Here is a 144179-nt window from a genome sequence, read left to right on the forward strand (position 1 = left end):
AGAAAATTAAACTTTATTTTTGCTAGTCTCCATGGAACTGAGATAAAGAGCATTAATTATAATTATTTCAAAATTAGTAAATCTCAAACAGATAGGGAACAGAAAATTACTTAGAAGCAACACGAAGACAGTGTCCATTTACCAAATATTGTAATTTAGATTAAATATCTACAATCTTCACATAACTCTATGATGAAAACTTAAAGAACTAATCAGTCATTGCTAGGTCTGCTGGATAAATGAAGGGTCAGAATCACATACATGTTTAGCTGTGAAGTTTAGAGGGGAAATAGAGTGGCCTAATGCCTCAGCTTTGAGGATGCTACCTTTCCTCTTCGACTTAAATTACAAATTTTTTATGCATGATTTTAAAACATATAGAAACTGTTAAACATTTTAAAAGTAAAACATGTGGTATGGTTGAAACCTTAGGGAAGGTCCAGAAATCTTAGCATAACAACATACTTACCCGAATAATATGTGTTTTATTTTTATGGTTGTTAGATTTTTTTTTTGAGTAATACTTAGTGGGGGAGCAAGTACTGCTTGGAGTGAATTCTGCCTTCATTGTGTATGTAGGGACCACAAAACACACCCGTGGCAGTAAAAATTCAGCACCTTACAAGGGCCCTATCCAGAGAATATGGTTTCTGCAGGAATGCCTAAGAGTTAATACCTGGGTGAAAGATCTACCTATTTCAAGATCTACTTAGGAAGCAGTTCTTTTCTTTTTAGCTGACATCTATAATCTATTATTTTAGGTAGATCTCTATAATCACAGAGATTTACCAATTATGTTTGTCTCCCCATATCTACAGGGCCTTGCTCAGTCACTTCAAGGGCTTTTGAGAATTCTCTTCACAAACAGAAGGGAAATTTTCATGGGAATTAAATGGCATTAGGAAAAGTAGAGCAAAGCAGAGATGGTTCTGGAATAGCTTTCATATGTTACTTTACAGTGCGTTATACACGCAGACGTAACTGGTGGCCCTTCCCTCATGCAATTCAACTGGGTGAATACAATTGTCTTAGATGATTCAGCAATGCACGAAAGTCATCTTGGCCCTGACTCTGCATATGCAATCTGAACTCAATTTTTAAGAAACCACAGATTTTTCCTTCAGGGAAGGGACTGTTTGTGGCTAGGTGGTTTATTTTGTAGAAAATTATGCTCAAGCAGAACATTTTCCCAGGCTGAACGTGAAAATGATGACACTGTCCCTGATTGTAGTCTAAATGTTTCAAAAGCATATTACAAATATGAGACTGATCTTTTTTACAGTCAAAGAACTTACCTAGCAATATGTACAATTGGCTGCTCACCAATTGGCGTTGTTTGATTTATGAATTAGTAGATTGTACATCTTTCAAAATTCTTTTTCTTTTATAGGGAAAAGTAATCTCCCTTACCTTTGCCAGTTGTAAATTGGCTTCCCTAACAGATCTCACCCTACCCCCCATTGCCCTGTTTTTGACACTGGAGATGAACCTTGAAAATAGCTTTCCTTTGAGAAATGGTCAATTGTGAAGTGTGGTGGACAAGTCGCTCTAGAGGTCAATCTAGGGAGAAGAGGTTTTCTCCCTGTGTATTTTTTTCTGCTTGCTGCTGCCCTGCACCTCATCTTGGACTATAGGACAGAGGAACCCAATCAGGAGTTGACAAGATTTCCAAAGGGCAGCATTGCTGACATTTTAGAAACCATCTTCCCAATACTTCATCCCCTTAGCCATCTTGCCAGAGAATTAACAAGGTAGCATTTCCTCTTAACAGTTCCCAAACACCATAGAGAGCAGCCTCCTAACAATTTCTCCTGGGAATAAAGTTCTCCCCATCCAATAGACAATGGTGCCAAGAAGCAATGGCTGTGGTCCTCTGACAGCAGAAAGAAGTTAGAGATTATTTAATCCTTGGTTCGTCTGCCTTAGGCCTGGAGATAATGACTATTCACTACATCCATGATTCATAATCATTTAGAACATTTCCCTCCATTGATGGGTAATGTGTAAGAGGCTATACTTAACAGTGTATACTTAACTTTCTCTTTTAAATTATGTTAATAGTCCCTTTCTATTGATTTGTTCTGAAATAAGACATGCTTTCAGACCACTATAAATCTAGCAAGTACAATCTTTTCATTTGAAAGATTACTTATAAACTTCAGTAATGATGAAAATGTAAGACATTCCTTTCAAAACTTGTGGTCCCTTCTCATGGAAGTGGAGATTAAAGTTGTGGTAAGCAGGCTGGGGAAAATTGGGAGGAAGGAGGGGTAGACAAAGATTGACCAATGGGCATCAGTTTAGAGTCGCAGAGGCACAGGAAGTACCAGTGATGATGCACACAGCTGCACTGAGCAGTGAACGCCAGAAAACTGGACAGAGAAAAAGGAAGGTTTCTTCTTCTTCTTCTTCTTCTTCTTCTTCTTCTTCTTCTTCTTCTTCTTCTTCTTCTTCTTCTTCTTCTTCTTCTTCTTCTTCTTCTTCTTCTTCTTCTTCTTCAACTATTTTGATTTTTTCCTTGTTATTTACTCTTCTCTCACATATTACATCATGACTGTAGTTTTCCCTCCCTGAATTTCTCCCCCCACCTCTCCTTTACTCTGGATTTAACCGCTCCTCCCCTTCCCTTGGGAAACAGCAGACCTTCAAGTAACATCAACCAAATCCAGCATAGGACCAGGTACATATTTTTACATCAAGGCTGGATAAAGCAACCCAGCATGAAAAAAACAAAAGGACAAAAACACAAGCAAAAAGAGTCAGAGACAGCACTGTTCTCACTTTTAGGAGTCCAACAAGAACATTGAGCTATACAACCACATTGTATATGCAGAGGATCTAGGTCAGATACCTATAGGTTCCTTAATTTCTGTGAGTCTCTGAGTCCTGATTTATTCTTGTGGTGTCTTTCATCCCTCTGGCTACTCCAATCATTCCTCCCCATCTTCCACAAAGAGTTCCTACCATAGAGATTTGAGATAATGCACATTTATGCTGATTTAAAAGTCCAAACATATGATGAATACATGTGTCATAGTATTATATGTAATGAAATATGTGTATATGTAAATATATATAACACATTTGTTTAAAACATAGTATCTGATAAAAACAAACTTAAAAAATATTGTACCACAACTTTTAAGCAGACGTTAATTTAAATATCTGCTTACATAATAATGCAAATGTGCCAAACTAATAAATTTGACTAATTTGACTCATTTTGAAAGCAATTTTGCTTACTGAAAAATTGCTGAAATGCCCACACAGACATAAGATTATTAAAAATGCTGAGTTAAATGACATCAACTTATTCAGTTTGGAAATTAGACGCAGAGATTGCACATGCCATCTGCTTTTCTGCCACTGGTTCACATCCCTAACCTGTCTAATAACTTTGTATCCTTAAGATGTCAGCTTCTCTACATTAGCGTGTGTATTTCAAACCACCTTTGAAGTTACTAAAGTGGGAAGTTGCTCCCTATCACTTCAACTACAGAGGTCTATAGGATCCTGGTTATATTTAAAGCTGCAAAGGACCACACTCACATATTTAATATTAACTCTTTCATACAGTCTTTATACAAATATATTATACCCTTTCTCTTGTCTGGCACGGAATTCATCCAAATTTTCAGAGCGTACCTTCACAACTTTTGAGATTTATGCTTTCTTACTTGCAACAACAGATATACAGTGTGTGTAACCTAGGCACAAATGAAAATGTATGCAGGTTTTAGGGAGGTGGCAGGAGACATGGAAAGCTAGGCTTAAGAGAGCTCCAAGAATATCTTCACAGTAGATCCAGGAAGCAGGATCTTTAACATATTTTTAAGACATAGCTAAAAGTTCACCCAACATAAAAAACCTTTCCAAGCCTTTCCAATACATACACCACTTGCATCAACCTATCATTCTATACTTACCAAGAAGTGTCTAGGTAGACAATAGAATACATATAGATAGTACATTTTTGGGTATGTGTGTTAAAAGGTAAATGCACAACCTTCACAAAGACTAATAAGACAAATTTTTGAGTAATAGCACTCATGGAAGACTACTATTCACACTGTCCTGTATGTCTTGGTTAGGGTTGTGTTCCTGCACAAAACATCATGATCAAGAAGCAACTTGTGGAAGAAAGGGCTTATTCAGCTTACACTGCCACATTGCTGTCCAAAGGAAGTCAGGACAGGAACTCACACAGGGCAGGAACTTAAAGGCAGGAACAAATATAGAGACCATGGGGGGGGGGGTGATGCTTCCTGGCTTGCTTCCCCTGGCTTGTTCAGCTTGCTTTCTTACAGAACTGAGGACTACCAGCTCAGGGATGACACCACCCACAATGGGCCCTCCCACCCTTTATCATTAATTGAAAAAAATTGATCTCGTGGGGACATTTCCTCAAGGGAAGCTCCTCTCTCTGTGAAAACTCCAGCTTGTGTCAAGTTGAAACACAAAACCAGTCGTACACAATCATACCAAAACTATCAGGCATAGCGATGTGCCACCTTCTACTAAAATGCACCCCATTACCATCCTAGGAAGAAAGGAGGTCCTGTGCTATCTAGTCTTATCCTTTAACCACTTAAAACACTCAAAAAACTGTTCAAATTATTTTGATAACTCACTGTCTGAGTCATTGTTTTCTGAGGGTTTGAATAAAAATAATCACAATTTTGGTGGCTTCAAACAATTTTTTTTTTTTAAATTTCATAGTCAATACCTCTATTTCCATCAATTGAGGTACATCAGAATGAGTCTTCATGATCAGTTGGATGTAGTGCAGTTAATCAACAAGCCATGAACAATGGGTTTTAACTTTGAGGTATAATAAATAGAGTAACAATAGACATGCTAACAAGCACAGAGAAAGTCCAGTATCTCCGCACAACACAAAACACTACCAACCACTAGTGAATGCTAAGAGCAAGAGAAATAGCCCAGGGAAGAACACACCAATTGTTTACCAAATACCAAATGGAGAATACTAGGAACATACATAATGTAACATTACACAGACTGAGGTGTTTGTGTTTATGTATTTAGGAACACATGTGTGTGTATGTATGTAATAACAACTAATGAGAGCATCCCCTTTCTGGATCTGGATTCCTGACTGCTCACAAGCACTAAATTACCTAACAACAGCTCTCCCAATGCAGCTACTTTCTGCCTGTAGTATAATGCAATAAATGATTAAATTGTATAACATCTATTCAACATTTACTGTACACTTTTACTGAGTAGAAAACAAACCTATTGCTGGCCACAAAACTACATTAATGAACTGATCTTTTGAAAGGCTAGATAATACAGTCCTGTAGAGGCTAAAACACTGAAATGTCTTGTGGAGTACTTGGAGCCATCCTTGGACAGAACTTTTGAGGACAGCTATGTGAGCAGTGGATTGCTAAATGTAATCAAATGGCCTCTGCAATATTAGGTTCTGAGTTTTGCATCTATGCTCAGCTGAAATAGACAATAGAATAGCTTCATGGTCAATCCTTGGTAGTGAAGACAAGGCTTGGCACTGCTGTTTTGTTTGCAGGATAGGCACAGTGTCTTCTTAACTATAACTAGTAGACATGGTTACAAAAACATTATTTTTCTGTTAATGCTTTTGATCATCTTGTTCTATTAACAAAACAAGTCATTTTTTTCTTTTTTAAGAATCTGTCTTTTTGTTGATGTTGTTTTATTTTATATTATTTTTATACCCAAGATTTTATTTCCCTCATGGTCCTGTAGGTTTATGTTAGGAAACATATGATTGGACACTAGAGAGCTTGGTGGAGAAAGGTCTACAAAAAACAGAAGAGGAGACAGGAGGCAAAGATTGACAGAGGGAGAAGATGGAAGCAGACATGCATGTTTCTCTTGGCACATCTTTAGCTTGATGAAGTAGTAATGATCATTTCTAAGGGTTTCTATTGTCTAATCTTTCGCATAAAGACAGGAAGTTTATATCTTTGTCCAATGGTTGTAAGCTTATTGTGTAGAGGGTTTGTGGATTGAGAATTTAACATATAAACCTGTTTGATAAGTTAATTGATGTGGAGTCATGTTTATACTGGGTGGTAGAGGAAAGTGAGTGAAAATAACAGACCTGGGCAGTCATATTCACTGGGGTCAGAAGCAGCAGGGCTGGTGGAGCAGACTGTGCCTGAGTTCTTAGTGGTGGCTTGGAGCACCAAGTTAGAAATTCCTGAATTCCAGTCTCTTGAGAGCTATGTGCATCTTCATTGACTGAACCCTGACCCAAATATCCTCTGCTGTATATGTGTTGGGGGCCTCATATCAGCTGGTGTATGCAGCCTAGTTGGTATTCCAGTGTCTGGAAGATCTTAGAGTTCCAGGTTGATTGAGACTGCTGGTCCTCTTACAGGGTTGCCCTCTTCCTCAGCTTCATCCAGCTTTTGTCTAATTCAACCACAGGGGTCAGCAGCTTCTGTTCATTGGTTGAACGCAAATATCTGCAGCTGACTCTTTCAGCTTTTTGTTATAACTCTTGAGAATAAAGGAACAAAATACACACACACACACACACACACACACACACAGAGAGAGAGAGAGAGAGAGAGAGAGAGAGAGAGAGAGAGAGAGAATATACATATATTTTATAACTTTCATAAAAATGTAAATTAAATAAATATACATGAAATTAAAATGTTTGTGGGTTTCAGAACATAAAACAAAAACTCCTTCTGAGAATAAAAGCATACACATTTGAGCAAGATAGGAATTCTCTCTTCCAATTTTATTTTACTATTTAAGTTCTCAAATGCAGTATTATATCACCACCTACTGGGAATTAAGGAAAAAAGCAGCTCAGCTATCTAAACAAAACAATCCTCTTCCTCAAACTAGAAGCACTCTAACAGTTATTATAAAGAATTTAAGGAGTTGACCAACATACATGAAGATGATGATCGAAGATGGCAAATACCAACCCCTCACATTTCTTGCTGCCCCTCCCTGCTTTATTTGGTTTGTTCTTCTGTTGTTTTATGGAGAGAAGACAGTGTTTTAATCCTCCTTTTAGCACTGTTTATTAGAACACGGTCAGGTTTTTCCTCTGACATTGAGAACAGTTTGTTTTATCCCCAGTACAATGGTGGGTTGACCCTGTTCTAACATATTCTCTAGTGTGTGAGGCATCTTGCCTTTTTGCCACGTGCTCAGCAATCCTTCAGTGACTAACTCACCCCTGAACTGCTGACCACACTGCTTCATGCCTCCTGCATCCCCATCTAGGTAACAGCACCTCTCACCTCAGTGTTCTCCTCAAGGGTGACGTTTCCTATACTTGAAAAACAAAAACAAACACAGAAACGTGTCCCTTAAAGTAAAACATCACATTTTACCGACTTCATTGGACACTCTGTACTTTGTGAGTTTCCTTCCAACACGGGCTGATACCTATTTGTGTGTGTGTGTGTGTGTGTGTGTGTGTGTGTGTGTGTGTGTGTGTTAAAATAACCATCTGTTCCATTCCTTTTCTAGCCATAAAATGCTCCCGTCCTTGTTCTCTTTAAAATCCATTGCCTTCCCAGTCCCTTTAATTCACATTTCATGAATGTATGTATACACATAATATATATTCCTAAATATAACTTTCTTAGTCTGTATGTTACTTTTGTATGTTTTCAAGGCTTATAATTTGGTATTGGATAACCATTTTGTATGCTGTTTTCTAGGGAAGATTGTTCCACACACCCTGAGCATTTCTTGTTCACCTGTATTTATTTTTCTTTTTTTTTAATTGAATGACTTTATTTTAAAAAACAAAGATAGAGGACCAGCAGTGAGCCAGTGGTGAGCCTGTGTGCGGTCTCCTGTTCCCCCTCCTAACCCCAGCTTGCTCCAGGGAACCAATAACCCTGCATCAGGTTATTCCCAGCCAGATAACAAGGAGTGAGGAACTGCACTCAGACCACCTGCCACCAGGAACATCAGTGAGCCAGCGGGGAACCAGCAGTGATTCAGGGACACAGGACTGGAACAGCAGTGAACCAGCACTTAATGGGGTTGTTTGATTCTCTGCTGTCTAACTTCTTGAGTTCTTTGTATACCTTGGATATTAGACCTCTATCAGATGTGGGGTTAGTAAAGATCTTTTCCCAATCTGTTGGCTGCCATTTTGTTTTCTTGACAGTGTCCTTAGCCTTACAGAAACTTTGCAGTCTCATTAAGTCTCATTTGGAAATATTTGACCTTAGAGCTTGAGCCATTGGTGTTTTGTTCAGGAAATTTTCTCCTGTGCCTATGTGTTCTAAGGTTTTCCCTACTTTCTCATCTAATAGTTTCAGTGTATCTGGTTTAATGTGGAGATCTTTGATCCACTTACACATAAGCTTTGTACAAGGAGATAAGAAAGGGTCTATTTTCATTCTTTTGCATGCTGAGTGCCAGTTGGAACAACACCGTTTGTTGAATAGGTTGTTCTTTTTTCATTGAATGTTTACAGCTCCTTTGTCAAAAATCAGGTGACCATACATGTGAGGGCTCATTTCTGGATCTTGTATGCTATCCCATTGATTCACTTGCCTATCTATGTACCAGGACCATGTAGTTTTTAGCACAATTGCCTTGTAATATAGCTTGAGGTCAGGGATGGTGATTCCCGCAGATGTTTTCTTGTTGTTGAGGAAGGATTTCGCTATTCTCGATCTTTTGTTATTCCAGATAAAATTGCACATTATTCTTTCCAACTCAATAAAGATTTGGGTTGGATTTTGATGGGGATTACATTGATTCTGCTTTTGGTAAAATGTCCATTTTTACAATGTTGATCCTTCGAATTCATGAGCATGGGAGATCTTTCCATTTTCTGAGATCCTCCTCAATTTCCTTCTTCAGAGATTTGAAGTTCTTGTCATACAGGTCCTTCACTTGCTTAGTTAGAGTCACAAAAAGTTATTTCATATTGTTGGTGACTATTGAGAATGGTACCTTTTCCCTAATTTCTTTCTCCTCATGTTTGTTTTTTGGGTAAAGGAAGGCTACTGATTTATTTGAGTTAATTTTATATCCAGCTACTTTGCGGAAGTTGTTTATCAGATGTGGAAGTTCTCTGGTGGAAATTTTGGGTTCACTTACATACACTATCATGTCATCTGCAAACAGTGATGTTTTTACTTCTTTCTTTCCAATTTTTATCCCTTTGATTTCCTTTTGCTGTCTAATTGCTTAGCCCAGGACTTATAGTACTATGTTGAATAGGTAGGGGGAGAGTGGGTAGCCTTGTCTAGTCCCTGATTTTACTGGGGTGGCATCAAGTTTCTCACAGTTAAGTTTGGTGTTAGCTATTGATTTGCTGTATTTTGCTTTTATTATGTTTAGGTATGGGCCTTGCATTCCTGTTCTTTCCAAGACTTTTAACATGAAGGATGTTGAATTTTGTCAAATGCTTTCTCAGCATCTAGTGAGATGATCATGTGGTTTTTTTTTTTGAGTTTGTTTATATGGTGGATTATTTTGATAGAGTTCCATATGTTAAACCATCCCTGCATCCCAGGGATGAAGCCTATTTGATCATGGTGAATGATCGTTTTGATGTGTTCTTGAATTTGGTTTGCAGGGATTTTTTTTGAGTATTTTTGCATCAAAGTTCATAAGTGAGATTGGTCTGAAATTCTCTTTCCTTTTAGGGTCTTTTTGTGGTTTAGGAAGAAGGGTTATTGTGGCCTCAAAAAATGAGCTAGATAGTGTTACATCTGACTCTATTTTGTGGAATAGTTTAGAGAGTATTGGTATTAGGTCATCAATAAATGTCTGATAGAATTCTGAACTGAGCCCATCTAGATCTGACCGTTTCTTTTCTTTGGTTGGGAGGCTTTTGATGAATGTTCTATTTCTTTGGTTGTTATGAGATTATTTAGATTGTTTACCTGGTCATGGTTTATCTTTTGTATCTGGTATCTGTCTAGGAATTCATTCATTTCCTCCAGATTTGCCAGCACTGTTGAGTATGGACTTTTGTAGTAGGATCAGATGATTTCTTGAATTTCCTCAGTTTCAGTTGTTATGTCTCCACTTTCCTTTCTGATTTTGTTAATTTGGATACTCTCTCTTTGCCCTCTGTTTATTCTGGCTAAGGGTTTATCAATCTTGTTAATTTTCATAAAGAACCATCTCTTGGTTTTGTGGATTCTTTGAATGGTTCTTTTTGTTTCTATTTGGTCTACTTCTGCTCTGAGTTTGATTATTTCTTGCTGTCTACTCGTCTTGGGTGTATCTGCTTCCTTTTATTTTAGAGATTTCAAATGTGTTGTCAAGTTTCTAGTGTATGCTTTCTCCAATTTTCTTTTGGAAACACTCAGAGCTATGAGTTTTTCTCTCAGTACTGCTTTTATTGCATCCCATAAGTTTGTGTATGTTGTGCATTCATTTTCATTAAATTCTAGAAAATCCTTCATTTCTTTCTTTATTTCTTCTTTGACCATGCTATCGATTAATAGAACATTGTTTAGTTTCCATGTGTATATGGGCTTTTTGTTGTCTTTGTCATTATTAAAGACCAGCCTTAGACGGTTGTTTGATTGGATGCATGGGAGTATTTCAATCTTCTTATATCTATTGAGGCTTGTTTGTGACCGATTATGTGGTCAATTTTTGACAATGTGCCATGAGGTGCTGAGAAGAAGATGCATTCTTTTGTTTTAGGGTGAAATGTTATGTAGATGTCTATTAATTCCAATTGGTCCATAACCTCTGCTAGTTTCAATGTGTCCTTGTTCAGTTTCTGTTTTTATGATCTGTCCATTGATGACAGTGGAGTGTTGAGGTCTCCCCACTATTATTGTGTGGGGTGCAATGTATTTTTTGAGCTTTAGTAGGGTTTCTTTTATGAATATCAGTGCTTTTGTATTTGGAGCATATATGTTAAGGATTGAGAGTTCCTCCTGACAAATTGTTCCTGTAATGAATAAAACGTGTCCTTCCTTATCTTTTTTTGATAACTTTTGGTTGGAAATCTTCTTTATTTGATATTAGAATGGCCACTCCAGCTTGCTTCTTGGGGCCATTTGCTTGGAAGTTTTTTCCTAACCTTTTACTCTGAGAAGTGTCTAATCGGTCTGTCTTTGTCTCTAAGATGAGTTTTCTGTATGCAGCAAAATGCTGTATTCTTTTTATGTATCCAGTCTGATAGCCTATGTTTTTTTATTGAGGAATTAAGTCCATTTATGCTAACAGATAATGATGAATATTGTTTGCTGTTTCCTGCTATTTTTGCTTTTGGAGGTAGAATTGTGCCTGTGTGTCTTTCTTCTTTTGGTTTTCTTTCTTAGGTATTTTCTAGTTTTTACTAAGATATAGTTTCCCTCCCTGTATTGGGTTTTCCATCTTTAATTGGTTGTAGTGCTGTATTTGTGATCAGATGTATGTAAATTTAGTTTTGTCCTGGAATATCTTAGTCTTTTCATCTATGGTGATTGAGCGTTTTGCTGGGCATAGCTGCTTGGGCTGACACTTGTGTTCTCTTAGGGTCTGCATGGTGTCTGTCCAGGATCTTCTAGCTTTCATAGTCTCTGTTGAGAAGTCGGGTGTGATTCTGATTGGTCTGCCTGTATATGTTACATGACCTTTTTCCTTTACTAATTTTAGTATTCTTTCTTTACTTTGGGCACTTAGTATTGTGATTATTATATATTGGGAGGAATTTCTTTTCTTGTCCACTCTATTTGGAGTTCTGTAGGCTTCTTTTATGCTCATGTTTTAAGGGTAGGGAAGTTGGCTTCTACAATTTTGTTGAAGATATTTACTGTACCTCTTAGTTGATATTCTTTGTGCTCTTCTTTTCCTATTATCCTTAGATTTGGTCTTCTCATTGTGTCCTGGATCTTCTGGAAACTTTGGTTTAGGAGCTTTTTGGCCTTTGCATCTCCAATGACTGCTTTGTCTATATTTTCCATGTTGTCTTCAGCCCCTGAGATTCGCTTTTCCATCTCTTGTAGTCTGTTGGAAATACTTGTATCCGTAACTCTTGATTTAATTTTTAGGTTTCCTACCTCCAGAGTTGTCTCTTTTAGTGTTTTCCTTATTGTTTCCATTTGCATTTTAAATTCCTTCTTCAATTCCTTCATCTCTTTGGTTCTGTTTTCCTCTAATTCTTTGATTTCTTTGAGTGTTTTTCTTGTTTCCTCTTGAAAAGCTTCTGATTCTTTTTGCTTTTTCTCCTGTTCTTGTTTAAGGATCTCTATCATGGTCTTGAGGTATGATTTTAGGTCTGAGTCTTCTTTTTCTGGAGTGTTTGGCATTCCGCTGTTTGCTGTGATGGGAGAGCTGGGTTCTGGTGTTGCCAGGTTGTCTGGGTTTCCATTGGGTAAGTTATTTTGCTTTCCTCTTGCCTTCTTGTTTTCTGTGATTATACATGGTCTTGTTGTCAGTGATTGGTTCCCATCTTTCATCTCTCCCATGTACCTTGTCTGTATCTCTGGATCTCTGCTCTTCCAGGTTGCAGATGGCCTCTGCGTTTGGTCCACATGCATGGGCCCTCTGGGTACAAACTGAGTTCCTAAGGCACAATTCCTGCTCCCCTGAACCAATCTGGAGGGCACACTTTCTGTGCACTCGACTTAGGTCTCTCTGGGCCCTGGCTACTCGCAGTGCTGTCTCACCAGGCCTATGTCCCTGGATCGCTGCTGTTCCCAGTGGCTTCACCTGTAGTTTTTTGGAGGACATCTTAATGTCCTCCAAACACAGATCTCCCTCCACTCCTCTGAATCATCATATTAAGTTCCAACAAATATGCTTAGTGCATGACACAGATAAGGCTTATTTTCTCCCCAGACTGGTTATGCCCATTGAAAGCATGTGAACCAAACTTTTAAAATAAAATCACCTACTAGAATCAGTCCCAAAGGATTCTCCATATCCCTTTCAAATCACACGTCACCCTTAAACGGAACCGTTTCCTGAAATAGCTGGTCATCTTTATCTGCCTTTTATTTTCAATTTAGTTTAACCCTCTGTGAGTGCCTTCTTGTAATTTGGCTTTAACATGGGTTTTGGAACACTTGAGAAATGAAACTGTACTGGGTAAAAAATTGTCTGGCTTTGTTCATTCATGATTTATTTCCATTGATATAAATGGATTCAGTTTGCGTGCTTTTAGTTCTGTGTAGTAATCTACCACATGCATATGGCACAATTGGTCAGTTTACTGCTGACAGATGTAGATTGTGTCCAGATTTCTAAGACTTTTTTTTACCTATAAACTGAGACATGTGTGTGTCTCAGATATATTGAATACATTGATTATAGAAGAATATATAGGAACTGCTTCATGATATACTATCAATGGTGGCAGAACCTTCTATTGAATAGAGATTTCAAGGAGTTAATCACTGGGCACGTAGGCTGGACTTCTAGGTTTGGAGAGGGGATGAGGGGAAGCAGGAGAAAAGATAGGTCTTTTGGATGGGAGAGATGATGGGGGATAAAATGTAGGTAGCAGAAGCCCCCTTTTCAGGCTGGGGATCCTCTGGAATCCACTCTTGGAGGATAGCTTACAAATTAGGATGCAAGTTGTTGCAGCCAGTGACTGTTCTACCTGTTGATTCTAAACCAAGCTTGTGGGGTGTTTTCCTTCCCACTCAACTGGGATCCACAAAGAAAGGTCCAGCAGCAAAGGGTGAGTTTGCAAGATGTGCACCCCAACTAGTCATGGGAATTTGGAAGCATGGGGCTGGCATGGCAGTGACCCTCAAGAGAATCACAAGATGGGTAGTCACTGCATGGGGTTTATCATGTTAGTTGCAAGGCCTCTGGGGCCAGAATGTAGCTGGTGTTGGCATGGGATTTTTATTTATTCTTTTCTGCTACAATCAACTTTATATATATATATATATATATATATATATATATATATATATATATATATATATATATATATATCAAAATGGTTGCACTGATTTAGACATTCACGTATATTAGGTGATCTCTCCCAGCTATGTCCTTCCCCAGCATCCGACAGGGACAAACTGATGTCAGTCCTACTGTGTTTGTAGTTTCTCCCTTGGTTTAACTGAATTCTCCTGATTGCTAATGAAGTTTTCTGTCTTCCTAGGATTATCATTGGTTGGGTATTTCTGTTTTGGTGAAACGATGCCCCCCCATGTGTGTGTGTGTGTGTGTGTGTGTGTGTGTGTGTGTGGTATGTTGTGTGTACTTTTAAAACTTATCAGATATTTTTATAAATTTTAACGTATTTCAAACCACATATGCATTTCTCTCCTTTGCAGTTTATTTCCTTTGGTACTTCTTCATCTTCTGTGTCTTTCAATGACACCCTAGTTGCTTTCAGTTTGGCACCATACCCTTGAATTTTGTAGCTTATGAGAAAGCATTCTCAGTTTTCTGAGTGCTGTGCTTCTATAATCAGTTTATGGACTAAGTCACAACCTGAGAGGATCTCAGGAAGCATAGCATAATGATCTTCCTAGCTCTACCTTTCGTATTTTTGTTAACTGGACACAGTCCTCCAGTATCTTGCAGATATCTTCATTAGGTACATACTTTTTAAAGTTCCTAATCTGTAGGGGGCCTTTTGTGGCTGTTCTGCAGAGCTGTGGATTGAGTTCATTGCTTTGTTCCCAGAAGCATACATTTCTTCTGAGTCACAACCCCTGTTCAGCAGTTAACACTGCATGGTGTCCTTGGAGAAGCCACACATTTGCCTCACAACTGCCTGCAACTTCAGCTTCAGGGGAATCTGACACCCTCTTCTGGAATATGTATGTACATGCACACATACACAAGTCAAAAACAGCATCTTTTAAAAATCCCTTTCCGGATCAATTTTGTGTATGGAGAAATTCATTATCTAAAAGATTTCTATGATTTAGCCATTATGGAACAGATTTCTAAGAAGTGTTTCTGTCACAAATATAAATGCAGAACAGGATGTAAATGCACAGACAACTTTCCTCATAGACACAGTGGATGGTTCCAAGTTGCAATACTTAAGAGCAGAGAGGAACAGGATATAAGAAGCTGCCAGAAACAGGCTCAGAGCAGGTGTGAGAGGATAGATTATTTCTGCTAACATAAATGCTGATGTGTTTTAAATTAATATAATCATTTCTTTATTTAATTAATTTAAGATAATGAAACAAGAGTAAACATTCTATGTTTATTTTTAAGATGATGAATATCAGCAAAACTAAAGGTTGTAACTTTTGAGTATAAAAAATGTGAGGTAGATACTTATCTATGTCAGACTCTTAGAAATTTACAGTTAAGTATCTTTCCCTTCCTTTTCTCTCTCTCCCTCTCTCCCCTCCCTCCTCTTCCCTCCCTCCCTCCTGTTCTCCATTCTTCTATGGAAAAGCCACACAAGCATCACAGCACATATGAAGAGGTGTGCTTACAGGATGGTGGAAGCCCTTGAGAACTCTGCCATGAATCACAAGACACAAACACAAACAAAGGGAGTCTTTGGCTAGAATCTGGCAGTAGAGAAGCACCCAACTTTTCTGTCTGTCTCAGGTACTGGTGTCATACACTATGACTTCCGGCACAGGGCTGGTGCAACATCTATTTGAAGAAAGATTAAATCATGTTAGTGTTCTTTGCTACCTAAAAAGTATCCTAAAAAATGGCAATGGAGGGAGAGTGTGTTAAGTCTAAACTATTAGACATGAAAATGTGTAATCACAATAATTTAATTCAATGTTAAAACATTCGACAATAGTAATCAATTAGCAATGATAGCTATTCCGGTGAGAAGACGCATGTTGCTGCTGTGTTTATAAATATCAAATGCAAAATTTACTTTAGAAATTATACTATGAAATTTAACATAGGTGGAAGTGCTTAAGGCATTTAATTGCCAAATGCATTAAAGGGAGACACAAAATGAAATTATAAAATATCAGCAGTACTTTTATAGTTCTGTCCAGGCAAAATTCTTGAGATTATTTCAAAGGAAGGAAATATAAAAGCGATGAACAAATTTTATTACATAGAAGTGAAAGCAGATATAAAAGGAGAATAAAAAAGCTTACAGTGACTGTTGTAAAGACTACTTGCAAAGAATTAGTGATCCCTAAACTGCACTTCTGCAAATAAACATGAGCAACTGAAGGAAAACAGCCATCAGTGAGGTACCAACATATTCAAATTCTGCCACTAGACATTAAAACTTTTGTGCATTATTGTAAAATATTAAATACCAATAGAATTGTGTGTTAAGTTCTGAAAGAAGCAGTCCCCATGATGTTGTGCCTAACAGGGTAAAATGGGGCAGAAACACTGGTATAGACTATATGTTGTGATCTGGATACAAGTCACACATTCAGAAACAAACAAGGCAAATGCACCAAAAGCAGACACACATCGCAACCTACATCACATGTCTGTAATATATGTGGCACCATATTGTGCATACCAGATACAGAACAGCAGTAATAAACACACACACACACACACACACACACACACATATATATATCCTTGGAAATATATATGTATCTATTATGCAATTTTCATGGTATTATGCTGGAGTAAATAAACAGTTTGGGAATTGATAGAGACACATTCTTAGATAGAGCTTAGTTCTTTTGAGCACTAACCTTCCAGTAACTAGTCCTTCATGTGTTCGATATTGCTATCATTTCAATAAAAATCAAACAAAGCAGATTTGTGCTTTAGACTGTTGTTTGTTTTGTTTGTTTTTAAAATTCTGCTCAGGCTGCTAAACACATCCAGATTACAGCTGACTCAAAGCTCCAGGCAAACCGACAATAACAAATGTAAATATCATTTCCTGTATAAAGCAACCTCCCTGAGTTTGAGGCTGCAGAGCAACCTTAACTGATGAAAAGTGAAAGCCAAAAATAAAATGTGGTTAAATCTCCCTTGGGTTGATCTTAAGGACACAGTCACTCATCTTTGTTGTCCAAGGCATAAATCATTCTGAGCACAAAGCAGTTCTCATGCTAAAGTCTCAGAAACACAACCAGCCTAACACAGCATCTGGCTCCATGTCTGTGTCTGGCTCCACCAGCCAGTCTGTTCTTGCCCATCTATTTTCTTTTCTTTCTTTCATTGATAGTTTACTTATTAACCTCTACTCTGATTTCTGCTCCATTCTGACTCTGGCAAGGAACTGCAGACATCAGCAATCTTAAGTGTTCAGCATGTTGGCTGTGTATGTGTATGTGTATGTGTGTGAGTGTGTCTGGACATTCCTGAGTATGCATATAATGTTCCACTGTGGATCCAAACAAAAGCTATATACATACAAATGGAATAGAACACACACACACACAGAGAGAGAGTGAGAGAGAGAGAGAACCACATAGAATTATACAGAAAAGGGTATCAACCACAAGTTCACTTTTTAAAAGTTTTGTCTTTACAATTAGTTGTAGTAGTCATTCCATTTGTTTACATCTCAAATAATATCCCACTTCCTGGTTACTCCTCCACAAACCCCCATCACATATCTTCCCTCTCCTCCCTTCCCTTTGCCTCTATGTGGGTTCTTCCCCCACCCTTTCCAGCTGCCCTGCTCCAGCATCCCCTTACTCTAGGGCATCAACCCTCCACATGACCAAGGGCCTCCCCTCCAACTGATGGCAGACAAAGCCATCCTCTGCTACATGTGTCTGGAGCCATGGGTCCCTCCCTGTACACTCCTTAGTTGGTGGTCTAGTCCCTGGGAGCACCCGGTGGTTCGGGAGACTAACTGGCTTTTGGAAGGTATGAGGAGGAATGTGTAAACTAGTTGGCTAGTGCAATTTGTAAAACAAATGGCCCCCTCCCTCAGCAATGCTCAAAAAGCCACCACTTGTTTCAGTTGATATTATCCAGACATGGAAACATATACCATCTGGTGGTGGATTAGGGAATTGGGAAGAGACGTAAAAAAGATGACACAAATATCCTTATTGAAAGTGAATCAAAGGTATAATTGAAACAAATCTAAGAAAATACACTTGTGCCCCTCAACAGCCCTGTTTCCATTCATTTAACAAAAGTGTCTCTGAAAAACACTGAACGGAGTCAGACTGGCTATTTCTGAATTAGGTTGCTACAGTGGTTCCTAAAATATAATGAAAGTGGCAAGAAAATAAAACTGGCTAAAGGGAAATGCTTACACTTTATCTCTTCATCAAGCAAAGAAGAGAACCAGCTACTTCATACTATCTGGACCCAAATGTGGCCTCCATACAAAAGCTCCAGCCTTCCGTGAGTATGTGTTCAGAAATGAAGTCTTGATGGAGCTGAATGAAGTGTTGTGAGGTCATGAAGACTGGTTCAAGACACAGGAAGAATATACTCCATAATGTAGGGAAACCTGAGGTCTGTGTGTGCAAAGAAAAGGCCATGCTGGGGCATTGGTACAGAGGGGACACTATCCGAGTTCTTAATCTTGACTGTGTAGCTTCTAGGCCTATGAGAGTAAACAGGTTTGCAGTGCTTTGTTTGATGGCCCCAGAAAGCCTGTGTGTGTGTGTGTGTGTGTGTGTGTGTGTGTGTGTGTGTGTATGCACTGGAGAAAGATCATGGCCAAAAAAAGAACATTTAATTTACCTAACAATAAAAAGAAATATGAAAAATAAAATACAAGAATAATGATTTACCCTAAAGTATTTGTTTTTTTAAAATACTGGGGATAAGTGTCAAACCTAGAGGCAAATCAACAAATTTGAATAAAAAAGCAAAGATGCTGAGCTCCTGGAGAATCAAATATAGAGAAAATCCATGTTATTTTCAGTAATATCTAAAAAGAAACAATAAAAACATATCATTCTTTGAAACTACTAGTGAAGAGAGAAAGACATCAATAAAGAATCAGAAGAGAGTGAAATCAACAGAATATTAAGACACACAAAATGCTAAGAGTTTTACAACATCAGGTGGCTCACCAACTTCAGCACATAAAAAACCTCTAACACAGCACTGGATGGTTTTGAATCATAGTTAAGAGATAGGGCTCAACAATTTTCAGTCCTAACTTGATACCATACAGGCTCAACAGTGCTTTGAACCAACCTCTTGAGAACTACCATTCTTAAATACACCATCATCTAACTTGGAATTTAAAGACTGAGATACTGTCAAAATATCTTAGACTCATTCATGATTTCTGGTCCCTTTAAGTCATGCATGTTTAAACCTTAGGCACTTTCTTAACTGGTTTCTATACTGAGTGTTTCAAAATCTAAGACAGAAGTAGCAATACTTACAGTAGCTAAAATGATAATGTTTGAATTGACCCTGTGTTTGAATGTTGATCCTCTCATAGACAATGGTTTTATGAGGCTCCAGCTCTTAAATCACAAGCTACAAGTTATATTTAAAACTCAACAAATAAAGAAATTTCAAAGACCTAAAAACTTCAAGAACAGAGTAAATGGCCCCAAGAAAACATGTAGAATGTCCAGGTGAGGGTGAAGTTCATTTATGTAACTAAGTTATTTCAGATTCAATCCTATAAATGAATAAGATCTTATATAAGATGGCATTTCATTGTTATTTAGTGCAAGCACGTCTCTGTGTGTTCACAGCACAACCTGTGCGAGTCTGTTCTCCAGCCCCCCGTGGGTCCCCTTACTGAACTCAAACTGCCAGGCTTGGTGACAAATTCCTTTCCCCAGTGAGCAGTCACACAGGCTCATGTGCTAGTTTCTTATGAACTGAATATACGACTACTCACCTTAGACACAATAACCCTGTAATTCACAGCATGTGCCTCTCTTTTGTGACCTGGCAGGCACTGCACCCGTTTAAAGCAGTGCCCCTTTGAGAGAAGACCAGAACGCGTGATGACCAGCAGAGGTTGTCATCAACAGTGTGAAGTGTCTAGACTTTTAAAAGGACAAGGACTCTAAACCCAAGCACACTTTGATGCGCACAATACGCACCACCTCGTTTTACACAGGTCGTGTCCCAGTGACTCCTCCTGGCTGCCTCACCACACAAGATTCCCTGTGTAAAATTATCTCAGAAGTGACTGTGTGAGTTGCCTCTAGTGCAGTGGTCATCAACCTGAACCCCCTGGAGTCATAATCAGATATCCTTCCTACCAGGTGTCATAATTCACAGCAGCAGCAGAGTCTAGCTAGGAAGCGGCAACAAAAGGAATGTATGGCGGAGGGTCACCGCCACGTGAAAAACCGTGTTAAAGGGTCCTAGGCTTCCCTGGTTGTGCTGCTGGATCTTTGGTGGCAGGCACTTGTAGAGTGTGTGATTGGCGACGCTATAACACACAATAGACACGCAGCATAATGATATAGTTTACTATGCTAACAAAGTATCAGTTATAAAGAATTTTTATAAATTCAAAAATAGATTGCTGGTAACATGATTACCTTTAAAGCATTAATCTAGATTTCCATTCACAACATCACTTCATTGATCTAAGAACAGTAGTAGCTCCATCCATAAAATAGTCTACGTCTTTTATCTTTTTTGAAAAAAGAAAAAAAGGAGGCAAATAAAAAATTAAGATTCTTAGAATTCCTAGTTGAACTATCAATTTCAATTCACAGCATTAATCAGTAGAGGACATTTCTCAATTAAAGTATTATATAATTTACAAAAATAGAATAATTATATAATGAAAAACATTGCCCTCCATTATGAAGAATACATGTATGTGCATGTATGTGTGTATAGGTGCACATTTTTTTTTCTTTTTAAATTTCTCAATAGCCCTTATTCAAGTACTTTTTCAGGTTTCTCTTGAAATAATCACCTTGTATTATTTATACATACATAAAAGAACAAACGTTTAATCTAAGTAAAGGTTAAAAGTTTCAGTGCAGCTTGACTTAAAAACCCAGTCACTCACTTCAGTGAAATCTGACTGGACAGAACATGTTTAGGTCCCAAGGACTCAGTTCATATAGACACAGTCGAAGTGCTAAGTACTTAGTACATTTCCAATATGGTTCCATTACACTAACACAAAAGGGTTATTCTTTATGCGTCGCCCAATGTCAACCCCATGACTAACCTCATTTATATAACTGAAATACACACCATTATACAATATACCTGCTTACAATCACATAGGTAGCCATAAATAAAACTTTATTCTTTGATTTCATTTACAAGCTACCAAATATTATGTATCATACACAGTGCTGAACACTTAATGGCTTAGTCTTGGAAGTTCCAGACTAAATGGAAAGCTGTTTGTAAAGAAATCTGAGAGGCAACACTGCAAATAGAAGGCAGCAAAAGCATAGTTTTGCCACAAGAAATAAATTCATTTGTAACTATACATCGGTTTCGGATAAAACAATGTGAGTGCCATGCGATTCTCAGGTTTATTGTTTGTAGTCTTGGCTAAGGTCGGCATAATCGTTTTGTCTTTTGCAGTTATTAAAATAAAAAGTTAAAAACTCTAGCAGCAGCAAGCAACCCCCCTGGCAGGAAGCTGGGGTGAGAACAGAGTTTCTATGGTGACCATGGGAAGTCCGGGCAGTTTATCTTCCATCAGCAGGAGTGCGACTGAGAGACAACATGATCCGGGCGAACCGCTCACAGAGTTCATGCGCAGAATAGGGCGGTAACTTTGGTGGCTCGTGGAAACCTTTGATCTCTGTAGAACAATCAAGCAGTTTTGGCAGAAAATCCGTCAGCTTTTCCTGGAGGTTTGCTGCGAATACAAAAAGATTTATCTAAACACAAAGAGAAGTGAAAGGAACCTCTCTTGTAGGCGCCTTCCAGGAGAGGGTTCACTTAAAGACACATGACATCACTTCCGTTTCGGGGATCAGAGTTTTGCTTTTGTTGTTTGATTTTTAAGGTACATGGCAACAGAAATGTGCACATCTTAGTTTGTGAAGAGGGAAGTGGCTAGAGTGAGAAGGGGAAAGCCACCAGATTAGCAAACGAGGCCAAAGATGACAAAGAGCCTCTGCTGCTGCTGGGCCATCCCAGGTCCTAAGAGCACTGCCCAGACTTACATTCCATTTCTTGCCCCAGGTATGAACACCACCGGTTCCTCATATCCTCCACAGCAAGGATATCTTTCTCCTCCATCTCATCCACCAGCAACAAGGGCAGGAAAGGAACGATAAAGTCATTCATAATAATTAAGCCATTGCTCACTTCTCGGTCTTCTCCAGACTCGAAGAGCTCTGCCGCTTGCTCGTTTAATTTCTTAATGGAACGAGAATAAAGGACACGGTTCGCTTTTACTTACAGCTAAGGAAGGAGGACCTGAACACGGCAATACCGAAGACAGCAATGGACAATATGTTCAAACAGTATCAGAATATAATGCCACCAATACATACCCCAAACACACACCGCGCTCAGAAAAAAAAAAAAAAAAAATTACGTAGATAACAAAAACGATAGACAAGATGAAATCATTATCTTTCAATTGTTTCATTGAAACCCGAAAAGATAATAATAATTCACACTAAAATTGGCATAAGCTGAGTAGTTCAAATTTCTGAGATCATATTTCATCAAAAGGTCCATTAAAATTACTTTCTTACATTTAATGTCCATTATAAAACTAGAGAGGTTTTTCTCATCTTTCTTACACAGGAAAAACAATTATTATTTAGTGGTTTACATTACAGATGAAAGTAATGCTGGTGGGAAATATTGAGTTCTACGTCAATATTTTAGGGGAATTTGTAATTTTATATGGGAGAGCAAGCTGATTTAGTGTATACATTAATTAAACTCTACATATGTAAAGTTAGATAATGTAGAGGAAAATGTTTTCAGAGTACCTTTAAAAGTCTGCAATAATAATAATATTAATAATAATATTTTAGAGAGACTAAAATATCTGAAGAACTATCAATGTCCCACTGAAAATTAAAGGTAATGTGTTCAAGGACATTTTGAAAGCTAAGTCTAGCATGATTTACTACTATCAGGAAACTAACTGATCTAATCTCCCTTTATAGCAAGAAAGGAGCAATATAATGATAAAATCTGGAAATACAAGCAAAGCATTATTTTTTTCATTAAAAACACTTTATGTGGAAATTATTATGGCTTTTATTCAACAGTGTTTAGAATTACCTATGTGAAAACCTGTAAAATGTATCAAACACAGGAAAAATCCAAACACATGCAATTTATGCTCACCAGTAAGCACTCTCTCCTGTAATGTGATATCAGCTCCCCATCGTGCCCTCTGTAAGGACCCTTGGACAGGAGCTCTTTGTTATTCTGATAAGCACAGATAAGGAACAGCAAGGAGTCTATATAACTTAAAACAAACACAGAGCATTAGTATTTTGTTCTTATAAAGTAATCTACAACTGTTCTTATAAAGTAATCTACAACTTCTGTAGCAGTAAGTTCGGTGCACCCAACAAACAAACACACCATTTTTAACAAGAGTGAAAGCTGGAGGTAGGAGAGTAAACAAAAGAACTACAGAATACGGGAGAACGGGCCTCAGCTGCAGTAGTCAATAGTTCTGTTGTCTTTTATACAGGGGCTTGATGTTTTCTACTTAGGACCAAAATTTAAGTGTGATGTGAGGCCAACAGTCAATGTTTTTAACAAAATATTTTCCTATGACAAACAATTTTGTTAACTTTGCACTTACACTTATCACTTGACCCATGCAATGACTATGTAAGGCACTCTTTGTATGTAGAGAAAATATTTTAGCCACTGAGAAAACATAAGCAAAAAATGCCCAAAGGAGATGATAGGTGAAAAGTGGAAAATGTCTTTCCAATTTGGAAACTTACTGGAACAAATTAAGAAATGTTAAACTGGGAAACTAGGGAGGGAGAGAGAGGGTAGGACAGAGGAGCTGGTATGGGGAGGGATAAGTAACACTAAAGACCCTTTAGAAAAGATAGAGGCATATTACACAAGCTTAATACATACCTGCAGGCATGTATACATATATAGTTTCACACACACACACACACACACACACCTTAACACAGTGACACTGTAACAGGTCAGCAATGCCTCTACTAGACACCCGAGGAGAGTATCTAAGAAGCCGAGTGCCTTGACTGAAGTTTTCACAGACCCCCAAAGATTATGTATAGGCTGCCCTGCCTGTAGTCACACAGCTGACTTGATTGATGGCAGCTTCCTACTGCTGAAAACAGCACAATGACAATGACTAACCTGGCAAGACAGGCTACCAACATGACAAAGGCAAAAACATTATGGGAGTGATGCCCACTCTCTGACGGGATTTGCGTTCCCTGAAACAGGATGCAACTCCTCACAGCATCATTAGTAGGCAAGGAAATGTCAGCTAGGTAGGGTGTAGGCCCTTAGCAAGATCTCTACTATGTAGAATGTGCACTGATCAGAAGTGGATCAAAGTACACTAAGAAACTGAGCCTACAATTATAGAAACTGAAATTGTCATTCAAGGTTAGTAGTACCTTGGATAGTTGGACAGCTACATCCTAGAAGTGCCCACTTGTTATTAAAAACATGCCAGTGCCTTAGTGGGAGCTTCCTACAGTTTATTAACACAGACAAAGAAATAGGTCAGTAGTTATTTTGCTTGGCTTCAGTAAGACACTGGATTGAAAGTAGAGCAGTCTCTTAAAGAAAATCACTAGGTTAAATATTTTGATACTAAGTTAGAAATTAAATAATACATGGAGAAATGAATATAAACTAGCAAATAACAGAAATGAAAAGCATGTGAAATGTTTTCATAATAAGAGTTAAAATATTGATTTCTTTATTTTATCATTTTAGACATCTATTTGTGTTATATAAAATAGGGTATGGATCTGGGCGGGGTTGGAGAATGGGGAGAACATGGGGGAGTGGAACTGATAATTGTACTATATTAAAAATCAATTTTCAATTACAAATAAAATAGTAAAAATAACATTTTATAGTTAAATATATTGAAATTTTCAAATTATTTTCAATTTTTAAAAGGTATATGTCATTTACAAGTTTTTAAAGAAAAACTTATTTTCTTATAGGTATACAATGGGATTTTACCTTATGGTTGTGCACACTAGGCAAAGAACACTATCACTGAATATCTTTCTATCACAGGTGCCCTTTTATGGTACCTGGGGATTCGAACAAGAATAGCTGTGGATTCGAGTCAAACTTAGATGAGGAACGCAGATAACACCTGATGTCCAGGGACATTTTAGGGAACGTAACTAGTAATCTAGGCTGAGCCCTTCCCTTGTTGGGCTGGAAAAGGCATAGCCAAACTCATGGTCACAATAGACAAAGATTAAACTCAGCCCTGGTCAATCCAGTGGGCAAGAGAAAAACGGAAAGAGAAACAAATCAACAAAAGAGTAGACATGGATGTTTGTGGAAGCCTGGTGGGAGGAGTTGGAGAGGGTAGAGAGGGAGGTGAGAGAAGGTGGGCCGTCAGTACGATGAGAAACTGTTACAGCACAAACTCTAAATAAAAAAGGAAACTAAGAAAAGCAAAGACGCAAATACCAACTGTTTGGATTTAGAGTAAAAACGAAATATGTTTTATAGTGAGGGCATTTAACATTGTGTTAAATTACAATATTCTATAATTTCAAATTGTTTTGAGCTAACCTGTCATTAAAATGTAATTTACATATTGCATCAGATGTCAACTACTGAATAGAAATAATAAAAGAACAAACTTTTCCATATTTGTGCCCTTTCTTACCTTTCTCTCTGAAAGTTTTCTAGTCCAATTATTAGATACATAGTTGTTTCTCTGAATTTCTTATAATCTGCATGCCATTCCTGTATACAAAACAGTAGATATGAAAACAGTAAGTGGTAAAAATATAAAACAATGCATTCTTCTAATAGATATGCAAACTAGGAGAATGATTTTAAAATTAAAATCACTTAGGTAGCAGTCTGCATTTCACTGTAGTGATAAAAATAATAACAACAACAACCACAATAATAATAATAATAATAATAATAATAATAATAATAATAATAATGTTTATCAGGTATTTAGTCATGGATAGGAAATTAAACAATGCTCCCAATGAAGGTTAAGAATATGACATATAACATAATAAAATGGCAGGATGACCAAATGGTTATTTTTCCTTCTCATAAAACATCCTTCAGTATAAAATTTACTAATATTAGAATTGTACAAACAGCAATATTCTATTGATACAGTCCTGTCCAGAGCTTGAAATTATTGCTTGATATGGAATTTTAAGAAAATGAAAAATGTCATAGTTCAGATATTTATTATTATTATATGGAGGAATTTTAAATGTGTTGCAGAATACTCTTGAAATAGGGTGGGAAGTAAGCCCCCTCGCTCCACAAACAACAGGAAGCAGGGATACTCAGGGCAAAGGGATAACAGTGACAACAAAGCCCCCTATTTTATAAAGAATTTTTCGTCCTGTCTGCAGATACAAACTCTGACACTGTTGCTGTTGCCAAGAGGCACTTGCTGAACGTGGTGTGGCTTCTCCTTGGGAGGTTCGGCCAGCAACTGACCAATGCAGATGTGGGTGCTTGGAGCCAACCATCAGACTGAGATCTGGGACCCTGGTAGGGGAGCTGGAGGAAGGACTGGGGGAGATGAGGGGATTGAAACCCCATAGCAAGAACAATAATTGCTGTCCAGATCACCCAGTGCTCCCAGAGACTAGACCTGTAACCAGTGAGTGTGCAGGGAAGGATCTATGGCTCCAGATGCATATGTGGCAGAGGATGGCCTTGTCTGACATCAATGGGAGCCGAGGCCCTTGGTCATGTGGGGGTTGAAAGCATCAGCATAGGGAGATGCTAGAGCAGTGTGGGGGTAGGTGCAGGTGGGTGGGTGGGGGCACCCTCATAGAGGCAAAGGGGAGTGAGGAGAGGAGGGTTGTAGGATGGGGGTGCTTGTATAGGGAAAACCAGGAAGTAGAATATCATTTAAGGTATAAATAAATGGAATGATTAATAGAAGAAGAGGAGAAGGAAGAGGAGGCGGAGGAAAAAATCCTCTTGCAAATAAAAACACCATACACCCAAAATAAGATAAAATAATAATAAAAATTAGTTCAAAAATAAAAAATTCCATATAGAATTTCTCTAAAGAAAGTTCCACCAAAAGTTGTTCTGGCTCCGTTCTGATGAGCAAATGAAGAGGAGAAGAATGTTATACACACAATTAGGATTATTTCAAGCCATAATTTTGATACTCTTACTTCATTTTTACAAAAAGGTAAAATTCTACAAGATCATGTTACCTATTCAGGAATTGCCTTAGAAACTCTAAGCAGCAAAATTAAAAGTTTGTAAATAAGACAAAAGATTAAGAAAAGACATAAAGAAGTAAGTTTTTCAAACTTAATTTGAAAACATAAATACTACACTCTCAATTTGGCCCGTTAACATGTATACTTAAATCAATGTTAATACAGGATTTTGTACATACACAGGGACAAGTCTCATGAGCCATGATACGAGTGTACACATGCATATTCATAGACAGCACTGTCTGAGGATTGTAATTTCAGATGGCAGACGACGGCTAAAATGACTGTCTAGCACCTCTAACATGTAGGATGGAGCAACGGGAAAGCAGAAAACAGCAAACAGTCAGCGCAGATAGAATGGCAGTTAAGCTCGCAGGTCTGTTCTGCTGTCCGAGAGCTGTGAACTCCTCTGACACCTTCAGCCAGTTCACCCCCTTCCCTGGGCCTCCGGTGCTCATTTACAGACGAGTAATAATAAAACACATAACAAGGAGAGAGCATACACCAGCACATCTAGCTGTTTATAAACATTTTTTTTACAATATGTGTGTGTGTGTGTGTGTGTGTGTGTGTGTTAGCTGTGGATAAGAGAGAGATGCTGCCCATAGTAACTGTGTGGAGGTAAGAGGACCATTCTGCGCCATTGTTCTATGGAATTGGAGACTAATATCAGAATTAAATCAGTCAAGACACCTGCCGTGCTTAGAAGAAGGCTCAGTAGACTCTTCATAAATCTTAGCAATTTCAACATTAATGCAATAAATTGCACTTAGTAAGTTAGAGAAACTATCTAGAGAAGTAATTGAAAACTAGTTTATGAAATATAAGAGCACTTATAAACATAAAACCAAAGGTTTTCTTTAAAACATTTTAGTCATTTAAAACAGTTAATTCTATTCTCCTTTATGACATGTGGAAAATGTCAACTAGAGACATGAATTTCACCAAAAGCACACTACCTCATATTCCTCCAAGTTCACTTCTTCAGGTTTGATCATTTCCAGTTTGGCTTGGGCAACTTTCATTATGTTGTGACACCTTTAAATATAAAAAAGTCATCTCTAAATCAAAAACAAATTCCAGAGAAACCGTAAAAGCATGTTGCAAAAGCTAAATTGCTAAACACACAAAAACACAGAATCTCCACAGTTGCTCCTGAGATGGAGCAATAGTTTGATGGTCTGATCAGAGTAAACCTGCAGATCTCAAACGTGCCCAGAATGGTCCTCTGACCTGAACACATAACATGGAAGGCAAGTATCACCCCTTTCACCACCCCAAAAACACACACAAATGACTTCACACTATACCATGGCAAGCATGTCTTACTCATAACCCCTAACAACATACACAAACTTGAATAAAATTTTTTAAAGAATTAAAAAAAAAAGAGCTGAGTACAGTGGTACACAGATTTAATTCCAGCACTCCGAAATCAGATGTAAGATTCTCTGTGAATTTACAGTCAGCCAGGTCTATACAGTGAGTTCCAAAAGTCAATCAAGGTTGGTGTCTCAGAAAAAAGAAAAAAGTAACATTTAGCAACTTAAACCTTTATACCTAGGATCTTTTAAAAAAGAAATTCAGACTAACAGAAAGAAATTAACATTAGAAGTTTTATAGCACATATTGCAAAAAAAATAGTTGCAGGTGAAAAAAATTAACTCTTTTATGTCATCCTTCATATCAAAGAATTATCAATGCATATTTTCTGTTTACATGGCTAGACTTTCTTCATGGCTTGTCACAGCAAGGCAAGCTCACTTTCCAGATTTTTGGGGCTGCTGGCGATATATGGGAAATGCTTTATATAAAAATTCTTTTATATAAAGTTTATATAAAAATTCTTTGTAATCCAAGGACTGACTTCTCACAGTACTGGTTAGAGATGCTGCTACAACTGACAAATCACAGGGAAGTCTGACAATAAAGTTACAGCCTAAAACCCCCTCAGTATAGATGTTTCAAGACCACCTTTCCTTCACCAGAAGAGTGATTTCTTTATTCATAGTTTAAAATACCAAAATTAATTTTAGGTAAAACATTAAAATGGCATATCTAGAAATTTTAGAGAAATGGAAAAGCAAATACCAAATTAATGGGAGATAGGGTTGTACTTTATTTCTTATAGCTTTTTTTACATACAAAAGACTTGTGATTAGCAAAACCGGACCAAGTCAGAACAATAAGAAAAGTATGAACACATGAAGTAGATGCTTTGTGTTTTTACATTACCTTTCATCAAAACTCAAATTTCTATCTCCGAATTGTTCGAGTAACGTTTTCTCAATGATTTTCTTTGGCGCCTGATTCTGGATAAAGTAGATCAGGACATGATGTAAGCGATAATCTGTTTCTGGTGGGGTATCTTCTTGGGCCAACTTAACCAGCCTTGAGTACTCTAATTTAATTGCCTAGAAAACAAAATAAGGCATGGTTTTAATTAATTTTGACTTAAAGTTCTTCACTGTTTTAATGGTAATTATTTAAATGTTCATTTTTTAACCTTTTAATGTGTAAGTTGGTTCTTTTAAGTGTCTCCTCATTTCATACTTTAAAAGAATTCTCTAAATGATCAACTACATAAGACTTTCCTTATCTCATCATCTTATAAATGTCCTTATGTTTCTACACACAGAAGTGGTGACATAGTTTGTCTGCAGATGGTGTGGATCACTTTGTGAAATGAAAAAGCTTTTTGTGGCAGAGCTTCATCCTAGTCAGTCTTGGGACATCACTAGAGGTGTTGTGCATTTGCAGCTCTAGATTACATACCAGAATCCCAGAGGAGTTGGACTGTCCTAGAACACCCAGGCCTGTACAGGAATGTGAGGCTCTTGCGGGCAGTTACACTACTACTATAGCTATTTCAGCGGCAGCCACAGTGCAGTAGCAGTCACCTCAAGTGACTATGACTGCTACCACAGTACTTGGATTTTATGACTATAGTAGCAGTGATGATACATGCTATAGTCTCACTTATTTCTTTAGCCATAAAATGCTTCCAAATTGAGAACTAGTAATGCAAAAATATTACTATATCTTTCAATATATGAGCACAATCTGGATGATATATAGCTATGAATATGTGTAGACTTACATATCAAATTCTGCTGAATTAATCACATGAAGCCCACATGGTTAAAAATAAGACCTTCAAAATTAGTTTTGCATCTAAATTCTAGCTCTGCTAATCATAAGATACTTTAGGTTGCATGCAACACAGTTACAAACATTTCATTCAGTTGAAAAGGTTTATCAGTTTCTTCCCTTCACATACCTATTGTTGTTGTTGTTTTAGCAATGGGTTTGTGTCAGATTATTTCAGTGAATTTACAATCTACAAAACGTCCAGACAACAAACTCAGAACCAATTAATATGATATAGTTCACCTAGAAAAGACAAACTGTCCTAATAATAACTTATCCCTTATAAGATATTCCTATCTACCCGTGGATACTCAGAGCCACGCAGCTATGGTTTATCTTCATCCTCCAACTTGCCTCTCTGCTCTGTCTTCTCTCCCCCTTTCTAAAACTCTGTTCCTGCCTACCCTTTTTCTCCTCTAATGACAGGAATGTTTTATCTTGTGCCTGCCTGCGTTCACCTGCATAAAGACAACAATCTACACCCTACCTTCTCTGTGTTCCCACTGACCCTAAATCTCCCTACAAATTATATTGAGGCAAGTTCACCTACAGATATTTCAAAGTGCTCTGGTTTTATCACAGTAGCTTGGTTATTGTTTAACACAGGGTTATGTTATATAGCTCAAGGTGTCTTGAGTTCATAATCCTCTTGCCTCAACTTTAAGAACCTAGTATTATAAGTATGTGCATCTAAGCTTCAAGTAATCCTACAATCTATGTTGCTATATTTTAGAAGAAAATTAACTGAAAACATGTACTGAAATATTTATGGAATACTTAAGGGTTGACAGTCCCTTCTTCACAACAAAGCATTACAAAGAGAAGATGATGTTCATTTTTTAAAGTGATACAAATTTTTCCCCCTCCAGATATACTGTCAAGCACATAGAAACTTTTCACTATGATTTCTTTTAAAAATTTTATTTTTCAATTTTTGGTGAGGAGAGCCACATGTACTTTTAAAATACAATGTGTCCTAAACATTAGAATAAAACATACCCTTGTATTTTCATGTGCTAATCTCCTAGATTTTCTCAAAGAGTCTCCTAATTTTCCAAAATTAATGTAGTCACAACACTTTCGATTTATACTTTCTCAACTAGGGACAGAAAGGGACAGATGTCCTGTGCTGTCCCTTCTGGCAGTGTTGTATACAGCTGACACTGGATTAGCACTAACAGAACAAACTGCCTTAAATGAGTCTCCATCATGTCTCTAATGATATTATTCGTATTTTGACTATCTATACTAAGAAATATTTTAAGATAATTATTGTAAATAGTACAAGAATATAACATACGTATAATAAGAAATATTATAATAGTCAATAAATTTCATTGACTCTAAAAGGCCCAGTGTCTACATTCCAGTACTAATCTTAATAAAATAATGCCTCTGACTGTGAACTTGATAAGATGTTACTCAACAACTGAATTTCTCCTCATTACTCTAACATTCAGAATATGTCCTAAACAGTATAGTAAATATGATAAAACCAGATTTTTCTTCATATAAACAGCTATTATGGAAGTGATGAGATATTTTTGGGAGAACAGTTTAATGACATAATCAAGAGACTACACTAAAAATTATCTTAAAGCACAGAATTTAAAAAGATAAATATTTAAAAATATTTAAAAATATATTATCTTTGTTCATCCTAAATTTCAAGTACCATTTTGTAATAAAATATCTATTCATCTAAGAACAGTTTAAAATATAAGCTAATTATCTAGCAAATGATGACACCATATAAAAAGATAGCAAGAGATGTAAACTGAAAAGCCATATTTGGTGCCTTTTTAAAAATAACGTAAATATCAAAACATAATTCCCAACTTCATCTTAAATTAATACATGAACTCAAATTCTCTAAGGGCTCAGAGAAAAAGTAACAATTCTAAATAATCATAAAAACTGAAAAGTTTCATGACGTATTTCATTTATAAAATAAACATTTTTTTATAAAATGTCAAATATACTAATGACACACGAGGCAATATGTTCATTGCCTAAAAAAATATACCAGTAGAATACAGAGACAAAAACATACCAGTAGAATACAGAGACAAAAACATACCAGTAGAATATAATACAGAGACAAAAACAGTGACAGTTGGCAAAGGAAAACTATTATATGATAAAGGGATCATTTTAAATCAGTATAAAAGATGGAATAGAGAAAATTCTTTGGAAATCTTAGATATTATTCTATTTGAAAAAATTAAATCCTATAATCTAAGTCAAGCATGAAATTATAGTAATAAATGATTTCAGTAGTTTTAGAAGCAGTCATGAACCTTTTTATATTTATTTCAAAGGTATTTACTAAAATTCATACCATATAGACGTATAAACTACACATTATAAGCCATAAAATGCAACTGGAAAATTACTGCTGAATAACATATCTTATTTAACATAGATAAATAAAAATGTCCACAATATAAAATGAACATAGTTATATTAAATGCCAGCAGGCAAAATATTTCCACAAAGATACTGATGCTTAACACAAATCAATACAACTGTCAGTATGTTAACAACTAGTTAGGTAAAAGACTGTGACAGTCACTTAGCAGCACTTAGAATGTGCAAGCAATTTTTCCTTACAATCCTAGTACCTATATTTGTGCCAAGTATTCAGGGATGGAATAATGTTATTAACTGGAAGTGACTCAAACATCCAGCAACAAAACTGTCAACCACATATCACAACCAACAATTTCAATTGAATTGTTTGTGACAGATACTATCTAATGAGTTCCTAAATAGATTATGAATTGAGTTTCATGATGTCTCAATGAAAGCACTGTATCTGATAATGCCCAGCTTACAGAATTAAGTGAGAAAACTTAGATTTAAACCTACACACATCATTACAGAGACATGACACCCACTTCTTAATCTAGAGCAGTTACGAATTGTAGGAGTGCTGAGATCCTGGTCCCATGGGCTCCTCAGTGTGCCACAGATGAACACATCATTTCCAGATGTGGTATGCTCTCAGAGAATGTTTACATTTGTTTTTTAAGCCCATTGGAAACAAGGGGAAATAATGTGGTTGATGTATGAGCTGTGGCTTAGATAACTGCTCATACATCATTAAGGGAAAATAACTACAGGAAAAATAAGGAGGACACTGAAAGATAACCCTACTTTAAGTTTTGAATATAGTGACTAGGTTTAAATTTTTTAAAAATTATACATGAATTGGTAAGTTTAAATAACTATATGTATCCCCAGAAGGAGACAGAGGAAAGAGCTGTCAGGGAAAACTATTCATATCTTCACTTTCATGCATGTATTGGTTGTTTAAATATCACTTTCTCTAAGGAGACTTCTAGATACTAGCTCTGTTTTTTACTTTATGTAATCCCTTCTTAGTTCCCTTTTTCTTCATCATACTGACTGCCATTTAATAAACGTGCACTTCCCCACTAGATATGAAGATTTGTTCAGGAAGAAATCCAATCCAAAACTACACTAAAGGTATCCAGTGGGTTTAGGGCCATGCCTTATGAACCTTTATATCAATCAATCACCTTACAATGGGATGCCATTGTGTCCTCAAGGTATACAAACTCATCCAGTGATACCGAATTCTAAACATGTTACTAAGACAGACACATTGAAAAGAATGAAGAACACAGGGTTCCAAGTATATAAGATATAGCATCACACCAACTGGAACACTATAACAGAAGGCCATGGCTGCAATCGGTGGAGGGGATTACAGGGAGGAGTCAGGTGAGTGAAGCAGGAGCTCCACCCCAGTTCCACTTCCTGGCCTGATCGGGAGTGCCGTGGGCAGCCATACCTTCTGTGATACTCTATTGGGTTATAACTAAAATCCTTTATAACTGTCCTTCGATTTTTATCTCTCTTTGATTTTAATTTTCTCATTGGAGAAATTTTAATTTGCTGGTTTTGGGGAATCTTTTCTGTAAACCATTGCACTTAAAGATTTTTATACTTGAAATGGAAACTAATCTTATCAAAAGAAGACAATCTGAGAAGGGAGCTGGTAGGTTACCTTAGCCCCCTCTGCTTTCCTATTAAGTCTCTCAGACTGGACACATACAGTAGACTCTTTTGTGGGAAGCCTCCTTGTGACTCTAAGTCAAGGTTAAACCATACCAGTTCACCCACTCAAGCCTAACCTGCATTCTTTACTTCTATTTCTTGTAAGATGACATTCCCACAGGATAGTTTCCTATGGTACTTCATAAGTTAATGACGGCCAATAAATATATCATTTGAAAAGAAATGTGTGTGGTGAGATGTCTCACCAGATAAAGGCACATATGTTGCAAGGTTGGCATCCTGAATCCCATCCACAGAGCCCACACAAAAGCAGAAAGAGAAAACAGACTTCACAAAGTTGACTTCTGACCTCTACATGTTAGTCACGGTGTATGCGCTGCCCCCCCCCACATTCTAACAGTAAATAACATAAGAATCAGTCTGATCATAACCTGTTAATAAGTATAGTTGAAAGTACTTAGTCAGGCTCAGAGTTAAATTTTTTTTCTCACAATTGAAAAGTTCTGTAAAGTCAAGTTAAGGTCTTCCTGATAATATTAAGACACAGAGAAAACCACCTTTTCCATCAAGTTATTATAAGCTCAGCCCTGAGAAGAACATGCAATGCATATTCCTCAAGGAATACATGTAGGGAGGAGACGCCATCACGTGCCAATGCTAAGTTTTCACAGTGGTAAGCACTAGCTCATCCTTACGAGTGACATGTGCACACAGAGCTGCTGAAGAGTTCCTTCAAAGGCAGATCAATTCGTTCTTTAACCATACTGACAGGCGTTTGCAACTTAACACTTCAAGTTGGATATTCAAAAAGGCCAGGGAATATCAGTAAAATGGATGAATTCCAACAAATCCAAAAGGACTTATTGAGAAGGCAAATTAGTGCACTGCTTCTGACCTGTACACTGCTCAGAGGGTCTGGATGCTGAGGAGGAGGACGTGAAGACAGTGTGTAGGAAATGAAGGGAAAGTTTTAGTGGTGAGGCGCGTGTGCCCGTGCGCGCGCGCGCGCGCACACACACACACACACACACACACACATACACACGCACCCATGCACTCACTCACGCACCCAAGCACCCACGCACGCACGCACACACAATGTCTTTTGGTAAGTCTCAAAGGCAATGCCTCACTCATGTGCTTTCAAGTAAAAAGGCACACAATAAAGCTCTGAACAGCACACACTGAACAGTGGATGTGTGAGGCAGTCAAAGTAATCAACAGGGTGGTCTCCTGTTCCTTGAGTTGAGAGGAATATTTAAAATTCAGAAGAGATAAAAAACAAGGAAGAAGAAGCAAAACATAAGGACTGAACAATTTTCCAAAACAGAACTGGTTTGGTGTGAGCAGAAAAACAAAAAGGACCACACTGTAATACAGACTCACAGTTTGCCCTCTACATAAGAAATAAACTGTGACCAGGCGCAGCTACAGAGGCCCAGTTACTGACCTCCAGTTTCCCTAATCTCTTGATTACGTTACTGGTAATGCATGAGAAACACACTACTGCAGTAACTCAGGTTAAATGTTCGCATTTTCTTGAATTACATTGATTAAAACAGAAAACGAATTCTGGATTCTTACACACAAGCAGCTCTCAGAACAGCAGATTGTCATATTTCAAACAGGAAAACAGAAATTTATTTAGGATATGTAGTGCTGTGAGACATTACACTTTGTAAAATGAAAATGTTAATAGTACCTTGAAGAACCCTGCTTCAGGGCCGCACCTGTCATACACACTCCTGGATTTACCTATGGCCATGATGACGCCTTGCATACTGGGGGTCATCATGATCTGCCACAGAGATTGAAAGTAAGCGGTTCTGAATGGTTAACAGGAAAATGCAGAAACAAAAGCAAAAAACCTTTAACAAACTGTTTACATGCAACTTGAAGGCCCTTCTCTTCAAATGTGTGTTTATAAAGGAGCAAATGTTTCCTGGGGTATGAGCAAAAGCACCGCTCAGTCACTGTGCAGTGGCCCAGCTGGCTGCAGGACACCCTGTCTGCAGAATACAGTGAGCATCCGTTAACGTGCAGAACAGAAGGCACCCCCTTCTGGACAAAGCCATCCTCCATTTCAAAGAGGAAACCAACACCTAGTAAATAAATGATTAGCTCGTACAATTAGCTCAAGGACTGCTGAGCCTCCAAAAACTCCAGTTGGATCACACTGCTCCCAGGATAGGGACCTTCATACAACCGTGCACCCAGCATATCTGTGAGCAAACCAAGAGTGTCAAGGCACATGCACTGTTGAGCAGGGATGCCAGTGGGGCGCATCAAAGCACACAGGCCTAAGGAACAGCTTTCCCACCAAAGGTAGTAAGTGTTGATGAGTAACCACAGGTCTTCCACAAATGCCAAAAACAGCTCACACTGAAAACAAGCACTCTGGCGCTTCGTAATCCATGAGTGCTTTCATTAAACCAGATTAGTTTGTATGAGAGCAAACTTGGGACAATGTAACACAGTACTACACACACTATATACAGTACTTAAGCCCTCTTTTCAAAATGCTTCATTCTTGGCTGTTTGCCTTTCAAATGTCTTTGAAATAAGTCCCACAAGGCTGTCTTACTGCGGTTGGGAGTCTGCAGTGACTCCCGAGTAGTCCCTGAAATGATTCCTCCTACTTTCTTTTCGTCTGGATCATCCATGGAGGGTTGCATGTGTCCACCTTCCATTGCCTGCTTGTGCAAGTCCTCCAATACATCCCTCTCTCCAATCTAGTCTCTCAGTAGACATGCTTTCTCTTGTTGGCACAGTGACACTATTGTCTTTATAAGAGTTGTAAATTTGATGATTCATGTTTATATGTTCATAATTAAAACTCAGGAATAAATATTGCAGGAATAAAATATATTCAACACCATTCAATTCTTTCCAAAGATACAAACTCTAAAAAACTGTGGTATCTCTCTGACCATAAATCACCCTAGCCTCCCCATCTCCTCCTGTCAATACTGAAAAACTGTCCTGTCAAACACAGAAAAGAACCACATAGAAGAAGGAATGATAATAATCTGATGGAACAAAACATCTCAGTTTCAACTGCACTGAAAAGAACTTTATCCTGAGAAAGAAAAATGCAGGAAACCAGCAGAACAACTAAGTAGCTGAGAAAATCAGAGGAGGGGAGGAGGGAGATGCCCACAGAAAGAAGGCACTGCCAGGCATCTTTGTTGTTACAGCCTGAGCCTGTAGCAGCAAAACTATTAATTATCTATCTTGCAATCACTCTGTAGGGCTTTCTGAGGGTAGGGAATGGTGGGCAAAGTATACAGTAAATTATACAAGCAGTTTAGTAGTATGGTAGGAAAACAGTTATTTTTAAATGCATAATGGGCATTATATCATTAAGCCTGAGAGTAAAGAGATGTTAAAATAAATCATCATTTTCATCTACTTTCTAAGCTGACCTCTTCCATCTTATATTTCATATCCAAGATGTGTTAGTAACTGCCAAGGTTTCACACCATAAGAGGCAAAGATGTAGGCTATGCAACACCAAACAATACGTGTGGGTGCAGGCATGCTTACGGTGCTTGTGCACATCGGCAAAGAGTGAGCACACCGCGCAGACACTGCAAGCCAGATACCTCGTCATCATACCCGCCCTCCTTGGACTCTATCATAAATTTCCCTACGTGAGGAATCTCCACCTCTACAACAGGCTGGTTAGAAGGCGGTTGGCTTGTGGTATTTTCAGGTTTCTGCAGAAGAAGATCATTGGTAAACAGATTAGCAAGGATAAGGATGGAAGAAATCTTTAAACGCAAAGGCTTATAATCTCTATGCTATCTCTATTTACTACATAGAACATAAAACCACTTAAAAATAAACATTAGTGCAGGTTTATTCATCAAACTGTAATTCAAAACTGTAGCCTCTCTTTGCAGTCTGGATACTTCAGGTAGCTTTTCTCCAAGCATTTCAGACTTGTTTAAAATAGCAAAGACCCGAGTAATATTGAACGGTAGTATTTGAAGCACACAAACAGTCCTAGTTACTTCAGAAAGGCTCTGTTGCAATTCTATGAAAATGAGATAACGATGCCCTCTAATCCCAGCAGTTTGCAAGGGTAAGGCTTTCACAGAGTCTTGTTTAACCAATAGGTTTAGAACGTGAAGTCTTCTATTTCTCAGTTAGCAGATGGCTTAGGTGGAGGGAGCTTGCTTGACGCATTGCAATGTGCATCAGAACTTTCTTAACCAAAAATAGAGATGAGCTCAAATATGAAATATGAATAAGAACATTTACAACTCAACTTTTATTCCTATTTGAAACATAAGAGAATTTTAAATTGTACATATTTTCTTCCATTCTAGAAATACATATTCAAATATTTTAACAATGAAAACACAAGTAATGGTCAAGGATAGTATTTCTTCTTTGAAAAGAAAGGTTTATCTTAAAAGTGTTATTCTCAAACACATTTAGGGTGCTCTATGTATCTGAATTTTCATCATCTACAAAAGAAGTACCCATTTTGCACTACTACTATGATCATGAGCCAGTATTTAAGTGTCTTGTGTTTAATGGCTGTTAGAAATAGTAGATATTAGCATTAATATCTAATAAATAATTCATTATTTATTGTTTATAAATTCATAAATCATTAAATTATTTTAGTACATTACCTTTAATAATTTATAATGTAAAAAATTTAAACTAATTGAACTATCACACATATTTGACAGAGATAAATTTGTTGTTATTAAGAATCACTGTTAATACTTCTAGCTTTTGAAATATTGTGCAAGGTCTTCATTAACAAAAGAAAAATGAAAGCCAGTAAGTTACCATCCAAGTTGGGACTTTAGTGATGACTTACTAGCAACCCAATCTATTATTTCAAAGACAGAAAAGAGGGACAGGAGACATAGCTCCCCAATGAAGAGCACCTCCTTTTCACACAGAGAAAATGAGTTCAGTTTCCAGACACCCACATCTGTCAGGCATCTCACACTAACCTCTAACTCCAAGTAAATGGGACTCAGTGTAATTTTCTAGATCTGTGGGCACATACACTCACATGTGCACAAACCCATATGCAAAGACTCACAAACATTATTAAAAGGAAAATGAAAAAAAAAATACTTCAAAAATTATAGCTACAGGGGCCTCTTTTTGAAGGTGGGAGGAGTCCAGTTAGCAATAAACCCTTTTGCTACTCTTAAGTTTCAAAAGCATAATCTTGATTCGGATATTCCTGGAAGGAAAGAGGTTCTATTAGCTCAACCGAACTCAAACTCATTTGGAATAGTTTTCTGTAATCTAGTTGAAGGTGTACTAAAATGAATGCTTGTTTTTGATTTTCTATTATTTCAAACACAGTGAACAAATCATTAAAAGCTAAACAAAGGCTACAAAATGAGGTAGGTCCTCAGTTAGCATGACAGAAACAATTAAAATAGCCTGAGACTCACTGGCTGCGTGGTTTCATAAAAGTCTTCCATAAGTCATGAGAACATAAGTCACATGACTATAGAACTTATGCCTGCCTAGAAATCCAGTGCAGAGTAAATTGTTTCTTTCAGAAAAACTGATCGTGGAGAGGATGAATATGTTGTCATTTTAATTTGATATCAGGTGTCACTTTCCTGTTATCAGGGCACGAATATGGCATCTGTTTCATAACTAACTACGAGGAGTCTGCGGTAAGAAAATGTGAAACGGGATGGCCAAGTACAGAGTGCCCACCCACTGGCCTGCAACTGAAGCCCGGCGCATGTTTCTTTCCTGCCATCTGCTCTCCGTACTCACTGTACCTATAACGTTCATTTACAAGTTGAAGCAATTCTCTAGGAAAGCCTGAACCTTTGAAGACTACCCATATCCTCTGTGACTGTAAGTTTTACAAGGACTCATGCCTACACTTCAGATGGAACTTAAGGTGCTGAGTATCTGCGAGATACCCAGGGCTGGGGGGAAGGAATTGTACACCTACACCCACTACCAAAATGAAACAAAGCCAGACGAAATGCTCGGCACTAATCTCGGTCACTTCAATTTTGCAGGAAAAAAAGAAAACTGAAACTCAAGCAAAAAGTTTACTCAAGATTTCATTTCTAGTAAGACGTGAAAAGCCACAGAAATGGTATCTGATGTCTGAAGACTCTCACTGTAGTTTCTGATGCTAAGTATAACTGGTAAGGATATGGGAAGAGGTGGCCAGAGTCCTAAGCAAAGATCCTGAGACCAAGAGCCATAAACCACTCAGAGGCTGGATGCTCATAACTCCTCCACAAGTCCAGACTTCACAGGCAACAATGCAGGGGTCATTTCAAAAGACAAGGAATAAAGAGCCTTCCTACCATAGTCTTTTGTCTCTCTTACCTGAGCTAATTTATAAAGATAACCCACACCAATGAATCTATCTCCTGCAAATTTATGAGATGGCTGCAAAAATTAAAATATTCATAATTAGCTGAACTAAGATGAAACATAATTTTATATTATCAATTATGATTATTGTTTTCTGAGCCCAGGTAAAAATACACTATATCTTAGGCTTTAATGACTCAAGTCACCAATTTATGAAGACCCCAAGTTAAAATTTATACCGGTAACATACACTCCCCGTGCCAATTGTCTGTCCTTGTTTCCCAGGCTTTCCTGTTTCCAAGTCCCCAAAAGCAGAGTTTTCAGACTCATGAAGCAAAGTTTTTACCAAGAAAAGTTTAAGAGTTAGCAGATATTCTTAAATTTATTTATTTACAGAATCCAAGACATTGCAGATTTTACAGCCACAAAATGTATTTAATTTTCATGTTAAGAAGACTATGATACATTTTTTCAAGCTAGGAATAATAGAATTTCTGCTTATTATTTAGTTCACTATAGTTTAACTTGTAGAATGCCTTATTTACTGGAAAATTTGGTTAATGGGTCTTTTAAGGTAGCAGGCTGTTGCTGAGACCCAAATCACTTGCTAAGTACAACATTGTGTACTGTACATTTCTCAGTTATCCTATTATGTTTCATTCTTAATGGGAGAACTTTACATCCTAAAGGAGCTCCAATAAGCCTGCATGGGGCTGTTCACTAATGATAGAATGTGTGTGTGGGAAGTTGCAGTACAAAATTCTTCACATGTGCTTTCTAAGCTCATACTCACTGACTCAACCCTACTGTAGGTAGAAGGATTATGACAATTTCTATCCAGGACATGCAAACTGCACATCATATTTATTTTCTAGTAATATTCTCACTGATTGCTAAATCCTTTCTGTGGATCATTGGCAACTGTTTCTTAATTTCTCAGTTCCTCCAGTACTGCGTATCAACTACGAAGGGAAAAAGAATACTGTTGAACTTTATGCTTCTCTTTAAATCCCAAGTCAAATGAAAAAATTAGTCTGCAGTCTTTGAGTCTTTTCAGTCCTCTGATAGGAAAACAGAGACTTAAGAGAGGATTTTATTCAAAACCACAAGCCGAAGAAATGACAGCCCACACTCCCAGAACATACTTATGGCCAAACCAGTGTCCCCTGCCTCCCGGGCTGGGTGCTTCCCATTACATCGTGAAAGTGGGATACATGGCTGTGTCCCGAGATCCAGAAGAAAAGTTCTTACCGACTGCAAAACTGTCTCTGGCCCTTTATCTTCGTGATCGTGTGATGCCTTGGCAATCACTCGGAGAGTCTCTTCTTTCCAGAGCTTTGACAAGTCACTTCTTGATGGCTGCTCTAGATAGTCTGGTCCTCCTGCTTGTGCTTCAGGAGAAAAGAATCAATTGTGTATCTAACATGAGGTACGATACAAAGATGAGGAGCTTATTTCTAATTCTGAAGTTATAATAACCAAGTCCTGTGTCATAAAAATATGTCCTTCAATATATTGTATTTATCCAAGAACTTACCAACAGAAAGTATCCAAAAAAAAAAAAAAAAAAAAAAAAAAAGAAAAAAAGAAAAACAAAACCAAGAGTACTCGAGCACTAAAGAGCACTATGTTTTCTGGAAGGAAACTGAAAAGTCATCCAGCTTTTGCCTACAGGAACTGCAGCCTTGGTATGGGGTTCCACAGTGAGTAGAGGTTGCTCATTCATTTGCTGATGTTTCCACCTAACAAATCCTGACCCTGAGTGAATTCTACCATCTCCATTTTGGTCCCATACCCTATAGCCTGAGTACTCTCAGGAACAAAGACGATACCAGGTTGGCACACTGCTACCAATATGAATCTGTGACTTCAAATATCATTCAGGCAAAGAGTTCAAGGTACTCTTCAACTCGAGTCCCATATCACAGTTCCAATACTACTCTGGGTATCTAAACAAACTTTTACATTACTGGGCTTTATCCTTTTTCTCCTATGTCATCCTGTGTTTTCTGCTCAAAAAGGGCCACACATTTACCACCTCTGCATACACTAAATGGCAGGCTTGCCATAGCTTTGTATATGCTGCTTGTATGTTCTCCGACTTTCTGGAATCTTGCTTATTCACTTAAGTATCAGTTCTAGGGCATACTTCCCAGACCCTAGCATTATTCACATGTTGGCTTTAATAAGTCTATAGTGTATGGTATATCTTATGAACCCACCGTTTCCCTCCTTGAACTCTTTGACCCCTCCAAAAATATAACAATGCAGAGACTTCATAAAGAAAAATGACTCCTCCTCAAAGAGAAAAGTCACTAACAGAGGAGAATTCTGAATCTACAGTCACGCAGACTTGCCTTTTAAAGACTACTTTACCTCAATTATAGCTTAATGATTACTTTACTTAAAGCTCATGTCCTCTGCTACATGTAAAAATCTCATGAGCAAGCATGCAATTTCCCTTTTGCATTGCTAATCCTCCAAGGCCCAGCACAAATAGGAATGTAATTTAATACAACAAAGGAATGAGCAATTCCCTTAAAGAATGAACATGAAGAATGACAAGGTAAATTCTCCAAACTGCTACTGGAAACAGTGAGTCATTGAATAACTACCCATGGGACAAAGCAGAGCTGCAGGCAGCCCCCACTTAACATTTTACTTTTAACAATAAATGTTTTCCATTCAAAATGCAGCACCATAATTTCAAAATACATGAATGGACATTCATTTCACCAACAAATCTTAATTAAACATAAATGTTGCAGGTACAAGGCTAGGTAGGTTTTAAGTCTCCAGGAGTAGGAAAATAAACAGTATTATCTTCTCTTAAAATAAATTGTGGACAGTCACTAAATAAAATATGAAGGATTTGAAAAATTGTAACAAAGGGTAGTTTGAATGATTCATATGTTTGAATATATGATTCATTCATATATTTGAATAGATTCATACATTTAAATGTTCGATCCTTAGTTTGTGGAACTATTTGGAAAAGATTTGGAAGGATTGGAAATAAGATTTTGAGTTTCAAAAGTACATACTATTCTCTCTCTTTGTCTCTCTCTCAAAGAAAACACAAAAAGCCAGCTAGATTACCCACAGCACTACATACAGCAAAGGTACTAACAGAAGACGGTGGTGGGCAAAGTGTTAACAGTCTTGAATGCTAGAAACGTTTTCATTGACTCAGAGGTAGAAAGTTTCTTGCACAAGTGTAGCATGGCAGGTTTGTCAGGAAAGAATCAGGAGCTATGCAAAGCTTGCCTGGTACGTACAAGTCTCTCAATTGCTAGCACATACAGAAAATCATACTGCTGCATTCTGAATAATGCACTAAAGAAAGTGGAAGTGGTGTCACATACTAAAAGTTATTTGATCAATACTGAATGTGCTAAATGACTGCATGCTCGATAGCAGACAGCAGTAAAGGCACACGGAAGCAATGAGATACATAGAGTATTTTGGAACCCATCTTAGGAAACAGAACTTGAACACAAAGATAATTTCAAGTTTTGTCCAGGTAATTGTGAAGATAGAGGTGATTTTTATTATAAGGAAAACTAGAAGTGAAGACTTTTTAAAGTAAGTGTATTCAGAAAATAGAGCAGTTAAATAAAGTTAATTCTCTACATGTATAACTATTTCCTGCTTGGTGCTGATATGGTCAATGTACCTATAAAGAAGAGGGTATAGACCGTGGAGCCTGCTAGAGAGGGTATTTCTCTCTAGATGGCTTCTTGTTGGAACTTTACACTTTACTCAAAGTACTTTCGTGTTTGGCATAGTGTCTTTTCACGATATGGCAAGGAAAATGGCTGACAGAATAATGAGCTTAACACTGTAAAACAAAAGTAGAATCTGGTCGAACTTAGGTCTATCAGTTCATGGCTTAGAAACAGGAAGTTGCCAACAAGTGAGAATAAGTTTTAGATTAACATAGTCAAATCCACTACAGTTCATGAGGGCCAAGATGTTTTCCTATGTAGAAATGTGATTGCAAAAAACTTTGTGGGTAATATTAAATGATTTTGACCAGGCATCACCCAGAACCACTTTCTCTAGCTAAAAAAAAAAAAAAAAAAAAAAAAAAAAAAAAAAAAAAAAAACCTAAGATAAACATTTATATATTTCAACTATTTTAAATGCAGTGAATTCATAGCCTTCTATAAATGACCTATGATTCAGTATATACTCTTGAGACTTGTAGGCAGGATTGTGTTGGAAATTAGGTGCATCCTGGCAGAAGAAACAGCTTATAGAAACCATTTTAAGGATCAATAAAAGACAAATTAAAAAATCCAGATATAAATCACACTAATAAGCATGTCAAAATTAAGTACAATCTAGGAAGGGTTATAAAAAACATGGTAGCAGAAATAGATTGAAGTGGTCTTGAAAAGATTCACAATGAGGTAGGTTTTGATAGTTAAAGGATCATACAGTAGTAAATCCCATTAGCAATGTCACTGTTGTAAGAGAGTCCCCTCCATGTGAGAGCTATGAGGGTTAGGGTTGCAGTGTAAGAAGGGACTACTAGCTAGTCGCTTGTTGTCCTAGAATAGAAACCAGACAATCAGTCAATACACAAGGTACTGAGAGAGAGAGAGGTTATGCCATCAGAAAAACAAAAGCTTAACTTTACCACATACAATACTCCATTATGATGACTCCGTAACCAAGCAACCACTTAAACCTCACACTACTGTAGGTGCTTGTAAAAAATAATCTAATGGGAAAAAAAAGTGCTTCCTTCAGGATCCAGTTTGGAGGACCTAGCAGGATTACTTTTGCCTTCTTTATTCCTGGAAGTCTTCCTTGCTTTCTATTATTGTTAGGTTTCCTAATAGCTCATGTGTTAGAGATGTGTTCACAAGATGATGGTGCTTTTGGAAGGTAGTTCAGTAGGTGGCCCTCTAATCCCTTGTAGGTCACCAGGGCATACCATTAAAGGTATACTATGGGGGGCTAACTTTTTTACCTCTTTTAAATGTTTACCTTTGGCTAAAATTATTCTGTCATTTTAAAAACGGCATATCAATCATATGGACATACCTACTAAGCTATACTCCCGCCCTATTTTGTGATCTCGAAGTTTTGATTGCAGTTCCTGTATTCTGCCCTAACTGAGGGTGTGTGAGCGCTGCCTGTTGAGAGCTCTTCAGTCACAGACTTAGAGAGGCCAGTTTGTGTGTTTCCTAATCACAGCTATCACTGCATCCTGCCAAAGGGATAGTAGACCACTCAAAGCACATAGAAGAATCTTAGCTGTCTACAATGAGCAAGGAAGCTGGGACCTGTGGTCATCATGTTAGATGTTTGCTAAGTTCTATCGCTTCTTCATATGTAATAGCAGTTAACTTCATGCTTTGATTTCTTACATGTGCCAACATTAATGGCCTATATACCAGTTTTAGCTTGGAAGAGTTTTAAATATTTATTTTGACGTAACAGTATTCTGTTCTTCTGAAAAAAAAAAATGGGTGTAGGACACAGGGCCTTACCTCTGTGCATAACAGGGAGCACAGTTTATAATAAAACACAATAAAAATGCATGCTATTACTCAATAACAACATATAACTTAATAGCTGGACAAACCTGTGGCTGCAGAAGGCTCTGCTTCCCTCAGTTTCTGAGCAGCTAAGAGCTTTTCCTGCAGGGCTCGCTGGGCAAGCTGTGTGTCCCATTCTTCCAGCTCCTTCTCAAAGCGCTGGTTGTCTTCCTCAACAAAATCTCTCAGATCTGGAGGTAATGTCTCCATTCCAACGAGGGCCTGCCCAGTCTCTTTATTGAACTCCTCTGAAAATCATATTGCAAAAACTAGTATAAAATTAAGAATTAAGGGGGAAATGCAAAACTCAAAATAGAATGCATAGCAAGTGGAATATAAATGATATACTATTAATTATTATATGTAATTGTCATAGAACAATACTGTCTACATTTTTTAAAGGTCTAAAAGTCCTCCAACAAACAATGACTTGATTGTTTGAAATGACTCTAAGAGATTCTGATAAGTTCCTAGAGTCTGAAGAGTAGCAATGAGACACAATATGGAAGTAACTAAAATGTCTGGTCAAACATGGACATAACCTTACTTTTGCTGTTAATAGAAATACATGCCCTGAGAGGCTCTGCCAGAGCATGGCAAATACAGAGGCAGATGCTCACAGCCAACCAATGAACTGAGAACAGGGTCCCTAATGGAGGAGTTAGAGAAAGGATTGAGGAAGCTGAAGGGGTTTGCAACCCCATAATAACAACTATAACAAACCAAACAATCAGAGTTCCCAGGGACTAAACCACTATCCAAAGAGTACACATGGATAGACCCATGGATCCATCTACACATGTAGCAGAGGATGGCCTTGTTGGGCATCAATGAGAAGAGAAGTCCTTGGTTTTGCCACAGCTCCATGTCCCAGTATAGTGGAATGTCAGGGCGGAGAGGCACGAGGGGGTGGGAGGTTAGGGTGGCACCCTCATAGAAGCAGGGGTTGGGGAATTGGGATAGGGGGATTATGGAGGGGAAACTGGGAAAGGAGATAATATTTGATGTGTGAATAAAATATATCCAATAAAAGTAAATTAAAAAAAAGAAAAAAGAAAACATCCAACCTCTAACTATGGAAGAAGTAACCTTTCACCAAAGTAAGAAGTAACCACTAATTTTGTTAAGCTCAAAGTAGAACTAAAACTGTTTTTGATGTTAAGGGGTTAAATATAACACAAAAAAAAACATAAACTATGAAGCTTATCAATACAGCAAGATGTTCTGAAACAATATGTAACTAATACTTAAATACTCAGCCTATACTGTTGAGCTTTGGTTTGTGTATTGTAATGCTAAATTCTGTAGCCAAAAGTCTAGGCCTATGAGTGAATTCTTACATTTACAAGTTTTTGTTGTGCCAAACTTGTTCCTTAATTTAAAACTATTGGTTAAATAAAAATGTCTACAGCCAGTTACTAGAGGGAGTAGAGGTAGGTGGCTCTTTCATTTTCTTGGTTGAACAAGGGAGATGGAACAGAAGGATGGGGAGGGAGGAGAAGACTCCACAGGGGGAGTGAATCATACACATGGCCATGAGGGCTGCCCTGATGAAATGTGGCAAGTTATTCATGGGGAGATAGACTTGAATAGTTTAGTGGATAGATATTTGCCCAGTCACAGAGCATTAAAGGCTTATTACAAAGATGGAAGTGTATGTCTTTATCTGTGAACTGAGTGATCAAAGACAGGGGTAGAAACCCCTGATTGAGATTAAATATTTCTTACATTACAGGACTGCCTAGTCAGGTTGGTACATGGCTACATCCAGAATAAAGTTGACTGTATCACTTCAGCAAATCTTTACAGGCTATTTCTTTTATGCAAAGCCTACATTAGAACAACAGAAATAGGGCTGGAGAGATGGTCCAGGGGTTAAGAGCACTGACTGCTCTTCCACAGGTCCTGAGTTCAATTCCCAGCACCACATGGTGACTCACAACCATCTGTAATGAGATCTGGTGCCCTCTTCTGGTGTGTCTGAAGACAGCTACCATGTGCTCATATACCTAAATAAATCTTAAAACAAACAAGAGAAATAAAAAGACTACAGTATATTGTCACAGGAAATTTTGGCTTTGAGCCAAAGAGATTACAGTGTGCAAATCTAACCAAACATTCTTAACCACTGAGCCATTCCTCTAGCCCCAAAATAAGCTTTGACAACACCTGAACTAATATTTTGGGAAGTTTACAAAAAACACTTTGCAAGAGGAGATGACATGGTGCTTAAATATCAGGAAAGTATAGAAAGTTCAAAATGGACAATGGTTGTGAGACTGGAACAAATGTTAGAGGCCAGAAAATAAAGGCTGTGTGCTAGGCTAAGGTGTCAGCCGTCATAAGCCAGTGTGTAGGTGCACTAAGGAGCTCTCACCATGGAGGAACACATTCACATTCATGTTTATTGGTCTCTGTGAGTACAATGTGACTGTCCCCCTACAGGTGCAGTCCTACGTGTGCAGTACCTCCTCATTCAAGCTTCTCATGAATAATGCTTAATGCAATTCTCCACCCTTTATCAATTCATCACACAACCAAATTGTCACCAAAATGTCCTAGTCAAAATGTCACACCATGGGGCTGGAGACAAAGCTCAGCAATTAAGATTATTTGCTGTTCTTGAATACCTGGGTTCAGTTTCCAGCACCCACATGTGGCTCACAACAATCATCTCTGACTCTGGATCTACTCCTATCTTCTGTGGTGGGAGTAGGGCACCAGGCCCTGCCACAGTGCACTTGTACACATGCAGGCAAAAGACTCATACATGGAAAAAAAAGGAATCTCTAACTACCAATGATGATGGCCCATTGTCTTACCTTGTATTAAGAACTGTGCCTTGTCATTTATGTACATTAAGCAGTATGCACTGGCATTTCTGTAACCACCAAAAGAGTCCCTCACTAGTTCTTCCCATGATGACTTGGTCACAGCAATGTCATTGTACTTCATCCACCTGCTCTCACGGTGGTCAAAGATGTAAGCCCAGTAGTGGCCGGCATTCGCCTGGCCCTCATGAACTAAAACAGCATGGAGGCGGTAAGGGACCTGTTGTGTAAAGAAAAGCAAAGTTGAACTGAATGACAGAGTCTAGTAAATCATTTCCCAAGGTCACCCCGAAAACCTATCTGAGGAAAGCTGGGGGCACATTTTCTAAATAGAATAAACGTAGCTGGGATTAAGGAAAACGATAGAACAAACAAACAAAGCATGACAAATCATTCAGAAAAACTATGGAAATCAAATAAGCTAAGATATATACAAGATGTGTAAGACAGAGTAATTTTCAAAACTAAAGATAGATTGTGCATGTTGGTGGCTGGCCCACTACTTCTCTGTCCTGGACATAGGAGTCACAGGGACCATTTAGACACACAGCTCCTCAGTCTTCACAATTCTGGCTGCATAGTCAGTGGAGATCCAGGGTAACCTTTCATGTTTCCTTGCTCTCTGGAAACAGTTTCTTACGATGCAAATCTCACTGGCCTGCCACCCACATACATCTAGCTGCCTCAGCATCCTTAGTGCTGGGTTTAAAGGCATTGCCACCACACCCAGCAAACAGTTACAGTATAACTGGGCTTCAGAGTTTCTCTCCAAATTATTTATCCTTAAATGGTCATATATTTTCTCACTATGGACATGTCTTTTCTTAATCAATATGTTTGAAAAAATTGCTTGTAAATTTTACTGTAGATTAAAAAAAAAAAAAGAGTCACCTAGGAATAGCATGAAGGAAATCTGTTATAAAATTTGGTCAGAAAATTTTCTCACTAGTTTATACTATAATATCAAATATATTGCTAATTAGAATAACATTTACCCATGTTGCATGACAAAACATGTACCAAGAATTAGTGTGAGATAAGCAGGGTGAAGGTGAGCAGTCAAGAGCACTGGTTGCTGTTCCAGAGGACCAGAATTTGCTCTCAGCACACATGTCCAGTGGTCCAGAAGTGCCTGCAACTCTGGCTCTAAAGTCGTCCTACACCTCTGGCCTCCCCGGGCACCAATACACACAAACACACGAATAATTAAGAACACATCCTTAGAAATAGTGCACAGGTGACTGGAGTGTGGCAAAAGTGTGACAGTGATTGGCAGCTCAGCTTTCACTTACTTGGATCATGGATTTGTCAGAGTACATAAGTTCAATTGTTCGATGGATTCTGGATATGCTTTCCTGCAGATCTACGGATATAAGATGGGACTTAATTTCTATGAGACTAATAAGAGAGGGACACCAAGCGTTTTTATAATCACATGAGCAAGGAAGAAAAGTTTCCTAAACTATTCTTTAAGATGCTATTATTGCAGTCTGTGCAAAATGAGACGTTGTTCAGAACAAAGATAGTTAAAAATATTACAAACCAAAACAACTCAGCTAGGAAATATGCAGAGCCGAGGAAAATCAAACTGCACTCAAGTTTCTACAGAAACAGTTCAAGGGATGTTGGCACTCACTACACACCCTATTAGAGAACTTATGGAAAACAACTGACTATGAATTTGTGTGTGTGTGTGTGTGTGTGTGTGTGTGTGTGTGTGTGTATTCGACTGGAACACATTCTAGTAGAAAAGACTTCTATGAAATAAAAGTCTTCGAAGACTGGGTGTTCTCAGCTACATTATTTCATAATTTGAAAATTTGAATAATGTAAGTAATGGTATCAATACATTGAAATATCATAGAATCATAACATACTGCTAATCAGTTGGAGAGAATCATGAAGAAGCCAGAAAAGGCTACTAGAAGAAAGCAACTTAAAACTCTGGGAGACCTATTTTAGCCTGAAAGAAAAGTCAGAATCCATAAAGGATAAATGTAAAAGCTACAAGCTTCTAATGCTTTAATCAACATCATAAAACAAAACAAGATGCTGCAGAGATGGCTCAGTGGTTCTGAGCCCCAGTTAGTCTTCTGGAGGACCTGGGTTCAATTTCCAGCACACACATGGTGCCTCCCTAAATGTAATCTGGGTGAGGACTCTGATGCCCACTTCTGGCCTCCACAGGTACTGCACACAATGATGTACTAAAATACATAGAGGCAAATTACCCACACACAAAAATAAAAAGAAATAAAAAAAGTAAATAAAAATTCAGCATAAAGGCCAAATGACAAACTAGAAAATAATACCTATATAGCACGCACTATAGGCAAAAGACTAATGTCTGACTAAGTACATTGTTTCTTAAGAAATAAAAATTAGAAAAATTGCTCACCATAAGAAACAGGTTCATGACCTGCTTTACAAGTTGATACAGGGAATAAGTAGTATGTATGTGTGTGGGTATGTGTATGTTTTTCTGTATATATTAATCTGTCTAAACATGTTTACAAAAGAGGAAAATAGGATAAATAAGACATTTTAAAAGATACAATCAATGTACTCATAATGAAGCAAATCAAGACACTGAAATGCCACTTATCACCTACCGGACTATTCCAGAGTAAATAAAACACACTCAGGACTTGGGAGTATCCTGAGAGCACTCCTGCTCACACAGAACTATTTTTAAACATTCAGAATTTTAAAACTTATATACTCTAGCTGAGAAGTTGTACCTTAAGCATACTCTATTTATATAAGAATATTATATACATATATGTATATGTAATATGTTACATATATATGTAATTGGGCAACACTTTCTGTAGTAAATATATGAATGTCAATTACATTATTGCTACATTGGAATACTCCACAATAGTGTGAAATTCAATGCTAGTATGTTGTATTGATAGGAATTAAACCCTGGAAACAAGATCCCAAGTGAGACTTTCCTGATCCACAGTATGATATACACTGAATCTTATACATGAATGGTCCCCAGGGCCCTCAATCTCAAATGACTGACAGTGGCCTCATCATGCTCACATTCTGGTCCAGGTAGAGAACTACTAGGTTATCCATTTGAAAGGACATTTTATTTAGTTATCTGTGCTACTGTGAATGAAGTGACCAACTTGATTCCTCTTCTGTGCCTGAGGTCATTAACCTCAAAGAATCTGTTTTCTTTTAATAATATTCCAAACATTTTTGCTTGTTTTCTCCCTTTGCACAGTACCTGATTTTCAAAAATTTATCAGCATTTACCCTTCTGAATGTGAAATTATTATACAGTCTACCATGTCCAGAAGGTAATTATTTAATACTCAATACAGCATTCAGTAAACTATTATAAACTATTACATAATTAAACTGTTTAATTTTAGCAAGTTTTAATATTAAAGGTTATTTTATATATGCACGATTTTAAAACTAACTTTCTAGTTACTAAGGCTAACGATGGATGTAAGCATTTACTCTAGCAAACTACTGTTACTATCATCTTTATTCATGCTCATCCATGGAGAGTCATTCGGCTATCTAAAAGAAGAAAGCTGGTGCTGTTTAATGTAATTTCACCCTTTTAATATAAAATTGCAATTTCTATATTCCTGGTAGCTGAAGTTTAGAGTTAGTAAGGTATATTTTGACATGTAAAAAGAACTGTAATATAATTACCATGAAGTATTATTTTGTTAAAATCAAAAGGTTCATTTTAACAGTTAAAGAAATGAATTCAAAATAAAGTTTCCTTGGAGTATAGCTCAGCAATACCTGTGTGCATTCTTACACACTCCCACATACCAAACCCTTATTTTGCTCCATGTCTCCTTCAAAATCTCATATATATTGGTACTGGGTCCATGGATCATATCTGTACATTTCTTAGACTAAATTAAACAATGAGGCTGGAGATGGGGCTCAGCATCTCTAGGATGATTAAAGCTCCAGGTACAAATACAAATCAAACTTTACCTTTAAATGGCCACCTAAAGGAAAACGGTTCCCCTCATCACTGTGCAAACATCAGGGGAGTTCAGAGCCGATAAGTACAAATTCTGTGGCTCTATGACATTTCCCCAATGGAGGAGCTGTGAATTCCAGTTTGATATAAATTTAGATCACTACACTGGCAAATCAGACCATCTGCTACCTCATTAATCAGCTACGTAATCTGGGGAAGCCCTTTGAGTTCCCGCGAATCTGACACTAACAGCAAAACATAGGAGAGCCAGATCAGTGATCCCACAAAATCTTTTTTCAAAGAGGAAAAAATACAAATGTTTAAAATGAAATCCAAGTGATTTTCCTATCAGTATACAGCATCATCTGAAGCAAGAGCAGCCGCTCTCTGCGAGTTCTTACCTCGTGTGTCATTTTCTATTTCTGTCCTCCAGCGATGTAAACAGCTCTCCAGCACAGACAGTTCTTCCTCGGTGATGTGCCTTGGTGCCGGATGCATGGGCAAATCTGGCGGTATCCGAGACTGCGTGAAGGGTTTGTGTATCACTGACCTCAATGACAGGGCAGCACCTGATGCAGGGGATGAGCTGGGCAGGTCTGAAGCAGGGCTTCCCTGCTGTTCGGTTGTGCTGTGGTTCCAAAGAATATACTACGATTACACCTCCAAACTGAAACCAAATATGTAAAGAGCATCCACGTTCCTCATAATTTCAAGAGGTAATGATCTTAAGAAATATACAAACTGATCAAATATTCTGACGAGACATTTAGTAAGTGCAGGAGGCCCAAGATCTTAGGAGGATGAAATTGCGGCTTTAAGGTAAGAATGCCTTCTTAATTTTAAATGGAAAACCCAGTGCAGGTTCTCACTAAAGCTCTCTTGCTAACACCAGCTTGCATTACCAGAAACAAAAGCATGATTCACATATTTATTATAAGATGTTCAGAAACTACAAACCAGTGCATTGCAAAGTATAATTCTAACCAGAGAAAAATATATGAAGATTCTAACAGATGAACCTAGACCTAAATCGCTACATTGCCTCACTGTTTTAAAAGGATTCCTTGAAGCTGATCACAGCAGCGTGTGAACTTCTTAGAGCCCTGTGAAGGCATTGCAGGATACAGGCAGCAGAGCATCCTGCTGTGTGGGGAACCTTTACCTTGGTAATGACTGTGATGGTATGGAGCCACTTGCTGAGGAACTGGCATCAATATCATCAACAGGAGAGGTGCAGACAGGTTTGCTGGAGGCAAACTCCAACGCATACTGCAGAACATCTACCAGTGGGAATCTTTTGGGACCGGAGCCATAGCTTAAATATCTATTAATAAAATTTACAAATGTTTTACCTATATCGTCAGCATCATTTGTGGCTTTAAGTCTTATAAAATAAGACAACACATCGATAAGAGAGCAGTGGAACTCACTCGCTTTTCTAAAACGAAGGTGAAATTAAATATACATTCAAGAAATGGACTTAATGTTCTCAGAAGGAAGGACCGCAAAGCTGATCAAACTTGCAAGTTATATGTGTGGCTGTACCTAAGACACCTTCTAAACTGTGGCCCAGTGGGAAAACCAACTCGGGACCATCTGCAAACATACTCATCTCTGAATCCTGCACTAGCCTCAGGGTAAAGACTGTCCTTTGACTGTCCTTTACCTCGAGGACACTTTTCATACACGTACTGGAACTTATTAAGACTAAAACTCACTGGAAATATGTGTTCACTCAATATTTTATGTAATTAACATGCAGACATAACTCAGAAAGTTGTAGATCACCAACTGGAATTAGTCAAACTGCATTTCAGCCTGCACGGTACCCACATTCCATATCTGATGGAGCTGTGATTTGAAAGAACATGTGCACTCACAGCCCCTCCATCACGCATGCGCGCACACAGCCCCTCCTTACGGTATGCATTAGCACCCACTCCGCATGAGCTGCGCAGCCTCTCTTCGCTGCCCTTCCACAGTGAGTCATTGATCACTGTGTGAGTTCGAATCCTCTCCCTCCTGCCTTTCCTTTTAGTCCAGTTAACCCCGTGCTCTGCTTTCACAGCACCAGGGGAACAGGCTGTTGATAATCATATCTTTAATTTCAATTTCTAAAATAATCATCTACAGCCTACTAAGATGTAATTAGTTTTTAAAATAATCAAAATTAAATCCGGAACGATTATATACATTATATACTTTATAAGTTACCTGAAGCATGTTTAAAATTAATAATCTAGGTAGTCACCAAGAACATGCATTCCTCCCATAATCACACGAAGGCTGAAATACCTCTCTAATCTTTGCTGTAAAACTGTGAGGTAATCTTTAAGTCTCTTGATCTCTTCCCGTTTGATTCTTGTTATTTCTCTGTTTCTGTGCATATACCTATCAAGGGAAAGAAAATAGCCATCATTAGTGTTTTTAAATATCTTAGAAATCAGTATGATGTTAAATCTAATTATCATTACAAAAGGTCAACTGAAGTTTTAGAAGATACCAGATACAAAACACAGAACTATTTTAACATTTAATATATGTACATTTATAACTATATATTTTAAAGAGCAAATGTGTGTATTCTCTTGACAAATAATAAGGCAGACACATTAAGCATCAATAAACCCCAGCGTGAAGAAAATAAATTTTACAGAACAGTTACCCTCCCCTTGCTTGCTGAACAGTTTCAAACCTACCACATGTTGTATAAACCGTACCTGTCCAGATATAAGACTTGGGGAAATTCTAGTTTATTGTGAATTTTTTCTGGTCTTCCCAGTGCCTGATTAAATTCAAATCTTGACAGTTCAAATGTTAATACAGGTGGCAATTCAGTGAACCAGTGCTGAAAGACAACAACAGACACTTAGTCAGACTCTGCTGGTGGACCAGTGCTGAGAGACAACAACAGACACTTAGTCAGCCTCTGCGGGTGGACCAGTGCTGAAAGACAATAACAGACACTTAGTCAGCCTCTGCAGGTGGACCAGTGCTGAGAGACAACAACAGACACTTAGTCAGCCTCTGCAGGTGGACCAGTGCTGAAAGACAACAACAGACACTTAGTCAGCCTCTGCGGGTGGACCAGTGCTGAGAGACAACAACAGACACTTAGTCAGCCTCTGTGAGGCTTCTCTGTCGCAGGTTGAAGGACAAGAATGATCCTGGCGCTGACATCACTGCGCTACCAGCACACGGAGGAATTGTGATGCTTCCTTACAGCTGAACCTCTGTGTGAGGTGTCCATAGCCTTTGTCCACATCAGAGGACAGAGGGAAACCTTATCTACCGTAACATTCAAACTTCTAACTCAGAGGAAAAGACTCCAGAGGTCCATCTTCTGTCTCATGCTGAATGACACTTGTGAAACCAGTCGTCAAATCCACGAGTTGTACCAATGGGAAAATTACGTGTGTGGCACAAATGCTCACTGCTCTCACCCTAAAGTTGGAAACACACTATCTTCCTATTTTCTCTCATTTTTCTTCCTATTTTTACCTTAAATCTTACATCTATACATTATACTAGTTTATGATAAAGATTTCTCAATAGCAAACAAAATTTATATTTGTAAAAACTTTCTAATGGGGCTGGAGATGGCTCAGCAGTTAAGAGCACTGACTGCTCTTCCTAGAGGTCCTGAGTTCAATTCCCCCCAATCACATGGTGAATCACAACCAACTGTAATGGGATCCAATGCCCTGTTGTGGAATTGTCTGAAGACAGCTACAGTGTCTTCATTAATTAATTAATTAATTAATTAATTAATTAATTAAAAAAACAAGTTTCTAATGCAAGTGAATGATATATGAGTTAAACTGCTCTATGTCCTACTCACTCACCCCTACACAAAAAGTTTGACAGCTGTTTAGTGAACCATGAAATTTAACATTTTCAAAAGGCTTGTTTTCATGGGACAAGGTTAATTTTACAAAAGGATACTATTTGTTTTAAAAGATGAATATTTACATTCTCAAACCAACAAATATAGAAATATAAAACAATAAATATTTTAAGTATATTTATAAGCCCTGCAATAAGAGACTATTAAAAGAACTACTGGTACCCACATTACAGGTATCCTAACTTCCAGTGTCAAAAATGGTCCCCCACTCCCCTCAGTGAGTGCTCCTGGACAAAATCTGAACTGAATACAGGAATCAGAATTGCAGGCTGAGGAAACAGACTGCAATAGAATCTTGATGCTGGCACTTTTCTTTAAGTAAATCTACTACAAGTAAATACTTATGTGTGGCTCTTTATTCCTCCACAAACAGTAATGATTTCTGCCTACTCAGAGATTTAACTGAACATGAGGAAGTTTTTCACCAGTTGAAATATAAGAAACATGATTTATAGGATCAACAAAACATAATATACTAAGGATCTAAGGAAGTAAGAGGAAAGGTCACATGATACAGTTCTTTTTAAGGATTTATTTTCATGTTTACTTATGTGCACGTGTCTGTGTCTGTGTTTCTGTCTAGGTCTGACATGGGGCCCACAGTCTACCGGAAACACTGGAGTGATTCCCTGGAGATGGAGTTATGGGAAGGTGAGTCCATCTCCTGACATGGGAGCTTGGAACTGAACTCAGAACAGGAAGGGCATCATGTGCTCCTAACTTTTAAGACACCTCTCCATCCCCTCCCCTTTACTTCTTTATTATACTTAATTAAAGTCAGATAAAAACTAAAACATTCTTTAATATCTCATAAACATACTTCTGATTGGTTCCTTAGGATCATATGCCACACACCATAGCAAGTATAGTTTTAGAAGCATTACTTCCGCATTTTACCTCAGTGCTTTAACCACCATCTTTACAACTCACTTGAGACACACTTGAATTGATGAGAGCCTACAGTGGCTGAAAAAAGTAAGGTACCCAAACTGTTATGAGGAACCTTCTACGGTTTCTGGAACTCCTGAAAGGATGCTCACAGACTATGAGCATGCCTGCTGTAGGAATGCATTTCCTCCATTAGCAACAACCACTTTCGTCCTGCTATAAGGTGAAAAGATTTCATTATCTTGGTCTACAGCTGATGGGAAAAAGATTTTTGAAAGGTTCTTAAATTCACTTTAAGGATGGAGCCATGGCCCCAGCTGCATATGTAGCAGAGGAGGGCCTTATTAGACATCAATGGGAGGAGAGGCCCTTGGTCCTCTGAAGGCTTGATGCCCCAGTGTAAAGGAATGCCAGGGCAGGGAGGCAGGAGTGGATGGGTGGGAGTAGGAGAACCTTCACAGAAGCAGGGATAGTGGAGATTGGATTGAAAGGTTCTGGAGATGAATCAATAAAAGGGAATAACATTTGAAATGTAAATAAATAAAATATCCAATAAAAAAATCACTTTAAAGAATCATTAGTTGTATACCTAGCCCTGAACTATTAGTGTTTTAAGTACAGTAAAGTGTATAAATAGAACGTTATGAATTACAATATATTAATTTGTTCCCAAATAAACAAATACCCATTTCTTATTAATACAAATGAGCATTCTCATGTAATGCTTAGGAAGGAGAAGTCAAAGGGTCTTGAAGGCCAGGCTCTTGCCAGGCTGTCTTGAGTCCTATACGGACCCCAGGCTCACCTTGAACAGTGACCTTGCTGCCTTGTCCTTTGTTATGCTGGGACTAAAACATGTACCAACAGGTCAGCAAAATTTTGTTCTTAATCAGCTGCTCCTTAACTACATATTGCTTTGTTAAAGTCCTAGAAATTTTATATGAATTATGTTACTCATTTAGAGTTGTCACTGTCCTGTCCACTAAACATGTAACAGGAAACAACACTGTAAAGATCCATAAATCCTCATACATGGGGCCTACGTTCAGATATCAGCCAGCAATCGTTTCCCTGGTGACTGTTTGGAAGACAACGATCTGTACTGGTTTCTATAATAGGTCACACCTTCTCCACACGTGAACACAATGCATGGATACAATACATCCATGGGACCAACGAGAGAAAAAAACTGTTGGCTTTGGAAGTTAAGTCAGCCACGTAGATAATCAGGTTTGAGGTGTATGAACATCAGTTCTTACACACACTAAGAAAAAACCTAGGATCTTCCATTTTGCCTTATGCAATCAAATAGGAATCTCATAAGAACAGACATGTCTGCTCTATAGGAACAGGGCTGCTATACAGAACCAGACAAATCCCAGAAACACGTGTTTATGAGCGAACATGTGCTTAGGTAAAAACTGACCAGTGTTTTTCATTTTTATCCTGACTATCATACTGCTGATGGCCCCTACCTGAATGGGAAATCATAAAACATGATATGCCAAGATAGACAAGAAGACAAAGAGTAAAGAGAAAGATAAAAGTTTTTAGTTTAGATCTAACATAAACTACATATCAGATATTCTGAACAAGTTTGACAAATGCGTCTTAGATTACCATAACTAAATTCAAATACATTTTGAGTATTTTTTGAGTATTCCCAGCTATGTAAACAGACTTTTCATTATGACATTTTCACGAGAATGGGAAGGAAGAGGATAATAGAAATGGAGAGCTCACCTCTTGGCCTGATTTTCCTGAATTGTCTGAGTGTAAGGACTCGATCTCTCCTTCAATCATGGCAGCCTCCAGGCACTCATGCAGGTCCTTGAACCCATTGACCTGAAGTGGATACTGACCAAACATTTCGGTGTTTTCAAATTTTTTTCCTATAGGATGGTTGGAGAAGTTAATTAATGTTCCTCAACTTGGCTTTTCAGCTCCTAAAGTAAGTGTATATATGGTATATATAGATTCTTTCCCAAACCCAAAAGAGCAGCAGTGACTGTGCCAGAGAAGAATGGGTGAGTAGAACTTTCCTACACACACACAGACACATACACACACACATAGGCACAGGAATTCATACATGCATATACACATATATGTATTTATATGTGTATGTATATGCATGTGTGATAATGGGTTAAGAGAGTGTTCCTAGTACCATGTACATATTATGCTACTACATATTATTCACAACTAGCCACAGACAGTGATTATAATTCACATGTATATGAGCTCTTAGAATAAGACATTGTGCTAACAGTCTGTGTCTGTGTATGTGTGTGTGTGTGTGTGTGTGTGTGTGTGTGTGTGTGTTAAAATGCAATCCAGCTTCATTGGAAGAAATCAGACACTCATATGTTATAAGCCAACTAATGATTCACTTCGACAACTGTTATAGATAAAGTATATAAAAGAGCTAACCTAGTGTTAAGAATAGACAGTAGGGCAGTAAAGACTCCCACAGGAAATTACCATTTAAACTGAGATTTGAACTTAAACAGTAGAAGATATCTAGGCCAGATTGTTGGGCTGTGCAGTATTCTTGGCTATGGAACAGCAAAATCACAATATTAAGACTCCAAAACTTGGCATGTTTAGGAACCAAGGAAAGATAAGAGCATTTTGACGGATGTAATATAGTTAGGTGGGGGGTTAAGATTTATAATGTCTTCCAGTCCTGCTTATAATTTTTTTTATTTGTATTTGTAAAATAGAAACACGGAATAGTCATATCCATAAAGATATAGACTCAGAAGCCCTGTGGCTTGCTTTGGTAGAGACACACACTTAATATACAAAATGGAGCACAAGTAGGGCTAAGGGGCTCGGTTGCAGACAGGATGCAGACAGTACAAGAGGAAACTGAGGATGAAAGAGTCCTATATTCCTCCATGGACAACTGATGGTTTCTACAGACCGAATGCATAAGTCCAGGACTACTTTCCCTCTCTGTTCCGAAACAGTAAAATCACTCATTCAGAGTGACTGGGAGATTTCCATTTCAAGAGTTGAGTATGACAATTTCCCAACTCCTTGGTTTCTAACTGTGTGACATCACAGTGGTAAATCTACCTAGGGAACTTCAGAAGAGAAAGGGAGATTATATCATGCCCTGAGGAACATACATACACATACAATAAGAAATATGCACACCCATTCTAAAAATAGACGTAGTGTCCCAGAGGACGGGAGAAGAGGCAAGATAGATAAGAGAAGGAAGAATCAATCACTAATACATTAATAGATCAAAAGGAACTAAATGGATTTAGTGGATTTGCTCAGAGGTGAAAAAATCAATAACTTCACAAGGTCTACTTTTTTTCAGAATTGTTGAGCCTGCAATTAAAACAAGATATGTAAAAAGTAGAGTAACCAGGTGAAATCATCTCCTCACTACAGGGTCATACACATGAGTAGGAATCAGTGCTTAGACAAAAAGACTATCAAACATTTTCTTTATACTTTTTGATATGAAGTAGCAAAACAGGGAAATATTGAGGTGATCTACAAAACAGAGAGACGTTAAGGACTCAGAAAGGGAGGTGAATGAAATACGGCTACTTAAGAGGATAAGACCCAGACTCTAACAGCATAAAAGGATAGCTCTTCTATACTCTTTGTTTCCAAAAAGAAGGTTGGAAATAATACAGTGAAGGTGTCAATAGGAAGAGCTAATGAAATCTGAAGCTCATACTTTCTTCTAAAAATAAATCAAATGCTGGACTTAAATTTGTTGTGTTGGATAGATGATGCAGACTTCAAAATAATTCCATGAAAACTGGAAAGATATTTCTCAGAGAATGAGAAAAATGAAAAGACAAAGAAGGAAAGAAAGAAAGTAAGGAAGGAAGGAATCAAGTAGGAAAGACAGACAGACAGACAGACAGAAAGAAAGGAAGGAAGGAAGGAATCAAGTAAGAAAGACAGACAGACAGACAGAAAGAAAGAAAGGAAGGAAGGAAGGAATCAAGTAAGAAAGACAGACAGACAGAAAGAAAGAAAGGAAGAAAGGAAGGAATCAAGTAAGAAAGACAGACAGACAGACAGACAGACAGAAAGGAAGGGAGGAAGAAAGGAAGGAATAAAATAAAAAAAAGAGAGAAAGAGAGATGCTAGACTTGCAGGGAGTAGGGAGGAGAAACTAGTCCTTGAAGCAATGGAGAACAGGCAGTGCAGTTTGCAGTTTTGCAGTGGAGATACATAGAGTTCACTTCTGAGTTCCTCCCATTACCTCACGTTCAGAGTTCTGTACTATCAGTACAAATACACAAAACTTTCCAACTATCCCTTTGTGTGAGCTTTACTCAGCAACACTCAGTACTCGGTATTAGGAGAGGACAGTGAAGAGTTTTACAAGAGTCAGAGGAGAGGCAGAGTTAGAGATCTGTAAGTCTGATCTTGACGGACACCGGGGGTAAGGGGAGTGTGAACAGAAAAGGCTTGAGAGGAGCAAAAGTTAGGTGACTCCAAATGTTGAGGGTGCTTTGCAAGGACATTAATAAAGCAGCACCTACTAGAAGAGTAGACCCATTTATAAAGAGCATCAGCAAACACAGTCAATGACAAAAGAACCAATAGAAATCATCCTGACTTATAATAAAATCAAACAGGTAACTTTACCTTCAAGCACTCCCATGGCTAGGAATCTTCCGTAGAACAACTCTACCATGGGGTTCTTTGGCTTCTCTTCATCCCTGAAGGATATTAAAAAGATGCAAATAAGCTTATAACTTTCAGATCTCTAAATAATTGAGAAAACAAAATAACCATTACATGGAACACATTATGGTGAGAGGACATCATTTGCATGGCTGGCAGGCACACAGCTCTGTGACTTACTGTGTCTGCCAAGGAACAGCACTTACATTCATTCTTCAATCTCGTCACCTATCAGCTAAGGTTAATTCCAGTGATGGCGCTCACAGGATAGATCTGAGGGCTGAATGACTTACTGCAGGGGACCCTACACAGATGATAAGCCAGCTCCTGCACAAGGTCACGGCTCTTCCTCTTACTGCTGTCTATTTCCACCTCAGACATGCAGGCCTCTACAATGCTGGCCTCACAGGAAGGAAAAAGGGTGTTTAATCCAAATAGACTCAGTGCTTCCTCACATTTATATAGAGAAGTCATAGAAACTACAGCAGCAACTGCTACCAGTGAGGAACCTAATGCCCTGGCTCTGAAGCAGAGGCCCAAAGCATGAACGTCCTTTTCTTTGTTCAGATAGCTGTACAGTCATCTGCAAGAGTTCCCAAGCTGTGCACCATGAGCCGTTCCTTTTGTGTTTGAAGAAGACAGGGAAGACCAACAGTCTTTACATTGTCTTTTTTAGGACTTACATTAAGCACCTTTAAAAGACATTATTTTCCTGGTCTACATGAAATGTTGCTATTTTCACAACTATATGAATTTTTCCTGATTTTTGTGTTTAAATTAATAAAACAGGCTTGTAAAGTTCCACTTTCAATGGGAGAAACAAACATCAGGTTCTTGCACAATGGTCATCACAAGATCCTTAGACACATGTAAGGTTCTGACAGGCCTTACCACAATCCCATCCTGTGGGTGCTTCTGTGCCTGAGTGTGACAACTTGATTACTCATATGTAAATGACCTCGAATTTGTCTGTTCCATAATCAATTTAACTTCACTTAACATGACTTCAAGGTCTGTCCATGAAGCACCAGAATCCTCTTTAACTGGAAGCTGAATAATACCATCCTGTTCCCTTTATCTGTGGAGATTGGCTACTGGCTATACAAGTTTTTGAAATATTTCTTCAGACTCTGTTTTCAACTCACTAGTACACATGCCCACAAGGTAAGATGTAGATTTAAAGACTCTACTTTTAATCTTCTGGAGAATTACCACAGTAGGTCCATTGCCTGCTATATGATTCCCTTTACCAGCATTGCACAAAGTCAGACTTCACAATGCTTGGTGTCATTTATTCCAACCCTGGAAAGGGTAAGAAGTGTTCAGAGTCACTCTACAATGCAAGTTATATAGATTGCTTTCACCAATACAATGAACCCAAAAGTGGGCAGGGCCTGGCTGGACAGAAGCCCGGAGAGTTCTTGCTCATTGTCACTGCCAGGTTAACAGCATGTGCTGACGGTGAGCTCCTGACTAGCAGAGCTTTCTGCTGCTCTGCACACGTGGGCATGAAAGGAAACAGCAGAAGTCAAGTTTGGGGTTGTCACCCACACAATTATTTAGCTCCACCAGCTAACAACTCTGATTATAAACTTGAGGTGCTTACACACCACAACAACTTAAATCTCTAGACTTCTTCATAAGAAATATTTTCTAAACTGTGGTAATCAAAGTTTCTGGAGACTGATTTGACATAAGAGAAAACATCCAAACATTGAAAATTCTGACTCTTCCTATATAATTACTAATATGAATTGACATTTCCATGTCAAAAATCAGCATTCCAGGCCTCTCTCCAATCACACAAATTAAGTCTTAGAAAGAGTAATGACCTATCTGATGACTTTTGACTTCATACCTTTGCAGAAGCAACTCAAAGTGAATGGTTATACTAATTCTGAATGATTATTACTTCTTCCAAACTGTGCGTGTGACTTTGCCATATTCTGCACTGGACTTCAGAAACTCTACTATTGTCTCCTCTGCATCCCCCCAGATGCTCTTTCCTCTGAGCCTCAGATAATGGACCTCAGAATGTGTTTACATCAGTAGAACAGGAGAAACACAAGGGACAAGAAATCAAGAAGAAATAAAAAATAGGAAGGTAGAGAAAATAGTGTCCTACAAAAGTCAAAGGCAGAAGAAACTTTACCAAAGAAAACACAGGAATATCATCGCGAGTATGGAAGAGGTTGTAACAGAAAGGTCATAATAGAGAGTGCCATGGTCCAGAGCAGGTGACTGATCTTTGAGAACGCTCTGGGGAGTGTTCCCTAGGTGTTTAGGACCTCTGGCTCAAAGACAGTGTGCATAGAATGTTGGGGGAATAGGCTGGTTTCTCACTGAAGGAGAATCTATAGATGTATTCTCTGGCTTTACCAGCAAAACAGAGAATGTTTCTCAGGAAGGGCACAACAAGGCATCTCAAATCAGCTTAACATCACAGCCAGAGGAAATTTAAAACTACTAACAAGTAAACGAGGATATATTTCTAGTGAAATTTAAGATGTAAACAAGAAACCCAGAAAAAAAAAGAAAAAAAAAAAAAAAACCCTGCTTTCTGAACATTAGAAAAAGAACTAGTTTAGAAGCTAGTTTAGATGTAATAAAAAGTCAGTAGGCAAAAGAAGAGTTAAATAAACTGAGGAGTGGAAGGTGGAGGGGGATACTAGACAAAAGGCAATTGATCAGTGTGCTTTCAGAGGCACCCTATGATGGTTACCTGAGAGAGAAGACTAGAAAGTTCAGGGCAAGCATCACAGTACTGAGAACCGCCAAGAGTAAGGTTAACAAGGTGAAACGGCAGCTCTGTTAACTTGCCATCCAGTTATGCTGGAGTATTGGAAGGCTATCTTATACAGGGTAAGGAACAAGACATTTCCTATGAAACCAATTCTGAGGGCGCACATTCATGGACTCGTCTCACGCTTGAGAATGCTATGATTTGATGGACCAGCCGCTTATTCCAAGGCACAAGTGGACAGAGAATGAAACAAGAGTGAGGAACAATGTAGAGAACCCAACTCAGCTGTCATTACGTCACTGCGAGGCACCAATCAAGGTGTCAGCAGAGGACAGCATTCAGCGACAGCAAATGTAAAAGGCAAAGAGTAAAAACGAACAGGGAGAAAATATTAAAACACTGCAATTTAACTCGAGCCTGTGTTTTATTGTCATTTCTGCTGATACAGTAAAATGCTCAGACCAAAAAGCAGCTTATGAAGAGAAAAGGTTTATTGGACTTTTAACCCTGAGTAACAGCCCATTATTTCTGGGCAATGCCCAAGGCAGGAGTTCAGATGGCTGCTCCCATTACATGCACAGTCAGAACCATAGACAACATCTCATGCGCTGCTTACACTGGCTACCTTTCTTCACTGTTACACAATTTAGGGCTTAGTCCGTGCTATGGTACTGCCCACATTCAGGGTAGGTCTTCCCATCTTGACTAACAAGAGATCCCCAGAGACCTGCTCATAAGGCAACCTGATCTAAATACTTCTTCAGTCAGGGTGCTCTCCTCAGAGGAATCTAAGTTGTTTCTGGTTGACTTTTAAAACTAACCATTATAAAGCCCTAACACAAGAAATATAACAGATACACACTAACACACACACACACAAGCAATGTATGTATACAATAACTGAACCCAAAAGTCATATGACACACAAAAAGATGGCTCACTGTTTAAGAATTCTTTTCTCTTCCAGTAGAAGTCATAGGTTTGTTTCCCAGCATCTTCATGGAAGTTAACAATAACCTATAACTCAAGACTTGGGATATCAACAATATCTTTTGGCCTACACAGGCATTGGGCCCTTACATGGTATACATTCAGTTAAAGCATTCCCACACATAATTAGTCACTTAGAAAAAAAATATACACCATGAAGATACATGTTCGAGACTTGGGACATCCCAGAGTAAGTCTAGAATTTTACTGCAAAGGTATCTTCACTGGATGCTAGGTCTTAGATCTCAGAGACATCAGTGTAGAATGTCATAGAAAGTTTTAGATACACAGCAAAGATGAAGCTAAAAAAGAAACCAACCTTGGGAACAGGGTTTACAGGCTTTAGCAGTTACATAGCCAAACACATTCCTAGAGACATTCTCAGAAAGGGGTTATTATTATAACCTGTTCAACTGCGTGCTGATGATCTCAGCATCAAATGACCTCAGAAGAAAAATACACAGTAAGAGTGTGGATGGACAGGAGGGGACACCTGATGACAGGGTAGCCAAATGTCTTAAACTTCTACACAAACCACAAAGAAAGCAGCTTTCAAATGTCTATAACTGAAACCATTTGCAAAATGTTTAATTTTTCTGTCAAGTACTACAGACTTGGTGCCAGATTAATTTTACGTTTTTTGTTTTACTTGGTTATATATTTTTAATAGAAATACAAATATTGAATATTTTCTTTTAAATTTCAATTTTTATAATTTATGTAGTTACATAATGAATTTTACTTTTTTCCTTCTCACTCACTGAGGTGGTTTCTCTTCATAAGTCCCTTCCTAAATTCAAGGCACCTTTCTGTATGTAATCCCCTGAGGGTAAGTTCAGTTTCCTGCCAGAGCTTGACTAAGAGGATATTTATTGAAGAAAGAGCACATTATCAGATGCTACAGTGAAGAAAATGATGCCCCGTCCCTAACAACTGTTAAGTGCCCAACATCCCTCAATTCCTACACCAAATCCACACTGAAATCTTGATGAGCCCAACCTCATGCTGATAAGGAGCTCCACTGAGTTCTTGCGTGCACAGGATCTGCCATGTAACAAAGCGCCTTTATGCTGCGCTGCACATCTCTCACTTTCTGGATCTTCGCTCTGTGCCCCTCCCCTTCTCCTGGGCTGTGAGCTGAACCTTGAAGAGTGGTGTAGCTCTCCCACCTAGTGCTGAGCACGCCATCATCCCTAAGCCTTAACACGCTGCCCAGCTAATCCCAACCTACTGCAGAAGGAAGCTGCTCCGATTAAACGTGGGCACGTAGTATAATTAAACTCTGGATTAGTTTCTCTGAGCTTGCTTCCAATTTACAGACAGCTATCTACACGCAACAAACTATTACTTGCTGGCATTCTCTAGAACTAAAACCATTAGGGGTTTTTCAGATTATGTCTGCCATTATTCTGAAAACAACTTCAGTCTGAACTGCATTAAATTGTGCCACTGACACTGTAGGATCCAAACCCCGGAGGGAGGTTCTGCGCTGGTGCTAGCTGTGGGTCCGCCCTAACCATCTCATGCTCAGCTGCTCAGCGTCAGCACTGCTAAAGAACAGCAAGTATTTAGAGACAGTCCATGACTGCAGGGAACGTTACTACCGAGCCCACAGACACTAACAGGTTCGGACCTTGTTTTTACTATAATCAATAATATTGATTTGTATACTTAAAATAATCTAAATGGATTATTCAAATTATTTAGGGGATATTTTAGTCTTCAATTTCCACATAAAAATCCTTTGAATTTTTCCTTAAAAGTTCAAAAAACATTTCAAATGATTTAAATTCACTGCAAACCAGGTTATCATGGCCTTTACAAAGCAGTGAGGCTAAAAAACCTTTAAACAGAAAATATAAATAGGAGGAAGAGGTTATTTAGGGGAAAAATAGAAGGAAGGTAATGTTTTTGAGCCTAGGATTTTCACCTATGTTCTCCATATTGTTTAAAGCATCGTACATATTTCATGAAAGAGCCTTTTAGTAGCAGTCTAGGTGGTTGTCTAAAGAAAACACACAAAAGTGGCACTGAATAAATGGTGTAACATTTAACAGTGCTTACTGCTCTTGCAGAGTGCCTGCATTTAGTTCCTAGAATGCACATGGTTACTAAAAACTACTTTGGGCTCTAATTCCAGGGAATCTGATACCTTCTTATGGTCTCCACAGACACTGCACACATATGTGATCCACGCACATACATGCAGGCAAACACGCATACACATCAAATAAACATAATAAATCTTAAAATAAAAAACATGCCGGACTACCCATGATACAATTCAGAGACCACATGAAGCTCAAAAAGAAAGAAGACCAACGTACAGATGCCTCGGTCCTTCTTAGAAGGGGAACAAAATATTCACAGGAGAAAATACGGAGACAAAGTGTGGAGCAGAGACTGAAGAAAAGGCCATCCAGACACTGCCCCACCTAGGCTCCTTCACATATACAGACACCAAACCCAGACAATATTTTTGATGCCAAAAAGTACTTGCTGACAGGAGCCCTGATATAGCTGTGTCCTGAGAGACTCTGCCAGAGCGTGACAGATACAGAGGCAGATGCTCACAGCCAAACATTGGACTGAGAATGGAGTCCCCGATGAGTTAGAGAAAGGATTAAAGGAGCTGAAGGGGTTTGCAGCCCTATCATAAGAACAACTATCAACCAACCAGAGCTCCCAGCGACTAAACCACCAGCCAAAGAGTACACATGGAGGGAGCCATGGCTCCAGCTGCATATGTAGCAGAAGATGGCTTTATTGAGCATCAATGGGAGGAGAAGCCCTTGGTCCAGGGAAGGCTTGATGCCCCAGTGTAGGGAAATGCCAGGGTGGGGAGGCAGGGGAGAGTGGGTGAGTGGGGAGCACCCTCATAGAAGCAGGGGGAGCGAGCACAGGATGGGGGCTTCTAGAGAAGAAACCAGGAAAGGGGATAATATCTGAAATGTAAATTAAAAAATCCAATAAAAAAAAACATGGAAAAAAATAAAGGAGCAAATAAATAGTCAGGAGTGTGGCCTCAGGAGGCTCAGCATACTCCAAGCCAATGAGAAACCCTCCTTTTAGAAAGTGAGTGGCACCGAGAACTGAGCACACCCCAGGCTGACCAGTCCCAGTCCCATCTGCACACACAAAACAGTCAAGGCTTTGTGCTTAGCGGAGAATGAGCCACATGAATCTGGAGGTTTGCTTGTTCAGCCTGTTCTCAGGTTCACAAGAAGAACTTAATATGAAGGAAAGTATTTGTAAGTGTGACCCAACTAACCCCTTCTTCCTCAAGAAAACCTGGACACCGGAAAAACATTGGCTTTAAGATTAACTTTCAGAGATCAAGTTTTAGATCTTCTATCAAACCTGACAGTAGAAGCAAACGCTGCCTGACATTTTGGTACCAAAGCTTCTGAACAGCCTTTTTGAAATACAGATAATGCCGGGACTCCCAGAGTCTCTCTTGGTTGCATGTTTGTACTGCACCAAGAGAACAAAATGACTCTCACTTACTGATTTTGTTATTACTTAACATCATGGTGACTTACGTTTCCTCTTCAGCTTTCATTTGAAAGGCGTCTTCCAACCAATCCAATAACTTGTGTGTAAACTCACTCACGTCTTGCTGTGGAAAGGAAAAAATGGTTGATTGGTACTTGGTCCTACAAGTAACGACACTAGATGCTGTAAAGGAACACTTACTCATAAAAGTGTCACTTGACTGTGTCATAAAACACAATGCAGTTTCATAATTTAACCTGGAGATAAAGGCTTTCTACAGAAAGTTTCATAATCACAAGGTTTTGTTTCAGAAAACATGCACACTCAAGTGTAACAAATGAGTTCATAAACATAGTTATATACTCTGTAATAAATAAGTGAAATGCATAATTTCTTTCACCAAAAACTTTTACACAAAAATCATCATTATATTTTCTCTTAGTAAAAAAAGACTAGTACGTTTTGCAAATATTTCTTTAATTTATACATTCTTTTTTATTCATACCTACTTTTATCAAGCTATTTAGTAGTTAGGAAGCCCAACTGTTGAGTCTACAATTCTTTAAATCTAAAATTCATTCTGCATTCAGAAACAATAAAAAAAAAGAAGAAAGAAAGAAACAAACAACAAAAAAAAAAAAACCAAAACAAAAACAAAAGAAAAAAAAACTGAAACAAAACAAAAAAAAAAACAAACATCACCTACTACCATTCCTTTGCTTGGACACTGATCCTTTAACCATTAAAAAAAAGAAGTTAGTAGTTAGTAAGTGGTAACCCACATTACTACCACAACTTATACAAGGTAGCTTGGTGGAATGAGTTTAAAACAAAAGACCAGTTCATAATATCAAGACTAGATAAAGAAATCCACAGAGGGAATTTGGTTTCACTTACCAAAGTGACCTCAAGAACAAGGTAATTACGTATTTTTTCCACCTAGTGCTTAGATCAACTAATTTACCTATAAAGTGTTACTCTAAAGGTCTAGGAAGAGTTCATAACTCTAGTGTTACATAGTCAAACAGGACTAATGTCAGTTCAAAAATCTAGTTGTACCCCCTTGGAAAAAATAACAGCAAAAGAAAATTTTTACTCACACAGAACCTCAGAAAGAAACTCTAATTATGGATGTTTGCAAAATTAACCTCATGGTGAATTCTGTTTAGATAAAAGTGATCTATAATCCAAGAATCTATGTGGGACACAGAACAAAAAAACAAGGAAGCCCACCCAAATACAGAGAGAGATCAAAAGTCGCCTTTTAGGGCCAAGAATAGCAGAATATGACAAGAGGCAGGGAGGATGTTCATTCTGTGAGAGAGCATGGTTCTGGCAGCATTGCGATTCCAACCCATGGCCTCTGCATCTATGAACAAGTTTCCATTGTTCTGGATCCACAAGACTTAAATTAATTTGTAGATACTCGCATTCTTAAACAATTTGAATGTTGAAGATTGTAGCTAAAAACAACCATCATTTTTTTTTATTATTTATCACAAGTCTTACAAAAAATTATTCCCTGCCCTATTGTGTGATCAATCTAAACCTTACAATTAAGATAGCAATTACCAAATTTTAGTAAAGTTCCTCAGGATGAACAAGTGTGGTCCTCGCTATAACAAAGCACCGTGAGCTGCAGGAAAGGGGCAGATAGAGGTGACAGCAGCGCCATACTGAAGAGTCACCCTGAAGACTGTGCGACACTTTCAGACATGCCATCTTCTGGAAGAATGTAAACCATACAGCCAACATATTTACAAACTAATCACAATGCACCTGCAACCCAGGCAGGCATTTCACTGTGTTATCAATGAATGTCAGAACATCACACCTGTACCAACGTAAACTGATATGCATTTGCTTTTAAAGCTCTCAAGATAAAAGAAGCACCAGTCATAGACTAGTGTATGCCAAGCTAGGGCATTCTCACTATACCATTTATGAACACAGAGCAGCATCCAGGACTTTTACTCTAGCACAGAGCCCCACGTCAGCGACACCTTAAGAGGTAACATACAAAAAGCTTTATGGCATCTGTAGAAAGGAGGGCAAAATGCAGAAGGAATATAGAAGAAACCTGTCAGAGAGTGAATGTGAGCTCATGCAAAATTCCTTTATACACAGAGCAGGAACTAAAACAGACTGCTGCCCATTCACAAGAAGGCTAGAGAAGTAAGTTAGAAATGGGTAAAGGAAGGAAACATATCTGGAAGCAGACGTCGTGTTCTAAATGGCCGTTTGGGAATTGGAGGATGCTATTCTAACGATTCTAGCCTCTGTTAGTATGGCTGCAATGAGGAGTAAGTTAGGAAACAAAGTGGATGGAAACGCAAAGCGCACTGGGCTGTTGGGGGAAACATTTTTAAAAGAAAAACACAATAGAAAATGCATATATTTTCTACTTTCTTTACAAGATTAAAAACTTAAAAACAGAAAAGAAATTGGTAATAAAAAAAACACACTAGTTTTCATGAATGCTGCTCGAAGCTTCCATTTCATGAACCCAAGTAACATAAAGCTCACTGCCCCAGGCAGGGCTCCAGATCCTCTCCATGTGTACCCACACCAGCATGTCAGTGCAGCCATCTTTCCAATATTTATTATTTTCTACAAACACATGTGCTTGTGTTCTTGCTTCCTCTGCCTTTCCAATTAGCAATGTTGGTTTATAAACACTGTTTTTAGAAGAAGAAATCAGCTCAAAAGTTGTTTATACCAAATGTTAATAAAAGGGGACTATGCTAATACCATTAAAAACAAGAAAATAACTAAAGCAGTATTTAAAAAATCACTTATAGATAATTAAAGAAAACTACTCTCTATCAACTAAAGCAGAGTCAAGAAGATCATACATAACATATTGGCATTTCGATTATTGTATGTTTATTTACATAGTTATTTATGTGGTAATAGAGATGACTCAGAAGTTAAGAGAGCTGACTACTCTTGCAGAGGCCCTGATTCAATCCCCAACATCTACATGGTGGCTCTAAACCATCCGTAAAGACTCAGGAGATCCAGGGTCCTCCTCTAGCCCTGAGGCACACCAGGTACACAGAATATGTGCAGTACAAATACCCATACCAAAAAAAAGTTTAACTAGTTTTTAATTATATGAATATTTTCAATTTTGTTCATTGACTTTCCTCATCAACTCTCATCATTCTATGAATTTACTCCTTCATTTATCTCATTACTTTTGAATTGTTCACTCTGTGATTAATTTGAATTTCTTTCCAAATAAAAAAATAATGATTCAGTGGCTTCAAGTTAGAGATTAGCGATGCCATCCTAACTCAACAGACACCCTTGGAAGAGAGGATGATAATTCATAAGGTTAAGTGAAAACGGTTAAAAGACAGTAGGCTACCTGCTGTGAGTCATTTGATTTGAAGGCATCCTTTAGAATCTCAACTGCTCTAGATGGATCAACATATTTCCTCTTGGTACCAACAAGAAGTGCAAACAGATACCTCAATTCCCGCATAAAAGGTAAGTTCCGATGTTCCTGCAGAGAGAAGAAAAAGGCAGCCCAATAAAATCATCAAACTCTTCCCTGATCAACAAATACTTCAACAGGAACCAGAAAGCAAAGGGCATCTGTGAGGAGGAAACAGGCATTCTATCACATTAAAAGAGTCTCAGCTACAAGACTCACAGGAGTTAAGAGCTGCAGCAGAGGACCTCAGGCTAGCCTTACCATGTCTGCATAAATGCCTCATATTCATAGCAAATTATGTCACTACTCAGCCAAAAATATCCAGCTCATTTAGGTCTGTTCATTATAATCTTCCATTCATCAGGGTGCAGCTGCTACTGACAAGGGCAATGAGAAAAGCCAGTGTTCATGAGAGCTCAGCACACCAGGCACCTTCTTAGTGCGGTTCTCCAGTAATCCCACTTAAACAAAGGACCCTGGTCATGCAGGAGCTCCCCAGACCCCTCCAGGTCAACAGAGCCTCCACACTCCACATTACAGGAACCAATGCTTTGAATAAGGACGACCAACTGCCACTTGTTACACAATGACCCTATTTATTGAACTACTATTAAGGCTCTGTCTAGTAAACACCAATACACACTTACATATACTACTTTATACTTACTAATACAATTAGTTCATATATTTATTTTGGAAATTATAATGTTTAGTATAAACTTAAAATAATTACTACAATTTTTCAATTTAAATGTTTAGTAAGTATAATGTTAGCAAAAGCATTAGTCAGATCAAGCCCTAACATGAACTATTAATTTTATTATCACTAACATCACACACTTCTCAATGATTTCAATATGTCCTCTTCTTTTTTTGCCATACAAAGCAGGTACTGAATTCTTACTGGTTGATTATATCGAACTTTCTTGGAAAAAAAACTTTTAGTCAGTATTTATTTTAAAACAACAGAAAAAAAAATTCTTGAAATGATTTTAGTAATGCTTCAGGGCAGAAATTCAGTTCTCATAATAATAGTATTTGCAGCAGATATTTAGCATAAATCTTTAAAATCCTATAAAATATGGGAAGGCTTTTAATTTGCATAATTAGTATTTCTTTAGCAAAATTAACATAGATAATTTTGTATAGCCGATGTTCAGAGTACTAAAACCTACTAGATACCATTGTTCTCTCAATGTGCTACAAGGGGAGTCCTAAGAAACAAGTAGAAACTCAAAGATTTCTTTAATCTCCAAACTATGTACATGACAGACGCATCCTCACATAAACTAATTCTGAAATAGAATTCCTCAGCCAAAAAATCCTCCAAATATCACTTAAATATAATATGTTCCATCAGCCATTATAAGATAAAATACAAAACACATACATGAAACCTTAATCCATTTCCCCGAATATGTTTGACTCTTTCAACAACTGCACTATATAATAAGTTAGCTTTTAAAAGTATAAATAATATAAATTCAACCTACAAAATAATTTTCTAAAATGCCATTTCCTAACATGTATCGTCATTTCTTCATTATCATTCCTCCATGACAAAGGAAGTTTCACCAGATAAAATATAAGAATGTATACAGTATGTTTTAATCAAGAGCCATTCGGCCAAGATTTGGAAAGTAATGTATTATGAAACCTTTTTCTCAGCCCATACCTGCAGCTAGAAAAACCTGACTTTCAAAAGGTATAACATTACAGAGGAGAACGAGGGACTGCTCTATTTGCCTGGTTTTATGCAATCGGTATACGCGTTTAGTGCATCATCTACATATTGGTGCAGAGTAATAATGTGCTCAATTTGCTGCTGTGTGGTATTGCGCTGCATTATAAATACAACAATTTATCCGAGGTGCTCTTCCTCTGCTGCTTAAAATGATGTGAACATTCTTGTGAAGACACACTTTCATTCTTTTATAAAAACTTTGGGGGCCTTTTTCTAGGATGGGCTCATGTGCACTCCTGGAGCATGCACTCATGACACATGCCTCTAGGATACACACTCATTACACGGTGTTCCTTCGGTGTGTGCTCAGGACACACTCCTGTAGCACCTGCTGAGTACGCTGAGGAACCTCACAAGCATGTCTGATCTAGACACGCTGAGAATGAGTAGCTTTTAACAAAGTTACACAACGGACTTGGTTTAATTGAAACTGAATGATAAGAGATTGGAGTTCCATAACATACTAAAATGAAAAAAAAAAAATACAAGGTAAACACAAGGCACAGAAATCTAGAGCTGCAAGTAATTCTAACTAATGGTAGATAAATTATGCAGGCCTTCCACTGGGACTTGAGAAGGGGGAATCGATGGGACTAACATAATACGGGCAGGCAGCGGTCCAAAACTTCCCTTCAAAAGTTGGAGAGCTTCGCTTCTTCTCTAGCAGAATGGACTTAACAAAGCATCCTGATTTGGCTTTAAAAAGTAGTCTCTCTTTAGCCTGACCCACCCAAAAATTTCAGCTCAAAAGTTGGCTTCATTTTAGACTTGATTTCCTCTGGTGTGCATTATAAATATTTCATGCGTTTGCAGCAAAAAAAAAAAAAATGGTTTTAAAAATTAAACACTAAAAGGAGAGTGTAACTAAATAATTCATCACTGTAACAATGGGTCACAGAAAGTTCAGTACATCACTGAAGCCTCAAATTTCATCTCCTTTGTCTCTACAGCCCGTGTCTTTAAGGCCACTGGCTCTTTACTGGAGGCCTGCACCAAACTACATCAACCACCTACAAAAAGTTTTTATTCATGAGAATGCATACATCCAAATCAGTCTGATTTTTATTAATTTTATAAATTTATAAAATTTTATAAAAACTAAAACTTACTGTAAAAACTAGCTGACAAAACTGTGTACTAGACACTCGAAGTGCTTCGTGCGCTTACTATTTATTCTGCCCGGCACCTCTATCAACTACTGTCTACACTACAGAGAAGACCCCAGACAGAAGCGTGACTGGCTTTCTTGCTGTAGCTACAACCCAAGCAATCAGACTTCGGAGTCTGTGCTCTTATGTCAACCCAAACTGCTCAACACTAACTATCACACAGGAGGATGCGTTTTCCCTGGCAAACAGCACACAGACCAGTTTTCAAGGATTGTTCTGTATGATTGGATAAGAAAGGCTGATGCTGCTGAGAGCCAATTAAGGAAAGACCTAAATCGGAGCAAGTACCTATGAGTGGATTCTAATTTGAATTTGGCAGGGGAGGGTCCGCACCTGAGCACGTGGAACTGTATGCTCCTGTGATGAATAGAAGAAGCTCCACATTACAACATGGGAAAGGCGATAGGAAGTTATTATGATGGAAATTTACGGCATAACATTACAATATGAACAGTTTCAGACTTAAGAAGAGAACATAAGGACCACAGTACTTGGCTTTTTAAAATCTTTTATGATTTTACCTTTTGGTTTCGGGGTAAATCTTGAGCATTTGCTGGAGGCTTGTAATTCAGAACTAATCTTCTAAATTCCAACAGATTGAATAATGACTGAAAAAGAAGAATTTAAGAGACCTAAGAGAAAATTCTATTAGTGGGCCTGTGACTATCACTGTTACCGGCTCACCCTTGACAATTCTACTCATAGAGAGAACTGTGCTATCAGCACAGGAATGCCTTCTTCACCAAAAAGTCTTTTTATACATTCTAAAATACTTTGTAAATTCTAATAAAAGCTTTGAATGCTAATGGACACAATTTTAACTGAAAAGTTACATTTATAAGCAATCGCATCTCAGCTCACGCCTGAGAAATAATGTCAGAAAAGAAAAAAATTAAACATTAAAGTTACTAAACATAAAAATAAAAAGCTCCTTAAGATAATGATGAACACTGAAGATAAACATGCACCTCTAGGTGAACTTGTGACATTTGCTACCTACGCAGATTTCCACAGTGTGAAGATGTATGTTTTCCCTAAAAGTAACTTTTACTAGGGTGTGACAGCCTGAAACTCTAAAGGTTGAAAATTATCTGTATGGGGTGTTTAGTCTGCTAGAGAAATCAAATGTTCTTCAGTAGCTACATTTGCTGGCACTGGTGTAGTCTCTACTAGACTCAAATAAAATTACTAGTTTCTAAAGGAATAGTAAGTCACATTTATTTGTTCCCTTCACTCACACACACACACACACACACACTCATGCTTGGTCACCTAGTGACATTAAGGTAGGTGAATGGTTTCTCTGTCATATTAAATTGAAATAGGAAAAGTATCCTTATTTCTGTTACTTATTACTTCAAATGGGAATTTCCTGTGAATATTGTCATAAGTGAACAGCATTTATCTAGCTAACAAATACTGATGTAGGACTTTCTCTTTTTGACTGTCTCAAGGAAAAGCACATGACCTTGGAGAAGTGTTAGGAAGCCCAGTGTTATGTATAGGGCAGGACAACACTTTCAAGAACACTCAGATCACAGAGGTGCATCTGTTCTTCATAAGTCCAAATTTCTAAACAATGTTACTACTATAAAAGAAAAGAGAAACAATCTATAAAGACTATCCTAAAAGAAACCTCTAATATCTACAGGACTCCAAAGGATCAAATACATGTTACCTATTGCTTTGGCACATAGGCGAATAAAAAATACAGAATGAAGCCTACTGGCCATGAACTGCTAAATATTCATGGAAATACAGATATTTCTTAGACTGTTAATGTATTAGAAAAGCAAGCAGTGAGCCACTTTATCTATCAGTGTCTATCATAGCGCAATGAGAATGAGGTATAAGTCCAGAAAAGCTAAGGAAATCTACTTAACTTGCCCATGTGTCAAAAGAAAAGGGGCTGGAGCTTGAAACCTATACTATACTTTATAGAGAAAAAATGTAAAAATCATAGATTAGTCACATAGCAATGAAAGACAACAGGCAAACAGAAAATGAATGGTGTGAAATACATCTGACACTGTGTGCAAGCTGAAGTAATAAAAAACAGACTCAAGAAGCTACAAAGTAGTCTTTTTGAGCATAAAAACAAATGGCACATATACCCAATGATTCTTAACTTCTTATTTGGAAGAGTAATCAAAATCATTTTAACTCTCTTATGAAACTATGGAGAATATTTATTTAAATTTGAAATTATATTATTCATACCAACAAAGAATGAAAGAATGATTTCATCATACTTATTATATAAAAAGCTAAAAATGAGAAATCACACTAAATATATTACCAAAAAATATTCCTTGTTGAGAAGATAATGGCTACATGTATTTACAAACATCTCTTATTTTTGGAGAAAGTTAACAAAACATACCGTAAGAATTTTCTAAGGTAAAAATAAAATGTGCTAATCTTGATTCATCAATATTTACTCTTTTTAGCATTCCCACATATGTACTGTGATGTATTTGCACATCAACATCAGTGACAAACAAAATTTCTTTTTAAAGAATCAACTTGCAATTATGTACATCATTACATGTAGTCCTGTAATATTTCTCTTACATATCAATAAGTCTGAACTGAGTAACAAAAAGTTAATTCTAATTTCCTACCTTGGTTATACTTATTCTTTATACTTTCTGAGAAATACCCACAAAATTATCTTCTTTGTACCTCTTTGGGAAATCAATAAATGCACCAATTCCTAACAGGAAGAAACCAGGAGAACCCAGGAGAAATTAATCCTACAGATCTGGAAGAAATTAACTTATGTTCTACTAAGCCTGCACCCTCAGTCCTGAAACTAGCCTGGGCTATATAGGAAGATGTTGTTTGAAGATTAAATTCAAAAACATCTTTTCTAAAACAATGAAAGCTTCATTTATCCAGGTGTGATATCTTATACCTAGAACCCCAGCTGCAAAGCTGAGGTAGCAGGTCATAAGTCCTAGGCTATTCTTGAATATACAATAGGAACCAGTTTAAAACAAGCCATAGGACATAACAACAAACACAAACACACAAAGAACAACTACAAAAGGTACACTGGGAATTTGAACGACAAGACAGTCTATGGGATACTAAAATCAAGCCACTTTATGCCACATATATGAAAATCCTGAGTTTCCACTTAAAATGTAATGAGAAATGTGAGGGCCACCCCCATTGCTCCTCGGACCCTCACCTGAATAACTGCACTAAACCAGCAGGTGTTGCCCACGTTCTTCAGACCGACCGGAGCTTTGTCTTGTCTTTTTCTGTCATAAGGGTTTCGAGAATCCCTCCAAACTTCTATAGGTGTCCTCTTCAAGCAGGCTTTGTTTTCTGCTATGCTGGCTTCAAGAACTCTTAAGAAATGAAAATATGGCATTGAAAAAACTTACTCTATTACAGAACCCTCGAAGCAGCACCATATAATGGGTGAACTTTAAGGATCTCTTACAAAGCTATAATGTATTTAGCAACTGTGATGCTGACATTACTTGAGTAGCAGCTGGATATTATTGAGAACAAGACAGTGGCGATAACCAACAGGTCAAGTAAAGTAAAGAATATTTCCCAAACACAAAGTCTCAGTCAGGTTAGCAATATAATCACAATTCTTAGCTACACACACACACACACACACACACACACACACACACACACACACACACACACACCGTGGAGGGAGATGTCCATGAGCCATATGGTGGTGATCTGGTGAAGATTAACCTACAGGTGCAACAATGGTCCTAATAGAGTACAATGAAGGTGAAATGTCCTTTGCCTAGTGGCCTCACAGCCACTGTGTTCTCACAGTAGGCATGTTTGTGTGATGATACAGCATAAACAAACCTACTATGTTTCAGCCCTGAAACTAGAGCAGTGGCAATGAAACACAGCTGGAGCAACTATGCGCTGACACTCAGCCACTCTGACACCACAGCTACACTCTCAATATGGTACTGTGTGCCATACGTTACTATTTGCCGTCGTCTTATAGTCGCTGTACCCTAGTACAAGGCATACAGAAGACTCATTCTTCTCACGTTTGTCTCTTGACTGCGTCAAGGGACCATATGGAGCTGGTAACCTAAGATGTGACCTCTAGGTTTTTGTAATCATTATCTAATAAAATTGCCTCTTCATCCCTTTCTTAGAACTACCCCAAAGTCAACTAGGTTGTGACTTAAATATGTTTATATTGCTTTAATTAGAAAAGATTGACATGGGCTGAAAATATGGCTCTCTTGTTGAGAGGAAGTACTAACATGGCCAATGACACAGTTTTCATCCTCAGTTCTGCAATAAATAGGTGGACAGATGGATGTATAGATCCTGTCACTCAGATATATGCTCTTAAAAGTAGAGATAAGATAATTTCAAATCACCAGTAGATGACCCTGATAAAAGACTCTGTCTCAAAATTTTCTAGGAAATAAACATGTAAAGAAGTAGCAGGGATTGCACCTGGAGAGAATTATAACCTAGCAATAGGCAATTTTATGGAAGCAATTTAAATATAAGCCCAGTAAGCATTCAGTCATTTTCAGGAGAAAAAAAAAAAAAACAAAAAAAAAAAAAAAGCTCACAACCAAAACATCAAGAAACCAAATGACACAGAAAAAAAGTTTTACTTAGATTCATACTCATATGCTAATAAAAATTGATGTAAGCAAATGTTTATGTGCATTTTTTAAAAAACTACATTTTTGACAACTATAACTTTTATTTTATAACATCTCTCCCACATCACATTGGTGAACCCAAAGTCCCAGGGAGAGACTGTCTAAAAACAAGAGAGAGAGAGCTTCTAAGGAGCCACACCCAGAGCTGGCCTTGAGCCTCTATACACAGGCATACATGAAGATGCTTACCTACATAGAAAGGCATTAAACTACAATATTATATATCCCAAGTCCAAAACACTTACCATTGGCTCATTACAAAAGAAAAAAAGAAAAACAAAAAAAAAAAAAAAAAACAAAAATCTCAACTCCTATAATAAATTTCTTGTAATAAATTTCTAAAAGTGAACTGAACAGCAGATTCAAATGAAATTACAGAAGGAAACAAAAAACTAAAACAATACATTTGTGACACAATTGTGTGCTTCACGATTACAGAACAAATAAAACTTTCAGAACTAATGACAGAACTAAAGCCCAGAAAGAATAGAGTCACATGTTACCGATGTATTCAGGATGAATCCTATTAATTCAAAGTCAAAGTCTACCTGCTTATCTGAAATACAGAACTATTCACACACACAGCTTTATACAAGCTGCGCTTACCGACTGATGGCTTGCTCTTCATCGGTTATCCCCGTCTCTCTGAATGCCCTGTTTGATTCCGCCAAACTCAAAGCAATCGCTCTCTGAAGATCGTCTTTGTCATCTCCGGTGAGGTCAATCACATCTGAAAAGCAAATTATCTTCCTGAAAACTCAGCCAAACAAATAAAAATGAGCTCCTATCACAGAGATTTTCTGTCTAATAAACCTTGCCAGGCCAAAAGCCAGAACCAAGTTAATTCTCTATTTCCGTAAGAATGAAAATGTCTTTAATAATCCAAACATGGCTATTATTAACTACTCTCAGTAACTTCATAGTTCCTTCTGTAACATCCAGAAAAGTTGTGAAACAAAAGAAAGGTTTGGTATTTGTTGATTTACTATGCATCCTCTTATGAAAAGCAAATAAAAACAGCCTGCTGAGAGTAAGGCTTATCAATGGAAAGGAGCATAAGCCCCTACCAAACATTTACACTGGTGCTCTCTGATTTGTGCATCCATTACACCGACTGAGCATAGTATAGGGGTGAGTGTGCGCACACGTGAATATGCACGCATATGCATGTGAGGGAGTGTGTGTGAGCGTTTGTTCTACAGTCCGTCAGAATAAGACATACTCTCAAGTCGTTATCTCTAATGAAAGGTGTAAGAACGGAAGATGCTTTTCACACTTCAGCACTACATGATCAATTTAGAACATATGCCATTTTCATTGAAAACAGGATTTTTAATTATACAAACGTACACAAATAATCATATTTCCCCCATTTCTAAAAGGAGAACTTGAACATTACAAGTCCTATTTCTATAGCCACTGAGTAAAACCTGCACCTTCTATCAACTCAGTAACATAGGCTCAGTGCAGCTCCGTAACCGGTCAGTTTCCTTGACAGAGAAGATGTTGATGATGAATGCTATTACTACAATTTAAGCAATGAAATGAGAAAAAGAATGTAATTGGAAATGTCTTCATGTTTTCGACACAATTTATATTCATATTCCTTAAACTTTAAATGTGTTTAAAATATGACAAGAGAAAAAAATGAGAAAAGCTGCCTTCATTTTATCATTGCATTTTGACAATTACAAAAATCTTTTTTTTTTTATTGTTACCTACCACTTCTTCTCCAAGAGGAGCACACAAGAACTTTTAAAATGTTAGAAATAGTTGCTATAGAAAGGGTTCATTAAATGAACTCATATACAATAAAACCTCCGTTAAGTTTGATGTTGGCTGTTGGTTTGCTGTATATTGCTTTTATTATGTTTAAGTATGGACCTTGGAATCCTGTTCTTTCCAGGACTTTTAGCATGAAGGGGTGTTGAATTTTGTCAAATGCTTTCTCAGCATCTAGTGAGATGACCATGTGATTTTGTTCTTTGAGTTTGTTTATATGGTGGATTACATTGATAGATTTCCTTATATTAAACCATCCCTGCATCCCAGGGTGAAGCCTACTTGATCATGGTGAATGATCATTTTGATGTTTTCTTGGATTCGGTTTGCAAGGATTTTGTTGATTATTTTTGCATCAATGTTCATAAGTGAGATTGGTCTGAAGTTCTCTTTCCTTGTTGGGTCTTTGTGTGGTTTAGGAACGAGGGGTATTGTAGCCTCAAAAAATGAGTTAGGTAGTGTTCCATCGGATTCTATTTTGTGAAATAGTTTGGAGAGTATTGGTGTTATGTCCGCAATAAATGTCTGATAAAATTCTGCACTGAACCCGTCTGGACCTGGGCTTTTTTTTGGTTGGGAGGCTTTTGATGACTTCTTCTATTTCTTTAGGTGTTATGGGATTATTTAGATGGTTTACCTGGTCCTGGTTTAACTTTGGTATCTTGTATTTCATCAATTGATTTCACCCAATTTCTACAGATTTCCCAGCTTTGTTCATTATAGGCTTTTGTAGTAGGATCTGATGATTTCTTGAATTTGCTTAGTTTCAGTCATTATTTCTCCACTTTCCTTTCTGATTTTTTTAATTTGATATACTCTCTCTTAAAATTATAGTAAGTGGTGCTATAAAGTATTTAATCACAGCTGGAAAAATATGCCGAACATATAGTACAGAGTCATAGGGTAGCTGGACACAGCTCAGGAGGATGTGGCTGCAAAGAAAGCAGGGATATATGGAGAGTGGAACTGTATGAGGGAGGAGCTATAAGAGGGAGGAGCTATAAGAGGGAGGAACTATAAGAGGGAGGAGCTATAAAAGGGAGGAGCTATAAGAAGGCCCAGCTTCCCAGTCCAGATTCAATGATGGAGAAGAGGGTGGTGCTAGTGGTATGAAATTCATCAAAAATGCATCACAAAACAAGAGGGTCAAGTAATTAAAATGGCTAGAACGCAGACAGTGATGGAGAGGAAGTAAATTTTTTAAATCCCAGGAAACTAGGAAGTCAAGCTTTAGGAACAGGATAGATTAGTGCATGGGTTCCATTCCCCATACTTCCATTGTGTTTCCCTCACAAAACAAACAAACCTGTCTTCCATATTCACTTACGAAGAATATTATGAATAAAATTCGGGTCACATCAATACCATTACTAACAGGAGACTCTTTAGGCAGAAGCATCAGAATGGCCACAATCCCATCGCTGCTGCTTTCTCCAGTGTCTTAATGGGTGTGTCGACACCGTTCTACAGAGGCACTTCGGGAGCCAGTGTCTAATGCAAGAACCTCTCTCAGAAAGAGAACCCGGTACCCTCTTAGCACTCCAATACCCAGGCTGAGCCACGCTGAGGCTGCACTAAGCCAAGGCAGAACGCAGTCCCTCAAACGAAGGTCTGAGATTGCAGCTCTTCTCCAACACCACACACTCAAGACACTTGCAGCAGAGTAAAGCATGTTCCCTTTCACTAGCTTGTTTCAGAAATATACTTCATATAAAATGTTTATATAAACATGAGAGGTTGGAATTTTGGTTAAAACTTAATTTTCTAAGCTTCTCTGAATTTTGAGTTCTAATTTAGAAAATAATCTATATCAACAAAAGCACTTTGAAATGCACCATAAATTTGTGAGCTTATGGGAGTCTGGAGATCAAAAGTGTGCCTCCTTACTAAAAACAAACGTGTCCTCCAATACTTTTGGCTGGGTAGGATAGGAGCTTTTGTAATCTGGTTTTACAACTGAATTGAGAAAAGGAAAGTGCAGTCACCTGATGAATGTCAGACAACGTCCTGTGTGCCAGTCTCCCCCAGGATGAGACCAGGACATGGCAGCAAACAGAGGTGTCTGCACGGACGTCCTTTTCCTCCACACTGTGGGCCAACCCAGTGTGCCCTGCTTTCTCATTTTTGTCTTTACACACAAGCATATCATCTGCCTTTCCCCGACAGCGGCACAAACAAAAGACACTTGTTCCTTCCATCGGCTTATTAGAAAAGGCTAAAGTTGGCTGCGCTACAAGAACGGCGCTCAGTGGTCCCTGCTAGCCTTCCCTCGGCAGTTCTACTCCTCCAGGAGTTGAACAAAAAAAAAGAGCAACTGAAACCCAGACGGGAACTGGAGCCTGCCTCTCCTGGAGTCAGGCAACAGAACATTCTGAGGATGGAAAGGGTTGGCTGAGATCAGATCCTATCAGTCCTTGACCGAAACGCTTTCTTCCGGCAAAGGAAAAGTTCTCATTTGTAAAGCCCCTGTCATTACAACAGTCCTCGCGGTGTTCCCATTACTCTCCATAAAACTGCTGTCCTCTTCCAGGCTTTTCACACAATGTGGTCACCAGGAAAGAATTTTATGACCTAATCACATACCAAATTGTTTAGATTTGAAGTATCATTTTATTTAATAAGAAATTAGTAAGTAAAATGTAACTTTTATGTTTTTCTATAATTCATGCACATTTGATTTTCCTTTTGTGATGGCTATTTTTGGTTAACAATGTGACTACATCTGGAATTAACTGAAAGAAAAGTGGTTGTGGACACCTGTGAGAATATTTTTTTTAATTAAATTATTTGAAGTGGAAAGACCCACTTTGAGATGGGAAGACATCTTTAATTGGGGCCAGGCCTTCTACTGTCCGCCTATGTAAGGGACATGGAGGAAGGAGGTGTATGCTTTTGCCTGCTGACTCCTGCTCTTGCTAGCATGCCCATCCGTTCACTGGCATTAGAGCCTACTTGGCTGGAGTTCTGGCAAATACTGGGGAACAGCTGAGAAACTCAGTCTTGTACCTCACTGAGCTTCCTTTTCAGGAATGAGTAGAACAACAGGCCATCAAATGCTAGAGCTGCTGGTAGAAGAATGGAAACCTGCATTTTCTGTGTGTTTAGAAAAAGGAGCTCAGAATTAACTTGGCTATCAACAGAAGTTAGTTTAAAACCAACACTCTTGGTACAAAAAAAAAAATCTGTCCAAATACCAGTACATTATATGTTCATATCTGTGCCAAGGTAAGACTTCAGAAAAACACTGCAAACTCCTGTGCTACCAACTCTCCCTGTCCTATTACCGTGAGGACAAGGTCACCTAGCAGACAAGCCGCTAGATACCACTGCAGAGCACTGCATGATAATCAGAGCAGATACTCAACTTTTAAGATTGTCTAAATTCAACTAACTTCTTAAGTCAGAACTACAGCAAATGATACTCATCTTTATAAATGTTTTCTAAGAAATTACCATCAATCTGATATACATTACACACACACACACACACACACACACACACACACACACACACACACACACACACACTTCTCTGAGTCTCAAATACGTGTACCCCATCAGATTTTACACACACTTTTAGTCCTTGCATTGTTTATGATTCGCTTCATCATGAGTTTGTTTACAGGTACATCATTTTACCCAAAATTTTGTTGAATGACAATGTAAAGATTTCAGTTAGAAAAGGTGAAATGAATGTTTTCATTATTTCTTTATCTACATGAATTTAAACCCAGGAAAATGTTGTACTTTGTTTGATAAACTAATTTTATATTTGTCACCAATAAAGACTCCAAGACTCCATGTGGACAGTTGAGAGAGAAAACACTGAATAGGAACTTGAAGAGACCTGGCGATACAAAGGGTGTCAAAAGGCTTGTTTCACATGTGCTATGGCCTGGGTTTAACCCCAGTACTGTCAGGGAAGAAGAAGAAATGAATTTGAGGAGGGTTGAAGAAACAAGTTAGAATACAAAACCATTACTGTACACTGCACAGCTTGTTTTTTGGGGGGAAGAACAAAGGACTGGAGCACGCTATGAAAGGAAGGCATGTAAGAACACAGATGAGAGGGCAGGGCACCTCTGATCCTCAGCAGCCTGGTGTCACTGTTCATCCCAGGAGCCAAACACAATCCCGTCTCAGGCTGGCCTGGCATGCATTTTCTTCACACAGTCCCGAGACTCCCTTCTTCACCCCCTCAGGTATCTGTTCAAATGTCACCTCAGCCAAGAAGCATTCTCTGAGGACTGACCTAAAATAGCAATTCCTGGTCCCAAGCACACCCATGTTGTCATCCTGGCCCAGCAATTCTGTTCTGTATGAACTTCTGAGAACTCACATTATTCTTCTTCCCTATCCTCCATAAGCAGACACGGTATCTTTCTATGGCTTACAAAGCTCCTTAAAATTACCAAATATCAGTATTATGTACCAAAAACACATGAAACCTAACACCCAAATATAAAACAGAATGAAAAAGTAGGCTATGTGTAGTGACAATAATAAGATATGAGTATACGTTCCTATTTTCTACAGAAAGAACAAAGGCAATACATTTATAAAATACTCCCATATAAAACGACATCACTGTCCAGTTCCTCCCAACTCACACAACAGCCGACCATTCTGACTGCTGAACTCACAGTCTCTAAAGCTGTTCTGTGAGAACAGGACTTTCTACTGTATTATCAAATATTCTAAACTTCAACATTATTTAATTTTGACTCCTGGAACCTATACCAAACAACCTTAGCTGTTCCAAACATATGTCTGATCTTTAAAAATAGTTACTAAATTCACAATGGTAGCATCTGTAAAGAAAGAGAATGAAATCATTTCAGGACTGAAGGGGGGACTGGGTAAACAGGATTAGGAGGAGGGGTCTGTGCTCAGGCCCCTGTGTAAAGTAAATAAACAGATTAATGAAAAAATCTCATTAATTTTTCGCACTTGTCTCTCAGTTTGGATGGTAAAAACGCTGAAGTTAATATTCCCTGTTAGTCAGCAACACAACACAGTGAGGGCCATGGCTGTGACTCTCTCCTACATCTAAGAGAACAGAGAAGCTGAAGCAGCCATGAGTACAGTACCAGCCTAAGAAACAGAAGCTGCACTGGATAAAGGATGCGATAAACTTAGAAAGTAATCCAGGTCCTTCCATAGTCCACATCAGAATATACCTAACTAATCAGCTATACATCTTTATACCATCCTAATCCATCTCTAACTTTAGCAGTTGGTGAATGGCCAATGTAGTTTCATGCAATAGGAATTTCTACACAGAGTTGTGATTTCCATGGAATTGATATCTTGTATTCCTACCTAAAGTTGCTTTTTTAATACTGTGAGAAATGGAAAAGGTAAGTCCTTAGAAGTGAGAATGGACACTCTGCCCCAGCACCATCTAGGCTATAAGCAACCTAAGCCATGCAGCCAACAGTTACCTGAGTCCTATGGTGTGACCTGCAGGCTTTTCTCCTTCTGAATACTATTCAGCGTGTATAGACGAGTGTAGTACTAATCAGACCCATGTCAATGTATCATGCCAGTTCCTTTAAAGGTACAGGAAGCTTCCTATGTTGTGATTACCTACCCAAATCCCTCTTATCTTTTGATCTATATTTTGATTGATCAACTATCCTGTATCTTGCTCTGGTGGACATATAATGGTTTTGCCATTTTAAAAAAGTTTAAAACAATTTAATGGTTGTGGTATAAAAGTATAACTATTAAGTTTCAAACTTGGAAGAACCCTTTATATAAGTCATGGCTAAGACAGGGTATGCCAACCCCCAAACCATCACAGTTACTCTTTGACTCTTAAGTGCAATTCCAATAACCAATATCGTGCATTGTGATTTAGTCGAATTTGGTTGTACATGTGGTAGGGGCTGATGTGTGTGCAGAGGGTCAGAGGCACATGTCAGGTATACCAATTATATCCCATGCCAGTCCCTGAGTCAGGGCCTATCGTTAAACTTTGATCTAGGCTGGAAGCCAACAAGGACCAGGGATCCTCTTTCTCTGCCTTCAACAGCACTGGAGACCCACAAGCTTTACATGTGGGTTTGGGGATTTCACTCACCCCCCCCCCCCCAAGCTAGTGCAGCTAAGTCCGCAGCAACAGATGGGACGGCGATGGTCTCATGTACTTCCATTCCCAATGTCAGCTGAAGCAGGAGTCACTCCTTCGAAATTGTGCATGCTAACGGGGGTCAGGTTATACAAGGAGTGATAAGGTCCAGATTTTTTGCTCATTATATTGTGAATAATTTGAGCCTTTTCCCAGAATACATCAGTTTCAAGTTACAATGGCAAATAGTACCAAAGGGCACCCAGTTAAGTAACTGAAGTTCGGAGTATGGGTTTCCTTGAAATTGTAAATTTTTCTCTCAAAATTAAAAGGTAAAACTAGAAGTATGAGACAGGTCCACTGTTAAAAGACTTGAAAAGGTAATTAATTCAATATTACAGAAATGGGCCCAAATATAAATGTTCTTCATATTAAGTAACATAACTTCTAATTGCTTTTGATTGGCACATTGCACCTAACTAAAACTTCAGTAGCAGCCCCGATGGGACTGCTAGAAAGTGTGATGGTTTCTTTTTCTCTAAAAGAGGCACTCGGGCACAAATAGTTATATTTGCACATACAGCAATGCAGTAGCAGAGGAAAAATCTTTCCATACAGAGTAAACATTTTTTGCCAGTACTGAGGGCAGAAGGCTGGGAACATGACTTCTAAGGAAAAGGAAGAAAGTAATGATTTACTGAAAATAGAACTTTGCCACATTTGAAACAAACTGTAGCAAAGTTTCAAATGCTGATGTCCTGCAGAGAAAATTGAAAACGGGCTGAAGAGTGAAGCAACCCATCAATGCCTGAGAAAGTCGTCAATGGAGAGCACTGCTCTCACCTTCAGTCTCGTGAGCAAGTCTGCATGTAGGCTCTCATGCAGAACAATTCTCTTTTTTATCTTTCCTTCCACGCACAAGATTCTGCTCCATAAAAACTGAAAACACACACACACACACACACACATACATACACACACACACACATACATACACGCACACACACATAGACACATACACACACACACACACACACACACACACAGAGAGAGAGAGAGAGAGAGAGAGAGAGAGAGAGAGAAAGACCCTTCATTTTTCAGCAATAAGTTCACTGTCAGACTTATGTATCTCTTTAGTTCACAATCTCACTGAGTTAACTGAACCAAGACTATTTCCTAACAAGAGCAATGCTTTCAATAAGTTTACAAAACAAGATACAAACAAATATTGCTACTAAAAGTAATGACATTAAAGTGTGACCAGCAGGGTCATTTTGCAAGCACGCCATTAAATTTCAACAGGTCTGCGGCTCAGTGATCATAAGTCTATGCATAGGACACACTACCCAGTGAGCTTTCAGCTTTACCTGGTGCGTTTTCTAATGAAACCGCAGTGCAAACAAGGCATTTAAAATGACAACCAGCTGAAGTAAAGTTACATAGTGTTTTTTTCTGAGATGGGAGGGGAGGAGTTATCAAGAGACATCAGCCTTCTGAAGGTGGGCTGTGTTCTCTCTAAGGGAACCTATGCAGGTCGCCATTGGTGTCCCACAGCATTTGCACTGGTCCTTGACCAAAGCCTTGAGCAGGTGTTACTGCTCAGCTACAGGACCATGTTCTCCTTCAGACGGCACTTAAGCCTTCCACCATGGCAGCCTCACAATTCCATTTTGCCCCTTTGTCCACTGATCTTCATTTCATAAGCGTATCATTAACAGCAGGAACATGCAAGTGTCCTAAATATCTTACCTCCCCAATCACAGCACAAACTGGACTAGTTACCAGTTTGCATCACTTTAACTATTGGCTCCAGTGAAAGTCAGATGTTTCTCTCTTCCTTCCATTTTCTTTTTCTCTTTCATAAAGTATATAATTAGCTCCTTGGGCCCAGTAAAACTGGATGTTAGTCTCAAACACACAGTCTTCCTATACTTAGAACCCTACCTTCCCTTTCTCTACGTCTCTTCTAACATTGGTACGTTCCTCGAGTTTATTCTTTTCTCTTAATCTTGAGATTTTTCTATGCAAAGTTTAGTAGTGCCACTGTTCATCAAGTGATTTCTAAGTGACATAAATGATAGTGCTTAGAAGCACACTCTAATGTTGGGAACACACTTACTCCCAACAAGAGGACCAGACAGAGATGCCTCCTCAGGGGCTCTGCCAGAGTCATACAGATACAGCTGAACATGCTTGCAGGTAGCCATGAGACTGAACACAAGGACCCCAAAGAAGGTGCAAAAGAAAGGATTGAAGGAGCTGAAAGGGTTTGCAACCTCATGGGAAGAACAACATTATCAACCAACCAAACCCTCTCCAACTCCCATGGACTAAAACACAAACCATTGAGCACACATTGAGAGACCTGTGGCTTCAGCAGAGAATAGCAGTGTCTGGCATTAATGTGAGAAGAGGCCTTTGGTCCAGGGAGGGCATGCTTTCCCAATGTAGGGGAGTGCCAAGGCACTGAGGTGCAGAGGGTGATTAAGAGTTAGTGCACCTTCCTGGAGACAACTGGAGGGGGAGGGGAAATGGAAAGGGGGTGAGGAAGGGGGATAACATTCCAAATGTAAACACATAGAGTATCTAATTTAAAAAAAGGAAAAAGAAAAAAAAAAGGACAGGGAAATCCCATTCTCTACCAAGTGGCTGCTGAATTCTTTTTTTCTTTTCTTTTCTTTTTTTTTTTTTTTTTTTTCTGTTTGTAAAAGCATTATTTTTACTTGGTCCAAGACTTTGTGGAGGCTCCAGGGCGGTTAAAAAGCTGCCTCTTAGCTTTAGAGGTCCATTTAGCTGGAAGTCCTGAGACAGCTGGTACACAGGGAGCCCCTTGAAAGGCACAGAGGCCTCGTAGTCATACTTGAGTGAGGCGCTCAAAAAGACACTCGCCCAGAGGTGCCTGGGGCATGCCAGTCTCCGCTGGCTGTGGCCCTGCCAGCCTACGGAGGTTAGTCAGGTGGTTGCCCATCTTCTTGATGAGCTCCACCTCCTTATCCAGGAAGTGGCTTTCCAGGAAGTCACAGAAATGAGGGTCTGTGCAGTCAGAACCCAGGGCACGCAGATCCAAGGCGGCCTGGTTCAGGGTCTTCTCCAGGACCAAGGCCATGGTCTCCTGGGTTTTACACCGTTTATCTTGAGATGACTTCTGCACATCCTGAAGAGGGCATGGCCCCCACGATTCTTCTGCAACTTGAGATGGTTGGTGCCCTCACGCTTCTCCTCGGCCAATTCGAGGAAGAAATGGCCTACGCCCTTCAAAACCAGATCATCCTGATCGAAAAAAGAAGCCCAGGGGAGGCTGGTGTAGGAGGGCGGCAGGTGCTAGCTGACAAGGTGCTTCGGCAGCTTCCACTTCGCAGGAACAATTCTGACGGATCGGAGAGGTCATGGCTGGTCCGGAGTATGGGGCTAAGGGCGAAGACCGTGCTGGCTGGTCCTAGGAGCTGAAGGCGGCAAGGAGATGGTCCCGGAGGCTGCGACCAGAGAGACTTGTAAAGGCGGCCGGAAGTCAATAAAGTGGGTCTGTGCCATCCACTGTTGAAGCAAAACACAGGTCCACCGGACCTCCGAGGTGCTGCTCTTGAACTCTTAAGATTAAAATGGCATAAATAGAAAATGGTTGAAGATGCTTCCTGACCGGAAGAACAGCAAGAGCACACCCTGAGAGAGAAACTGGCACTGGGTATGGGGTGGTGTGAACTTCCACTCAGGATGCAATTTTGTGAGAGGGTAAAGTAGAGAGAAATCGGAGAGAAGCGGAGGCAAGAGTGATATTGGGGAAAAGCCTGTCTGTCCTGAACTTTGCATAAGCAAGACGGTCTGCCTCCTAGAAGCAACATGGCTGCTGTCAGCCGTTAGCTGCGTGGAAAGGGAAAAGGGGACGGACTCCCGAATCATTACAGCCTCAGAAGGAAACCGGAAATGCTCCTCACCATGCTAGTGATCGCATGTCCCGAATCTAGAACACGTAACAACAAATGCTCACACCTTACATACACCGGCTTTGTACTTTCAGGAGCTTACGAATCAGCCCATGGCCAATCACACACTTTAACAATACCACCTGTATAGAGTTATTGCACAACAGCAGGGCACTGGAGCTGAGGATAAACTAGAGCCTTGGGCAAAGTCTCTCATGGATCCTGATGTAAGTTCGCAAGTGAAAGGGAGAATCTTTCATGAGTCTTCACTGAAGGTGCACATGAGAGTGTGTGGTGTCTCCCAACAACTCTTTCAAGTTTTTACTGTGTCTTTTCAACTTGAATAATGGAGAGTTTTGAGTACATGATAAAAGCTTCTCTTCAAACTTTTACTTTCAGTGTGGAGTGAAGGAGGAAAGTTTATAAGACACTAAACTTACAGACTGATACTCTCCGAGCAGGACTCGGCTTCTACTGAAAGTTGGAAACCACAAATGACTGCCCTCTTAAAATTCTAGACTTTATGTGAAAAAGATTCACACAGTTCTCTTCTATTTCAAAGCCATGTAGTAACTCATAAAACAATATGTAACTTAAATACAATTATTTGTCTTTAACCTAGAAAAATACTGTGTCGAGAATAAAAAGTCATATTCATTTACTTTTGTAGTTACCCTTCACCTCGCTTAAGGAGTAAAGCTAATACATTACCAACAGAACCATGTTAATTCATGTCTATGAAACAGTAGGAAGGAAAACTTACTTGCATCTGCCTGGCTCCCCACACTGATGTACCTGTCGTTCCCTGGAAGCGCCGCTGTCTGGTAATAGGCTGTCTCTTCCTGTGGGGGGGTCTTGGCGTTCTTTGCAGTGAGGAAGGCTACTGCTAATTCCAAGTTTCCATTACTATCCTTCAAATATCAAGAGAGGAACACGCAATGATTTTGGAGTAATGGTATATAATCACACAAAATGTACACAATTTTATCCATAATATTATGCAGCAAAACTCATTTTGATTTGAAATTATTCTAATATGACTCTAAATAGTAAAAATTCACTACCCACAAACTATAATACATTTCCTGAAATGAGATCCACGATTAAAACTTCTAATTCAGTGCTAAAATCAATTGTCTATTTTCTTTCTCTTTTACTATTTTAATAGTTTTCTATTACTTTCTTATCCAGTTAGAAAAGTCAAATCATGGGCTTCCAATGTGAAAGAAATGAGTAACCTAGATTCTGTCTGCCACTCCCCGCCGAGGGTGGTCCATAGAGTGAAAAATAGATAAAATACAGCTAAATAAAGACTAGTTAAAATACAGCTTTTCTACCATGGATCCTGCATGCACAGGTAGGAAGAATCTGAAGCAAAATCTCCAGGATTCTTAGGACATCAGAGGAAGTGGAATGTGACAGTCTGGAGAGGCAGAGAGAACTGCTAGGCAAAAATACTCACTGCCGTCAAGACCACAACTACTCGAGGACGGACGGACACACACACACACACACACACACACACACACGTCAGTGCTCATTCAGGGCACAGACCCAAAATACACAAAAGTTCATTTAGAATTCAAAAAAAAAAAAAAAAAAAAAAAGCAACAAGTTATCTTTAGATTCTCTAAGGGACTAATGACAGGTAAAATGTAATACAATCTTAAGGCAGCACTATAAACTCAAGTATTAATCAAGTCATCTCCATATCAGAAGCCAGAATGGAAGACCTCACAGTTTGAGATAGGACATCGTATGGTGTTCACGTTAAAAAGCTTGTGCTGGTTGTGCATTAGGAAAAAAAAAAAAAAATAGAAGCAAAATCTGATAAATCATTGCTAACCTATTAAGGATAAGACATGATTCCGGGATCATGATAATTGCAAAACAACCAACAGCCAAAAGAGTGAAGAAACAGTTCCTGCTAGAGCTCATTCTAGCAGGGAGTTGAGGAGAGGGTGGTGGGAAGGCAACAGGGGGCTTTAAAGTGTGAATTCTTTACGTGCATTACAGGACTCCTAAGTGACTTAACCAAGATACACACTTAAGATAGGTCACTGTTAGGTAATATACTACTCACCAAAGAAACTGCAGAGAAGCAGCTAACACTGGTGAAGCATTTACTATGTGTCAAGAAATCTGCTAAGTGTTTTGAACACCCTGTTTCATATAATGAAAACTCAAACAGAGCAGGAATTTTACAACCCGGTGGCTATTAAGTCTGTATGGCTAAGTATAGATTCTTGTGATGATTAGGATCTAAAATATAAATCACAGGTTCCTGGGTTTGAATACTGGTACCCAGCTGATAACAACATTTGGGGAGGCTGTGTGACTTTCTCAGTAGTGTGGATGTGTGGACACAGTGACCTGTGGATAGTGAGGGTCTCCCAGCTCCTCCTCTAGGTATCAGCAGGGCCCCTCAAGCTCCTGCCACTGTGACTCCCCACCATGAGACAGCACAAGAACTATGAGTCAAAACAAATCCTTCCTCCTTTCTTTGTGAAAGTGATGTGATGTGTGTATGTCTATGTGTGTGTGTTTATGTTTACATTTTTGAAAGTGATGTGTATGTCTATGTGTGTGTGTTTATATTTACATTTTTGAAAGTGATGTGTATGTCTATGTGTGTGTGTTGATGTTTACAGGGGTGCAGTGCTTGCAGAGGGCAGAAGAGGAGATATGACCCGACAGAGCTGAAGTAAGCCAATGATGTGTAAGAACCAAAACGCAGTCTTCTGCAAGAGCAGCCAGTGCCCTTCCCACTGAGCTAACTCTAGATATCCTAAGTTACGTTTGTTGGGTATTCAGCCCTGGCGTTAGGAAAAGTAGCTAACAGCACTTTCAGATTATGATGATGAAGCCAGCTGCTGTGGATTCCAACACATGGGACTTCTTTTTATGTTGCTAGGAGAATCAAGTTATTACTAGAGAAATCAGTAACTCCCCTTGAGAAATGAGAAAGCCCATCAGTTGGGGTTTAAGTGCCCTATTTACCCTATCGCCAAAATTGAAATCAAAATTTGTGAAGACGAAAGGCCACTTACACTAAAAACATGTGGACAAGACTTAATTGATCTCTATTTCTCATATTTAAAGCAGGGAGGGACTGCCTCAAAATATACTATAGCAAAGTCATGAACTACAGCCTCATGCGCTCTGATCCCCTGGGAAAGGCATTTTCTGAAAATAGACTTAGAATGGTTTAGTCATAAGTTTATCAGAATAAAAGAAAGACTGGCAACTGTCGAGATGCTACACTCCTAAGAACTGAGGCACTGCACTCTGAGTCCTCCGATGAACAGCTTGGCATTAACCTGTCCAGCAGCCCTGTCTCCTCAGCTTCCTTCAGGCAAACAGGACAAACCAGCTCCCAGGGACGCAGCAGACAGCCTTATTCAGGAAACTGCCTAGGGTTGCCGCAGCTTCCGTTCTAACCCTTCCACACACCACTGTGTGATTTGGGTGGATTATTTAACACTTCAGTTTCCTCATCTTCAAAGTGGGGAGTGGAAGTGTCTATCTCTTGGAAATATAAGAAGAAATGAACAACTCCACTAAAGAACTGAAGTGGTGGTTATTGCTATTGTTGATATTTGTTATCACCATGGAAACGTGAAAAAGGTAAATTACCTCTGGATGTTACAGCCCTCTGGGTCACAATCGGGGACCATTGTAATTTTTTTCTCATGGATAAGTTACAAAGGCTTGGGTCCCTGCATGTGACTACGATGATAAAATCGTTCCACACAAATGAGCTCAAAATACAGTTCTATTTCAAGAATGTACTCCGTTGGCTTGATCATTCTCCCTGTGAACTATCCACGGGATTTGACTCATCTCAGAAGCTCCAGAACGAAAGGAGAGTGTATCTAGGATACAGCCAAAATGACACATGGCTTTTTTGCACATGCTACTGAAATTTGAGGTGAAATATCCATAAGGCATAATTACCTGAATGAAGTTAACATGAATAACACAAGAGCTGGAAACAATATATATCTCTCTGTCTCAGAAGGAAAAGGATGTAAGCTTTGGAATCTACCGATTTTCTCATTTGTGTTCCTTCTTCACATTCTATTCTAACCCACACACTGAGCCCCATTCATATACTAAAACATGGTTGAATAACTTTATTCATTAACACTGAAAGTATGCATGACTATACTGAGAGAAAACTCATACAGAGGGGTTACACATCAGTCCAAGGTAGCATGAAATGTATTTGTTTAGAATTACAACATATGAGATGAGGTTCTAGCTTTATACAAGATTGCTTTCCTCTGCCTCTGCTAATATCACATTCTTTAACTAATACAGTAGGTAAGACACAAAAATATACCACAAATTTCAGCTATAGCTAAAGACCATACCTTCAGGGCTTGTTGGAGTATCTGGGCATCATTAATCCCAGTTATTTCTCTCAGCTGATTCAAAAATGTCTGTTGGTGCTAGAGGGCAGAAAGAAATCAGAATTATTACAGTAGGAACATTGAAATATTTATAAAGATATTTTATTTTAAATAAGAAAAATAGAAAAGAAGGGGGAGAAAAGCTAAGCTTGGAAGAAGGAAAATGCCAATCTTTTGGAACAAGGAAAGATGCCACACATCAGGGATCCCTTCCACTACTTCACATGTCTAACCAGCCTTCTTTCTTTTCTTTCTTCCCCCCCCCCTCTCTCTCTCCCTCTCTCTCTCTCTCTCTCTCTCTCTCTCTCTCTCTCTTTCTTTCTTTAGACAGGTTATCACTGTGTGCCCTTGGCTGACCAGGAACTCAGGTAGACCAGATTGGCTTTGAACTCAGACATCCACCTGGAATTAAAGGTAAGTGCCACCAGACTGCACTCTTGTTTTCCATCCTCGGCTTTTACACAGCTTTCCAAGTAGCTTCACCGAGATAACCATTTTCATCCTGTCTTTATCTTATCAAATGATGGATGCCTGTTTGTAGTTTAAGCCTGGGCATACCTCCTGGGATGCTTAGAAGATGTGCATGTCTCAGGCTGCATAGTACACCAGTAAATACATCGAAGGGTCCATAGTTCTAGTCAATGACAAGAAGACCACCCGATTCTCCAATCTAAGTGCCATAAAAAGGCTCAGTTGAACTGGTTTGGTCCACTTGCTTCCATAGGCTATGAATCTAGGGAATCTCATTTCCTAACCAGCAGAAGAAGGCTCTACTGCCAATGCTTGCAAAGATGTTCTATCAACAACCCTTACTACATGTCCTTTTACCTCTTAAAACATTCTCTCAAACTGTGGAACAACACTATAAAATAAAGTACAGAAAACGTTGCTAGAATAATAGCCTCCTGGATTCTTACTTCAAGATAAATTATCCTTTACTGGGTACCAGTTCAGATGCAAATCTTTGGGTATTCTTAACCTACTGGGTGAAAGTATGCTGAAAAGAGAAGTATTTACAAAGTTTCCATCTACAAGGAATAAAGAGAAAAAGTAGCTCTGTACTGGGAAACTATACAGCCTCCTCATTAACCAGGGAATCCAAGTTACTATTACCGATGACTAGACAAAATGGCAGTATGCACCTGCTGACACACTGCAGCCTGTGACAGTCTGACACAACTACAAAACCTCAACCTAACCTTGAAGACCCAACTCAGACAAGGAACACAGAGCAGATGAGTTGTTCTGCCATTGTCTAGATGTCTTGACCACCAAAGATGAAGAGTGAGTCTCTGCCAGAAGGAAGATCCAGAACTATTGCCACACAATGTAACCAGATAGGCCTCCTAGTGCTACTGCAGGCCTGCAGAAAGCTGTTTCCCTTGCAGACGGAAGCTGTTCAGTGCCTGACAACCTATGAGTGTCACATTCCTGAACTGGATTATAGTAGGGGAACATCTTTTTCCTCAAAAATAGCCTTGAAATGTTTAAGCAATAGAGTGGACAGAGCCTATGGTATCCACACATGATTCTCAGATGCGCCAGTTTTAAAAAAATAAAATAAAAAATGAAAACCATGGGAAGGTCTTTGCATTAATTTCTCCAAATCCAGTATCTCATAAATGTTCTAGAAAACCCAGCCAAGAACAAAGAGACCTGCCTTCCTTAAAAACTTCATAAAGGTCATCCAGAGACTGTCCTAACTAGGAACTCATCCCATATGTAGCCACCAAACCCAGTCACTACTGCCGATGCCAAGAACTGCTTGCTGACAGGAGCCTGATATGGATGTCTCCTGAGAGACTGCCAGAGCCTTGCTGATGCAGATGAGGATGCTTGCACCTAACCCTCAGACTGAGTAAGGGGACTCCAATGGAGGAGCTAGAGAAAGATCTAAAGAATCTAAAGAGGTTTGAAATCCCATAGGAAAAACAACAATTTCAACCAACCAGACCCCCAGAGCTTCCCAGGGACTAAAACACTATCAAAAATTACACATGGAGAGACCCATGGATCCAGCAGCATATGTAGCAGAGGATGGCATTGTCTGCCATCAAGAGGAGGAGAAGCTCTTGGTCCTGTGAAGGCTTGTTTCCCCAGTGTAGGGGAATTCCAGGGGTGGGTGGGTGGGAGTAGGAGCATCTTCATAGAAGTAGGGGAAAGGGAGGATGTGGGAGGGTGGAAAGCGGGATAACATTTGTAAAAATAAATAAATAAATAAATAAATAAATAAATAAATAAATAAAAGTTCTTCTGCTTAAGGTGCCAAGCCACTCACCCCTTCAGAGGAGATCAGAAAATAATTGTCTGGTAGTCAAAATCCACTTTAACACTGAAATCAGAGTTGTATTAATTCTTTCGAAGAAAAGAGAAAAAGCATCACACCAGATACTATTAGGTGAGATCTGCATGCCATCTAAGAATTTCATTTCCATAAAAACTTAGTAAGGAACTAAGATAATGGAAGCAACTAAAATCCCATAGATGTTAAGACACAAAAGAAATGTAAAGAGCCAGGAAGAACCCAAAAGTTCAATGGAAGAATCAAATTTACAAGTTCCAACAGAAAATCATATTCTCTTTAAACCTCTCCTACTGATTTGTATTGGGAAAACTGCAGTAAAACGGACTGTTTTTGTTGCTGTTGCTTTTTCTGTAATGTGATGCTTCAGTGACTGTGCCATGGTTAGGAAAATGCTGGAGGCCTATCTGTGATGCACAGTGCCTACAACCTCAACACTTTCTTTACACCATTCTTTCCAATGGTGTCTTTAATCATGCATCTCAGAAAAGTTACTGAGCATCCCAAGGAAACGTAGTTCTTTCTAGAAATGTTCACAGCTATTCTTCACAATCCTGGAGTAAGGGAAAGAATCCAAACACCCTTGTTCTAAGAAAGCAGTTGTCAAACATTATTGTTACCAAGATGACTAAAATGCACAGAACAATATAAAGACCAACAACCCACCAGAGACTGATTCTAAAAACAATGTCTGAAATGGTTTTATGTAGATAAACCTAGATACACTCTGAACAAGGCAAAAAAAAAAAAAAAAAAAAAAAACCTTTTATTTTAATAACAAATGCATAGCTATCAAATGTAATGTCTTGAGAAAGGGAGCCTACCAAATAATCCATGAGCACACTGGTGCTACATTTTACTTCCTTTAAGGACATACCTTCCTGTATTGATGCCAGCAGAAATGGAATTTGTTCCTCTATTTATTTATTTGTTTGTTTGTTTGTTTATTAAATGGTGGGAGCTGACTTACGGTTCTATGGATGCCTAACTAGAAGACGTGGGCAGCCCACTTAAGTCCCCTCGATGTGGAAAAGGGCCACTCAGCCTGCTGGTAAATCAGTGAACACAGTAACAATGTCTTAGTATGGAACCAAACACTAAGGTGATTTTTCTGGTACTAGTTGGCCGACAGGAGTTCACTAAGAAACTCAGGGGAGTCATGGAGCGAAGCAGAGCCTTTGGGATTTTGCTATGTATCATAAACGTTCAGTGCTTTCTTTTTTATGAGCAATCACTGTGATATATTACCAAAAGAGCCCTTCCTATTCCACCATGACTCATGTTTTCACAACTTTTTGACTACGATTGAACAAAAGGAGGTAAGGGGGTGAGACACTGAGAAAGGGGAAGGAGGTGAGAGAAAAACAAAACAAACCCTGGAGAAGTCACCTCGCTGCAACGCTGTCCTCTTTGTCGTTAGCCCCACAAGCTGTGTTCTCATCTCCTGCAGCTGTGTCCATCTTGCTGATATTTCTGCTGTGATTATGATCCTGGTTTGTCTGGTAAGGCTTGGACCTTCCTGTGACAGTTAATCTTTTCTGTCAGCCTGACTGGCTTTAGAATCACCATGGTAACTAAATCTGGGATGCCTGCGAAAGATTTTCCAGATTAACTTAACTGAATTGGAAAGACTCACTCTAGTTGGGCAGCCTGCATCATTCCATGGGCCAGGGTCCTAGACTGAATTAAGAGAGAGAGAGGAAGCTGGGCATCCCATCAGCTCTGCTTTCTGACTGTGGACACAATGTGAGCAATCAGCTCCTGTTCCTGTCACGTGACCTCCTGTGCCGCCATGGACTGACTCTCCTAACGCTGTGGGCCGAAAGAAAAGCCTCCTTCCTTATGCTTTGATGAAGCAACGAGGCAGGTAACTTAAGACACTTCACACTTAGCAAATTTGCAGTTTGATAGACTCTTATCCTCACTACAAGCAGACTGCACAGGGACCTCTGCTTCTTTAGCAAGTTCAGATGCAAGGTCAGCTCTCTCCGGTCTCCTGTTTCTGGAGCCCATTGCTGAGTCCCGGTGGCCTCCTCGGTATGGATTTATCAGGTGCCACAGAGCAGAACGTGGCAGCTTCTACCTGTTCCCACAGCTGGGCCAAAGAGCAAAACTGAATTCAACAGATTGGTTGGTTTGTGGAGGCCACAAAAGGCAATAAGCAAAGATGCCAAAATGCACACAGACCTTCAGGCTCCCCCTGTTTATTTCCACTGCACAATGACATCCTTCTTTTCTACAACTGCAAAATAGAGCACTTTAAGGATAAGGAAGCAAGGTCAATTCCAGTTCTCATCCTTCACTTCATCGCTTCGCTATACAATGCTGGGCTTAGTTTCTTAATGTCCCAGAAACAAAGAGGAGGTGCTACTGGAACCTGCCTCTGTGGAATATTGGAGCTAGAGGACAGAAGGAATAGACAAAGGTTAAATATTACTAAATATTGATTGGTACATGCTCATAGAATCACTAGTTCCATGTTAAGCTTTACTTAGTAAAACCTACATTGTAAATATCCAGTCAATGCTCTTTGAATGAGTAAAACAGCAGAGTAGACCAGAATGGCAGGAGCCTTCCATCAGCCAAGAAGCCTTCGGTCACAGCAGACCAGCTTTTCTGGACATTTTACGATTACTCTGAGAACTTTCCAACAGCTGCAGTGAGCAGTCAGGCCATTGCTGCAGACCCGCTCCAATTAGAGCACCCCAGTCTGCACTAGCCCCCCGAAAGTAGTACTCTCGGCAAAACCAGCCTCCATTAACGCCGGCTGACCCCAAAGCCAGTTTCATTCAAACCAGAAAACGACAGCTTGATTAACACAAATTCCAACTTTCACTTGCACCAAGCAATCCTGAGTGGTGCAAACACCTTGCCCTCAAGGCTTCCGGTTCACTTTGTGAGGCAGTCTCTCTCTGCTGCTACCATCTGCAACAGCTTGAGAGCACTTAACAGGGCTTCCTTTCGGGCCTCCCCCTCCTGGGCTGGAGGAGAGCAATCTTTCCCTGAACTGCTAACACAAGGTGGCGGCAGCACAGGAAGGTCAGCTGCAGAGTTCCAGAAAGCATCCAGAGAAACGAAGTGAGCAGAAGAGGCCAGGACAAACCGCAGTGCAGGCTCTGCTCACTGGAGGGATTCCAAAGACGTGGAAGCCTTAGGAGCCAAGAATCCAACCCCGAAGCCCGAGGGCTGTAACACTACCTGCAGTCAGATGCAAAGGTCCCAAGGATAGGTCTGTAACACTAGCCTCTTCAGGACCGTGCACAGCCCACCCAGGACTTAGCACACTAGCAGCCTCCTAGTGTCTGCTCTTTCCACTCACTGCAGCTGAAAACGAAGGAGTACAGCAGCTGTCAAGTGTGGGAGCCACTCGTGGATAGACCAGAACTCAACCCTCCAACCTGCATATTAAAAAAAAAAAAAAAAAAAAAAAAAAAAAAAAAAAAAACCCTCTGGTTTTAAAGCCTAGTTCAATAAGCCCTAGCTCTCAGGTTTCTAGTCTACCAGTATAGACTATAAACCAGGTCTTGGGTATTCAAGGACTAGGGACAGTTAACACTGGAAAAGTCTTTCTTCACTATTCACATCTATACAAGCAGAGCAGGGTGGCCCTAGTCTGCTCCCTGGTAACGTAAAGACACCTTAGTTAACATCAGTGTAACTGCCAAGAATGCAGAAATGGGGGTGGCTAGCGGCAGCAGTGGTGTGTAAATCACTCACTGCACCTTTGTACAAAATATTGGTTTCTAAATGCCTCCCGTTCATAATCTCAGAGTGTGCTCTATTCCCTAAGAAGTTATTCTCAGTGAAGCTCCCTGAAATCTCTTCAAGAGATTAGTACATGCAGAGACAGGAATAAAAACAGGTCTTTGAAATTCAAGTTACTGGTTTTTTATTTTCCAGATTTTCTCAACTCAGTCACTAGCAATGACTGCTTAAACTCCAATTATACTTCCATAAAATATTCAATGACTAAAAAATAAAAAATAAAAAAGCAATACAAGAGCACAAGGTAGGGAAAATTGGACTAACAGTTGAATGACTAGTCAGCCACTGGGTCTGTCAACTCAGTTTCAAATACAAACAACATTCAGGTTAGTAGAAAGAAACAGAACTCAAAGATCTCTGTCCCCCAAAGGTGGCTGCAGACTGCAAATTTTAAAATCACCACTAAGGAAATAAAAATCTTCAAATTTTCTAGGAATGAAGACTCAAATTTCAAACTTAGGGGCCAGGCACTGGGTGGGCAGCCTCTAGCTTTTACTTAAGGATCCCACATTTTACCACTTTAGGGTGAGGAGCACAGGTGTATTTCCTCTTCAAATGCATCTGCATCTACTGATATCAGCAAACTTTCCAAATGGAATTCTGAAGGTAACAATTCACTGAAAGAATTTCAAGTGCAAACATGGCCTCTGTGTGAGCAACGGAGCTTTTCCAGCACCCTCCAGTCATGACTAAAAGCTGTCAGAGGTGGCTGAAAGAGGGGAATGGTACAGAAACTGTGAGACTGAAAAAGGTACAACATGGCAAAAGGCTGCTCAGGCATGAGGACAGATGTCAGACTTTAATCTTTTCTGGTTGAGGAAAATTCAGTAAGGGTCTGAAGAGAGTCATGGTGACACAGGTCTGTGGTCCTAACACTAGAAAGCCTAATGGAGGATTTCAAGGACCAACAGGGGCTACAGAAGGATTAAGGAGAAGCTGTCTCAAAGAAAGATGCAAGCAAGGAAGGAATGTTTCCTTCTCCCGGCAGCAGGCAAGATGAATGAAGTGGAGCAGAAGAAATGAACCACTCACAAATTTCCCTACGACAGCACGCACTTGGACCAGCTGCAGGGCATCTCCTATGAACAACTGATGCAGATGCACAGCCACAGCCACAGGCAGCGCCTGATCCGTGGCATTCGGTGGAAGCCACACTCACTTAGGAGCCCGAGAAAGGCCAAGAAGGAGAGGCTATCCATCCAAACCTCAGGTGGTGAAGAGTCCCCAAAGGACATGATCGGGCTGCCAGAAATGGTAGGGAATGTGGTAGGCTTGTACAATGGCAAGACCAGCCAGGTGAAAAGTAAGCCAGAGATGACAGGCCACTCCCTGGGCAAGTTGTCCCTCACCTAAAAGTCATGCAACATCAGCCTGCTATGGCTGCCACCCATTCATTCGCCATGCTCACCCCCCCTCAATTATCCCTGGCCAATAAAGACTCATGTTTAGTCCCTGAAACATAAGGAGGAGGCAGAGGAGGAGAAAATGAAGGAAATGGAAGGGAAAGAGACAGGAAGGAGAAAAGAGAAGGGCAAAAGTCTAAATTCTAAGAGCAGTGTGGACTCAGGAGAATTTGCAGAAATCCAAAGGAAGGCTAAGCCAGAGGGGGGCGGGACTCTTATCAGAACACAGCCATTGGCATGCGATTGTAAGTCCAAACTTTCCTTTCAGTGGACCCATAGGAAACACAAAGGAAAAGAAAATGGTCATTTCCTGGGGCTTTTAAATAATGTGTCTATTCAAGTAGACTGTTCTGTGACCTCGACAAGGAACTAGTCTACAAGGTCTTTTCACAGCTCTCAGCGCTCATAAAGACTGTAAATTCTGTCTGAGGCCTCGGCCTCTGTCTCCAGCCTTCCCCTAGACTTTACATTTTCCTTCTCTCTGTCACTAGGAACCTAGAGGACGCCATTCTCTGTCCTAATGCAAAGATTTTTGTTCATTTGTAATCTGTGGAAGCTACAATTTTTTCTTCAGATTGACATAAACTCTGATATAATATAGAAAGGTTAGTCACGAGACAATGAGTTCAAAGAAGAGACGGATTATATTGATCATTGCTGTACTCCTGGTACCTAGTACAATGCTTAGCACACAGAGGCTCAATGTTAATAAGTTAACACATTAATATTGATTAAATCTATTTTCTTTAATTTATAACATGTTTATTGAAATTAAACAAAAATATTAACTAGGATTAATATAGCAGGTTTGCAAAGATGAACTCAAGTCCCAGGGCTTGAGCTTCCCCACAGGAAAGAGGGACCAATGAACTTTTCCAACCCTTAGACCCCATTACACTGAAACTTGGTAATAAGCTTTGTCCATCATGTTCGGCTCTCTCTAGAACACAGGCTTCACTTCATCCATTATCACACTTAATACTAGCAAACATACTTAAAGTGCTAAAAGGTTGAACTGGGGTAGATAAAAACTTTTCACATACTTATTTAATCAAAAACAACTCATAAATGACCCCATTCAAAAGCAGAGGTGGAGATCACCGAGGTGAAACAAGGAAATGCAGGCCAAGAGTGACACCCCCAACTTACTTTGCTTGTTTGGTTGGTTTCCTTTCCAAAGTCTTACAAACCAAACAAGCCTTGGGTAATTGATGACCTAAACTAGTTTTGTCTGCCATTCTTCTGGGCATTTTTATTCACTTTAAGGGATTACCTCCATGCTGATCATCAGAATTCTACAGGCAACATTGTATTTTCTGCCGCTACAGATGAAGCTTTTCTCCATTTGGGCGTCTGTGGCCCTTCAGCCATGCCTGCACAGGGAAATCTGCCAGCACGCTGTAACTTTCTTAACCATTTCTACTTAGCCTTAGAGATGCCAGTGGTTAGCTCTATGTTTAACTCTAACTCTCTTGTATATACATACACATATAGTGTGGGAAGTTAAACAATGTTAAAAAATAGATAAGTTGATCTATAAGAAATTACCAACAAGTAAGGAATGTAGCTAGTCTTAAATAAATGTAAGTTTCCATCCTTCTCACTCAGCAAGTCTTATCCGCACGGTCACCCAGTTCTTCAGTCCTATCTGAACACACCACCGCACTTCATGAATACCGCACCCCTACTAAGCGGCAGATAAAATGATCACAAGTAGGAACTATCAGTACAAGTCTCCCAGTGAATGATATTACACAGCACTATAACCAAAACTCCTACCAAAATTAAGTACATTTTGAGGCCAAAGAAGAACCCTACAGGAACAAACATGGTTTCTATGGGAACATCATACATATTCAGCTCCAGAAACCAAACTGGCAGAGTCTTTTAGTACACACTCTGGTTTTAAATTAGAATACCTACATTCTAAAACCTTTTAGGTAAACAAAATTTGGAGAATCGAGTCATATATTTTACTTTACTAAATAAAAATTATTATTTAGCTTGTTTTTTGTTGCAAATATAGTAGTTCTCCTGTTATGTATGTACTTCTGATTTCTTTTTCTGCTTGGTTGGTTGTTGCTTTGGGGGTTTTAAGACAGGGAGCCCTGACTGGACAGGACTTGCTCAGTAGAGTAAGAAGATCTGAACTCAGCGGTCTGCCTACCTCAGCTCTCCAGGGCTGGGATTAAAGCTATGTGCCACCACTGCCCAGCTTGTATCTCTAATTTCTGTATTGCATTTTCATAATTTCCAGTGCAAAATTAAGAGTTCCCTATCCTAATGAAATAAACATGCTTTGGGCACTAGGAGATGGCTCAGGGCCTAATGCTTGCCACCCAAGCTGGATGGCCACGTACCCAACCCAAAAGACTGATGAAGGGTGCCTGCTCAGAAGGATCCCTGCGGTGGACAGCTAGCCAGCCACGAGCAGTCAGGGAACACCAGGATCAAGAAATAGACCTGTCTCGGAGAATTAAGTAGAAATAGAGGAAGTTGGCTTCAGTGTAATCGTCTAGCCTTCACACACACACACACACACACACACACACACAAAGCAAAGGATGAATCTGTGATCAAACATCCTCATCCTGGCTTCTTTTCCTGTTGCTATAAGAAAACATCCTGTCAAAAGCAACCTACAGAGAAAGCGGCTCATTTTAGCTCATGGTTCCAGGTTACATTCCAGCGTAGTGGGCAACTCAAAACAAGAGGCATGTGAAGCAGGTGAGTGGTCACATCCAGAGGCAGAAAGAGTGAGAGGGAAAATGCTTGCACCTCGGTCACTTTCTCCTCTCATACACAGTCCAAGGCCCAAACACAGGAAATGGTGTGACTCTTCATGTATGGGTCTTTCTCATCTCAAAGGAATAAAGTTGTTTTTATCCTCAGAAAGACACACTCAACAGGTCAACCTTTTCCCAGGTAAGACTCTTTTTCCAGGTGATTATAGATTGTGTCAAGTTGAAATCAAAACTAACCAACACAATTTCAAAGTAGAATTTTCAAATTAAAGTGTCTCAGAATTCCTCACAGTTTAATGTCACGAAAACTTCCTTAAAGCAAATCCAATTTTTGGCCCTATTAGTTACATAAGGCTAACTTATGTGCAGGCATAACGTTATTGTGCATTGTGTAAAGATTTCATTTGTATTATCCAAATGCCGATTTCCATGAGCTCCCATCTGGTTGCAATCTTTATTCTGAGAATCTCTTGTCTCAATGTAGTGTAAACATTGCTTCTAATTATTCCCTGATTGGTCAATAAAGAGGCTGGTCAGTCAATGACTGAGCAGAGGAGGGAACAGAGCTGGACTTCCTTCCATCCACAGAAGGAGGGAGAGCAAGGAAGTGGATATTCCCCAGGAGGAGGCGGTCCAGGAGACACCAAGAGAATTCACCTAGAGCAGAGAGCCACACCAGCAAGTACTAAAGTGTAAGTATCTCACAGACTTTGCCTGGGAGGTACCCACGTTAGATTGGAGAATTAAAATAGAAGAATACGGCTCAGTAGTTGTGCCTTAAACCTGTGTTCTCATTTGGTCTTGGTTGGCCCTTGACTAGAAAATGTGCTGGACGTATTTTTTTATTATGACAATTTATTGTTATATTTCTGCTTTTAAGAAAGTAAATCTCAAAAGAATTAGGGAGGGAAGATTTAACCTTAAGAGAATACATTCCTAGGGGGAAAAGTCTATGAAGGTAAAATTTAACCATGTAGGTTAAATACTATCCTACAGTATTACTGGGCATTTAATTAAAAATATACAAGGCTGAGTTTTATTAAGGAACAGGTAATGTAATCAACAGCCAATAGTGACTGAACCCAACCTGCATACTCCTGTCCCTTCTCTGGACGTTGCAGTGATATATTAAATGTCCCTCTGCTCTAGGGACACTGGTTAGTTTTTCTGTCAAACAGCTCCCATCCTAAAACCATCCAGACTCTCAGTCAAGTACCATGAGTCATCTTCCTAAGGTTAGGGAAAAAAAGGCAATTTTAAGAGTTTTCAGGACTCTGTGTCAGAAAGCAAGGGAAAGGAGCGAGTATTTGTCTGTTTGTTATTCTGACACAGTCTAGTAGAGGTATTTGTAGTAAACAGAACATATTACATCATGTAAGGTTTCTTTGCCCTTGTTCTTTTAACATTAAAATCTCTTCTTTAATAACTGAAGTTTCTCTGTGTATTTGTAACAGTCCACATCAACCCCCCCCGTATGTTGTCTCCCTCTGTTCTCCCTTAGCATTTAGCTTCTCATTTGTGCTCTCTCTCTCTCTCTCTCTCTCTCTCTCTCTCTCTCACACACACACACACACACACACACACACACACACACACACACACTTTATATGCTCACCAAATTCTTATCTAACAACTAAGAAACATTTTTTCTGTCATTTTCCTTAGTAATTCATATTGAGGAAAATAACAATCACCTAGAAACTTTCATCACTGAACTTTCACTATAAAGAGAATAGAAAGGTTCAGGATGCTAGTGAAAACAGCCAACACCAGGACATGGTTGCACATGTCTATAATCCCACCATTGGAAGACAGAGGCAGGCAGATCTTCGAAGGTTCCTGGCTAGACAACCTGGTCTACATATGAAGACTTGGTCTGCAATCACTATACAGAGAGATCCTGTCTCATAATGGGAAAGAAAGAAAGGAAAGAAAGAAAGGAAGGAAGGAAGGGAGGGAAGAAGGGAGGGAGGGATGGGTGGAGAAAAAAGAGGGGGAGGGAGGGAGGGAGGGAGGGAGGAGAGGAAGTGGAACAGGACAGGAGCAGACAGGAAAGGACAGGAAAGGAAGCAGGGCAAAGCAGAAGACAGAAGGAGGAGATGCCCTGGAAAAGGACCTTACTTCTACTCTCTTACCCTTCTTTTCTGGCCACTATAATCTGAATAGCTGCCTTGGACAGGCACTCACTCCACCATGATGTGCACAAGCCCAAAAGCAACAGGGCCAAACAACCATGAACTACAGGGGCAGGGCAAACCCATCCTTCTCATTTGCTTGGTATTATTTTGTTATTAAAAAAAAAAAAAATCATGTACAAGTAAAACCTGGACTACCAGGAATACCTTGAAATAAGAGTTAAAAAAGAAAGAAGAAAAGAAAGAAAGAAACAAAGAACAGGAATTTCACAAGCAATAATCAGAGTGGTCAACGTGCACTGGAAAAGATGAGAAAATTAATTAATGGGAGCATGGTAGGTTTCAGTATGTCCAGAAACACAAAAGAATGACCACAGGCTCACCAAAATATTCACAATCTAAGAACTAAAGAAGACATTTTAAACTTTATGAAATATATCTCTCAAAAGAACTGTGGCAAAGATCACACTTAGTACAAGACAAAGCCTTCCAGGAATATAATAAAGAGCAATGCAAGAATTTCAAGTTAATGTTTTTGTTTTTTGTTTTTATTTTAGAAGACCGTACAATAAGTCAACAGCAAGAATAAAAATCAGAACACACACACACACACAGGGGAAGGTGGGAGATACAGGAAGGTTATAAAGTGCAAACTCTATTAGAACTAGTGAGGTCATTCAGCAAAGTGCCTGGACATAGGTTATGCAAAAATCAATTATAATCTATGTGCCAAAAAATAATTAAAATATAAACCTAAATAACAAAAACGACAAGTCCTCTAGAACAGTATAAAAAAAGTCATCACTAATATGTGATGCACCAAGATCCAGAAATGATATGCTATTAAAAATTTAAAATCTTAATTAATGGGGAAATGTAGAAGGTTGTTACATTAAGTGAGTCTGTGCACTCAGAATTAATCTCTATAATCAACACAGTCCTACTCAAAACCCCTACCTTTTGGCTCAACTGTACAAAGAACGTTAGAATTTCACATGGAAATGCAAAAAATACCAAGAACAGCAAAAACATTCTTTAAACAAAGAAAAAACATTCTGAAGAACTTCCCCAACGTATTTCAAAATGCCTTCTTAAAACACAGCTGTTGTGACATTACATGCAATAGGAGTAGATTAAAGGAAGGTGAAAATAACAAACCTGCTCATGGGTGGTACATTTTTCAGAGAAAATTACCTTTAGTCAATTATTAACGATCATCCTATCAAACAGAGATGCTGGAACAATTACATATCCACATGAAGTGAATCTTGAAATTCTGTTTGTAGCATAGATTAGTTATACAAATTTTACTAATTTGAAACATACACAAATCTTCATCTACCTCAGACCATACATACAAACAATTACAAATGGACTACAGACAAACATCAAAGCTAAAATAAAACTTGGGAGAAGAAAACTGGAATAAGTTCCTATTAGTTAAAAAGGACTAATCTAAGAGAAATAAAATAAAATAGAATGGCAACGTTTAAATATTTTTAATTCAAAGAAATAGGTAAGAAAATTAAAAGATCAGTCAGATCTTAGAAATACAGAGAAAACATAAAGTATTCTTAAATCCCAAAATTAAAAAAGTAAATTACTGAGTTAACAGTCTGGCAAACTGGACAACAAGATGGCGCAGCTGGTATAGACACTTGTCCCTAGGCCTGACAACCGAATTTCTATCCCCAGAATACTGATGAGAAAGGAAACCAGTCCTTCTAATTGTCATCTGGCCTCCTCATGAATGCATGACATGTGTGCCTCCAAACACACACACACACACACCACACACACACACACACACACAGTAAAATTAAGATGCATGTAAAAAGAAATAGGCAAATGGATAGTACCTAGGAAGTGGAGAAGAAAAGGGATGGAGAAGAAGTGGGAGGCCCTCCCTGTATTTGGACACTAAGCTTACGGACCTCTATCCACTTCCCCAGTCAAGTAAGGAGTACAAGACATACCTGGAATGCAACATCTTCCTCCCTCCAGGTCTGCAGATCATGAGATTGGCTCAAGCTAGCACCAAGAAAGCCCACCATAGCTAATGGTAAGATTTAACTAGAGACACATCACATAGGACAGAGAGAGTTTCTTGGTGGGCATCCCCAGAGAGTCCTGTCCCTGTGTCATAACACTGTCTGTCCAAAACTGAGGTTGGCCACCAGGTGAACAGTTTGCACCTCTGGGACCTCGCTCTAATGCTAGCCCCCCAAGGCACAAAAGCATCCTCCTAATTCTGCAGTGCTGTCATTATCCTGTCGCTGATGCTCCACTAGGTAGGAAGCTGGGAAGTCAGTTCAGAGGATCTGCATGTTGCACAATGTCTGCTGACTCTAGGCAAACTCTGCTGAGCTGCAGCTTCCTTCCAAAGACACGGTCATTAAAGCTCTTTCTAGTTTACTTTTCATCCTCTTTCTCAGAACAAGACTGTTCCACTGTCTTTTTTATTAATTGTTTTATTTATTTACATTTCAAATGTTGTTCCCCTTCCCTGTCCCCCATCCATGAGTCCACACCCTCTCCCCCTTCTCCTTCGCCTCTTCAAGGCTTCGGGGAAAGATTTGAGAGACTTTTAGCTGAAATCTCCAGACCCAGCTCAGTCAGAGGAAGATACAGAAAGCTCAGAGCTCCAGCCCAAGCTGGTTTTTATGTCACTACCTTAAGGATCGAAGGCACTTGATTCTGCATGTACACTGTCATGAAACACTACGTTTTACATGCATCATTGTGCAATCACTGTTCCCATTGTTGCTAACAGAGCATAGTCTTTCTTGGTCCTTCTCTACATATTCCTCTATGCATACCTTTCCTGCTTCCATGGGAACTTAGCTCTCTATTCTGGAACCAACTCCTCCCTGATGTCTAATGCCCCTCATATAGCCAGTCCTTTCCCACTGAAAAGCAACAATAAATGCCAACAGATGCAGTGGAAGAGAGGATGTCACAATTCAAGTCAATTGTCTTCTTTCTTGTCCTCTAATGGAGTAAAAACTTTAACAGTTTTGCCCAATATATATCTCTCCACAACTCATCCAATATCTACCATTTTCCTCCATGTTGTTTCCAAACTTCTTCACCAACTAAATTACATAAAGTGGATTTTGTTTGTTTATAATAATGGTAGTTTAAAAGAGGATCTCACTGTGTAATCTAGACTTGTCCTGAGACTGCACTCATATGGCAATACATCCACTATGAAAATATTTTATACCCTGGTAATAAAATATGCATTATGAAGATTTCTAGAGTGTGTGTACAATCAATTATTAAAGAAATGAATGGCATATTTGACTTGAAGCATGACAATGAAAATGGTTCCTAGTCTTCAGCAATGACCCCCCTTTTTTTTGGTAAGATAAGTCTTTAAGAAATAAAATGGATTAGTCAACTTCATTTTACAAACACATTTACACTTCATATTTAACTTTAACTGTAACTTTAACATTTTTGCCATTTCAATTAGGAAAAATAGCTAGCTGTTGCTACTACCTAACTGTGCCAATGGGAAACTAGGTACTATATGAAAAGAGATATTTAAAAGTGCTACAAAACATAATCACCGAAAGAGGACCTCAGAAACCATTAGTCATAAGGAAATGCAAACAAAAATGAGTTTCCATTAAAAATGGCTAAAGCATAAAAGAGTAGTGAGACCAAGTCTTGAAGAAACTATAAACTAACTAGCTTCTCTGGAACAAAGCATGGCCGTCTGCAACAATCTCAAAAACAATTTCAGCATTTGCGTTCCTACTGGTATTTGTCTTAGACAAGTCTTTGCCTACCTACTTAAAGATTTGCTGACAAATTTTGATTTTATATATACATAAATATATATATACATATATATTTGATTTATATATTTATATTTATTTATATTTACATTTGATTATATATATATATATATATATATATATATATATATATATATATATATATATATATATATATATATATATATATATATATCAAAAAAAACACCATAGAAAAAGTCTATGGTTCCAGGTGAAAACCAAGATTTGCCGAAACTGACCAACCCCAAACCGTAGCTTAGAATGCTCAAAACACTTAAATCTGTCCTGTAATCAGAAAAAAAGCCCCCCAGTCTAAATGTCAGTCTGCAATACAGTGCTGAATATATCACATAACTTAATGTTTGTATCCAGCGCATTTCCTTTTGAGTGACAGACCGTGAGCTATGGTTCACTGCTGCTGCCCCACATCGAATGACAGACATATCCCCACGCCAGATTCCTAGCCTGGGAAAAGAATTCAAAATCCAGTTTCTGCTGAATACGTATCTCCTCTGCACTGAGCCCTAAGGACTCTTGGAACTAAGATCAAACAAGCAATGGGCCAGCTGGGTGGCTGAACAGATAAGAACACCTGCCTTTCAAGCCAGGGGCCCTGAATTTAATTTCCAGAACTCCTTGCAAAGGTGAGAGAGGTAACTACAGAGTTGTCCTCTAACCTTCAAATACTTGCTGGGACACATGTGCCTGCATTCAAACACATGAGCTCATGTAATAATAAGCCAGTGGCCAATGCTGGATGTGCCCCTTAATCACTTTCTACCATAGACTTGGAGAGTCTCCCTGGACCTGATGCTCACTGATTCTGGTAAATGGCAACTTGTGCCCTACAGGGATCCACTTTTCTGTCTTCCCAGTACTGGCTTGCAAATGGGTGCTGCTATGTCTGCCTTTTACATAGGTGCTGGAGACAGAATGCATGTTCTCGTGTTTTCCAAAGAGAATGTTTCTGACTGACCTAGCTCTCCACCCCCAAGACAGTTTTTTTGTTTTGGTTTGTTTTGTTGTTTTGGGTGAACTGCTTTACTGTTTGAATTGTGGTGTGGTGTGTTTAGAAAAGATGATTAGTAACCATTATAGATATGTATAAACATTTTTTCTTTTCTCCCTGACCCTGTCCCTCTCCCCTCACCCCTCTCAAGACCACTATGGTTTAAGTTGCTGTGTAGCCAACTGACTGTGCAAAGAGAACCATCCTCCCCCAGAGGCACAGTAATGGATATACCCGGATAATTATGGCAAAATAATCAGATTGTTTTTCTGACTACTGCTTTTGTATTTATACAGAGAGCAAACAATGATAGCACTTTTAAAATAATCTATTGTCTCAACTGTTTTCAGTTGAAGATTTATGTCTCTACGTATCCTCACACATTTACAAAAGTAATAGCAGCCTGCTTATATCCCTTAAACACTCAGATCTGAAGAAGTTTCTTGTGTCTACGAAGTATAAAACTTTCCAAAAAGACTCAGAGACTTTTCATGAGTTGCTCAAGGTCAGATTTAGATCTAATCCACATCCTGTCTCGTGTCTTCTCTGGCTTACTTTTCTGGCTTGGATGCTTGTCAAGCCCTCGTTGTTTCTCAGTAACCAAATGTGAAGTTTTACTTAGGGATCTAAGCAGTCGCTCTACTTGCTTTCCTTCTAAGAACCACTTACAAATATTCATATTAAATATTATTGAGTTCTACTATGGAACGAGAAAAATTCTAAGTCCTGCTGTGCAACAGTGAAGGTAACTCACTCACTAGGATGCTCTCCTGATGAAGGGCTCACCTATATGACACCTTGATTCCTGGGAGGAAGTTACCAGTCCTTCCCTAGTGAACCTGGATTTGGAATGTGAATCTATGTATCTAATTTCTTCTGAGATATAAGGGTCGAATACCTAGGTAAACAACAATCACAGAGGAAGAGACAGGTCCAAGAACAAAATAACCGCAGGTTTACCTGGACTCCATGGGCTGTCAAATCCTCACCTGCAACATCTCAAACCTCTCAAAATCTGAGCTCTCTGCAGTTTTCCACCATTTCCTAACCTCCTGCCTTAGGCAAACTTCAGGAGTTAAGCAGAAAGGACAGCAAGGCAAGACAGACGGGAAGACAGACAGGAAGACAGCACCCCATAGTACACAAGTTACATAGACCAACAACAACAAAAGAACACTTGCAGTTTTGTGTTCTCTTGCTTGAAAAAGATACCACTTTAATAGCTCTTTACAGGAAAAGGGAAGAAAAGCTTGAAAGCAGAAAATCATTCCAACAACTATAATGGTCCTTTACTTAAAATGTGTGAAGAGATCTGCACACTTTAAAGAAGAAAAAAAGCAGTTTAACTTCTATCTGAACAGTAGCTTCTCCAAATAGCCCCCACCTTCTCCTGACAGTCTTTGAAGCTTCTAAGTGAAATCAGTTTCACTTTTGTTTCTTCTTAAGTATGGAGTTCACTTCCTACTTCTTAGTACTAGCCCTAGTTTCTAGCATAATTTTAAAACTTCAACTGTGAGTTATATTGTTTCAAAAGCATTTATAAGCACACTGCTTGACCCTGTTCTAAGACTGGTAACAAAGTAACAGTGTATTAACACAGGAAACACATTTAAGAAACTATAGATGTAGTTCAGTTGGTAGAGTACTTGGGCTAGTATGTGGTGAGGCCCTAGGTTTAGTCCCCAACACTACTGAAAGTAAATATTGTTGAGGTATAAAAATATGTGATGTTGTTCTAAAAGCATTCACCAATTATCAATGAAATGATCTAACATACTTAACACATGCCAAAACATAATCACAACATTAATATTTTGATCTAGAGAATATTCTCTTTGGGGAAGGAGGCTCACTAGACAGAAACATTGGACTAGATAGCAAAGCCAACGTTCAGTAATTTGATTCTTGAATCCACACTTTTCTGTACAAAGTTCTGAGCCTTCAAAGTAGTTATCTGACTACGAAAGGAAGCAGTTTAGTCAAAATGAACAACAAAACCCACAGTCTTAATAAATTCCTTGCAGTTTTAAAGTTTAAGAGAAGCAAAAGACAGCAACATTTCCCACTTAGAAATAAAGACATTTTAAAATACAAAATGAGTATAAACAAAATGCTACTGAGCCTATTGCTTAGCATTGCTAAGATCACATGACCTTCCGATCAAAACTCCAGCATGAATTCAACATCAAAATCTAAAGACCACAGTGTTCTACATACAACATCCAGAATTAGGAGGCCAGCAGTTTTCTTCCTTAGGGTTATTCAGCCTTCAATTCTTTGGCCACAAATACATTGCAATTTGCAATGAGCTCCTCAATGTGGCAGTAGCATAGACTAAAATAGGTTCCAAAAACAACTTTAACAAAAGTGCTTAAAATAACAAAGCACTAACCTTACCTTCCAAAATTCTTTAACATTTTTGGTTATCTCGAGGAACATAAAATTCTAAAACTTTTCTAATGGAAAAAAGCAGGCTGTTTGAACGTATTGGTCTATTTTAGTACAACAGGCCTCACTTTAAAGACAAGCTCAGGTAGCATACAAGTACGGTGTGTCAAAACTACATCAGGGTGTGGCATCCACTATACTGATGAGCCGAACCAGGCACTGGCTGTTCACCAATCGTGCCTACATTTAGAATTCAACTAAGCCAACATTTCCCTTGTGCTCAAAATGCTTTTCACACCAATAAGGTGTGGGGGGCTGGAGGGAAGACAAAACAAGTAATGGCTTTCTACTCTTCAGGGAATGGAGCAAGCTATGATGGAGCATTTAAGAAGTAAAACCTAGAATTAGCAAGATGCTATTCTAAAAGCAGTATGTGATGATCCCCCCTAACTCAGTGTGTGGCTGATTCTAGAGTAAAGAATGAAGGAACAAGAGAGCAAGGTCAAACTTAGGGGACAAAAGATTTGAGTAACAGCCATAAAGATCTTCTTACATGACAGATAGTTTCTATATTCAGGAGAGAGAAAAAAGAGAGAGAGAAAGAAAAGAAAAGAAAGAATAACCAACCAAACCCTTGACTTGTTTAGATTCCACCCTGGGTCGATGCGATGTACCTGTCCTGGAAGACAGATAATTCGTTTTGGGAGGTTAAATTGTTTTTTGCAGGACAGCGGGCCTGGAATAATAAGACCTCCGAAAGAGAAACTGTCCAAAAGGGGTGACAAGTGACATTCTCTCAGAAAAAGGGGGACTGGAAAAGGAAGCGAAGGAGAAGAAAGTTTAATTACAAAGAGTATCGGAGGAATGCGGGGGTCACTCTGGGGACGTGGCGCCGTCGGTTCTGGGCGAGCAATCTGCAGAAGGGAGTGGACGCCAAGCCTCTAGCTACTACTACACACCCTGCTCCGCAAGCAGCCCCGGCGGAACCGAGCGCGACGCCCTGGGGTGGCCCGGCCGGGCGGGAGGCCACGCGGCCCGTCGAGGAGCGGCGGCCAGCCCGCGCCTCACCTTCTGCGCCGCGCTCTGCTGCAGCACATTCTGCTCCACGGTCATGGCCCCCGCGGCGGCCCCGCCTGTCGCGCTCTACCGGGCCCGGGGCAGCGACGCGGACAGCCCCGGAGGACGGCGCCCCCGCCAGCCGGGCGCGAAGGCGATGGCGGCGGGCGAACGCGGGCCCCGCGGGCAAGCGGCGAGTCGCAGCCGGAGAGCGCCACCGCGGCCGCCTCTGGTCCTCTGAGCCCCCTCTCTTCAGTGCCGCTGGTCCGCGGCGGCCCGGCCCATGGGCGCAGGCGAGGGAAAGCACGAGCAAGCCGGGCCGCGTCACGGGTTCGCACTCAGATCCGCCTGACCGCTCCGGGGGACCACTGCGGGCCGGTGGCAATCGGACGGAGGGAGCGGCCACCCGGAATGGCGCTGTCCTCCAGCCGCCGCGACTCCGCCTCCAGCCCCTCCCCCGCCGCCGTCACCGCCCCCGCCCCGCCCTCCGGCCCCGCCCCCGCTCGGCTCCTCCCCACCCGTCCTAACCCTACATTGTGACCCGCGGAGATTACGGGAGGGAACTGTGCTGTTGCCGCCCCGCCCCCTGCTGTGCCCCGCCCGCCATCTAAGCCCCGCCCGTCGCGCGGGCAGGACAGCCAGAACTGCCCATCTTGCAGGTTACTGGGTGCCAGTTTAGGTCTCTTGCTAAACTCTGACGTTCTGACCCCCAGTCTGAGGCTACAGCCATAGGATGGTGTGCCAGATCGCCCTCTTGCCCAAAGTCCCCAAACAATCAACGTCCTTCAGTACCTGTAATGTCCCCAAACATGGGCGGGCCCAAAACTCCAGCCACTTCCTATGTCAACCGTGCCTTTCTAGGAATGTCACATGCCATGAACCTGTTGGAAGAAAAAAGCAGAGCGCTGTTAGAAGTCCTTCTGGATTGTACTTTTCTCAACTATTCGTTACATACATCAGTATTGACAATCTGTGTTTATTTCATGCACTGGAATGTGTGCCAGTCACTGCTACACTGGGGATTTAAGGTTTATTTACTGAAGAGAATATAAATGAATAGACATAAGGCAAACAACATTATGAAAGAATCACTGCCTAGATGATGTATAATTCTAATATCCTTGTTGCCAAATTAAACAAACAATTAACTACTGCATGTGGAATAGTTCTACTGTAAACAGAGTTGTGGGAAAAGCCTAACAGTGAGAAAGAAATCTGGAAACAAAATATCTTCAACTGTACCAAGTGAACCAGGGACAGAGTAAGGGTGCAGGGAAGAGCAGATTAATGAGTGCAGGGTTACAAATACAATAATAAAATGCACATATAAATTAGGGTGTAATTTAATCCATGGCAAGGAAAGCAAACTTGGTAAAGAATCCAAGAAATACCAGGTTTTGTATAATCATAGTGACAGACACACAAAAAAGCCTCATAATAATTCTTTGTGCTTTATAAACACATTTAATCTTCCCTGTAGATGTCTTCAACTGTCTTTTGTGATTTTTCCCCCTTCCCTCCTTGTCTTTGCTATGTTAACTTGACAAATTATAAATTTTTACTTCATTAATGGTCTTCAATCCTTAGTAGACTGCAGAGGTTGTGAAATGATTCTAGGCGAGGAATTTTAGGATAATGCACGAATTCTAGAGCATGCATTGTTCATGGGAACACAGACCCAGAGAGCATGTGTCCCTTTGAAAACGGACTTCAGATCAGAGGTGCCATTCCACAGTTAGAAGCCACAGTTCCGTAACTTCTCATCCACAGAGTGGCTTTGGGATTCTCCACAGGGGAAAGACATTTAGAATGTCAGTTTCTTCCATTCAGACGTACAAGCTACCTGAGATTAGAGATCCATCTCAGTGCTTGCAAGCATGGACCCATAGGGCTCTATGTGTGACCTTTAGGATCACTCCTTTTTAAAAGTTAAAACTAATGTTAAAGAACGATTACGATGTTTTTATAACTATTGCCAGATATTACATTTTAATTTCAGGAATTTGGTAGTACAATGACCCCCAAAGTTCCATTCTTCAGTCTTAGTTTTAAAATCTTTAATACTTACTAGGTAAAAGTTTGATGGCCCCAGCATTCATTCCCAGCTCATTTCTGAAGGTTTTTAACTAATTCAATGATTTTTAGCACACTGTCAATTGTCTAAGTGTATGATCTTGAGATATCTTATTTTTAGGTTAACTTATATGTGTTTCTTTTTTGAAAGACTGCAAGTGGAGTAAATGGAGAACAAAAATTTGTGAGTTAACATAAATTAGTACAAAAACTGGTTTTGAGAACTGACTCATTTTTTAAAATTTGCATATTATGTATCTGCTTTCGTGGGCATGGTAGCTGGGATTGTGCAGTCACAGGATATTACATAAGAACTCCTGCGCTAATGCGTTACTCCATGTTATTGATATTTGGTGAAAAGATATGGTAAATGCCATGTGAAAGAAAAATAGTGTGTAATCTTGCTTTGAGTATTTCTCAGCAAAAAACATACCTACTTAAGGTCCACAGTGACAGTATTGGGAATTGAGGCCTAATGAAAGGTGAATACAGTATAAAGTGAACTAATCAATAATGAGTGAATTATTACAAGACTATTATAAAAGAACAAGACCCCTCCTCTTTTTGTTGTAATGCACATGTGCATGTATGAGCACACACACACACACACACACACACACACACACACACACACACATTCTGCCATGGGATGGTGCATCACAAAGGTCCTTGGTAGATGTAGGCTGAGCCCTCCATCCTAGACTACTTACACACTGGGACAATAAGTCAAATTTGTTTAGTATATAATTAATACACTAATATTAAGTACCCTACTATGAGAGCATAAAATAATCTAAAGGCAAACCCACAATCCACTTTTTTTATTGAGAAAAAAACAGTATTTCTAATATTTATTATTATCTTTTGTGTGCACACATGTGGACCAAGTAATTGCTCTTCTGTCTTAACTATACATTTCTCTTTGTTTAGAAAAGCCTGGAGATCTATTTCTGGACAGTGAGAACCTACTGTGTGGCCAAACATACTTTGTAAGACATTTATAAGAAAGAAGAGCTCAGTTCATGATGTACATTTGAAGTTTCAAAAATGAAAGTCTCAGATCTACCTTAATAGTATCAGACTCATCTGCTCCCTCTACGTGCAGTCATAATCTAGAATAATTTTATCACCACCTAAAGAAAACAATAAGCAACCGTTCAAAGAGGAGACTCTCTATGATGTGACAATGATACTGTTCGGTGATAGAATACTCATAGATAAGGAGACCCATAGAAGAATCCAGGAGTCTCTCTATGATGTGACAGTGATTCTGTCCTGTGATAGATTACTCATAGATGAGGACCCATAGAAGAATCCAGCTAACAGGGGTACATGTGCTTGTTAGATATTCAGCTAGGAAGCTTCCTTATGGAGAGTTCTGTGGTCCTAGCCATATTGGTCAGTATGCCAAGTCTGTCCGTGTTAATATCTCCAGCTATCATTAGCCCCTCCTTTAGTACTTGGTTACTATACTGGATTTTATATAACAAATGACTATATACTGGGATTATCAACCGGAATGGATGCCTTTATTGTCCTGGGGGGATAGAATCCTATGATCAGAGATCAGACTAGGTGTGTGGGTTTGTCTTGCTGTTTCCAGATGACCACTTTTCTTTATCCCTCTGTACACATAAGCCTGCCATATCTTCATCTATTGGGTGGTCCATGAAAAGCAGTCACACATTTGAACTTCTTTATGGAATTAGATCCTGGAGTATGAAAGTCTAGTATTTCATTGTATAAATCGGCTGGAAATTTACTCCAGTCTAGCACAGCCATGATCAATATACTTTGCTAATCCATACACACCATACCTTCCTGCCTTGAAAGTTTCTTTGTCTGTCCCACCCATAATCTCTTAGATTAATAAGAGCTGCTTTGCAATGTAAAGGAATAGTAACTTTACACAAGTTCTACCACTACTGACATTTCCAATAGAATAGTTTTGCTGAAGACAATGGTCTTTGAATTGAAAATTTATGTAAATATAAATCAATATAACCTAGACTGGCCTCATGGCTCAGTGGCTATAGACACCTGTCTACAAGCAGGCTGACCTGAGTTCGAGCCCCAGGATATGGTAGAACAAGAGAACCAAGTACATAACAAGTTCTTTTTGGGCTCCATACCTGCACTTGTTAATGAATACACAACCCCTCCTAGTTCAAATAAGAATATAAACTATTGGTTACAAAGTATTCTCTGAAAGCAAGGTCTGCACAGGAAAAGGGCTGCATGTATTTTATTGATTGACAGCACAAAAATAGATTTTTTTTTTCACCACAATCAAGTTGGCTTTATTCCAGATATAGGGATGGGTGAATATATGTATAAATCAATATTAGAAATTACATAAATGGATTCAACTCAAAGACAGAATAAAATGATCAGATGAAGGTGAATATGTCCCTTCTGCAGATCAGCACACAACAGCCACTGCTTCTCAAAAGGCAGGCCCTTTAATGTGCTAGGATAATGAGCTGGCCGTCTACACGTCCATTCTTAGCAAACACGTAGAAAATGGAGAAAAAGCAGTTTCTTATACACCTACCCCAGAGGAAGCTCCAAGATTATTAGCCTTGGGATTCGCATTGTTCTTTGGCAGTGTCCTCAATTCCACACAAGCGTTAGTCCATTTCTCCAACTCTTGCCTCCATCATTCTTCCTCTACTCTATTTCCCACCTGTGCGTTCAGTTGTCCCCTCTAGACAGAGTGTGCTATCATTGAGACTCTCTGTAGTCTTTAAATGTTCCAGTGAGGCCTTGCTGTGCACCGCCATCTTCTGCTGTATGGTCAGAGGTCTGTGATGCTTGCTCATTAATCCTTTCGATCTGAAAGCCCTGTTTTCCCATTTTCCCCTTCCCTGTTTCATTCCCTTACTATTGTTACTGGGCTCAAGACCTCTTTATTTATTTATTTGAACTGCCTTTAAACTTCTACTTAGGTACTGGCCTGAGGCTCTTTCCCTTTCTTCTCTCATTCACAATCCTCCTATCACCCTTTTAATCCACAACTGCATGGTGATCCACCTTTCTTCTTGGTCCTCCAGCAGGCATCAAACCATGTGTATCCCATATTTATTAAACATATGAATAAATTCAATTGACACAATGCTGTGCTCCTGGTGTCCCTTCATTTCAAATGTGCCACTCAGAAGAATTATTAGAGTTCAGTAGTTAGAACCGTCCTGGGTGACATGCAAGATCCCTTCTCAAAGGAACAAAAATAACGAGAATAGAAAATAAATTATTTTATGTGCTCATAATATTTAATTTAAAAAAGGTCTTCACTGGAAGCTGAAGGATGGTGCCTCATGCAATTAATTCTCCACTCAGGAGGCAGAGGCAGGCAGATGGGTTGAGTTCAAGCCCACTCTTGTCTATTATTTGAGTTCCAGGACAGCCAGGGCTATACAGAGGCAAAACAAACAAACAAACAAACAAACAAACAAAAAAACCACGAAATAGATGGTTTTACCTCACCCTGAACAAGCCCTTACACAGATGGAGGATTACAGTCCTCAGACCCTTTTTTATTATCTTTCTTCTAGATGTAATATTTATATATATGTATATATATATATATTGATATACATATATATGGATATACACACAGAATACTCGAAGCCACTTCTCAAAATTTGTGTGGCTCTTATTAACTCCTGAATAAAAAATAAAATCTGTGAATAATGAAAACTGTCCCAGAGAAGGCTTCTTCACACTCCCACACACATTGGCACTTAAGACAACTAATCATAACTAACCTGTCCGGACAAGTTTTCTTCCTTCAACTCCAACACAGTATGGCGATAATACAGCAATACGCCAAAGGCAGAAACAGAAGTGGACCCTCAAAACAAGAATTCTATGACCATCTTGGCATGAGTCTTACGTCTAAAACACAATGCAATTATGTCTTTCTAATACCTAACAAACTACTGTTTGCACAAAAATTCACATTTATGCATAGAAGCTAGTTTTGGGCATGGGTTCTATCCTCAAGTCTTTCAATGCCATTCTCTCTCTCTCTCTCTCTCTCTCTCTCTTACTCTCTTTCTCTCTCCTTTCTTCCCTCTTTTCTTTAGTTTTTTGTTTGTTTGTTTGTTTGTTTTTCAATACAGGGTTTCTCTGTATAACCCTTGCAGTCCTGGAACTCACTGTGTAGTGCAGGTTGTCCTTCAACTCAGAGATCTGCCTGCCTCTGCCTTCCCAAGTGTGCCATGACCACCTGGCCCAGGGACAATTTGAAAAGTTCTTTCAACATTTATCTTTAATCATGAGTTTTCCTATTTTTTTTCACAAACATGAGTGATCTTTCTAATATTCAGGCCCTTAGAAGTTATTACTAAGATATTTTTTGGTATATTAAAGTTGACAAAAGTTTAGACATGAGATAAACCATTTCCAAATCTGGATATAAGAGACTAGAAAATGCTCCTCAAAATACATTTCTGGCATGTTTTCCACTGGTTATTCTGGGAAACTGCAGACATAGGAGTCTCTCTGGAAAGCCATCATTTTGTAGAAGAGAATTATGACTCTGTGGGGAATCTATGTTCGTCAAGAAGCTGTGTCAGAAGTAGGGCTATTCTGAAAGTATATTAATCACCATGCTAAGTCTACAAAATACCTCTCAAGGAAAGTTAGGTGACAATGGATTATTATATCACCATTCCAAAGGTGATAGCCTACCAGGGAAATGAAGTCATAACAGAGTTGACAACACAGTGGGGACTCTAGGTTGCTGAAACCACTGAGGTAATATGCCACAAGCCTATGTTCAGCCAACTCCTTATCTTCTAAAGGCTCCATAAATATCCACAACAATGCAAGCAACTAAAGATCAACTGATCAAACATTTGTCCCTAGGGTGGATATCTCATATTCAACCCATGACAAAGAATTTATATTAACAACAAGACAACCATTGTATACGTTGGTGGTGCTGACACTGGTGGGTTTTGACTTTAAAGCAGGATGTTACTATAGCCAGACTATAATGTGTGTATATATATATATACATCTTACATACATACACACACATACATACATACATACATACATACACACACACAAATACATACATACACACACAAATACATACACACACATACATACACACACATACATACATACATACATACACACACACACACACACACACACACACACACTTATAGGGTGGCCTAGAAATCATGAAAATCCTAAATCCTCATGCCATTTCTTTTCAATTATTGGAATTTCATGTATAAATGTTGAAATTACAGGCATCATGCTTGGCTTCATACAGTCTTCATTATCTCGCATTCTCTTCTCTGATTCTGTCATAACTTCTATTGCTACACTCCACCCCATTTTCTTATCTTTTCCTGACTAAATGCTGTATGAGCAGCTATGATATGCATCAGTTCAAACCTGACACACTAGATGATTATTTTCTCCTGATGGTTGGGACTATATTTCCCAAGTATCAAATAAACATGGTTTTCTGCTTATTGGTCTGTCTGTTGTCCAGTTACTTTGAAGCCCAGAAAAGTGTTAGAATTTGTACCTCCTTCCACTAGATAAAACCTGTAGATAGGCAGTAAGAGGAACCAGTCAGCTGGTATTGACTACGCCAGTTCCAGGAAAACAAGAGAAGCAGCCGGGTTAAGTGAGGTTGGTTGAAGAACTTGGCATTCTAAGAAGGGATTGTGCTTTTGAAATTCCAGTAATAGTTTAACAAGTCAGATCCTATACAAGTGACCTTGACTAGAAATTCTAGGGCAGCAATTGCTTCAGACCCTTGGTGAATATTTATATGTTCTACAAAAGAAAAATGTACAAAACTTGATGTAAATATCATAAATTTAAAATATATATTAAAGTTATAGAAATCAGAAAATATGCTATGAGCATGGAGAAAGAGCATCCTTAAATATTAGTCAGAAATTATGTTCAGCTTTGCCTTTAGAATAGTGACATTCATACCACATGGGTGATCATTAAACACAAGTGAATTAAATTGTATTTATAAACAAAATTATGCAAAGTATAAGAAAATACGCACCTACTTTCTAGCCTTCAGAAACTGTTTAGTGAGTATGCTTCATGTCATCTTATTGAAGGAGATATGAAAGTGACAATCTCCTATTGTGTCTCTTATTATTTTGGTCTAATTTTTGTATAAAAATACACAGAATTGTTTAGATAATATGCTTGGCCTGATTTGTATAAATCTGCCATAACTGTAGCTTGCACAATTATGTTGCAGTGGTCTCCTTGACTATAAAAGATACAATAGAAAACATTCACTTATCCAACACTTTGGATCATATCAAGTTGGCATGTATTTTTTTTTCTATAAATATTTACAAACCAGTTTAATATTTGAGCGAGATCTAATAAGTGGTTGACAATAACCATTAATGAAAGAGAAATAAAATGCATGTCTAAGTTATGCAAATAACTTACAAAATGTCTCATTGTCCCTTTATATTTCCATGGACAAGGAAATACTCTCTAGCTTCTCTTTCACATGATTGATTTGTCACCATCATCCCTTCTGTACTTTGTGGTTCTTGTTTCCTAAAATCAATATTTCACAATCACAAGTGCTGTGATACCATCATTATGTGAGTGACCAGTAAGATAGCTACCCATTCACTAATGGGGAGGTAGTGTATACAGTATGAAAACAAATAGAAAGAACCGACAGGTTGGAGAATTTCATAGACATTTGCAAAAAAAAAAAAAAATGTAAAACGATATCATTCTTCTTATTTTTCATAAAATATAACTACTTTTCACAAAATACATTTGTAGTAAAATGTGGTAACGTTAGGAGCTGTGTGCATCGTCACGATGGCAGTTAGGCACTGTAGACCCTTATGGAAAACTAAGGGGACCCAGCAAAAGAACAGTGATTCTCATCCTAGAGTCTTATTGAAGTTCCTTCCCAGCTGAGAATCCAGCATTCCATCACAAATATAGATGTTTGTTGTGAAAATTCCCTCCGTGAAGATAATATTAATCTTATATATTAAATGCTTCAAATGAGAATATGAAAATAGCAGTGGATCATGCTTAAGTGTTCATGGTCCCTAGGTATAGTCTTTCCTCTTCCTAACTGTAAATCTGGACTTTTAAACGCCTCTCATAAGAATCCATGTTTACAGTGAAAGACAGACTTTAACCCTTTTGTCTGGTACCTCTGCACTAGCCGGTTCTAATCCTAAAACCACCCAAGAACCACTCTATTATTTCATTTACCAAAAAAAAGTGAAAAGGGGGATTGGTTCTGTAGCAGGTCTTGAGTCATAACTCATACAAGGGAATCACCTTACAATTGTTTAGGTGATGATGTAGCTTGTTTTCCTGCATCTGTGGTATAATATTCTGACATGAGCAACTTTAGGGAGAAATTATTGATTCTCTGCCATGATGAAGCAGTCAGTGTGGCATGAGGTTAATGCAGTTGATTCTACCACATCCACAAACAGGAAGGCAAGAGATATGAGTGTAAGCTACTGCTTAGCTTCTTTCCTCCACATATAGAGTTCAGGATTCCATGCGAGGAGTTGAATCCCTCACAATGCCTCCTACTTCTAGTAACACAAGGGAGAGTTTTTCTGAGGATGTTCTAAGTCTGTAAAGCTGAGAGCACTCAACACCACAAATGAATACTATTGCAGCACTCAAACATGACTTCTCTTAGGAAAACACAAACTCATTTCTGGGTTTGTACTAACTTTCCCATATATCCTTTTTCTGTTAACCATCATGTTTACCTGTTTTAAAATATCTTCCCATTGAACTTCATCTTCACTTTATACTATCTGCTCATGAAATTCTTCTCTGTGGCAAAATCAAGAGTAGTCTCTTAAGGAAAAAAAGCTCTGAAGAAATTCAGGTAGAATACATGTTATAATGAAGTAAAGGGGGCATGCTGGTAGTTAAAGGTAGTGAGTGTACATTTCCTCCCTCAGAGTGTCAAGTTGTTCAGGACCCACATGAAGACCAAGCTGCACATCTGAAACATATGTGCAGGAAGGCCTAGGTCTGGCTCATGTATGTTCTTTGGTTGTTGTTTGTAACTCTGAGAACAAGGTTCCATGTTAGTTGACTCTGTTTGTCTTCCTGTAGAGTTCCTATCTCATTGGAGGCCCTCAGTCCTTCCTTATATCCTTCCATAAGACTTCTGAAGCTCCTTCTACTCTTTGGATGTGGGATTTTGTTTCTTTCTGAGTTAACTGTTAGGTGGGTCCTCTCAGAGGACAGATTTCTCCTAGTAAGACCCTGTTATTAAAAACATAATACATTTTGGTTTTAAGACAGAGAGAATCAATCATAAAATGAACAAGGAAACTGTCTTCATCTTCTCTAGTGTTCATAGTATTTGATGAAGTCAGGATGCTTGGAAGAAAGCCATCAATGGACTCACCTGAGATGGATCCCGTATACTACAAAAATGATCTGTCTGGCAAGATACATGTGTCTACCAATGCATTAGTGCAGGATTATAATGTGAGGAGTATTCTACAAGAAGGCAATAGTGTCTAGTATTGTAAAAGTTCATGGCTGGGGATATTATAGGCCCTGGAGGTGGGGTGGAATGCTGTTGTTTCACTAACTGGAAATGTTATTAAACTGTCTTCTAAATACACCCATAGATTAGTGGTGCTCTAACCTTTGGTCACAGAAATTCTTATTTGAAGTGGGAAGTAGTCAATGAAAAGACTTGTAACAGTTCAAATTAGTAAGGTTAAGTGCTCAGTCCTAAGTGAAGAGTTTATATCTACTATTGCAAAGCTTAACAATGTCTTGTAAAGAACATCTTGGAGGATGGCTCACAACCATATGTAATGGGCATCTGCTGCCCTCTTCTAATGTGTCTGAAGACACCAACAGTGTATGCATTATACATGGAATAAATAAATAAATATTTATAAAAACAGAATGAATTTGCATCAAATGTCTTTCTCATTCTTATTCCTATTTGTACCAGCCACACAGTTGTGAGCTCTAGGTTTAAGAACTGTCATATAGTTCTGGAAAAGTAGAGACTTTGAAATGTATATGTGCAAAAAATTAAATAGCAGATGTTGCTCTGCTTTTACTTCTGTTCAAAGAATCAAAGATGTACTCTTTGAAATATTATAAAGCTTGAGAGGACAAATTAAATGTATGATATTATAAGTTATTATAACATTTCACAGTAGTACATTTGCAGAAGTTAGCTCTAGTGAGTAAACACTACCTTCTTGATAAAATAATAGAAAATCAATATTTAATACATATAATAAAAAAGGCACTTACTGAAATTCTATGTAACAACTGAAATAACTTCACATTTTCATTCTTCATCATGTATAATTTACATGAAAGTAGAGTGCATGTCACTTTTTACTGTCACTACTCAGACTACGAGAGAAAGGAAGGACATGCACCATCTCCATCCTACAGACATAAAAACCGACTCTTACAGTAGCTGAATACTTGTCAATTATCTCACAGCAAATCTATAGGCACACTAAAATGTATACCTATTATAATGCCTTAGGAAATACTCATCAAAGAAGAAATTTACTATTTCTAGTTAGCGTCTTAGAGGCTACATAGGCTTACTTAAAGAGGGGAGGAAGATTAATGATTATTTGAAAGAGAATTGAAAACACATCATGTAGCGTTGATTCAGAATTTGTTTATGCAGCTCTTTAAGAGAGAAGTACATACCAAGGTGATGCCTAGTCTTATACTAAAAGCTCCTCTTTAATCTTCAAATATGTTTTTTATTTTTAAGAAAACAAACATTAAGTCAGAAGTATAAATAATTATTATATAAATAATATATGTAACAACAATTAGTAAAAATATAGCAACATTTATAAAACCACAAACTCTCCACAACCATTTTTCATTTTTTTTGTAATGATTGCTAAAAAAAAAAAAAAGACCGTTACTTAGCTTAAAACAAACAAAAACTCACCTGCCATTGACTTCCGTCCAAAAATTTGTTTCTACTCTACAGTTTCTTTTCAAAATACCACCAAATTAAACACAATTTTGAATGGTGAAAATATTGTGAGGACCTGTGTCAAGGATAATGTTTTATTAATGGTGGTAGCCAAACATCTGAGCACCAAGTTTGAGTAACATCATTTTCTGACTCATGAAGGCAGATGGGACCCCTCTTACTATGAAAGACAAAATATCAGGCCCTTGCTCCTGAGAATCCCCCACAAATTCCACTAATAAAGTCCTTCTCTAGACCTACTGCAGCTACATCTTGTGAGGCAAAGACAAATGGTTTTAATTTCATTCTGGGAATGGGAATGGTCAGGAGCGAGAGCCCAGTGGGAATTAGGGAATGAATTTCGAGTGTGTTCGCCTTCATCTAACTAGAGATGTGGTAATACTATCTCTTTGGCTGCAACTCTAAGTTTCCAGTCATTTTTTATTTCTTTTTTCCCCACTTTATTAGTACCAACACACTTTCTCAAATATAACTGAGTTCTAGTGTTTATAACAATGAAGCTTAATTTTTCTGAAGATTAGAATATATATTGCAGTTGTCTATCTACAGCTTCTAATTTTAACAAGTATCTATGGAAAATTCACTCAGTTTCTGGTCTAACAATTCCCACATAGTGAGCAATGTCCCCCAGAGGAGGAGTATCTCTGTAATGAATTATGAAGGAAGAGTTGTTAATTTGAACAACTCACGTCAACCACATGATGATTTGTCTTGACTTTTAACAGGATATAGAACCAGCTGGAATACTCACCTTTGGGCACACATGTAAAGTTATTTCTAGAGTTTTCAAATTGAGAATAGAAGAAATGACATTGACTAAGTAAGTTTCCAGATGAATAAAAAGAAGGAAGTAAGTAGACCACCAGTCACCACCCTGCTTCTGATTGCCGATGCAATGTGACCAGCTGTGTCATGGTCCTGATCCCTCATCTGGAGCCTTCCCCTACATGCTAGAAAATACCTTCTGTGCAGCCAAAGAAACCCTTCCACAAGGGTCAAATGAGAGTTAACATTTTATGCTTTCAAGTGCCTTAGGTAGAACCTAGGCATTCTCATTCAGCACAGATGGGTTTCCATCATCTATGTAATTTATATAAAATTTTACTTAAAATTTATTTTTAAACTTTAAAATAAATTACACACATGGAGAAATTCTTGTTCTCTTTTTTACCTTTAATCTTTTTTTTTTATAACCCAGTCATTATTCCCCTCCTGTTCTGTCCTCCAACAGTTCCTCATCCTATTCCTCTTCTCCAGTCTCCAAGAGAATGTCCCTACTCCCCTATATACACATCCTGCCCAGCCTTCCCACTCCCTGGAGCCTCAAGTTTCTTGAGGGTTAGGTGCTTCTTCTCTCATTGAAGCCAGACCAGGAAGTTCTCTCTGCATACCTGTTTGGGGATCTCATATCAGCTGGTGTATGCTGCCTGGTTGGTGGCTCAGTGTCTGAGAGATCTCAGGGGTCTGGTCTTCCTATTGGGTCACCCTCTTCCTCAATTTCTTCCAGCTTTTACCTTATTTAATCACAGGGTTCTCCAACTTCAGACCATTGGATGGGTGTAAGTATCTGCTTCTGTCTCAGTCAGCTGCTTGGTGGGCCCCTCAGAGACAGCCATGCTAGGTTCCTGTATGTAAGTACATCACAGCATCAGTAACAGTGTCAGGCCTTGGAGCCCTCACCCCACCTTGATCTGGATCCCAATTTTGGCCAGTCACTGGACCTCCTCTCCCTGAGTCTCTTCTCTGTTTTTGTCCCTGCCATTCTTTCAGAAAGGAGCAATTCTGGGTCAGAGTTCTTGACTGTGGGATGGCAGTCTCATTTCTGCACTTGATACTCTGTCTTTCTACTGGAGGTGGACTCTTCAAGTCTCCTCTCCCGTGTTGTGCATTTCATCTAAGATCCCTCACTTTGAGTCCTGAGAGTCTCTCACCTCCCAGGCCACAAATTTTTAAAATTCAAAAGGATGCATACATTTCTTTTCTCCCTCCTTCATTTCTTTCTAGGGACAATTATAACTACAAGTTTCTTTTCTTTCTATTTGTAATGTTGTACTTTTTAAACATAAAGATATAGTATTCAGAGAAAAATATGACCTTATATACATTATATGCTTCTCTTTCATTATTTAATAGTCTGTATTACATAGTATGTGTCATGTATAGTATATGACACATGTACATAAGATTTCTTTTTAATTTAAGGTGCTATAAGGATAAGAATATATTTTTTAACCAACCCCTTCATTTTCTCCCAATAGAGAATATCATACATATTTAAGTTTGAAACAAATAGGCTATTTTATATCCATGAGAACTCTATTTTCTCAGGTTCAAGACACTACTCAGAGTATTTGCAGCATGCTTTGGGCTCTTTCAGTATTCAGCAGTGGTGGTTCTGTACTTTCAGATAGTGTCAGGTTATCTACATTGTCTTTATCCTTACCCGCCAGCACAATTTATACAATTCAAACTTACAAATGTTCACTTAATATATACAGTTTTTATGGGACCAACCTTAATACACTTCACTCTTAAATTAACCTAATCTAAAAACCTTAGAAATAACCATTCCACAAAACTTTTTATCGTTCTTACTTACTTTACTTTTAGAGGTCGCCAGACATACACTTCACAGGTTCTCTTTTGTGATTATACAACATTCCATGTGTAGATTTTGGTCCTCTGGAGATCTGAACTCTATGCCTCCTTACAGCAAAGCGTTTAATATATCGTGTAACACAACGAAAAGAAAGAATAAAGCAAAAAGGACTCATGGCTAACAATTCAAATTTGCCAGGAATGTTATTTTCCTATGGCACATTTTATTTTGTTGAAGAACATGGAACTAAGAAAAAAAATGTTAAAAATCTTTTTAGTATTTCAACTACCTTTACTGCCTGTTTAACTCTGACAAAAATAAATGGATCTAAGAAGTCCATACACTGATGGAAAGTGGTGGAACGCCATGCCTCTGTGCAACTGGGCCATGTGTACACATCAAGGCTCAGATCTGAGAATCACTGGTTTATTGTTTTAAATGTGGCAAAGGGAAACCAGTTTACACTTCACTTTAGGAAGGACTTGCTCAGCATGAGGACCTTACTGTTCAAACATTAATGAATGTATTTAAATATTAAATAGAAAGGCTCTGCCATGCCACACATGTACTAAAGCATTGTGGCCTGCGTTTCTGAGTTTTTGGTGTTTCAACATTGCTACTCTCTCGCTCAGAAACCACTGAGAAAAGTAACATTTAAGAGATGGTTATAAAGCCAGGAGTAGAGTGCACACACTGAAGCTGAGAACCTAAAGTCCAGGAAATTTGATGAGATCTAATGTCTCTGATCAGATAAACATAAGCTCTGTGGTCTGATTCCTCAGGTGTGAGGTCAAGTGGTTGTAAAATGAAAGTAAACTCTTCAAAGATGGAAAACGGTTCCTTGTCTTTGGGGAGATGATTTGATGCTATGTCTTGAATAATGCTTTGCTCATTATTAATAGGGGGGCATTTCAAAACTACACTGATTGGGTTTTCAAAGGTTGGTGGGTATTTTGTTTTGTTTTGTTTTGTTTTGAGCGTAATAAAATACTAATGGCTGCTCACATTTTCATGCCGTACTTTTTGAAAGTGAACCCTCTTATAACAGTGATAAAAGACATTTTACTTTCTTTTGGGTTTAGAATGTGTATCCAGCCCGTGACCAGAATTTAATAACATGAATCGTGCAGTAAATATCAATTGGAGCACTGCGTTAAGAATGGACTTTGATGTTCTCAGAGCCAATCTGAAAGCACCGTCTCATGCCCTGTTCATTAATTCCAGAGCGCACGCAGCTTGTACTTACTTACTGCTCCAACACTCAAGCTGTTTACAGTTCTAACGTAACGATTTATCATCATCCACTCGTGCTTGCGTGCATTCCGTTTGGTTGGCACACGTTTGAACAGAAGTTTTAGGTCAGTGTGAGCACGCTCTGGAGTATGAACTCTTCTTCTTTCTCTGCCCTTCCAGCGTGTGAAACAAACAGCGTTCTCCCAGGCACCAAGCATTCCCAGGCTGTGATGCCTCACATAAGCCCAGAAGCACTAAGGGCTGAACCCTTGAAACTGTAACACAAAATTAACCCCACCACCTTTTCGCAAGTCCCTTTGTGTTGTTCCTTTGTAGATGCCCTCGGGCCTGACCACCATACACTGCACCACAAAGAAGAGCCATGTTCCTTGGAGAGGCTGTTTCTCACTCTCCCAGGCAGCATTTTTCCCTGTAGCTCTTCTCACCTGTCTGCTATAGGGACTGAAAACTGATTGAGAAGTGACTTGTTCGTTCAGCCTTTTGGTAGAAAAAGGATGTCTATGATTCTATAGAAACTGTTAAGTTTTACTGTCACAAGAGATACATGTGGCACTATGAAGGAAGGTATTTCTCTGTTCTGCTCTTCTGAACAGAAATGACCTGGGTTTTTTTTGACAGGATCTTAAGGAGATGGTTGGAAATGGTGGACAACAAACCACACTAGAATTCATATATATATGAGTGCATGCTTTAGAATACATTTTGAAATTACATATATATATTACATATATAAATTTTATATATCTGTATATCTATATATGTATCTCTATCTCTATCTTATATATGTATATATCTATCTATCTATATCTATCTCTATCTCTATCTATACCTATACCTATACCTATATCTATATCTATCTATATCTATCTATCTATATGAATATATTTATACATATATATATATATATATATATATATATATATATATAGAGAGAGAGAGAGAGAGAGAGAGAGAGAGTGTTGAGTTGATATGAGTTGGTTTAACGTGGCATAAAGAAAACACAAGAATAAGCAGAGGCACAGAAAGGGGGAAAGTTGTTTAGACTGGGAAGAAAGTGAGAACTACTTGGTTAAAAGAGGATTTTATTTAAATCTTTATAGGTAGTTATGTGATTTCTTCCCCCTGCCTCTAAGCAATCTGTGACAAACTAAATATTTCTTGTTACTGCTTGATGGAGTTTTGTGTGTTGTGTAAGAGTCTCCACAAAGTAATTGAGACGACTTCTGAGGAGGTAGGAAGCTGTAGCTGAGGTTGACCCAGAAAATTCCAAAAACAAATTTACCTACTTCCCTTTCTCTTATCTGTGTAGCTGTTCCTTTCATCTTTGAGTTGTTGGACAACCATCAAGTGACTAGGGGTCATTTTGAAAATTATTTTCCTAGTTCTTCTAAAGGTGTAACACGTGTCTATAACAACAACTATTCAGAATAAAGGCAATTAGATATAAGTTTATGTTGCCCCTATTCAGGACAGTTTAACTGATTCTATGCTTAGAATATCAGATGTCAGATGCAAGCCAAGGGATGAAGCAATCACTCAGGGAGAGAAATCAACAGGAAAACTCAGCTCACCTACTGGGACCTTCAGAGCACACATTTGTGGTTCCTTTTAATTCCATGTCTTTAGTAAAAACTCAACGAATTAATAAGACTTGGAGGTTTGTTAGTTCAGACACATCCATAAAAAAGATTCACTGTGTGTAATCAGTAAAGACATGAACTGGTATAATGCTGAATAAACCAGATGTGAAAGGAAAGCTTTCAACTACACATCCACACACTCTTAAATCATCTCTTAGCCCTGTAAGGAAAGAACTGAGCTCTGTCCATGTACGTGTGGAGCAGAGGCAGATACTGTGTTTCTCACAGGACAATCATGTTGGTGCACTCCTGAAATCCCATTCAATCCCCTCTGATTGGGACAAATCTGGGATTCAATGACATGAGCACATGGTGTATCTATAAATTTGAGCCATGGTGCACCTCCTCGGGTAACAGTATCTCTAAGAGCAGCCTCCCATGTGAGACTATAAATGATGTTATCACCGTTCCTTTAAGAATTAGGAAGATTGGTAGATAATGGCATGAAGAGAAAGTTTGGCATATGACAGCTGCTGGATAAGTATTTGCTCAGTGAAACACTTAGAAGTTGGAGAAGAACCATATTTTTGCTATACAACTTATTTTTTTTATATATCTGCCCAAAGGATCACCCTGCTGTCTTAAATTCTAATGCAATACCATTAGTTGACTTCGAAAGACAACTCTGTTGAATCCTAATGAAAGCTAAAACTAACCAAAAAATGTAACAAAAAGATGGTGTTTCTTCAGAAGGTAATGAAGAGTTTTCAGAGCTTTGCTTTGTTTTTGTTCTTTTTCATTTTCAAGAAAGGAACAATTACAGGTTTGGAGTTTTGTTATTGTTTTTGTTGTTGTTATAATTTGGGGGTGTTTTGGGGGTGCTTAGAAGCACTTATAACATACAAAAGGCAAATAGCAAATATCACAGCATAGGGGAATGCTAGGACAGTGAGGTGGGAGTGGGTGGGTGGGTAAGGAACACCTTCATAGAAGTCAGGGGAGGGTGATGGGATAGAGGGGTTGCATGGGAGAAACCAGGAAGGAAGATAGTATTTGAAATGTAAATAAGTAAAATAACCAATAAAAATCAAAACAGTGGAGGAAAGGTGTGATCACTTTAAAAAAAAGGAATACTAATAAAAGCTAAAAAACAACAACAACAAAAAAAACTAACAAAAATATTTCTTCCAAAAGTAATGAAGAGTTTTAAGAGTTGTGTTTTTACTTATTTCATTTTCAAGCAAGAAACAATTATATGTTTGAGGTTTTTTAGTGATTTTGTTGTTGTTGTTTTGGTGTTTTTTTTGGGGGGGGTTAGAAGCACTTAGAGCATTCAGAAGACGAATACCAGACAGAGTCCAAAAGACTACAGATGGAGAGTTAAATAATTCTGAAACTCTTATACTGGGCCAGCGAGAAACAAAGAAAGGGACAGAAAAGGTGAACTGGGTAAGCCCTTGTTTTCATTACTCACAGCTGATGTTTAAGGAGAAGTCTGAGTAAAAGACAGATCTTGGAGACCACAGAAGGCAAAGGAGAAGGAATCAACAGCAATAAAGGTGAGGAGCAAGGGAAAATTAACTGTGTGGAAAGTCTTATTACAACGCACAAAGTGTCTGAAGAGGTGGATAGTGTAGGCAATTGGAAGTTACCATGAGAGCTGTCTATATATTTGGATGCAGCACTTGTCTAACATTCAGAGTAGGCAGTGTCATAACTAACACAAACTAGAAGGAGAAAAGGAGAGTTGGGAAGGGAGAGGTACTGCAGGGGCTGTATGTCAGCCCTGAGCAAATGGCCTCAACACACAAAGTTCCACAAACAGCTACATCCAGGAAACCAGTCTGTCCTCTGTGACTCACTGAATCCTTCAACACCACCACAGAGTTCTACTCCAACATTTGTACCTTGTTTTGACTCATTCCTTGCTTTTGACTTTAGAGGCACTAAGACCTCCCTCCTCTTCTTTGGTATTTTATTGTCTTCACTCTAGGCCTGATTTTACTGTCCAGTTTTGAATACTGGCACATTTTTATGTGTTTCCTCCAAACACAACTTTCAGATGCGCCTTTCCCACTATGCTATAGTATTTGCTTCAACAGATAACAGTGCATCTTTACTTGGAAAATATATTTTATTTACAAATAAAAAGCATCTTTATACATTTCAATTATATCTATGTGCCTGAGGATAAAGAAATACCTAAAAACAATAAACCCACAATTAGGGTGAAAAATCACTTCTGCTAAAGAAAACAGTGACAGTTATGGAGGGAGGAACAAAATATTTCAAAACTGTTAAAATGTTTACTTTTTAGATTGGGAAATAAGAGATTTATGTTTCTGAGTATTTCAATAAAACAAAATCTTCATTAGACACATGTTATAATGCCAAGATCCCAAATCCAAGTGTTTAAGATCTTTTTACTTGGACTTTAATCCCCCTTTTGTCTTATTACCCATTGGCTCTAATAGTCTTCTCTGCTGGCCCTCTGTTTCCATCATCAATAAAGGTCTTTGCCAAGTGCATATGTTTGCCTTTCTTTCATCACAGTATCCTGCCAGGCATTCATCTATATTCAGTCAGGTTTTCCTCTCCAAATATTTTCCAGCCATTTCAGCTCACAGAGCATTATTGTTTGTTTTTATTGGATGTGATCCTTTGTCCTCTGAACATTCGTGGCATGAGTATGTTTGTGTGTGTGTGTGTGTGTGTGTGTGTGTGTGTGTGTGTGTGTATATGTGTGTGTGTGTGTGTGTAGTGTGTATATATGTGTGTATGTGTGTGTGTGAAAGAGAGGGGCAGTGGGGAGAGGGAGAGGGGAATGTGGGAGAAGGAGAGGCATGCATTTGGATAATACTTTTCTTGATATATAGCTCAGTGGCTCTAACCTTCCTATTAATTAAAGTTAATTGGGAAAATCGTTAAAGATGTTGTAGTCTAGGCTTTGACCAAATGCCTACACTGATAGAAGTTGATACAGTTTCCAAGGCGATCCCAATATGACAGGTAGAATCTGATGACACTGTATTGGCAGGTGCCACATCTTATTCATATCTACAGCAGTGCACAATCTTACACACACAGTATGGTGATGATAAGCATGAGGAATATATGATTAGTTATCTAAATACCAATTAACTTAGATGTCCATAAGTAGAAACCAATGGTCTCTTGTTCCCATAGCATATTACTACAAGAGAGCTACTTAGCAGAAACTTGACCTTCAATAGCCTAGTGCCAGGAATATTTGGGAGCAAGTTACCTAAATGTTCAAACATGAACAGCTGGACTGAAATCGACACTGCCTGGAGGGATAGAAAATCCTGGAGTCCAAGGAGGAAAGGCCCTAGCAAGAGCTCTTGGTTCCAGTGCTTGACACCTGATCCTTAACCCCAGAAAAGACTAAAGCAGTCAGACATAGACCAGGGTAAAGTACACAGCACAAAAAAAAAATATACAACACTTGGTAACATAAGAACAGTACAATATAGACCAGGGTAAAGCACACAGCATAAAGAATATACAACACGTAGTAACATAACAGTACAACATATTTTAAAAACATTTGCAAAGACTGTGGATAATGGGGAAACTGTAGCCCCACCCCTTTCTTTCTGGTGTATGTGCACCTGCATCTGGAGGCTGACTCTCCCGTGTGGACTTGGGAAGGCCAGAAATTGACATAAGATGTCTCAATCTTATTTCTACTTATTTTGAAATATTTTCAAATATTGTTAGCACTAAACCTGGGCCCTGCCATTTTGGCTAGACTATCTTGTAAGGAAAACTTAGTGATTTGCCTGTCTCTGGAACCCAGCACTGGCTTACAGGTGTGCAGTGCCACATATGGCTTTGTATGTGAACTGAGGATACTAATCCGAGTCCTAGAGATTGGGTAGGACTCTTTCCACTGAGTAATCTTCCAAGTCCATCTCTCTTATTATACGAATTAAGTCATAATTATATACAATTTGTATGGTTTATGCTCTTGAAACCATAATCAGGTGATTTTGTTAACCAACATTCCACCAGAGAGAGAGAGAGAGAGAGAGAGAGAGAGAGAGAGAGAGAGAGAGAGAGAGAGAGAGAGAGATACAGAGACACAGAGAGAGGTGGAGATGGAGACAGAGGGAAAAAGACAGAGAGACAGAGAGAGACAAAGAGGCAGAGAGCGACTGAAAGGGAGACTGAGAGACAAAGAGAGACAGGGACAGAGACAGAAATGCAAAGAGAGGGAGGAGAGAGGAAATGAATGGGACTCCACACAAATTTTCAAAAAGGAAATAAGTAGGCGGGATTTTTCAGTTAAGTTTTGTCTATCAGTTTCTCATGAAGCTCAGTGAGTATGTCCTCAGCTGAATCTATTAAGTACAACATGATAATCTGTTATTTCTGCTGACGTTGCTTCCTTTCTTGACATCTTTTTTGACTCTTCCCTGTATTTCCCATAGTTCTGTTTATATTAATTATCTATTCTTGATTATCTGATTTTTTTTACCAGAACCTTCAACATATTATTTATAATTAGATTTTTTGGTCTGATATTATCAAAGTTGTCATATCTGACCCAGATTCTGATTATTCTTTGTCTCTTCAGATTCTCTTTTTCTAACTTTCCGAAGACCTTGTAGCTTTGTTTTTGTTGTTGTTGAAAGATGGAGATGATATATATATAAAGGGTAGAAGTTACATTAAAATAAACTCAGTGAGGGAATATGTATATGCATTGTTCGCTATGTCAGGAGTGTCAGAAACTTCGGATTGCTTGAATAATTTATTTTTGTTTTTCCTAGCACTCCCATAAGTATGTTTTTTTAGGTAGTTGGCTCTCCCAGCTGTTACATAGTTCATTGTAGTGCTTGAAATGGTGATTGGTGTGATATGGTAGAGAGGAGAACATTTTATAACACTCTGATCAAACTTCTTGTTTAGATGGTATCTTGGTTGGGTTTCTATTGCTATAAAATAAATAATGCCATGTCTAAGGCAACTATCAAAGAAAGAGGTTAACTGGGCCTATTATTTTGGAGAGTTAGGGTGTATGATGGTGGTGCAAAGGTATGGAGATGTGTAATTAGGGAAGCAGCTGAGAGCTCTCTTCTTGATTCACATGTCTTTTTCAACAAAGTCACCCCTCTTAGTTTCTCTCAAAACCCATAAACTAGGGACTATATTAAAATAAATGAACTATAGATGTCCCTTTTCATTCAAATGGCCACAGGTAGACTTTTAGACTATGACTTCCACATAGGATTCTCCATTGGTATAGTCTTTCGATTTCCTTCTGGGACATTGACTTCTCCTCAGTAAGCGCTTAGGTAGTGGAACTTGCAACCCCATCCTCCAACTCTTTGGGTATCATGTGAGTCCTAGAAAGGAAGGAGGAATGCATTGGGGAGAACCTCCTCATCATCTGGACTAAGGCTGTGGCTAGGTGCTTTTCTTGCAGAGAAGCACTTGTGTATCACCATGTCTCCTCTGTTGGAGTCAAAAGGAAACCTAGAAGAAGTACAAAATATAAAAACCTATGAAATGTCATCAAACACTGCAGCATCCTGGAGGTTCTTATGATCTTTGAGCAACTCATCAATATCATCAACTAATCAACCACACCAGAGTGCCAAGCCTTTTGCTTTTATTTTAATTATTTTTGTAACCAAAAAAAAAATGGTTCATTGAGAATTTTGTTTTAATCATATTTGTTCCCCTGACTGTTCTCAAACCCTGAGAACCCTACTCTCTACTTTGAGAAATTTATTACATCTTCCTGTTTGTTTTATTGCAATCCTTAAAGTCCAACTTTTGTTGGCCGTACCAATTTTTACAGGTGGCCTTCCCTGTGAGTGTAATCAGTTTACCAGAGTTACATTTTTAAAGAAAACTGAATTTCCCTCCATGAAAAAGAAGGTTGACATGAGGGTGCACCAGGAATGTTGAAACTATTGACAGATGGAATTATGTGTCTTAAACGTGCACAGAACTTCACACGCTGTCACAACCCCTGTGAGTTCATATGTGTCATCGCCGTGCTATGTAATGAGGATACGTTTCTTTGTTTAGTATGTTGTTCTTCTTGTTTTTGTTTTGTAGTCATTTCCTAACTCTTGCTTTCACAATATTTCTGTCCCTTATTTTACAATGACATTTGAGCATTATGGAGGAAGGATGTGATAAGTATGAACATTCAGTAATATCTTACTGGGCAAGCTCTTCACCTTGCCCAGTGTTGGATTTTTACGTCAATCACTATCTACTACAAGTAGAAGTGTCCCTGTTGAGGCCTGAGAGGTGCTTTAATCTTTGTCCATAAGTCATCATGAGTCTGTTTAATGCTATATTCATTTAGCCAAAGTACCACCAGGGCTTATGGTCTGTCTAGACATAGACTATGGTCATGATAATGGCGCTCGATATGAATTTCGTCTTGTGGGATGGGCTTAATTCCAATCAGAGAGTGGTTGGTTCCTTCCACAGCGTTCATGTCACTGTGATACCAGTGGGTGTATATTGCCAGGAGACTCACTATTGTAGCTTACAGGGTTCATTTCTGGGTATGGCTGATGGGTTACTTTTATCCTAATCCATGTATGCAGGTGAACTACCAAAACTCACAGAAATGCCAGAAAGTGTGCCAGTGACCACTAGACTCAATAACTAACTCTAAGAGCATATTAGGAGAGTTTTCTCAGGAAGCTTTTGAAAGATGCAACAAAAATACTTATGGCAGAGGCCCTTATTAGAATGTGTTAGAGTATCTTAGTGTCCTGGTTTTTGTTAATGTTGACGATGATGATGATTTTTACAATTAAGTATTGCAGTTCTAGGAACAGTTTTCTATGAAAAATGAAAAATCAATAAAGTGTGCCATATAGACAGACACATGCCTTTTGTTTTATCATACTATTTATTTATTTTAAAATGTTTATGTTCATGATAGAAAAATTTTTCTATGCATTTGTTTCCCTCAGACCCCCCCCAAATATTTTAATATTATAAACCTCTCTTATTAGGGTGATAGACTTATAATGATGAAATAATTTGATGAATTAATTAATCTCCTATTGGTTCTGCTGAGCTTGCAGAATCCTGTTAGACAGCATGCACTTTTGGGGTTGATGAGGAAGTGGTAACTTTTCCTGTGCTTTACTTTCTCCACAGCCTTAATGAGTTCATCAGCAGTCAGGTGTGCTATCAAATGTGTTCCACTTTTATGCCAAAGAGTGGAAAACAAAGGAAAATGCCCAAAAGTCAAGTTTCTTATATTCATAAAGTTTAACCCCTTTATTAAAAAGTGAAACGGAGTCACTACTACAATAACAGTTGACAACAGACAAGTGAGAACTATATCCCATCTCTTTTGAGTTGGGAAGGTAATCAATGTGGTCAGGTGTATTCAGGATGATATGACCATAGACCCCTGAGAATACAAACAAGGCTGAAAGGTGTTCTTGAAAATATATTTTGGAAAGGATGAAATCTGCATTTCAAGAGGATATAAAAAGTAAAATCTTGATAGAAACTATACAACTGTGTACCTTTTAAATGAGATACACAATTATCAACTTTTGAATAATTAAATCAGAATTTATTTATTCCCTTTTATTTTGGTGGGTAAAGCATGGTTTAGTTTTCTATGACAAGTATGTGTAGATCAGAGAATGAGTCTGGTTGGTGAAGTGTAGGCAATAAAGGGAAGAAAGAATATGTCTTCTGCAGTTTGTTCAGTAATTTTCAAAGCCATCTCATGCAAAAAGCAACTTCTGCATTGAGCTAAAATTATTATGTTTAAATGAACTTTAGTCCAACGGTTGAGTTTAAGTATTTGCATCTGTCTCATTCAGCTGCTTGATGGACCTTTTAGGATGGCTATGTTAGGCTCAAAATAAAAGAAATAGAAGAAGAAGAAGAAAGGGAAAAGGGATGAGGAGGAAGGAGAAGGAGAAGGAGAAGGAGAAGGAGAAGAAGAAGAAGAAGAAGAAGAAGAAGAAGAAGAAGAAGAAGAAGAAGAAGAAGAAGAAGAAGAAAAAGAAGAAGAAGAAGAAGAAGAAGAAGAAGAAGAAGAAGAAGAAGAAGAAGAAGAAGAAGAAGAAGAAGAAGAAGAAGAAGAAGAAGAAGAAGAAGGGATTTATTTTAATTGAATCCCAAGCTTGGCCAAAGGTTAGGGAGTCCCAGTGATCTCTGTCTTTGCTCCCCATATTGCTTGGGTTAGAGATGGACACATGACCACCCCTGGCACTTACAAACTTGCTCTCAGGACTTCAAGTTTATACTGCAAGGATAAACTTGAAGCATATCCTCATAACTCTCTTTTGACTAATTTCTCTCCACACATAAGGATTTGACTACAACATCAACTTTCGAAAGCAACCATGGAAAAACTGATTGTTTCTGCATATACATTCCCAGGACATTCATTCTCTCATGATGCCCTCCATTCTTACGCAAAGAAATCTGGACTCCCCATGTCATTGGCCACTTAATCTATTCAATGTGGTCATAAAATACTTGGCTTATTCTGTATAAGTAATTATTTTCTTAGGAAGATGAGTGTTTATTTCAAAGCTGTTGTGTGGGCACAGGGCTATTGGTAGAGCCATGTAAAAAGCAAAATATTTCTCAACAACTGGAAAACATTCCTGACTTTCAGAAGATTTTTTTCTTTTTTTTAATTTAGAAAACAATTGTTTTCAGACATTTAAGGGAAAATATAAGTGGTAGTTTATTTGATGCTGGTTGTGTGGGTTTTTTCCTTTTGAAAAATTGCCACCAAGTACAACAAGAAGCATAGAAAGGAAGTTGTCTTAAATGGCCCATTGTTTTTGATGAATTGTGTTGGTTGCTTCAATGTAAATTTCACAGTCTTAATTGGTTCTTTGTTTCTCCATCTCTGTTCACGGTCCAGTTCCCACTCTCTTATTTACAACATCCTTTCATGTTAAAATTGACATTTCTGTTTTCACAGAACAACAACAAAGAGAGCGTCTTAGGAAAAAAATGTAGGTAAAGTCAAACACAACCTCAGCATTTCTCACACTATATTCCTTAAAGTGTTTTTCATAATCTCCAAAGAGTTTTTTTTTCA

At 38.8% G+C, this 144179-nt stretch overlaps 1 protein-coding gene across 2 annotated transcripts; it reads right to left on the reverse strand.

Moving 5' to 3' along the window:
• Positions 1–20238: 20238 nt before the first annotated feature.
• USP25 (ubiquitin specific peptidase 25) lies at positions 20239–117967 on the reverse strand. Of its 2 annotated transcripts, XM_080918923.1 has the most exons (26): positions 117583–117967; positions 96924–97001; positions 93311–93458; positions 81379–81502; positions 79287–79449; positions 76612–76698; positions 73109–73246; positions 69783–69859; positions 62469–62542; positions 59580–59728; positions 55762–55889; positions 55337–55432; positions 54204–54365; positions 53443–53669; positions 50364–50434; positions 49063–49291; positions 46288–46488; positions 41940–42079; positions 37961–38074; positions 36058–36153; positions 29394–29572; positions 28118–28196; positions 25604–25683; positions 23080–23203; positions 21933–22128; positions 20239–21622 (listed from the first exon to the last, which is right to left on the reverse strand). In XM_080918923.1, exons 1-26 carry the CDS (start codon positions 117625–117627, stop codon positions 21450–21452), a joined length of 3378 nt encoding a protein of 1125 aa, XP_080775049.1. In that variant the 5' UTR covers positions 117628–117967; the 3' UTR covers positions 20239–21449. The 2 variants fall into 2 exon arrangements, with proteins under 2 accessions (XP_080775049.1, XP_080775050.1); XM_080918924.1 differs by lacking the exons at positions 36058–36153; positions 37961–38074.
• Between the last annotated feature and the right edge of the window lie 26212 nt (positions 117968–144179).

This window comes from Micromys minutus (genome assembly GCF_963924665.1).
Source record: "Micromys minutus genome assembly, chromosome: 7".
Classification (NCBI taxonomy): Eukaryota; Metazoa; Chordata; class Mammalia; order Rodentia; family Muridae; genus Micromys; species Micromys minutus.

Coding starts and splice junctions, on each gene's coding strand:
- USP25 (XM_080918923.1), bottom strand. CDS start 117,627: ATGACCGTGGAGCAGAATGTGCTGCAGCAGAGCGCGGCGCAGAAG. Junction 23,204..25,603: donor GAAAACTTTCAGAGAGAAAG/GTAAGAAAGGGC, acceptor GTTTGTTTTAAG/TTATATAGACTCCTTGCTGT. Junction 22,129..23,079: donor ACAGGAGAGAGTGCTTACTG/GTGAGCATAAAT, acceptor CGTTCCATTAAG/AAATTAAACGAGCAAGCGGC.